This window comes from Elephas maximus, chromosome 15 (genome assembly GCF_024166365.1).
Source record: "Elephas maximus indicus isolate mEleMax1 chromosome 15, mEleMax1 primary haplotype, whole genome shotgun sequence".
NCBI classification, from domain to species: domain Eukaryota; kingdom Metazoa; phylum Chordata; class Mammalia; order Proboscidea; family Elephantidae; genus Elephas; species Elephas maximus.
The window spans coordinates 48,163,965-48,308,143 of record NC_064833.1 but is presented as its reverse complement, the minus strand read 5'-3'; the positions used below and the strand labels follow the sequence as shown (position 1 = coordinate 48,308,143).

The 144,179-nt window shown below is 38.1% G+C and overlaps 3 protein-coding genes across 13 annotated transcripts; 2 read left to right on the top strand and 1 right to left on the bottom strand.

Annotated features, from left to right (window-relative positions):
• Window positions 1–24,574: 24,574 nt before the first annotated feature.
• CIBAR1 (CBY1 interacting BAR domain containing 1) lies at window positions 24,575–54,273 on the top strand. 2 transcript variants are annotated; one of them, XM_049853744.1, is made up of 8 exons: window positions 24,575–24,726; window positions 25,352–25,586; window positions 28,163–28,231; window positions 29,633–29,773; window positions 34,201–34,305; window positions 46,294–46,407; window positions 51,858–51,977; window positions 54,038–54,272. In XM_049853744.1, exons 1-8 carry the CDS (start codon window positions 24,701–24,703, stop codon window positions 54,119–54,121), a joined length of 894 nt encoding a protein of 297 aa, XP_049709701.1. In that variant the 5' UTR covers window positions 24,575–24,700; the 3' UTR covers window positions 54,122–54,272. The 2 variants fall into 2 exon arrangements, with proteins under 2 accessions (XP_049709701.1, XP_049709702.1); XM_049853745.1 differs by lacking the exon at window positions 46,294–46,407 and having other exon boundaries at window positions 54,038–54,273.
• On the bottom strand, window positions 43,770–75,287 carry RBM12B (RNA binding motif protein 12B). Of its 6 annotated transcripts, none has more exons than XR_007513251.1 (4): window positions 66,809–68,057; window positions 63,120–63,166; window positions 48,271–48,311; window positions 43,770–46,180 (listed from the first exon to the last, which is right to left on the bottom strand). XR_007513251.1 is itself a non-coding variant. In XM_049853743.1 (4 exons), exon 4 carries the CDS (start codon window positions 62,520–62,522, stop codon window positions 59,607–59,609), a length of 2,916 nt encoding a protein of 971 aa, XP_049709700.1. In that variant the 5' UTR covers window positions 62,523–62,550; window positions 63,120–63,166; window positions 66,809–66,886; window positions 67,062–67,986; the 3' UTR covers window positions 55,163–59,606. The 6 variants fall into 6 exon arrangements, 4 of the variants coding, with proteins under 4 accessions (XP_049709700.1, XP_049709699.1, XP_049709697.1 ...); XM_049853743.1 differs by lacking the exons at window positions 43,770–46,180; window positions 48,271–48,311 and adding an exon at window positions 55,163–62,550 and having other exon boundaries at window positions 66,809–66,886; window positions 67,062–67,986; XR_007513250.1 differs by lacking the exon at window positions 43,770–46,180 and having other exon boundaries at window positions 46,403–48,311.
• Window positions 75,288–75,371: 84 nt separating this feature from the next.
• On the top strand, window positions 75,372–140,885 carry TMEM67 (transmembrane protein 67). 5 transcript variants are annotated; one of them, XM_049854009.1, is made up of 29 exons: window positions 75,372–75,630; window positions 77,347–77,435; window positions 80,064–80,157; window positions 82,583–82,682; window positions 84,709–84,778; window positions 84,873–84,947; window positions 88,439–88,501; window positions 90,016–90,170; window positions 90,292–90,400; window positions 91,099–91,185; window positions 91,496–91,561; window positions 99,953–100,109; window positions 101,786–101,909; window positions 103,293–103,401; window positions 106,208–106,264; window positions 107,351–107,449; window positions 109,333–109,431; window positions 109,909–109,995; window positions 111,472–111,571; window positions 111,661–111,800; window positions 113,286–113,426; window positions 115,977–116,057; window positions 116,538–116,654; window positions 120,943–121,059; window positions 121,144–121,248; window positions 121,938–122,040; window positions 126,876–127,018; window positions 128,160–128,302; window positions 139,447–140,885. In XM_049854009.1, the coding sequence occupies exons 1-28, from the start codon at window positions 75,405–75,407 to the stop codon at window positions 128,238–128,240; spliced, it is 2,994 nt and encodes a 997-aa protein (XP_049709966.1). In that variant the 5' UTR covers window positions 75,372–75,404; the 3' UTR covers window positions 128,241–128,302; window positions 139,447–140,885. The 5 variants fall into 5 exon arrangements, with proteins under 5 accessions (XP_049709966.1, XP_049709967.1, XP_049709968.1 ...); XM_049854010.1 differs by lacking the exon at window positions 139,447–140,885 and adding an exon at window positions 133,397–135,756 and having other exon boundaries at window positions 103,296–103,401; XM_049854011.1 differs by lacking the exon at window positions 139,447–140,885 and adding an exon at window positions 133,397–135,756 and having other exon boundaries at window positions 107,402–107,449.
• Window positions 140,886–144,179: the final 3,294 nt, after the last annotated feature.

The following is a 144,179-nucleotide window of genomic DNA, read 5'->3' as shown; positions in this document are numbered from 1 at the left end:
TGTTGACCTTCCTGCTTTCTCCCTAAACGGTAATCTCCTTGACAAGGGAAGTATCTTGTTCATCTTTGAACCCAGTACTTTGCATACGTCTGTCATACAGAAGAGGCGAAGTAAAGACTTCATAAATGACTATTAACCTCGCCAATAAGGAAGAAATCACAATACCGTGCCTCCAGATATGATATCCTGAGAAGGACACAGCACCAACTACGTAGTCTTCTGGTCCGGAATGCATAACCTCAGTCTATTATGAGAAAACATCAGACAAGCACAAAATGCTAAACATTATACTGAAAAAGTGGGGCAGAGGAACTATATTTCTCAAAAAAAAGTCAACATCACAAAAGGACCAAGAAAGGCTGTGAAAATGTCCCATGTTAAGGCTACTAAAGAAACACAATTAAATGCTATGGGTTTACCTAGACTGGATCCTGTACTGAGGGGGAAAAAGTGCTTCAAGAACATTATTAGGTCAACTGACAAAATAGGAGTATGAACAGTAGATTTAAGTATTGTATCAATGCAAATTGGTGAATTTGATAGCTTTATTGTAGCTATGTAGGAGGCTATCCCTGTTATTTTTGCATGCATGCTTTATGTGAATGCTTACAGAGCAAATAGTTTCTCATTAAACAATTAACACACATATTGTTTTGGGACATTTGTTGCCAACCCCACAACGTGTCAACACTCTCCCCTTCTAGACCTTGGTTTTACCCATTTTCATTCGTCCGGCTTTCCTGTCCCCTCCTGCCTTCTAGTCCTTGGCCCTGGGCTGATGTGCCCATTTAGACTCATATACATGGTTGAGCTACACGTATTGTTGTTTGTTTTATAGGCCTGTCTAATCTTTGGAATATCGCCACTCTTAGGAAATACACACAGAAGTATTTAAGAGTAAAGGCCCATGACATACGTAAGCCACAAATGGTTCAGAAAAAAATTATGTATGCATACTCACCCATGCATACTGTCTTAGTTATCTAGTGCTGCTATAACAGAAACACCACAAGTGGATGGCTTTAACAAAGAGAAATTTATTCTCTCACAGTAGAGAAGGCTAGAAGTCTGAATTCAGGGTGTCAGCTCCAGGGGAGAGCGTTCTCTCTCTCTTGGCAGTAGGGGAAGGTCCTTGTCATCAATCTTCCCCAGTTGAGGAGCTTCTCAGCACAGGGACTCAGCCGCAAAGGATACTCTATTCTCCTGGCTCTTGTTTCTTACTGGTATGAGGTCTCCCTGTCTCTCTGCTTGCTTCTCTCTTTTATGTCTAAAGAGAGACTGATTTAAGACACAATCTAATCTTGTAGATTGAAGTCTGCCTCATTAACATAACTGCCTCTAATCTTGCCTCATTAATATTATAGAGGAAGGATTAACAACACATAGGAGAATCATATCAGATGACAAAATGGTGGACAGTCACACATTCTGGGAATCACAGCCTAGCCAAGTTGACACATATTTTTAGGGGACACAATTCAATCCATGACAAATACTTACACAAAGAACGCAAATGATAAACAAATGGGGTAAAATGTTAACAATAGCTGAACCTGGGTAAAGGGTATACAAAGTAAGTTTGAAGGTACCTCCAAATAAAATTCTTTAGAGGACAAAAATCGTGTTCAATAATATGTCCACCTTCATCTCTATTCAGATAGCATTATTGGCAAAATTTTAAAGGCTGGATAATTTCTAGTAAAGGCAAGTGTACAGCGAAAACAATACTTATACACTGTTGAGAAGAATATAAATTGACAAGTCTTTTTTGGAGGACAGTTTGGTACTACCAATCTATACTTTAAACTTTTTAACCTAGCAATTCAACTTCTAGGAATTTGTCCTACAGAAATGCATACATTTATGCACACTGATAAGGTATAAGATGCTCACTTCAGTATTATTTGTAATAGCAAATCTGGTAAACAATCTAAATATCCAATAACAGGTCAATAGCTAAATACATAAACAAACATTCATACCATGGAATATTGTATAGCCACTAAATAGGCTGAAGAAGATGTGGTTATTCTGTTATAAAAAAAATTTCAGGATAAATTGCCAGTATTTTTTTAAACAATTTGCACAATAGCCTATATAGTACAATCCCATTTAAAAAAGACACATAAGTTGTGTCATTGTATGTTTGTGTAGTCATAGAAAATATATATACAACTAGAGGTAATTATTCTGTCTAAAACTCTAGCCAATGCAAAGGAAAGATTTCCCAAAAAAAAAAAAAATGTTGTGAGATCAAGTGAAAAAAAACGACCATGAGTACACAGTGGCTGGTAGAATAACCAAGTTGTTCAGTTTGGCAGACAGCTCTTTGAGGTGCCAAGGTACTGTACAGGAGAGGTACCTGACAGAGTAGATCAAGGATGTAGAGCTGGTAAGTCACAGGGAAAGAGTCAGCAGAATGAATGACAGTAGTGTTATGGAAACTGTGAAGTCCCGAAGATGAGAGTGGATCTTAGACAGCAGGGAATTTCGGAGAAGCTAAGCAGAGGAGGAGACCCCTTCAATATTGTGGAAGGGGAAATGTGGTAGAAGAATTCATTGCCTGCTGATCTTCAAAACGTCCATGTAGGATCTGACCTAGCTCATCATTACCATAAGGGTTTCTGTCCACTTTAAGATCTCATAGGAGTGTGGAAGTCAGAATCTACCAACGTTTAGCATAGAAATAAAAACAAACAAAACAAAACCCATTGCCATCGAGCCGATTTCAACTCATAGTGACCCTATAGGAGAGAGCATAACTGCCCCATAAGGTTTTCAAGGAGTGGCTGGTAGATTTTAACTGCTGACCTTTTGGTTAGCAGACGAGCTTTCAACCATTGCACCACCAGGGCTCCAATGAATGCTAGGGGCCCTAATATATGGCATAAATAGGATACAAACCATAACTAACAATGCACAAACACCAGAAGAGAAACTAGATAACTAGGATCTCCTAAAAATTAAACACTTATGATCATCAGAAGACTTCACCAAAAGAGTAAAAAGAGAACATACAGACTGGGAAATTTTTTTTTCTATGACGTAGCTAACAAGGATCTAATCTCTAAAATCTATAAGATACAGCAACACCCCAACAACAAAAAGACAAACAATCCAACTGAAAAACGGGCAAAAGATATAAACAGACACCAGCAAAGAAGACATTCAGCGGCTAACAGACACATGAGGAAATGCTGGAGATCATTAGCTGTTAGAGAAATACAAATCAAAACTACAGTGAGATACCATCTCACCTGGACAACAATGGCACTAATCATAAAAACAGAAAATAACAAAAGTTGGAAAGGTTGCAGGGACATTGGAATACCTATGCACTGCTGGTGGGAATGTAAAATGCTACAACCACTATGGAAAATGATATGGAGCTTCCTTAAAAAGCTAGAAATAGAAATACCATATGATCCAGCAATCCCACTCCTAGGAATATATCCTAGAGAAATAAGAGCCGTCATATGAATCAACGTATGCACACCCATGTTCATTGCAGCATTATTCACAATAACAAAAATGTGGAAACAACCTAAGTGCCCATCAACAGATGAATGGATAAACAAATTACGGTACACACACACAATGGAATACTATGCAAACATAAAGAACAATGATGAATCCACGAAACATCTCACAACATGGATGAATGTGGAAGGCATTACGTTGAGTGAAAATAAGTCAATCACAAAAGAATAAATACTTTACGAGACTACAATTATAAAAACTCAAAAAAAGATTTACACACAGAAAGAAATAACCTTTGATTGTTACGACAGAGGGGAGGGACAGGGAGGGAAAATTGCTAACTAGACAGTAAATAAGTGGTAACTTTGGTGAAAGGAAAGACAGTACACATTAGGGAAAGTCAGTACAATGTAATGAAGGCAAAGTCATAGAAGCTTCATAGACACATCCAAACACACCGAGTGGCCAAGTTGCTGGTCTGAGAGCTGGGGACCATGGTTTCAGGGGACACCTAGGTCAATTGGCATAACATAGTTCATAAAGAAAATGATCTACATCCAACTTTGGTGAGTAGCGTCTGGGGCCTTAAAAGCTTGCAAGCGACTACTACTACATCTACTGCTCTTATCCGATCCAAAGCAGAAAAAAATGAAGGAAACCAAAGACACAAGGAAATGTTAGTCCAAAGGACGAATGGACCACGAATACCACAGCATCTACCACCCTGAGCCCAGAACATCTAGATGGTTCCCAGCTACCACCACTGACCGCTCTAACAGGGATCACCATAGAGGGCCCTGGACAGAGCAGGAGAAAAATGTAAAACAAAATTCAAATTCGCTAAAAAAAAGACAAGACTCACTGGTCTGAGATAGACTGGAGAAACCCCGAGACTACGGCCCCCGGGCACCTTTGTAATTCGGAACAGAAGTTACTGCCAAAGTTCACCCTTCAGTCAAAGATAACACAGTTCTATAAAACAAACAATAACACATGTGAGGAATGTGCTTCTTAGTCTATCATATGAATGAGACCAAATGGGCAACACCTGCCCAAAAGAAAGGACCAGAACACAGGAAAATGGGACAAATGGAAACAGGGAACTCACGGTGGAGAAGGGGAGAGTGATGACAAATAGTGGGAATTGCAATCATTGTCACAAAATTTGTGTATAAAATGTTCAATGAGAAAATACTTCGCTCTGTAAACTTTTACTTAAAGCACAATGAAAAAGAAGAAGAATAGGAGTCAAGGGAGATATTGGTTTTAAGGGCCGTGTCTATCTAAGACTGCTCCAGGCGACTCAGATGATTATACTTGTGGCGAAGCCAAAAGGCTTAATACTGGGACAGTACCAACAGCTCAGTGGCCTGAACCTGTCCAGTAATATTCCCACGGCTTCTCTTGCCTGGAAGGGAGAGGAGAGACCAAAGTTGTAGGAGCCACTATAAGTGATCTGTATGAATTCTTGATGCTTTCGGAGGAAAATTCTAGGTAAATTCAAAATCCTACACAGCTGAGCAGTTCAGGAACCTGCTGTCCAAAGAATTTGCTATTTGTTTTAGGTGTAACAGAAACTACTATCATTTACCCCAGGTTCATTCTCCCCTTCTTTTTTATTAATAAAACCCCAATTTTAGTCAGATACGTAATGTTCCCTGCTAAAAGACCACATTTCCCAGCTTCCCTTGTAGCCAGGTATGGCCAAGTAGCTAATCTTTGCCCAATGACATGTAAGCAGAAGGAGGGCAGACCTTTAGGGAAAGTCCTTTTTGCCCTTCAGTCTTTCTAAAAATATTTGGAAGACACAATATAGATGTAATGGCTGGACAGTTATCTCATGACAAAGAAAGATATAAGTATGTAGTCTCGATGACTTTGTGGGACCTCCATGCAAGCTATGGACTGCCTAACTCTGCACAGCTTTTACGTGTAAGAAAAATAAACTGCTATCTTGGCTAAGCTGCTCTCGCCTCTTACCAGCTGCTAAATGTACTTCCTGTCGTAGAGACACAAGAATATTGTCTATTTAAAAAACTGAAATGGTTTTTTCAGGGCAGCCTTGGCACACAGAACTAGCCAGGTGTGCAGACTTGGCCAAAAACTCAGAGTTTCTGCTGCTCAGGGAAATTCAGAATTCTCAGAGCAAAATGTGCAAAAGTGAAGGGCAGAGATGGGGTGAAGAATACTTTTGTGATTTCTAGGCATGTGTTTCAGAGAAGCCTCCTTAAGAAAATGAAAAGGAAAAGAAACACATGGGACCCCAAATCATCATGGGAGACATAGATTACTAAATCAATGATAACTGGGGAAAATCGCTGTTTGGAGTTATCATATTACACTGTTCCAGCTGAGGGGAAGAAAAAGGTTTACATGGATTAAAAAGTTAATTATATAAAATGAAATCTAAAAAAGTGATAGGGGAGAAAAGGTGAGTATTTAATTTATCTAAAGTTGGGAAAGAACTTTCAAAATATAAAATCGAATTACGGTGGAAAATACCACTAAACTTGACTACATAGATGTAATTATCCATTTGTTTGAAAGCATTAATTTAAGAGGTAAATTACAAATTAGGAAAAAATACATGTATTTTTATTTGTTCAAATATTATTTGTTCAACTAAATTTGTGTAAGCCACCCTCCTAGTTCTTGGACCTACGGTAAGCGATGTAGCCCTGGTGTCTGCATTCAGTGTGTCAACATTCCCAAAGAATACTCATTGCCCAATCAGGTATTTACTTACAATTGTGATCAGCGCTACTGAGAAGTACTGGGTATCAAGAGAGTGATTATCAGTGAGTCTGCATTTTCTGGGTTGTCTAAAAAACTTATATATAAAACAAAAAAAACCCATTGCCATCGAGTTGATTCCGACTCATAGCAACCCTATAGGACAGAGTAGAACTGCCCCATAGAATTTCCAAGGAGAGCCTGGTGGATTCAAATCGTCGACCTTTTGGTTAGGGCCTTAGCACTTAACCGCCATGTCACCAGGGTTTCCAAAAAACTTACCTAGTAATTTTCAAAAGCAGTACACATGTGGAATTTTTTTAAAGGAAGTGTAGCTTTTCTCTACATTCTCTCTTTTATTAATGAAAATATATATTTCTTTCTCTATGATATGGTAACATCATCTAGATAAAAATTAAATGTTTCAGAAAATTATAGAACGCTTCAGTTTTTCAGTTACTTCCAGCATATAGATCTGGACACTTTCTAGTAAATGTTTACTTCATTGTATTTATCACCTAAACACCACGTTTGTTGGATTCTACTATCGGAATGATAAGTATTTCCAAAAACTGGCAATGTGAAGAAACATCACTTTCTCCCCGTTAGGGAGAAACTTTTTAACTTTTTAAACTGCATAAAAGTTTCCATGGTACAGGTAAAATGTATTATCTCAATCAGATTATTTTACAATTTTACTACTTTGGGTCAAAAGTATAAGAGCACAACCAGCCATGATTTAACCCTACATTTTAACTGTAGTATTCTGTTGTTAAAAAGATAAACTTATTGTTTCAGTGACCACTACAGGTAGGGTCAAAACAGATGTTTTCAACTCTTTACTCTGCAGGCTAGCTACTCCCAAAAAGTCTAGAGAGATTGCGTCAATAAGAAATTTAAAACTTTCAGTTCCAAATGATGCCTAGCTGTTCCTTGGAGAACTGGCTGATTTCAAGAGAGCAGAGAAGACACAGGTGAGCCTGGGACATCTTGTACAATAACGCAGGATGCATTTAAGACAAAGGGGAATGTATCAAACACAGGAGCCAGCTAGAAGAGCTCCTATTGGCCAAATCTTGGAAAATTGGAACATCGTGAGTGCAATCAATTGTAATACATTGACCAAGTAAAAATCCAACTGCTCATTAAAAATATCTGTGAAGACTCAGAAAAAGAAGGCACTCATACCAACACTAAAAACCAGTAAAGCAAAAAGAATCCATATGGACAGGATCATGAAGCTAAAACGTGAAACATGTTTGGTTGCCAACACACGCTTTCCTAGTTGAGAACAAGATGATTTTCCAGTCTAAAGAACAGATATACAAGTTATAAAAATGAATCCAAAATATAGTCATTTGAATGCTTTTAAATTTTTCAGGAAACAAAATTGATAATTTATCTCTAATTTTATTTTTTAAAATTAATACGACCACGAAATGAAAGGAATGGGCCATGGGAAGAACATGACTACTCTCTTGATATTCACAGGTTATAATACTTAATAAAGTGCAGTTATTACTAATGAACATTCACGAAGCACTTCCTATATTCCAGGTGTTAGACAAAATCTGTTAAATGCATTATTTTAATCTTCACAACAAAATATGAGGTAGATATCATTATAGTCTCCTTTTTGCAAATGAAAAAACTTAGGAACCTATAAAATGAGAAAATCCATAGCCATAGCAGTCATTGTTGTAGCAACAGCAGCAGTAGTACTTGTAGAAGCTACTTCATAGGGTTATTGTGAGGATTAAAGGAATTCCATGAGAGGAAAAAAAAAAGCTAAAGACTTCCAGATAAAAGACGATAAGATAAAACTGAATTACAGAATCCTTTCTTCCAATATCTATCAAAATAAGTAAATAAATAAATTTTGTAAAAACTAGCAAAAAAAGTACTAGCAAAAATCAAACACGGAAGACAATAACCAAAAAAAAAAAAAAAAAGGGAGCAGCTGCTGAGGCTGCTTATGTACATTCGAACACCTCATGGGATTTTGTTCCTTGGTTTGGAGGTTTAGGGTCATAGCTTCAAAGGACATCCCATTTAATTGGCCCAATAATGTGGTTAGTGCTTCTATTCTACCTTCTAGTTTGTTTCATAGTGTCTGGGTTCTTCAAAGCTTGCAAGCAGCTATCCAAGACACAGCAATTGTTCTCTATTCACCTGGAGCAACAGGGAAGAAGGAGAGTCAGGAGTAGAAGAATGAAATGGAATCTGTGATTACTTATCCACGAACAACTACTGCCTTTGTCATGAGACCAAAAGAGCTGAATGGTGTGCAGCTACCATTACTGAACGTTTAGACCCAAGATTCTACACAAAAATCCTGATCAAAAGGAGGAAAATGCAGAACAGAATTCCAAATTCTCACGGAAACCAGAATTTCTGGAGCCACAGAGGCTGGATGAACCCCTGAAACTCTTGCCCTGAGATAATATTTAAAACTTAAACCAAAAATATCCCCTGAAGTCTTCTTAAAACCAAACAATAGTTTAGCTTAACTACTTAAAAAAAGGTCTGCCTTGAGTATTTTGCTTTTTTAGTATATATCTATATGGGATCAAATTGACAGCAGCAATTCAAAAGATTAGATAGGAACCTTAGAGGTAGTGAGTTTATGTTAGTGAGGGAGGAACAACTCAGAAACAGAGGGTAAGAATGGTTGCACAACTCGAAGAACGTCATCAATGTCACTGAGTTGGACTTACGGAAAATTGAATTGGTATATTTTTTGCTGTGTATATTCTCAACAACAACAATAAATAAATAAAATAAGCTTATTGAAAACAAAAATCAAACACAGTAGGAATACACTTCCAGCAACTGAGGTGCTCTTCACTCTACAATGAAACTGGAAAAAATTCCAAAAAAAGAAAACATTTAAAGTCTCTAGAAATGATTCTAAGAGCATACAACTAATGAAAAAACATTCATTCAAGAAAATCTACTAAAACTCAGGAAGAACAGCAGGAGTCCATGGTATCTGAAACGAGATTTGCTCTCTCTCTTCCCCCTCTTATCTCAGCAAGATGAAAACTCCACTATAGACTAGTGCAGTCAAGAACACATGGCAAGGCTCTCTCTCCCCACAGCTCCCAGTTGAAAGGATATCTTCCCAGGAGGGGCAGGACATTTGCATTTCTCATCCTGCCTCCAGCTATCTGTTGCTGAAGCTATGTTCTAACTGAGTGCAGCTGAGAGATGTAGGGATCCTTCTTCTGCCTATCCCCCACTCATGGGAAGGAAGACTTACCTTGGGCGTGGTGCTGCTGAGAATACTAGGGCCACAATCACCCTTGTCCTTGCTCATAAGGCAAGTGGTTCCATGCTGGGAGAGCCAAGCCTACAAGACCTTCAGCTACTGCCCATCTCCTCCAGCAAGCGTTCAGTTCCTAAAATAGGTCTCTTCACTCAGAGAAAATTGTACCATTGTCCTCACTCTCAGCTCCAGGGTTGTGGCTCAGAGATTTTTCACCAAGAAAAAATAATCATCATTTACAAGCAAACCCCAATAAGAGTAATAGCTGATAATCTTATCAGAAATAATGGAGTTCAAAGGCAGAGGGATAACATATTCAAAGTGCTGAAAGAAAAAAAACTGTCAACCAAGAATCTTATATCCATCTGAAGAAAGGCCTGGCAATCTACTTCAGAAAAATCAGCCACTGAAAACCCAATGGAGCACAGTTCTACTCTGACACACATGGGGTCACCATGAGTTGGAACCTACTTGATGATAACCAGTTATAAAACCTCGTGCACAAAATCTTTGAAGCCCCTGGGTGGTACAAATGATATTAAAAAATCTTATGCTAGCAATGCTACAAGTCATGGATTGAATTGTGTCCCCCCCAAAATATGTGTCAACTTGGTTAGGCCATGATTCCCAGTATTGTGCAGTTGTCCTCCATATTGTGATTGTAATTTTATGTTGAGAGAATTATGGCGGGATTGTAATGCCACCCTTACTCAGGTCACCTCCCTGATCCGAGGTAAAGGCAGTTTCCCTGAGGTGTGGCCTATACCACCTTTTACCTCTCAAGAGATAAAAAGAAAGGGAAGCAAGCAGACAGTTGGGGACCTCATATCACCAAGAAAGCAGCAGCAGGAGCAGAACGCGTCCTTTGGACACGGGGTCCCTGCGCCTGAGAAATTCATCGACCAGGGAACAGTGAGGGCAAGGACCTTCCCCCAGAGCTGACAGAGAGAAGCCTTCACCTGGAGCTGACGCCCTGAGTTTGGGCTTGTAACCCACTAGACTGTGGGAGAACAAATTTCTTTGTTAAAGCCATCCACTTGGGGTTTTTCTGTTATAGCAGCACTAGATGACTAAGATGCTATATTTCTAAACATGAAGGCAAAATGGATTCTCAGATGTCTTAGTTATCTAGTGCTGCAGAATGGATGTTGTGTTAGCAGTCATGAAAACAACATTAATGTCCTTGCACATCTCCATCAAAGCTCTTGGATGACCAGGTGCATTGTCAAACAACAATAATATTTTGAAAGGAATCTTTTTTTCTGAGGAGTAGGTGCAACAGTGAGCTTAAAATATTCAGTAAACCGTGTTGTAAACAGATATGCTGTCATCCAGACTTTGTTGTTATGTTTATAGAGCACAAGCAAAGTACATTTAGCATAAATTCTTAAGGGCCTTAGGATTTTCAGAATAATAAATGAGAATTGGCTTCATCCTAAAGTCACCAGCTGCTTTAACTCCGAACAAAAGAATCAGCCTGTCCTTTGAAGCTTTGAAGCCAAGCACTGGCTTCTCATCTCTAGTTATTAAAGTCCTAAGTGGCATCTTCTTCCAATAGAAGACCATTTCATCTACACTGAAAACCTATTGTTTAGTGTAGCCACCTTCATCAATTACCTTAGCTAGATATCAAAGATCACTGGTCACAGATCACCATAGCAGATATAATAATGAAAAAGTTTGAAATGTTGCGAGAATTACCAAAATGTGACACAGAGCAAAGTGAGCACATGCTGTTGTAAAAATGGCGCCAATAGACTTCCCCAATACAGGGTTGCCACAAACCTTCAATTTGTAAAACACACAATATCTATGAGGTGCAATAAAGTGAAGGGCAATAAAATGAAGTATGCCTGTGCTTCCGATAATCACACAATTTCACAGGAACAAATGAGAACCAGAAATGATAAATAGGAAGCTTTAATAACAAAATCTATAAATATATATTTGCTCCCCTCCTCTTAGCTTCTTTAAAAGACATAACATTATAAAAAGTAATACATAACAGTGTATTTTTGGGTTTTTAACATTTATAAATACAATGTATTTAATTAATCAAAACCAAACCTCTTGCTGTCAAGTGGATTCCAACTCATAGCGACCCTGTAGGACAGAGTAGAACTGCCCCACAGTGTTTCCAAGGCCATAAATCTTTCAGAAAGCAGACTGCCACATCTTTCTTCCACAGAGCTGCTGGTGGGTTCAAACAGCCAACCTTTCGGTTAGCAGCTGAGTGCTTTAACAACTGGGCCACCAGGGCTTGATATATATAACAATAACACCAAAAAAGAGGGAAAGGGAAACAGAGCTATATAGCAGTAGCGCTTCTATATCTTCCTGGAATCAAATTACTGTAAATCTAAAGCAGAGCCTAAGAAGTTAAAATGTACACAGTAAGCCCTAGAGTAACCACCAAGGAAAAATTAATATATATATGTATTCTGAAAAAATCATTAAAGAAATTAAAATACTACATTAGAAACTATTAATACAATAAAAAAAAAAATAGAAAGCAGTAAAAGAGGAATGCTATTGTTGTTAGTGCCCTAGAAGCCTCCCCGAGGCTTTCCCCACTCTGCCACTGTTCCCCCTTCCCCCCTTGCAGCCCCCCAAGCTGCAGCTTCTAACTGCGGTTTGGTCCAACCACTCCGTGGCCCTAACTGCAGTTTGAAATTGGCGCCAGAATCCTGAGCCTGCTGAAACCAGGATTTTGGTGCATGCGCAGGACCTGAAGAGCTGTGTCCTCAGGCTGCCCTAGAACCTGAGCATCGCTGGAGAAGATATTTTCCAGCACACCATGGTGCCCAAGCCCATTTGCAAAGCAAAAGGTCCTTTCCTTTGTAACACCGTTCAGCATCCAGACCTCCAAATGTGGACATGGGAGAGCTAAGGGTGGAGAGTTTCGGGCACCAAACCCAACCCCCAGATGCTAGTGGAAATAAAAAGCTCCCTAACCCCCTCAGACAGGTAGCACGTGGTCTTTTGCCTGCTAGGTCCCACTTGCTCCATGTTTGCGCAAACAATAAATTGCCACTTTCGGTTTTCCCTGCAACTGATGGTGTGGTGTCCGTCTTATTTCCATCTGCTAATAATAGGACAGGACAAAAACCATGTTCCCTTACACCCTCAAGTCCATGGATTGACTCCCACTCCCAGCGACCCTATGAACGGAACTAAATACTGCCGGGTCCTGCGCCATTCTCCTAACGGTTGTTTTGCTTGAGTCCATTGTTGCAGCCACTGTGTCAATACATCTCCTTGAGGGTCCTCCTCTTTTTTGCTGACCATCTACTTTACCAAGCATGATATCCTTCTCCAGGGACTGGTCCCTCCTGATAATACGTCCAAATTATGTGAGACAAAGTCTCACCATCCTTCCTTCTAAGGAGCATTCTGGCTGTACTTCTTCCAAGATAGGTTTGTTCCTTCTTCTGGCAATCCCTGGTATATTCGATATTCTTCGCCAACACCATAATTCAAAGGCATCGATTCTTCTTCGGTCTTCCTTATTCGTTGTCCAGCTTTCGCATGTATATAAGGCAATTAAAAACACCAGGGCTTGGGTCAGGTGCACCTTAGTCCTTAAGAAACATCTTTTGCTTTTTTTTTTTTTAACACTTTAAAGAGGTCTTTTGCAGCAGATTTACGCAATGCAATACATCGTTTGATGTTTTGATTGCTGCTTCAGTGGGCGTTGATTATGGATCCAAGCAAAATAAAATCCTTGACAACTTCAACATTTTCTCCATTTTTTATGATGTTACTTATTGGTCCAGTTATGAGGATTTTTGTTTTCTTTATGTTGAGGTGTAATCCATACTGAAGGCTGTAGCCTTTGGTCTTCATCAGTAAGTGCTTCAAGTCCTCCTCACTTTCAGCAAATAAGGTTGTGTCATCTGCATAACGCAGGTTGTTAATGAGTCTTCCTCCAATCTTGATGCCCCATTCTTCTTCATACAGTCCAGCTTCTTGGATTATTTGTTCAGCATACGGAGTGAATAAATACAGTGAAAGGATACAACCCTGATGCACACCTTTCCCAACTTTAAACCACACAGTACCCCCTTGTTCTGTTCCAACGACTGCATCTTGGTCTATGTACAGGTTCCTCATGAGCACAATTAAGTGTTTTGGAATTCCAGTTCTTCATAATGTTATCCATAATTTGTTATGACCCACACAGTCAAATGCCTTTGCATTGTCAATAAAACACAGGTAAACCTCTTTCTGGTACTCTCTGCTTTCAGCCAGGATCCATCTGACATTGGCAATGATATCTCACATTCCACATCCTGTTCTGAACCCGGTTTGAATTTCTGGCAGTTCCCTGTCTGTGTACTGCGGCAACTGCTTTTGAATGATCTTCCACAAAAATTTACTTGCTTGTGATATTAATGATATTGCTTGATAATTTCCTCATTCTGTTGGATCACCTTTCTTTGTTCAGCATACATGCAGATCTCTTCCAGTCGGTTGGCCATCTAGCTGTCTTAGAAATTTCTGGGCATAGACGAGTGATCATTTCTAGTGCTGCATCCATTTGTGGAAACATCTCAGTTGGTATTCTGTCAGTTCCTGCAGCCTTGTTTTTCGGTCAATGTCTTCAATGCAGCTTGGACTTCTTCCTTCAGTACCATAGGTTCTAGATCAAATGCTAATTCCTAAAATGACTGAAGATCAACCAATTCTTTTTGGTACAGTGATTCTGTGTATTCCTTTCATCCTCTTTTTATAATTCCTGCATTGTTCAGTATTTTGCCCATAGAATCCTTCAATATTGCAACTCAAGGTTTGAACTTTTTCTTCAGCTCTCTCAGCTTGAGAAATGCTGAATGTGTTCTTCCATTTTGGTTTTCTAACTCCAGGTCTTTGCACATTTCATTATAATACCTCACTTTGTCTTCTCAAGCCACCCCTTGAAATCTGTTCAGCTCTCTTATTTCATCATTTCTTCCTTTCGCTTTAGCTACTCTATGCTCAAGAACAAGTTTCAGAGTCCCTTCTGACACCCATTTTGGTCTTTTCTTTCTTTCTTGTCTTTTTAGTGACAGCGGGTGTCTTTAAATTATTTTCTCTGGGGGTGAAAAGTCCAAATCAAGGTCTCAGCTGTGTCAATTCCTACTGTGGGTCTCTCTCTTCATTTCTGGTGACTGCCAGCAATCCTTGGGGTTCCTTTGCTCCTTATAGATGCATCTGTCTCTGTTATCACTTTGTGTCTCCCCCTGTGTATCTTTCTTTCTATGTCTGCATTCTGCTTTATAAAATGCCACAGGGATTCGGTATAGGAGTTACCCTACTCTTGTATGATCTCATTAACCTAGCAAAGAAAAGCCTTATTACCAAACAGGATCATATTCACAGGTGATTAGTGGAGGTTAGTACTTCAATATTTTTTTGGTAGATACAATTCAACGTGTAACACACCAAAAAGAACTTGTTTGTAGACTTGTAAGATAAATCGAGTTGGCTTTATCTTGCATATGTTTTTTTTTAATGGATGCAACCATAATTTATTTACCTAGTCTACTTTTTGAATAGATTTAATGAGATATAGTTTACACACTATACAACTGGCAAAGATGTGGAGAAATTATAACCCTCAACACTACATGCGAGAGTGTAAAATGGTGCAGCCACTTGGAAAACCATTTGGCATTTGCTCAAAAAGATTAAACATAAAATTATCCTATGACTCAGAAATTCTACTTTTAAGTATATATCCCAGAAAAATGAAAAATATGTTTTCACAAAAACTTGCACATTAATATTCACAGCAGAATTATTCATAAGAGCCAAAAGGGAGAAACAAACCAAATGTCCATTAACAAAGAATGGATAAAATGTGGTATATTCAGGAAGTGGAATAGTATTGGGCCACACTAAAGGAAATTAAGTATTGATAGTGCCATTAAAGTATACAATTCAGATGGTTTAGTTTTGGTCCAGCAATAGGCAACTAGGTCAATGGAATAGAATGCCTAGAAACACTCTATATATGGGAAATTAGCATATGACAGAGATAGTATTAAAAATCACTGTGGGTAAAATGGTTAATTTAATAAATTAAGTTGGCACAAATACTTATCCATGTAGCATAAGAAAAAATTAGATCCTTATATCACAACATACATAAAATAAATTCCAACTGAAGACCTAAAATTAAAAACTTCTGTCCTACAGAGGTTATTATGAAAACATGAAAGAACAAGTCATTTCTATATAGACGCTGTAGAGAAAAATGAGTACATATACATCACAACATTTTTAAAATAGCACAAATTGAAAGCAACCAACATTCACTGGAAGAATGCAACCACTGTGATTTATTCACACAATAGAAACTACACAGCACTAAATGGTAGTAGTAAGTGTAACAACATGGTTATCTCTAAAACATAATGTTCTTTTAAGTACACTTCAAAAGGATATATAAAATATTTTACCAATTTTTTTATAAAGTTTTAAAATACTATATCATTAATGGGTACATTCATATAAAGTGGAAGTAAAAAAAGGCATAGAAAGAATACACATCACCTTAAAGATAGTGATTATCATGGGGAAAAAAAAGGAGGGAACAAGATGAAGGGGTAGGGCTTTAACTTTTCTGGAAATTTTATCAAAACTTTCGGAAACAAACATGGTAAAATCTCTATGGCAAATAATGTATATTAATATATATTTAATATATATCACAATGTAAAAAATTAAAGAATGTCCAGAGTAAAAAGAAAGAAAAGAGCTCATACACACACACACACATATCCTTTTTTTATAAAATTGTTTATCTTCCTGTATTTTACTTATGTATAATTTACGCACAAGCACATACGTATAGAAAGAGAGAGCACGCAACCGAGAAAAATGTTCACCTAATATTGATTATGGATATTTTATCATGATGCCATTGGATTTTGTTTTGTTTTGTTTTACACACACCAATTTTTTTCTAAGAAGTCAAATATTTTTGCTTTTTTTTTTTCGATACTTTATTCAGATTTTCTGAGCTCCTGAAAAGTAACAGCCCTGACAACCTTATAGAGCAGTTCTACTCATGAGGTTGCCATGAGTTGGGGTTTTTGGAAGAAAAGACCAGAGGTAAATTTACATTTATCATACTGTAACATGATTTATCACTTTGATGTTGACCTTAATAATCTGAGGTAGTGTTGTCAAGTTTCTCCATTTTTCCACCTTTCTATACTGTACTCTGTAAGGAAGTCACTATGTACAGCCCACGCTTAAAGAGTAAGGAATTACAGTCCGTCTTTAGAAAGGTAAAGCTCTTTCAGTTGACTCCTATATCCCTTTGACATACTCCCCTCAACATAAGTTTTTTGTTTTATATCATCTTTTCAAAAACCGTATGTTAAATATAATGTTAATAATTAGGGAAATGCTAATAGATATTTTAAGAGTGCTTTGCACAATGTCAAGAACAAAGATCTGAATGATAAATAACTGATATAACTTAGCTAGAGTATTAGCTCAACAACAATATTATTAAGAAGTTCTACCTTGTTTTTTCAATTTTCCAAATTAGAAAACACTCACAGCTCTACTATGATATTAATAGCAGTTAACTTTTGTGGCGCACTTACTGTGTCAGGTACCATACTTAACATCCAGTATTCCACTTAATCTTCACATAATCCTATGAGGTAAAGTAGGCTAAACGGTAAGGAAGTCGAGGCTGAGTTTCGTCACTACAGGAGTCTGGAACAGTGGTTCTCAAAGCGTGGTCTTGAACCAACAGCATCAATATGCTGAGAATTTGTTACAAATGCATGTTCTTGGTCCTCACTCCAGACCTTCTGAATTAGACTTTCTGGGCCTGGGGCCTAGAAAGCTGTGGGGTTTTTTGTTTGTTTGTTTGTTTGTTTGTTTTTTCTCCTCCTTTTTTTTTTTTATTATGCTTTAAGCATACAATTCAAGTCAGTTTCTCGTACACAAACATATACACACATTGTTATGTGACGCTAGTTGCTCTTCCTATGATGTGACAGCACACTCCTCCTCTCCACCCTGTATTTCCTGTGACCATTCAACCAGCTCCTCTCACCCTCTGCCTTCTCATCTCACCTGTGGACAGGAACTGCCCACATAGTCTCATGTGTCTACTGGAGCTAAGAAACGTACTCCTTACCAATATCATTTTATGTCTTATAACCCAGTGCCGTCCAGTCTAATCTTTGTCTGAAGAGTTGGTAGAAAGCTGTGTTTTAACACGCTCTAAAAATTATTCTGATGCAGGTTAAAGCTTGATATAGTAATGGAGACAGGTTTTATGTCCAAGTTGTAAGATGTCAGAGTCTACTAGTTAAAGGTGATTTCTACTTAATACCCTGCCAAAAAAAACTATCTGATTTCAGGGCCAGTTTCATTCCAACCCTTGGATTCTAGCGTTGACCAAATCATTTTAACTACTAAACTAACCACTAGAGGGAGTCCCTTGTTCTTGTGTGTGGAGTCAGTTCCTACTCATAAAAAAAAAAAAAAAAAACTCATAGAGACCCTAAAAGAGAGAGTAGAACTAATCCATAGGGTTTCCTAGGCTGTAACCTTTACAGCGGAGCCCTGGTGGTACAGTGGTTAAGAGCTCAGCTGCTAAACCAAAGGTCAGTAGTTTGAATCCACCAGCCACTCCTTGGAAAGCTTATGGGGCAGTTCTATTCTGTCCTATATAGAGTCACAATTGACCCGATGGCAACCCGTTTGGTTTTATTTTTCAATCTTTACGGGAGCAGAATTCAGCTCTTTTCTCTCATTGGGCACCTAGTGGGTTTGAACCACTGACCTTTCAGGTAGCAGCCAAGCTCTTAACCATTGCACCACCAGGGCTCCTCGAGGGAGTCCCTACAGATCTTCAAATACTGAACCTTCCAAAGTGTTTTAAAAAAATAAACTAGACGAAGCACACACACCCCTACCTAAATCTTTTGCTGGAGAGATGTATTATTTCTATGTATCAGCATTAAAACAACTTGCTCAAGTTACTTAACATGGAACAACTGTATTTGAAGTTATGTTTTTTAGACATAAACCTAAATGAGTGAATAAGGGTGATATAACTCTTTGACTCCACTGGACCCCCTCTTAACCCATCCTAAATAAATTGGAATTCATTCAATATTATGCAAAATAAGACTATGCCGTTCTCACAATAAATATACAAATATGATATAGTAGTTTAAGAAAGTCTGTACATGTATTGCTTGTAACCTGGGACAATAATTTTCAGGAATTTTGTAATGTTATCCCCAAAGATTGACTGATCCTACGACACACACCCTCCTTCTTCTCAAAATACTGAATGACATTCACTTATGTGATGGTTAACATTGTATGTCAACTTGACTGGGCCATGATTCTAAGTGCTTCGGCAGTCATATGATGTTATGATCACCTCCATGATGGGATCTCCTCTGAGCAGCCAATCAGCAGAAAGGGAGTTTCCTTGGGCTTGTGCCCTGCATCGAATATAAGTGGACATTCTGGAAAGGCTTGTGGGCTTTTTGCTCTTGCTGGATCCTGCAGCTGGCTCCTGTTTGTTTGACCTCCAGTTCTTGGGACTTGAGCTAGCAGTTTACCTGAGGTCTTGCCTACCAATCTTGGGATTCATTGGTCTTAGCAGCCTGTGAGCAAGAGCTCTGCTCTCTGACCTGCCGATCTTGGGTTCGGCAGCCCCTGTGGCTACCTGACCCACAGACTTAGGACATTCCAGCCTCTATAACCGTGTGAGCCATTTCCTTGATATAAATCTCTCCCTATATATATATGAAAACCCTGATGGCATAGTGGTTAAGTGCTATGGCTGCTAACCAGAAGGTTGGCTGTACAAATCCATCAGGCGTTTCTTGGAAACTCTATGGGGCAATTCTACTCCGTCCTGTAGGGTCACTATGAGTTGGAATCGGCTCAACAGCAATGGGTTTTTATACATATATATATATATATGTATATATACCAAACCCATTGCTACATGTATATATGTAGATGCCTTACTGGTTTCGTTCCTCCAGAGAACGCAGCCTAAGACAACTTACTAATTAAAATAACTTATGTTTCAGAACTTTCAAAACATTATAATTCTTGAGAGAGAAAAAGAAGAAGGAGAAGAAGAAGAGGAGGAAGAAGAAAAAGGGAGAGAGAGAGAGAGATTCTGGTAAAGTGGAAAGACCATTGGAGATGGAAGACAAAGGATTTAACTCCAGCTCTCCTGCTATTTCATCATGTGACCTTGGCAAAGACACTTGACCTCCCTGGGCCGCCAGCTCCTCTTCTATGAGACGGTGTATCTTAGGAGGAAGTGTAACATATAAGAAAAGAAGTGCCCCTAACTATATCTCTCTACCCTCCACTCTACCCTCACTAGCTTTCTTCTTTTTCTTTACTCACACCATGCTCCCTTGGTCATGGGCTTTCACTTATTCATTCGGTTTTTCATTGATAAATTCAACTAGTTATTGAGCCCCTACCGTACGATGCTGCCACCACCCATCTGCCAGTTTGCTGTACTGTGACGGCTTGCATGTTGTTATGATGCTGGAAGCTAGCCACCAGTATTTCAAATACCAGCAGGGTCACCCGTGGTGGGCATATTTCAGTGGAGCTTCCAGGCTAAGACAGGCTAGGAAGAAAGACCTGGATATTACTTCCACAAATCAGCCAATGAAAACCCTATGGATCACAAGGATCCAATTTGTAACCAATCAAGGCAATGGTGAAGGTCCAGGTAGTGTTTCATTCTGTTGTGTATGAGGTCACCGCGAGTCAGGGACCAATTCAGTGGCAGCTAGCAACAACGTATCAAGCACAGTGGTGGTACAGGAAATATAACGGTGAAAAAGGTATTCTCATGGAGAATATATTCTAGTCATGGGAGACAGAAATAGCATAGAAAAAAATGGATTAATTTCAGAGAATGTTATGTGCTTCAAAGGAAACACAGTGTATTCTGGGTGATCGGGGAAGCCTCACTTTTAAGCAGAATCCCATATAACAAGAAGTAGCCACGTATGTGAAGATCTGAGGAAGGAGCATTTGGGGCAGAGAGAATAACAAACACACAGCTGATTCTGAAATGAGCTTGATATATGCAGAGCAGAAGATAGTGTAGCTATAGCACAGTAGGGGAGTCAGAGAAGATAGATGGGTAGGCAGAAGTGAGATACGGCCTTAACAGCCAGGATAAGGATTTTTCATTTTATTTTAAGCACACCGGGAGGCTGTGGAGGGTTGGCATGATCTGATTTACATTTTTGATTTTGCATTGCAGCCTGTAACAGTGAACATGGGGAGGCTTTTGCCGTAAGGGTACTTTTCAGTAAGGAAGTTTTTGCAGTAGGGGTAAATGATGAAGGTCGTTTGGATTCTGATAATGTAGAAGAAATTATTCAGGATAGGTTTTAGAGGTGAAACAGTTGGAAATTGTCAGTGCGGCAGTGGAAAGTATATGCTCTCTTGGTTCCACATACTTTTCTGTATTGGTTGTGGTAGAGTACATATTGTGTTCCATTGCAAAAGTGGCCATCAGTTCTCCCCCTACCTACTCACCATCCCTATTGTTGTTGTTGTTAGTGGCCATCAAGTAGAACTACTCGATAACTGTGACCTTTCAGAAGCAGATCACCAGGCATGTCTTCCAAGGTGCCTCTGAGTGGGTTCGAACCCCCAACCTTTCAGCTAGTAGTCAAGTGCTTTACCATTTGCGCCTCACTGCCCCCTAGCCATAAAAATTTGAGTGCTCTCCCATGCTGACTCTGGGTCATATGACCTGCTTTGACCAATAGGATTTTAGCAAATGCAACATGGGCAGAGACTTGAAAGACACCTGAGCAGGGACGCTTGTCCTCTCCCATTGTTTCGGAGCCCTTTCAACAGTAAGAAGCCTGGATAACTTGCAGGGAGAACAAGAAACATGTTAACCCCTGTTGTCCCCACTCCCAGACAAATGAATGAGACCATCCTAGATCATCCAGCCACTAGCAGACCTGCCAGCTGATCAGAAAGGTATGACAGCCCAGGTGAGCGGAGTCAAAGTACGAGAGACACCCAGACAACTCAGAATCTTAAACTAGTGTTAAAACAAAAATCATATTCAGCCAATAATAGGAATTGATTTAAGTTTGTTTAATACATGATTTGCCAATTGGGATAACATTTATACTAACCCAAAATCCTAGAGAGTCAAAAATGTTCTGAACATGAGAGAACTTCAAACACTCTTACATGAAATCGTATTGGCATTGCCGTGGAAAAAAGGGTCAGGACAGAACCGATAAACTAATTTATGGTCAGGAAGGATTTTCATACAGCAGTGTCTGGAGGAACAATTAAAATAATTACCAATGTACCCTAAACATAGCTCCCAATCTGATCTTTGGAGTCTGTTTCCCGAAACTGACTGATTTCTTCAAAAGAGCACAATGCCCAAGGCAAAATGGTCTTACTGGTTTATCTAGTAAGGAGTCCTGGTGGTGCAGTGGTTAAGCACTCAGCTGCTAACTTAAAGGTCGGTGGTTTGAACCCACCAGCAGCTCTGTGGGAGAAAGGTTTGACAGTCTGCCTTCATAAAGATTACAGCCTTCAAAACCCTATGGGGCAGTTCTACTCTGTCCCATAGGGTCACTATGACTCTGAATTGACTGGACAACAATGGATTTGTGTGTGTGAGTTTTATCTTGGTCTGGTTTATCCAGATCATTGTTTGACTCAAAGGCCATATCCAGGAACCAGTTCCTCCAAGGCTCAGGGTTCAAAAGGAAACCCCAGGATAAATGTCCTGGGAAGGTCACCCCAACTCCATTGTTCCAGAACTCTGGATTTCAGGAAAATGAAAAGGTTCCTCACTAGCTAAAGGATAATTTTAAGCCACTAAATATTGCAGTACTTTGTTACACAGCAAAAGTTGATACAGTAGTACATACCTCAGTTGCAATTTAAGGTGTAGCTGTTTATCAGTCTCTTCCCCACTTCCCTCCCCGCCAACCCCCCAACCCCCCCCAGGAGACTGTGAGCTCTATAAGCGCAAAGACTTTTCTGCTTTTTGCTTATCACCAATGCATGCTCAGAGCCCAACACAATGCCTATTTTAAAATAAGTAAGACTGACAATTAAGGAGATCAACTATTTGCTAAGAGAAAGAGGGAGATGTGCAAATGGGCAAACTGAGAGACACTGGTGCAGCTATGGCGAAGTGGTTTTTTTGCTTACATGCCATTTACAATCTCTTGATGAAAGAATGTACTGTTGGTCCTTTGAAGGTTGTACAGTAGTGCAAAAAACAAGTCACATGAAATACACAAAAGTCTTAGAGACACAGGTCTTGGGAAAAAGAAAATTTTAAGCTAAACATCTACCATCCGTTATGAAGTGATCAAGGTCCTTGGGAAAACAAAAAAGGGGTATTCTTGGGAGATTAATGAGGTTGATTGGCAGGGGTATATCTAATGATAACATGCCCAGAAGTCTTGGAGCATTGTCCATTCTTTTGGGGAGTTATTTAATTTTAACACCTGGGACATACCAGGCAATGGGAGCAGACAGTTACATGTTGTAACATAAGAGAATGAGGTGAGTTCCATAAGAGAGGTAACAAAGGACTGGGGAATGCATTTGTTTAAAAAAAAAAAAAAAAAACTTTTATTGAACAGCACTGAGCCCCGAGGAGTAGAAAACCAAGACCATGTTTTCTCTGCCTACAAGAGCCCAAAGTCTAGTGCACAGGAGACAGTACAAAACCTGTATATAAGAGAGAAAGGGACCCCTAAGTCTGCCTTGATGAAAGAAGGATGGGTGGAGCCTAGGAAGTCTCCCTGACAGTTAAAACTTGTATTTATTCCTAAAGGTAAATAGGTGTTTACATGGAAGAGCAGCACAAGTAAAAGCCAATAGGCCTAAAAGGACATGGTTGTTCAAAGGAGAAAGAAATGTCTCCTGTTGTTTATCTCAGGGGTGGTTCAGTGATGGAATTCTGACTTTCCATGCAGGAGACCCAGGTTCCATTCCCAGCCATTTCACCTAGGGCAAAGTCATCAACAATCTGTCAGTGGAGGTTCTTGTGTTGCTATGGTGATGTAGTGGTTAAGTGTTACAGCTGCTAACCAAGAGGTTGGCAGTTCAAATCCACCAAGTGCTCCTTGGAAACTCTATGGGGCAGTTCTACTCTGTCCTATAGGATCAACTATGAGTTGGAAACGACTTGACAGCAGTGGGTTTGGTTTTTGGTTTATGATGCTAAATAGGGTTCAGAGGAGCTTTCAGACTAAGATGGACTAGGAAGCAAGCACTGGCTAGTGGTCTACTTGCCAAAATTAGCCAATGAAACCCCTATGGATCACAACAGAATATTGTCGAATACAGTGCTGGAAGGTGAGCCCCATAGGTTGGAAGGCACTCAAAATGCACGGTGGCCATTACAATAGACTCCATCCTATCAAGGATTGTGAAGATGGCACAGGACAGGCAACATTTGGTTCTCCTGTACCCTGGGTTACCATGAGTTAGAGCCCACCCCACCGCAACTAACAAGTCCTCATTACACTGTAAGGCCCTTCAGGGTAGGGATACCTTCTTTTTACCTTTGTATTATTCCCATTGTCTACCACAATCTGTTCCAGAAAGTAGGAAGTCAACAGATACTTGTAGAATAAACGCCCCTTCCAAAGGCAACCTCCAAGAGCCCACATTTTCAGATTTAACACAGAGACGCAGACAATTTGACATATATTTATATAAAACTAAATGTCGCATAAGCACAGACTAGAACCTATTTGCTTTTAGTTTTACATTTTCCTCCGGTCTACTGGGTCGCTGTGAGTCGGAATCTACTGGACGGCAACGAGTGATTGGTTAATTGTCCCTTTTCTCCTTTCTAGTCTGGAAAGACTTGGATTGGGTGTTTGCTAAATGAGGCTCTGAAAGAGGACGAATGGCCCCGCGGGCTTTTCCTCTGCTTGCGATAAACTCCAAGGGGAAGAATGTGTGGGGGTGGCTCCAGGTGACTCCAGCTTTGACTGCAGGGCCAGAGAACGCCGCGGCCGCGGGGACTCGCGCTGCGTTTCCATAGAAACGCCCGGGTCCGCGCGGCGGCGCGCAGGGCGGGCTCTCCAGCTCCTGGCGACGTAGGCGGCGGCTCGCGCCGCAGCGCGCGTTCGGGCCCCTCGGATCCTGGTCGTTGGGTCCCCGCCCGGGGTCCTCTGCCTTGCGCGAGGCAAGATGTTGAGGCGCAGCTTGGAAAACCGGTAACAACCCCGGAGCCCCGCTGCCCGGAGGCCCTACACGCGAGGGCTCGAATAGGGGACGTGGAGCGTCTCTCCAGGAGCCTCCGCGCCGAATTCCGGCCTAGGCAGGAGGCTGGACCGACCCGTGGCTCTCTGGGGCCTACCTCCCTGGGCCGGAGGGAGCCCCGGCGGCCGAAGGGAGCCCGGGGGGTGGGCTGGCTGCCACATACCCACGCTCCCCAGGTTCTGGTCCCGGCCCTGCCGCGGGCCGTGCAGAAGCCTGAGAGGCAGTCGGCTGCCCACGCCTCTCCTGGCGCCCAGGCCGCGTAACGCGGAGACGCCCCGCAGCCCACGCCCCGCAGCCCGCACCCCGCAGTGCGAGGCCCGCCCGGGCCCGGCCTCTTCTTGGACCTACCCTGTCGGGATATTGAGGCCAGGCTGGGAATGGGGTCCTGGATGAGCGAAAGAGACAATTATCCGCAAAATTGCGGTGAGAATCCGCCCCGAGAGATCGTTGGATTGTTGATGGTTGCGTCTTCGAAGCTGCAAGACGCCCGGGAATGTTTGCATATTGAATTAACATAACGATGAAGGCATCTCGTCTCTAACAAGAATGTTTTGCTTTTTGTGTCACCTTTTTCTCTAGGGACGCTCAGACCAGACAACTGCAAGATGCTGTCACGAATGTGGAGAAGCATTTTGGAGAACTGTGCCAAATCTTTGCTGCTTACGTGCGGAAAACTGCCCGACTGAGAGACAAAGCAGACCTCCTGGTGAATGAAATCAACGTGTATGCCTCCACAGAGACCCCACATTTAAAGCAAGGCCTGAAAAACTTTGCTGATGAGTTTGCCAAACTTCAGGATTATCGCCAAGCAGAGGTATGGCGTGAGGTCACAGCGTCATTGTTACGAATGAGCAGTGAAGTGGATAAAGGAACCGGGAAGACGTGCACGTGTTATCTCCCTAACTGCAGTGGTGAACACACTCTTGATAAACGTACAGATTTCCATGTCCGTTACCCTGCGTGAGTCTGTTGAAGGGAACCTTTCTGGGATTTATTTTACCATTTTCAAGTCAAACGTTAGAGTCTTTTCTTGAAGTCTTGAATTTCCCCACTGCCAGTTTTTGGCCAAGGGGTGGCCATTTAGAGGTGATAGTAAGCTTAGTATCCATGGGAAAGAAAAGAAGCATGACTATGTCTGGTGTCCATGTAAGCATATTTTAAAGTGTGTCTGGAGATTCAAGATGTTGGGAATGGTATGTGAATAAGTAATAAATAGGCAAGATGCTTCCATGCTCTGGAGTTTGGCCAATGTTTCATTGACAAAAAAAGAAAAAAGCACTGATGCAAACCAGTAGTTAACCACTTGCCAACTAGTAGACTTATACTCACGTTGATCCATACTCACGTAGACCCCATGTGCATTGGAGTAGAACTGTTTTCCACAGGGTTTTCAGTGGCTGATTTTTTTGTAAGTAGTTGGTCAGGCCTTTCTTGTGAGGTGCCTCTGTGTGGACTGAAACCTCCAGCCTTTCTCATTAACCTTTCCTGTTAACCATTTGTACCACCCAGTAGTTATTTGTGGGTTTGTTTGTTTTTTCCTTTTTTGGGGCAGTGGAGAGTAGAAGATGGTGCTGTAAATGTTTTCTTTCTAAAAGCCTTTTATTTTCCTTTAATACTTCATAAGAATTTTGTTATGTTTATTTAGTTTTCCAAGACACAGATTAACTTGTTAGAAGTTGCCCAGTTACAGCTGCTTTGTTTTTTGTTTTTTTAATGTACTTTTTTATTGGTGCTTTTGACCTTTCTTAAAACCTAGAACACATTTGTGATCAAAGATAAGTAAAATGAGAATATTAATCTTTGAACCTACAATTGCTATCCATACAGAACTAGACTAGAAACTAGAGAAGCTCAGAGACTTAAGAAGTAATTAATTACGTTTGGGGGTACTTTCTGGGAAAATGTTGCGTTCTTATTCTATGACATGTCTTCTGTAATAAACAAGTCACTCAGTTATACATGATAGCTGGGGACTTACTGTCTCAAAAATAATTTATATTCACATGGTCCTAACATCCCATTTTGGCCAATAATTTCAATACCCTTTTCTAGAAAACCTTTATGCTATTTCTCAAATAGCAAAGTGAACTGATTTACGTTTGTTCTCCTTTTATTTCCCTTGCTTACAAAATGGTGGAGTTGCTAATGAACAATGAAATGAAATGAACAAAAGGTAGGCAACAAAAAGGAGAACAGAACAGATAATCAGTATGGGTTATTAGAAATGATATAGACTTTAAACTATCCTGAGTAGTTATGGTTTTGATTCTAGGATTCCTGATATTTAAATGCTTGGTGGGGACTGGATTTTTTTTTTTTTTTCCTAAAATGAAACATTCTTTTTATTTTTTTATTTTCCTAAAAGGAAATATTCTGTACATTTTGTTTATAGGAACTAAAGAAAAATCAATATGAAATGTATTCACTGATTATATAAATGTGTCATCAAAAAAGCCTTTTACCTGTTATAAAAATAATACATGTTCATTTTAAACAATTATGTGTCATCTCTACTGAGAGAAAAAAAAATTTAATGTCTGAGAGAGTTATTTTTCTCCCGTGATACACTTTTCTTATGCTACCTACTTGTCTTTTTTTAACCTGTTTTTCTTCAGTGCCTTCCACTAGTGGTAATGGTAAGAGAAATAGCTACTCAAAATGTGATAAAAATTAATGTTTACGAAAAACTGTTTAATGCATAACGAAAAAGGGAATCAGTGTATACTAGGGGAAGAAGAGCGATCAACCGCATAGTTCGACAGCTCAGCAACAGAGACCACTTATCTTATTTTCTAGGCTTTGCTAATTTACAAATGACTTCTCAGAAAAATTGCAGCTAATAACAGCATTTCCTAGGCCTTTTTTGCTTTTGAGCAGCTTTAAATATTTCCGATATTCTATATTTTTCAGCTTCAATTTTCTTATCTGGAAGGTGGGCTTTTATGTTTCAGAAATAGCATATATGAAGTATCCAACACTGTGCTAACACATTGAAAATGGTAGCTGTATTAAAATTGAGGTGTCTTAAAACTTGCCCCCAAAGCTGCAACTTTAAGGTCGAAAAGCCATACACAGTTGATGGTTTGGCAGGGATGAGCTCCTTGGGACATTCTCTGGTCATGTTGCATACCAGGTACATTTGTGTTTTCACTGTTACTGTACAGATTAACCATTTTTAATGTGCTTGAATTTAGAATTTTAATCTTACCCATTTCTGGTGATAATCCTTTTATTTAAATAAGTTAAACAATAGTGTTTTAACTTAAATTTAAAAAAAATACTGAACTCTGTAGTAATTGTGTTCAGGTTAAACACAGGTTTTATTTCAGAATTTAAATTTTGATATGTCTGTGTTTCTTTTCAGTTATGTTTTATAATAATTTTCATTAGGTTGAAAGACTTGAAGCCAAAGTAGTTGAACCTTTGAAAGCTTATGGAACCATTGTAAAAATGAAGCGGGTGAGTAAATCTATTTTTTTCTCCTGTTGTTAAGTATTCTGAGAAGGCGTATGAGGTTTCTAATAATTGTCCTTTTAATAAAAGGTAAAAAGCAGTGTTTAGTCATTCTCTTTAGATACCTTGAAAGATCGTTTCTTAGAACTTTGAAAATAATGAAATGTTTTTTTGTGAGTTTACTAAGGACAGGCCAGTTCCTGGGTTATGAACAAGATCTGTTCCTAACGGTGTCTTTAAGTCGAATTTGTATGTAGGTAAGTCGAAACAGGTGCATATGGTTTTTATTTAGCCTCACTTCAGTGCAGGAAGGAAACCCTGGTGGTATAGTGGTTAAGAATTCTGCTGCTAACCAAAAAGTCAGCAGTTCAAATCTACCAGGCAATCCTTGGAAACCCTACAGGGCAGTTCTACTCTGTCCTGTAGGGTCGCTGTGAGTCAGGATGGACTCAACAGCAAGGGGTTTGTTTTTTGGGGTTTTAGTGCAATAAAGAAGCCCTAGTAGTGCAGTGGTTAAAGCGCTCAGCTGCTAACCAAAAGGCCGGCAGTTTGAACCCACCGACCACTCCGCAGGAGAAAGATGTAGCAGTCTGCTTCCATAAAGATTTACAGCCGTGGAAACCTTATTGGGCAGTTCGACTTGACGGCAGTGGGTTTGCTTTGGTTTTGCTTAGTGCGAGAAAAGGCTTAAAGCCTTTTTAATGATTTAAAATCTGCACTTGCAGCAAGAGAAGGTGATTGTGATGAAGAATTTGTTGTACGTTGAATTGAGTTGTTTCAAAGTGAAGGTAAATTTATGTAACACAGAAGGGCAAATGTCTATTTGGTCAGACATTTGCAACCTGGGGACTGCCTGTATACTACTCTAGCAACATAAGATATTATTTTTTTTTGTTATGGAAACTTTTAGATATTTAATATTTGTAGTCAGAAAGAATATATCGACAGAAATTGTTTTACTATATGAATAGAAGATTATATTTTTGTTTTAAATTGGTGATAACATTTTGACTTTAGAAATGAGTGTAACGGAGTTCTGTTTTTTAAATCAGCTTTATTGGGGTGCAATTTCATGCAATAAAATTCTCACATTTTAACTGTTTACTGAGTTGATTAATGTGTATGCCCGTGCAGCCACAATCAGTATTGTATACGTTTTTATTTATTTATATATTTATGGTTATAATTTTGCATTGAAATGATCTTTCTTGTCTCTCTCATTTAAAGGACTTTAAAGAAACAGACGTATGCACCCATAAATACACATTTGTTACGCAGTACTAATAATTCCTGTAGTAATGGCACCTGGAGCAAACAAGCAGCTTTCTCTTAGTCTTAAAACAGAGTGTGTGTACTTTATTTCTTAAATCCAAAATTTATATTAACAAAGAAAATGCATATCTGTAGGATGACCTCAAAGCAACATTAACAGCAAGGAATCGAGAAGCTAAGCAGTTAACCCAGTTAGAAAGGACACGGCAGAGAAACCCATCTGATCGACACGTTATTGTATCCTTTGAATTTTGGTTTTTTAAAGTATGTTGTAAGGTATGTCATACAAAAGTCAGCAAGTATGGAAATGATGCATTTCTGTTTTCCAATGTGTGGAGAATTTGAATATAAAGGTTAAAAAGAAACACATAGGTTTAGGAATTCTCACTGTAGCACTTAGCTAATTTTGAAGTTTCAGTCCCTTTATATTATCCCCCAAAATAGACATCCCCCTCAAAGGAAAAAAAACTCATAAATGCAGATGCTTTATAATTATAAAGGGTAAATTCAGAATTCTGAGATTTTTTTCCACGTAGTGATGATGACTAAATATTAATTATAAAATTAACTTAAAAGTCTATCGTTAAGCCTGATATAACAGTGCCCTCTCTGCCCCACTTTTGAGAAAAGGAAGGAAAAAATTTCCCATAATTGCTTTCATTCTTTAAAAACAAAAAATATGAAACCACATTTATGACTTTCAGCAAAAGACCCTCAAGAGATTCCAGAGTATAATTGAGATCCTCAGCTGGACACAAAGGGATCTAGATGGGAGTGACTACTGTAAGAAAGTTTCTATGAAACATGACTATTTTCTTAAACTAGAAAAAAGAATAGCAAATAGTGCCTGGCTAGTTGCCAGCACCTGGGGTAGGTGGGACTGTCTAGAAAGCACTAACTTATCCCTGCTGCCTCTTTTTCCCGTTCCTTCTTATATGTGTCTCCTTCCTACTTCCTTAAGGTTGTCACTGCCCAGCTCACCAGGAACCATGTGAAGAGTGGCTCTTTGGGGGCACTTGAGGTTCCAGAGTACCTCCATTCCTGAGGGGAGTCCCTTGAGCAGTGATATATGGGGTGCACCAGTTGCCTGGTCCTTCTTCCTTTGGACCAAAGGTACTTAAGCCCAACCTTGTACTAAACAAAACAAAAGAGAGCAGCCAGAGGGCTGGGACTGTCCATTGGAGGCTGGGATAGGAAGGTCTAGATGGAAGTTGAGGCTTAAGATCTTCAAACTACAAATTATAGAGAGTCTGTGTTGTTTTTTTTTTTTTAAAAAAGTCAGACAAACCAGAGAGTGCTAGAAAATGCATAACTGACAAATGGATTGAGGCAGAGACCAGGAAATGTTACCAGTGTTTAAGAATTAAGCCAGTAACTTTCACTTACAGTGCAATTAAAAAAAAAAAATTTCAGTCAGAGATAAAAAAAAATTTGTCTTTTGGTGGAGAGGGAGCGTGAGGGCAGAGAAAATGGAACATCTGGAGTCCTGAAGAGTTGGCAAGATTGAATCAGGGCTATTGGTATCAGCAGTCAATGTGGAAATGGATCTAGTCTTAAGACAGAGATTTTTCTGACTTAGGTGCTTTTCTCTGAACACTGCTGTGGAGAAGGTGGCCTGAGTATAGATGAATCAAGTCCGTGGGTTCACGTGGGAGGGAAATAAATGCAACATACATAGCTCACTGGCAAAGAGCTATATATGACTCCAGTAGATTTTGACAATCTGAGACTAGAAAATAAAGCACAATTTGTATATAAATGTATTCAATATAAATATACTTAATCACTGTTATGAGTCGGAATCAACTCGATCGCAACGAGTTTGGTTTTTTTTGGAATCATTGCATCCTTGAATTTTTACCAGAATACCTATTACTATCGAGCTGATTCTGACTCAGAGCGACCCTGTGAGACAGAGTAGAACTGCCCCATAGGGTTTCCAAGAAGTAGCTCATGGATTCAAACTGCTGGCCTTTTAGAAAGGAGCTGAGTTCTTAACCACTGCATCACCAGGGGTAGACCGTTAAAAATCTTCTGACTCTTTGTTCAAATGAAGTGTATGAACGTTCAGTGTGTAAAATAAAACAGAGTCGTTCTGGTAGATGGGGGTGGGGTAAAGAAGAATCTTTGGGCCCTCCCTGCTCACCCCTCAAGGCCCCATGTAGCCTCTGAACAAGTTCCCTGCGACACAGTTGGAAAAACAGCAGTCTGGCCCACCCCTTTATAAATCATTTTGAACTCTTGACTAATTTCATTAAGTATACTGATATTCTCGGTCTTTAGTATTTTAATCAAAAGCATTTCCTGCTCACATTGTTGTATTTTAGGATTTTAAAGATATGTCAATGAAAGGAAGAAACATTAGATATCTGTATTCTCTTTATTTTGCTAAAAATAGTTGTATAACTTTAGGTGAGTTGCTGTGCCCCGGTAAGTAGATTTCAAACTTTCAGAAATGAATAGTAGTTGCTGAAGGGTGGTAGATAAAAGTACGGGTGTCTCAGACGTTGCTTCTTCCTCCCCACTCTTTTTCATAGTTTTACCAGCTCTTCCAACCCTTCCAAAATTTAAAATGAAAGTATCAGTAAATGGGGAGGGGAAAGACATGAAGCAAAGGAGTTATAAGAATTGCATCATTTACACGTAATAAACAGTATTAGCAATTATTAGACTTGAATGTTCTCATTAGCAAAAGGTTAACATGCATCAAATAACTGTTAGGAATTTTTTCATACTGACAGATGTTCTAAAAACTCTATTTTTGAATTTCCTGCGATGAGGTTGGAAATCCTGGCGGCATAGTGGTTAAGTGCTACGGCTCTTAACCAAGAGGTCAGCAGTTCAAATCTGCTAGGCGCTCCTTGGAAACTCTACGGGGCAGTTCTACTCTGTCCTATAGGAGTGTTATGAGTCAGAATCGACTGGATGGCAGTGGGGTTTTTTTGGTAATGAGGTTAATTCCAAGCCCAATAATGTAGAGCATTGTTTTTTATCACTGGTTATAATTTAAAGCTTGCATTGTTTTAAAAAAACTTCACACCCTACATAACAAATGGATACACATACTTTAACAGCTTTTTTGAGGTATAGGTGAATATATTTAAATGCTTAGTATCTTGTGTATTTGACTTAACCTACTTGCAAAAATATATAGTTAATAGAGTTATAAACCAAATATAACCTGATTGTAAGAGTGTATAGTTATAGAAGACTAAATGATTTTAACTTGTTGAAAGAACTGTTGTATTCTTTTGAAGTGTATTTTTTCCTTTATGAAAAATTTCAGTCACAGGTGGGTAATAAAGTGGAGTGCCAAGAGATGGATCCTTATAGTAAATCCCTTTTACTTGTTTCAATTTATATATTTTCTTGAAAAAGCGAGGGCTAGTTGTCAGAATTTTAGAATCTTAAATGTAACAAAACTTTGAAAACAGATGCAGTTTTTTCCCAGATTAAATATTAAATGATGATGTATGATATTTTTAAGTACATAAAAGAGTATGGAAAACAAAACTTTATTAAGAAGAATTAAAGAATTGGAATATGTTTTTTTAACATCTGTTTAACAAAGAATTTTAAATGTTTTTGGGCAACAGTCGCCGTAAAGGAAGAGACAGTTTTTAGAAGAAAGACATGATTAGATTGGAAATGCTCTGCCTTTACAACACTGTGGCTACTAGCTACAGGTGGCTGTTGACCTCTTGAAATTCAGCTAGAGTAACTGAGAAAATTTTTTAAATTTTATTTAATTTAAATAACCACATGTAGCTAGTAGGTACAATATTGTACCTAGATCTAGATAGTATGAGTACTTGTCGTTAGTGCATATGAAGCAAAGCATTGAACTTGCCATCTAATTTATTCATTACTAGTGTGTATATTTCGTAATAAGCATTAATTAAATCAAGACGGTGCTGTATTGTTAGCTTGTAAGAAAAACTTGCACTTAAAAATTCCATGCTGAGGTAATAAAAATTTGTAGTGTATATTCTCTACCTGATGAGGATGTTATAGAATTAGAAATGTTTAATGTATTTGGAAAGTTAATAAAAGTAAGCAAGGTGATAACAATAGGAGACTTCATTTACAGACTTGGTAGCCCAGAATATCTCAGTGTTATAATGGTATAAAAATCACAGACTGTCAGTTGTGGAAATTGTCATAGTTATTGGTGTACCTGTGTCCCAAGCACGCTTTCATTTATTCCATTCAACAGTCTTATGAAATAAGCATAATTATATTTTGCTGATTAGGAGACAGAGTTTGAGAGGATTAAAAATACTTGCTAATAAGTCACTAAGTCTCTTTCTTTTCTGGGGAGAATGAGTTTAAGAGAAAGTAAGAAGAAAAAGGATAGCAGATAAGTGGCACGGGCAGCGACATTGGTGAAAACATTTAGGAAATACAAAAAATCAAAGGACGTAGGGAGAAATGGTTTTGCTGAGAGACAGGGAAGTTTTTATTGTTCATTTGGTTTTGTTTTTGAGATCATCAATCATGTCACTTAATCTTTTTGAAGTTATGTATTGTGCATGTGCTTGTTACGTGGATCGTTGTATTATATGTGGTAAAATACAATATTAAACAACCACAGCTTTACAGCTGAAAGCCAATACCGCAATGGTAGCATTTCTCTAATAGACTCAGTTGAATGGCTTCTGATTTGATTTTTTTATGTCTTTGGTTGGGGAATACACTTGTAGGCAGAAACCGAATTACAGAGAGCTACCATGGATGCTACTCGAACAACACGTCATCTGGAGGAAACTATTGACAACTTTGAAAAACAGAAAATAAAGGACATAAAGGTAATGAAGTCACTGTTAAGGTTAAAAATGTGTTTTTCTCATCTTCTTTTTCATTGTATTTAAGATTATGAATATTTTTAATGACTTTGAATTTTTTAACCCATAAACAATCTTTGTGAAAAAAATACTATAGATTGAAATATATCAAGTGTTATTTCCTTATAGAAACAATGGTCTGTAAAGGGGTTACATTCCCAACCAGAGGCCAGATATTCAGCTTTTTGTTAGGAATACTATTTAATCTAGAGGAAGTGACATTTATTATGTTTTTTATGTATCAGGCGCTGTTCTAGGCTCTTTGCATAAATCATCTTAATTTTCACAGCAACCCTGTAAGAATCAAGCTGTGTTATCTATACATTATAAATTAAGACTTTAAGTCTTAGAGATATAAAGTAACTTACCCGGAGTACCATAGCCAGAAATAAGATATAAACCAATTAGGTATTTTTAAATATCTGTACTTGCTATTATAATACACTATCATTAATCTTCATAGCATAGCACTTTGTAATAACTACATCTTATCAAGTAAGTAAATGATAATAGTAACCAACCACGTATAAACTTTCATTCACCATGATTTGGTGTCTTTGTCAACAAAATCACAAGAATTGCTTTATTCCATTGTAACAAATCAGTAAATTTGAAACCTTCTTTAGGATCATGGAATTCAAACGGTCTTCAGTGACTTTTTCATAGGCATCTTGGAAAGATTTGGAGTATTGCTTATGACCATTTTATATCCTTTAAAACAACTCACCTAAGGATGTCTCCCTGGCTCACCAAAATTTTACTGGAACAGGCTTTAAAGATAAAGTTTTTCGTCATTTTACTACTGTTAACAAAGAAACCTGCTTTTGTGAGCCGTGTTCATTTAAATAAAACAAGCAATGTATTGCCACGATTATATCATACGTTTCTAAAATCCATGAAACAACATCCATTTGCACCTTTTATTTTCTTTTAATTTCCTGTCTACTTTCTGACAGTAGATTGCTCCTCACAGAAGAGCATCTCAGGAGGCTGCCCCGAGACAAACCTCTTCTGGAGCTGGGAGAGTATGAGCAGGGAATAAAGCTTATAGTTGCTGACAACATCTCTTAAATTGAGGGAGAGAGGTAGCAGGGTTATGAATAACTTTAACTTGAAAAATGAGAATGGAGTCTTGTGTAGATAGGCTTGGTTCCACTGGCTCCTAAGGGCTTCTATAGTGAGGGGAGTTTGATTCCTCACTCTGCCTCTGTTCTCATGCCTGCTTCGTTTTCTTTTTCACATGGCAGCTTGTCTCTACTTTCTGATCTTTCAGGCTCGCTTCTGTGTTCCATCTACTTGCTGCTTCTTGATAGGTATTTTTAATTCCCTGAACATCATTTGCAAAACTGAGGCTGAGGAGGATGAGTGCAGAATTCCAAACTACAATTCCTACTGCCTGGGATATCTGCAGCAATAGGAGATGGAGTAACAGGAGGTACAATGAAGGGCGCGGAGAGAAGAAAAGTTCTCCCAAGCTTCTTTCCTTGCCTACTTTTCCATGCCTCTAGAAGAGGCAAGTCTCTTGAATGCCCCACCCCCCCGCCAAAAAAGGAAGACAGGAAACACCATACACTTTTTTAAAAATTGCAGTATAATTTACATACCATCATTGTTAGGTGCCGTTGAGTTGGGTCCAACTCATAGGGACCCTGTGTACAACCGAACAAAACAGTGCCCAGTCCTGCACCATCCTCACAATCATTGCTATGTTCGAGTCTATTGTTACAGCCACTGTGTCAGTCCATCTCATTTAGGGTCTTCCTCTTTTTTTGCTGACCCTCTACTTTACCAAGCATGATGCCCTTCTCCAGGGACTGGTTCCACCATATAACATATCCAAAGTATGTGAGACATAGTCTTGCCATCCTTGCTTCTAAGGAGCCATTCTGGCTGTAGTTCATCCAAGACAGATTTGTTCCTTCTTCTGGCAGTCGACAGTATGTTCAGTATTAGTCGCCAATACCATAATTCAAAGACATCAATTCTTCTTCAGTCTTCCTTGTTCATTGTCCACCTTTCGCATGCATATGAAGCAACTGGAAGTACCATGGCTTGGGTCAGGTAGGCCTTAGTCCTCAAAGTGACATCTTTGCTTTCTAACACTTTTAAAGAGGTCTTTTGCAGCAGATTTGCCCAATGCGATACGTCATTTGATTTCTTGATTGCTATTTCCATGGGCATTGATTCTTATACCATGTAATTCACTTATTTGAAGTGTACAGTTCAATGATTTTTAGTGTATTCAGAGATATGTGCTACCGTCACAACAGTCAATTTTAGAACAGTTTTTTCACCTCAAAAAGAACCCCCCTACACTTCAGTTATTACACTCCTATTTCCCTCTTTGTCCCCAGCCCTAAGCAACCACTAATATACTTTTGGTCTCTATAGATTTGCCTCTTCTGGACATTCTATATAAATGGAATCATATAACGTGGGGAATCATATAATATGTGGTCTTTTGTGATTGGCATTCTTCATTAAGCTTAGTATCTTCAAGGTTCATCCATATTGTAGTAGATATCAGTACTTCATTTCCTTAATATTCCGTTTTCTGGATGTACCACATTTTGTTTATCTGTTCATCAGTTGATGGGCATTTGGTTGATTTACACTTTCTGGCTATTATGAATGATGCTGCTACAGATATTCATGTACAGATTTTTGTGTGGACATATGTTTTCTTTCTCTTGGGTGTATTCTTAGGACTGGAATGGCTAGGTCATATGGTAATCCTGTGGTTAATCATTTTGTGGAACTGCCATACTGTTTCCCAAGTGGCTATTCCATTTACATTCCCACGAGCAGTCCACGAGGGTTCACATTTTTCCACACCCATGCCAGCACGTTATCAGTCTTTCTGATTATATCCTAGTGAGTGTGAAGGGGTATCTCGTTGTGGTTTTGATTTACATTTCTCTAATAACTAATGAGGAGCCCTGGTGGCACAGTGGTTAAGAGCTTGACTTCTAACCAGAAGATCAGCAGTTCAAATCCACCAGCCGCTCCACAGGAACCCTATGGGGCAGCTCTACTTTGACCTATAGGGTCTCTATGAGTCGGAACTGACTCGGTGGCACCTAACAACAGAAACAACAATGATTAATGATGTCTATTCGTGTGTTTATTGGTCATTTGTATATCTTCTCTGGAGAAATACCAGTTTATATCTTTTGCCAATTTTTAAATTAGGCTCTTTTTATTATTGAATTCTAAGAGTTCTCTGCTTGTCAGGTATATGGTCTGCACGTATTTTCTCCCATTCTGTGGGTTGTCTTTTCACTTTCTTGGTAATGTCCTTTGATGCATAAAGTTTTAATTTTAATTTTAGTGAAGTGCAATTTATTATGTTTTTCTTGTGTTTCTTATGATTTTGGTGTCATATCTATGAATCCATTGCCAAATTCAAGGTCATAAACCTTTGTTTTCTTCTAACAACTTTATAGCTTTGGCACATACACTTAAATCTTTGATCCATTTTGAGTTATTGTGTGAGGTAAGGGCCAAACTTTATTCTTTTGCACATGACTATCCAATTATCACAGCACCATTTGCTGAGAAGAGTGTTTCCCCTCCCCTCGCCCCCACTGCATGACCTTATCATCCTTGTCAGAATTAGTTGACCACGGAGACATGGGTTTACTTCTGGACTCTCAGTTCTGTTCCATTGATCTGTATGTCTGTTCTTATGCCAGTCCACATTGCCTGATTACCTCTGCTTTGTAATAAGTATTGAAATCGGGTCCTGCTTTTTTTTTTTTTTTTTTTTCAAGATTGTAGCTATGCTGGATCCCTTGCAAATCCATACCAACGTGGCAATTTCTAATAGGGATTCTGATAGGCATCGCACTGACTTTTTATCAGTTTTGGGGTGGGGGGGCGGTTATTGCCATCCAAACAAAGTAAGTCTTACATTCGTGAACATGGCTTTTTTTTTTCTTTTTTAATTTTTATTGTGCTTTAAATGAAAGCTGGAAACCCTGGTGGTGTAGTGGTTAAGTGCTACACCTGCTAACTAAAGGGTTGGCAGTTTGAATCTACCAGGCGCTCCTTGGAAACTGTATGGGGCAGTTCTACTCTGTCCTATAGGATTGCCATGAGTCGGAATTGACTCAACGGCACTGGATTTGGTTTTGGTTTGGTTAAGTGAAAGTTTACAAATCAAGTCAGTCTCTCACACAAAAACCCATATATACCGTGCTACACACTCCCGATTACTCTCCCCCTAATGAGACAGCCGGCTCTCTCCCTCCACTCTCTCTTTTCATGTCCATTTCGCCAGCTTCTAACCTCCTCCACCCTCTCATCTCCCCTCCAGGGAGATGCCAACATAGTCTCAAGTGTCCACCTGATCCAAGAAGCTCACTCCTCACCAGCATCCCTCTCCAACCCATTGTCCCAGTCCAATCCATGTCTGAAGAGTTGGCTTCGGGAATGATTCCTGTCCTGGACCAACAGAAGGTGTGGGGGCCATGACCACTGGGGTCCTTCTAGTCTCAGTCAGACCATTAAGTCTGGTCTTATGAGAATTTAGGGTCTGCATCCCACTGCTCTCCTGCTGCCTCAGGAATTCTCAGTTGTGTTCCCTGTCAGGGCAGTCATTGGTGAACATGGCATATTTTTCCTTTTATTTAGATCTTTAATTTCTTTCAACAACATTTTGTAGTTTCCAGAGTGAAAGTTTTTTTGTTAAGTCTTATTTTTTCGATGTTATTCTAAGTGGAATTGCTTTCTTATTTTCATTTTTGGATGTTTATCGCAATTGTATAAAAATACAATTGATTATTGTACATTGATCTTACATCTTACTGCCTTGTTGAACTTGTTTATTCTGACAGTTTTTTAGTAGATTCCTTAGGATTTTTTATACACGAGATCATATCGTCTGTGACAACCTACACTTTTAATGCACACCCCCACAGCTCTAGCAAACTCCCATAAATATGAGCTCCCGAAGTCAGTACCACAGAATCTATCTGTTAGGGTTCTGAATTTGGTCTGCCTCTCTTTCCTCCTCACCGTCAAATTGTGTCGTCTTCAAGGTAGACCCCATTGGGGATCTTTTATGATACTGAGGGGAGGCAGAAATCGCATGAAATGAATATCTCCAAAGAGCAATCAAAAAGGGCCGCCCCACTTATTTCTAATAAAAATATTTAGATATTGCCATGAGGATTTCAGCCCTCTGTTTGTGAGACAAATCCTTCAAAAAATCAAAAATTCTAATCCCACTTATATTTTGGGAGAAACAACATTCTTGCCTGTAATCAGGCTATTGCTTTAGATAGGGGCAGAGATGATTAGCAGTGGTGAGCTTTGCTCGTAATTCCATTACCATGTTTAAGGTGAGTTTAATGGACAAGTCCATCTGAATTTTGGTAGTTGCATTAACTAGCAAAGTAGCCTGATTTTTTCAGAGAAAGATTTTGCATAGAACCTTGCAAATAATTTGTCTTTCTAAGAAAGAATTGGTATGTAATTTGGTGTACAGAATAAGGGAGAAAAATCACATTACTCCTATATGAAGAAGAACGGGGCATCAAGATTGGGGGAATACTCATTAACAACCTGTGTTAAGCAGATGCTACAGCCTTGCTTGCTGAAAGTGAAGCGGGCTTGAAGCACTTAGTGATAAAGATCAGAGACTACAGCCTTCAGTATGGATTACCTCAACATAAAAAAAAAAAAAATCCTCACAACTGGACCAATGAGCAACATCATGATAAACAGAGAAAAGATTGAAGTTGTCAAGGATATCGTTTTACTTGGAACCACAGTCAGCACCTGTGGAGGCAGCAGTCAGGAAATCAAATGAAGCATTGCTTTGGGCAAATCTGCTGCAAAAGGCCACTTTAAAGTGTTAAAAAGCAAAGCTGTCCCCTTGAAGACAAGGTGCGCCTGACCCAAGCCATGGTGTTTTCAGTCATCTCATATGCATGTGACAGTGAATAAGGAGGACCGAAGAATTGATGCCTTTAAATTATGGTGTTGGCAAAGAATATTGAATACACCATGGATTGCCAAAAGAAAAAACAAATCTGTCTTGGAACAGGTACAGCCAGAGTGCTCCTTAGAAACAAGGATGGCAAGACTACGTCTCACATGCTTTGGACACGTTATTAGGAGAGATCCATCCCTAGAGAAGAACATCATGTTTGGTAAAATAGAGGATCAGCAAAAAAGAGGAAGACCCTCAATGAGATGAATTGACACAGTGGCTAAAAAATGGGCTCAAGCATAGCAATGATTGTGAGGATGGTGCAGGACCAGGCAGCATTTTGTTCTGTTGTATATAGGGTTGCTATGAGTCGGAACTGACTTGATGGCAGCTAACAAGAACGTTTGTGTCCCATGTGATAGGGAACTTCAGACCTATAAAGAGGATCTTGATCAGGGGTTACTCCTGGAACAGATGAAAATAGGAGTTCAGTATGTCATAAAGTAGTCAACACGAGCAAGAAACATCTTCTAAACTTAATTTTTAATGGCTTTTTTTTTTTTATTACAAAAGAAGTATGAAATCATCGTAAAATTTTTTTATAAAATTATGGAGAAAAATGTAATTCTACCCCTCAAACATAATCCAGCATTTTGTTTTATATCCTTCTAGACATTTTTTTCTATGCACATAAACACAGAGATTTGGTAACATGGGTAATAATAACATTCTTTAAATATTAACCATGTGCCAGGCATTCTTCCAAGCATTTTATGTGCATGAAATCATTGACTCCTCACAGCATCTCTGTGAGGAAGGTACTGTTATTACTCCCATATTATATTTAAATAGGCCACACTGAATGTAGCATTTCTCTTTTTAAAATTTAATATGTCACGGACATACTTCTGCACTCAGAAAAGGAGAACCATATCTTTTTTCTTATCCTCATAGTATTTTGCTATATGGACGTATTAATTTATTTAACCAGTCCTCAATGATGGACGTCTAGGTTATTTTTGCAGTACTAGGTATCATTGCATCCTTACACATCCTTAATCATTGGTCTTTGGGCTTGTTCAGTTATTCTCTTGGGATAAATTACCAGAAGTGGGGTTGCTGGTTCAAAAGAGCATACACACTTTAAATTTTGATACTTATTTTTAAACTTCTCTCCACAAAGATTCCAACAGTTGACATTCCTACCAAACCCTGCATGAGTGCCCCAGTGCAACAGCAATGAGTAATAGTATTTTTGTTAACAGCCAATCTGATAGGTGAACAAACAGTATCTCATCTTAATTTGTTGTTATTGTTGGGGTGGGGCATTTTTTTGTTTTTATTTTTAATGACAAATTTTATTTCTTCTTTAGTAAATTACTTACACTTCTCCTTAGCATGTATATTTATTGGAGTTTGGCATTTTTCTTATTAATTTGTAAAAAAATTTTATATATTGAGAAAATTAATCTTTATGTTAAAGAGAAGATATGGTGCAAATACATTTTCCCATGTTCTGCTTATGGTGAGTTTTTGCCACCTTGAAGTTTTTTTTTTTTTGTTGCCATAGCTCTTGTTCTTTTTTTGTTTGTGCTTTTGATGTCATGTTTATAAAGGTTGTTTTCACTCCCAAGATTATACAGATATTTGCTTATATCTTTTGGTATTTGTATTATTTTTTAATGTTTTAAATACTTATTTTATTTGGCAGTTACTTTTGCATAGGGTAAAGGACCTAACTTAATTATTTCCAGATGGATAGAAAGTTCTCCAGACATCATTTATTAAAAAGCCTCTACTCTGAGTTAAGTTTGGAGAGCTGTCATTTCTTCTCTCTTTGCCAAAATGTTAACTGGATTTTTTTATAACTTTTTTCATTAAGGATCTTGCTTGCTTGCTAATCAAACCAGATAGAAACTTTAAAATTATTGACGAAGGAACATTTTCTAATTTGGCTGGTTTACTTCTTGAGCACCAAAAATAGCTAACATTTGTTGAAAAGTTACTCTAAGCTATATTTTTTCTTGAATTATCTCATTTAATCAAGACCTATGAGGTTGATAGTGTTGTTATCCCCATTGTACAGGTGAGGAATATGAGGCAAAGAGCAGATAAGCTGCCTAACGTTACATAGCTAGTATGTCAGTTCATGGTTTGAACCCAGGTCTTAATCCAAGCCCGTATTCTTAGCTATGATGCATCCCTGCCTTATGTATGGTTATATACAGAATTTCAGATTCTGCGAGTCAGAGTCAACTCAACAGCAACGAACAAAAACCAAAGCCAAACCCGTTGCCGTCGAGTCAATTCCAACTCAAAGCAACCACATAGGGCAAAGTAGAACTGCTCCATAGGGTTTCCAAGGAGCACCTGGTGGATTTGAACTGCCGACCTTTGGGTTAGCGGTCGTAGGGCTTAACCGTTTTGCCACCAGGGTTTCCAACTAACAACAACATATTGAAAAAGAAAAATAACTCATTAATGCCTCTGCACCTGACTGTATTGACCTGTTCACATAAGGAGATTACATGAGATCGTTGAAGGTTAGCTACATTTGAGGAAAATTATTTCTAAATATAATTGGGTCCTAGAAAGTTCTACCCCTTTCTGGCAACTCACTGCAATTATTTTATTTCAAAAACTTTTCAGTGACTGAGCTTTATTCTGGTTTTATGGAAAATTTGATCATAGGAACAGCTTTTTGGGAAGATAACTATGATTGCTCCAATGTTGGTATGGGCCAGAGCTGGAATGATGCTTTTATGTTTTTTCCTTATACCAGTTATCATCAAACTTGTCTGCTCTTTGCTGTTATTTGCCTCCCTCCTACCTGTTTTCAGCAGACTTTATGAAATTGTAGCTAGAAGGAAAAGAATCTAACTGGCAGCTTTCCCTCCCCTACTGTTGTCTGGGTCTTCGCTCTTCCAAATAATCTTCCCAAGTCTGGGATACTAGCTTAGCAGTACCACCAATTCCCTGTTCTTAACAGAAAAATAAACAATATAAAAATTAACAAGGCCATTCCTGTATTAAATAAGTATATGATTTAGGATTTGTAAAGAAATAAAAATTCAGATCATAAAGGACGAAGCCAAAAAAAGTATCACAAAGTTTGAGTGATTCCGCCCTCATATCTTTTTAGTACTAGTGTAAAAATATCTGTTTACAAAGGTATTTTATAAAAAATGGAATTTTAAGAGTGGAAAATGCTAACATAGTCAAAGTTGATCATTGTCTTTTTAAAAATGAGCACATAGTAGAATCTCCTTTCAGATGATATAAATAAACAAAAATAATGTACCTTTCTTCATTGGCAAATATATTTGCATACTTTTCACGGCTTACCTAAAAGCTAAGGGGATGACTAAAACTCCTGTAAAATGCTAGTATTAAAAAAGTTATGTTAGTTTAGAAATGACAGATTGTAAGCATCAGGAATAACTATATTCAAATATCTGAAAAATATTGAGTATTTTGAAATTTTGGCATGTTCCAGAGTTACCAGAGTTGAATAGATTTGAATTAATTCTAGACCTACAGATTTAGGTTTAATGAGGTTACAAATGTTTGAACTTCACTGGTTATTAAACAGCGTGACAGTCTACTAAATAGAATGTCAATGAATGAAACAGAAATACTTAAGACTAGGAATAATACCCACCTTCCTTGAGTGATTTAGACTTAACCCTTTGAAGCTTTTTTTTCAGTTTCTTTTGAAGCTATTGTACTTACTGCTCAGGTACTTTTGTACCTTCCCCTTCTCTCTCCACGTAGGCTAAATAAACGATCTCTAAATATCCACCGAAGACAGAGAAACTGAAACAGGGAGTTTACTGACAATCTAAAATGTGTGTTTTCCATCTCCCTCTGACCTCACCTTAAACGAAACAAGTCTGGGGGCTTATTCTGTAGGCTGTAGCGCAACTATTTGTTGTAGAAGCTGTCAGTAATTCTACTCTTAAGCCTAAGTAATTGAGAAACAAAATGTTCCATTCTAGCCTTGGATAAAAAGAAAGTCAAAATAATTCTGTATTGTTTTTTATATAATTGATTATTCACTAAGTATGGAGAACATCTGGATTTAATATTCAGAAGGAAAGATGTAAGCCTGTTCTTGATTTTTCCTGTTAACCTGAAATGGGCTTCAAAGAACCACACAGAGGTCCTCAGTGTTTCCGTTTGTCTTTGAGAGCCTCGGCACTTCTAAAAGGCATTTGACTCCTTTCTGGTTAGCAACTGCCTTAGGGAGGCTGACAACTAAGAGAATAAGTTCCAGCCCTGGTCAATAGCCATTCCAACATATTCCTGGATATCTGGAGATTGATTACAAAATCCAAAATAGTGTTTTGGCATAATGTTTATTATAATAATTGGCTGTCAGCCCATTACACTAGAGTCCTCTGTGACCTATCTGAAGTGAAAGTAAGGGTCATTGTTGGTCATACTCAAAGTGCCTAGCAGCCAAGAAAAGATACTTTCAACTACATACCTGTTTCCATTGAGTAACAATCAGAAGCTTGTTATTTTCCTAATTGTTTAGGAAAGAATTGTTATTAGTTGCTGTCAATCAGCTTTGACTGATGGTGACTTTGTGTATAACAGGGTGAAACATTGCCCAGTCCTGTGCCGTCTTCATCATCATTGGCATGTTTGAGTCCGCCGTTGTGGATATTGTGTCACTGAGAGTTTTCCTCCTTTCTTCGGCCCTCTACCAAACACAGTGTTCTTTTCTAATGTTTGGTTTTTCCTGATGAATAAACCAAACCAAACCCAGTGCCGTCGAGTCAATTCCGACTCATAGCGACCCTATAGGACAGAGTAGAACTGCCCATTAGAGTTTCCAAGGAGCGCCTGGCGGATTTGAACTGCTGACCCTTTGGTTAGCAGCCATAGCACTTAACCACTACACCACCCTGATGAATAAATAGAGATGGAGAAATCACAGAACCCGGATAGATATCTATATAGCTTTATTTCAAAGTACAGGACCACTCCTGTTTAGGTGGTTGTCTCAGGAGAGCAGGGATGAAGAGAAATGGGTATTTGACTGTTGCCTTCTAACTTAGCCCTTCTCTTCCATCTTGTCTCTTTAAGGACAGTACTTGGGTATTTTCTCCCTGTTCCCATTCTCATTCTGCCCAGTTTGCTCTATGTTAATGCTTTGCCTTTGATTTTCATATAGAACAAGGAAATTAACAAAAGGATAAGATCCTATTTTACTGAAAATGTCTCTGGTTTGTATCCTTTCCCTACCTGACTATCTTACCCCTGCCTATATCAACTTGCATATCTTCATTCATTCTCTTTGCTCATGATCTTCTTTGTCACAAGTCTTTATCACTCTTAAGAAGTGTACCTGCACAGTTTGTGAAGAAAATGATTCTAGCAAGAACAGCACAGTGCAGTGGGCAAGAGCTAGAACCTTAGAAGAATCAGGTCTAGGTTTTATATTCTGTGAGCAACATTAGGCAAGTCATAAATTTGTAAACTGGAAAAGCTCTATGTAAATGTATGGTATTGTTATTAGTGGTAGGAATATCATTATTACCAAATAATCCTTGGTGGTTAGAGAATACAAGTAGCATATACTCACAAATATGATGGAATGTGGTTCCTGCCTAATCAGTTTTCTGTTGTTTAAACATCACCTGGAGTTGCTAAAATATCAGCTTCAGAACTGTTCTAATACTTAAGCTGCGTGGTATCAGAGTACATAATGGCATACATTTTAGTCAGATCTTTTTTTGATCACAAAGTCAATTACTAGATGTAAATAGGAGAAATAAAAATAAGAGGGAAGTGAATGGTGATATAGGAAAAACTTTGTATAATATGAAGGTTTTGCTGCAGAAAGCCTTTGCAACTGTTTTTATTCCAGTTATCTTTTGGATTTCATTTGTCCTGTAGAAAAACAGAAAAATCTGTATTTCATAAAATGCTAAGAATATAGTGAAGAAAAATTTACTAAATTCACAAAGCAATATAACTGATGGTTTAAAATCTTTGTTTTTTAGAATATATTTTCAGAATTTATCACTATTGAAATGTTATTTCACGGCAAAGCTTTAGAGGTCTACACTGCTGCTTACCAAAATATACAAAAGATTGATGAGGAAGAAGATTTAGAGGTAGGATTGTCTATCTAAGCTTAGTTCTTTTAATATGGAAATGTTTAAGAGAGCGCTAGTTTCTGTGCGTGAAAACTTTAACTTAGAACACTGCAGCTGTTTGTTATTGTGTGCTCCTGAATAGCTAAACTTTTATGATTTTCTATTTATGTTTTAACTTTTCACATTAACCATGGTAAAGTTCCAACACTTAATTTATTAATAGCTAATAAAATAGAATCTACATAAAACCATTACATGAAATAAACAAGTTTATCATTTTGACTAGTGATATAAGCTTACAAAGGTGTGCTCAAGATAAGCTCACATTGTGCCATGCTCAGTGCCCAAAGCTTTACATGTGTTTTCTCATTTAGTCTTCACACAATCCTGTGAGTTAGGTGCTGTGATTTCCATTTTACAGCCACAAAAACAGACTTAGAGGCTTTAAATAACTTAGCTTGCCCATGGTCACTTGGCTATTTATTAAATAGCAGAATTGGGATTCTAACAGGTTTTGTATGACTTAATCAGTAAGCTGTGAAGGAAGTGTAGGCTTATAAAGTTAAATGCAAATAGTCCTGATTGGCCAGCTAACATGAGAGCAATTAAATATCAGAATCAACTTGGCAGCACTGCGTTTGGTTTTTTTTTGGTTGTTGTTGTTTTTGTTTAAGCCTCAGTAAACACATCTGAAGAATAAGAATCCTGCCTGCCCTCTTACCTTCCAAGAGAAAAATGGGCACAAAAGTAGTTTTGCTGAAATAGATATGCAAGACATCTTTTGTCCATATTATCTCTGTAGTAGAAGTGAAAATGGCCGTTTGCTTTCCAGATATAACCAGAATTCTGTATTAACAAATGAGATAATTGTCTACCATTTGACAATTTTGAAATTTCACTTCCAGTTTTTATTAACTTAATAAAAATATCCATAAAGAGGTTCCCTGGGCCTTTTCTTTCCACTTCTCTGCTGGCTCCAGGAAACTTTATTCAGTAAAACCAGAAAATAGTTTGACTAAAATGGAGGTTCTTGGTATGTGTATATATGCTTCCAAAGCCAAGTCAGTTTTATGTCAGTTCTGCATGCATGATCATATTTATCTTTACTGTGCTTGTCAATAGACGACTTCCTAAGAGTATCTCCTTCAAGTACTAATGCTAAGACTTCTTAATTGTTACTTTTCATGTCCTGTTTTTAAATAATCAAGCTTTTATTTGTCATTTGTAAAATAATAAAATAGAAAGTGCTTACATATTTCTTACTTTGGACCAGCTACTGATCTAACCTTTTTAACTATAGTAAAACATTTAATCCTCCCATCAACTTTGATAAAAATCCTCATTTCTATGGATGAGAAAACTGAAGCACAATGAGGCTAAGAAACTTCGCCAAGGAAGCTAGTAAGTAGCTTAGCTGGGAGCCAAACCTGGAAGTCTGACTACCGATGACGTTTTTTACCTTTCTCTACACAATACTGCTAGAAGCATGGCTCTGATAGGTGAGATGAACCTTTTCCTACAAGACTGGAGTTCCCTTTAAAAATATTCCTATTTTCCTTTTTCTGTTACCCTTGACACATCATTTGTTATCTGATATTAAAGTTCCTTCAAGCCCTCTGGTCCCCAAGTTTTTCCTTCTCATTCCAGAGGTCCTAGATACTCTTTGTCATACCACTTCCTTTAACTTCTGTTACCATTACTCTTAATTGGCTTGGTAGGTAGCTTGTTGGAGAGATCCATGAAAAACTTGAGGTTTCAGGGCTGTAATAGATGTGCTTTTGAATATCAGCTTCCTATTTTTTTTAATGGGGTACTATTGAACAGGTTTTCTTCACACTTCAGCTTTCTCATCTCTAAAATGTAGATACATACAGTACTTACCTCATAAAATGCCCATTTTACAACTGCCATGTGACCAGTGCCTTAAAGGAAAAAATATAATATGCTGTGAGTGTGTGTGATGGAGCATTCCAAATATTATAGAGAATCAAGGAATGATTTCTTGACTAAAAGTTTGAGGGATCTGTAGGAGAAAGCCCAGCAAAATCTTGTATGGATATCCAGAAGTCCAGATCCAGAACTGTTGTGAATAAAGAGCAATGTACATAAAGCAATTAACATATTGCAGGACACAAAGCAACTGTTCAGTGAACTTTAGGCATGAACCATTACTGTTATGCCATGCAACAATCAATAAATACCCAGAAGGAGAGCAGAGAAGTCTGGGGAGAGTTAGGGGACCTAGGGAAGTAAAGTTATATCAAACAGGTACCAAGGGGTACCAGGTAAATATAAAGTTTATTGGAAATAAGTAAATATACAGAGAGGAACAGAGAAATAGCCTGGCTATTCTTATAGCTATTCCATGCTTTATGAAAACAGCTGAGACCTATTCAGGAAGCAGCTGACTTTTTTCAGTTAGGCACTCTAGTAATATCACAAAGCATCTTACTTTGTTTTTCAAATAAAAAGTACTGTCGGGCCAGTTTTCTCCTTCAAAAGATCCCCTCTGCGGTCACTGCAAAGTATGTTGAAATCTGAGACTCACTCCTAGAAGAGATCTTGGACCATGTTGGAAATTACACTATAGCTAATAAATTAATATTCTTGGAAATCTATTACATTTTGCAACAGGATGTTAATTTTAATATTTAGCTGGTTAGACTTTTATCCCAAGAGTTGTATATTGTCTTCCATTTTCCACTTGGAACTTAATCTTTGCTAGAAGAGTTTAAAAAGGATAGTTCTAACCAAAATATATCCTCCCCAAATATCAGTTAATTAGATCAATGAGTCATCAGTTTTTCTATCGTACTAGGATGCTGAATTGCTCTAAATGAAAGTACCACCTCTTGAGTTGCCCTGTTTCATCCTTGATTCCTTTGGTGTTCGGCAGCTCCCTAAAGTTTAAACAAATACATAGAGAGATGTCCTAGTTTGGGTCTCCCACACATGGGATAATAAACACCATTTATTTTAATTCATTTAATCAGCACCTTCTATTTGCCAGATTACTGTCTTAAACTAGGAGTTGTAAAGATAAAACAGGGCTCCTTGCTAGAGGAACTTAAAACTAGATGTGGAGACAGGGATGTAATCAATTATAAAACATTAAATAGTGTACTGAGGGTATGAATAGTAGGAGCAACTGGCTAGAGAATAGGGAAAAATAGAAGATGACACTTGACTTGGCTCTTGAAGAATGAGTAAGTTTGCTGGAATTCCAGGCTGAGGAGCCAGCACTGCAAAGGCCTAGTATAACATTAGTTCTACATATAGGTCTGGAGGCTGTAAGTGAAGAGTAGTTGGTAGTTCAGGGTGGTCTTAAGCCTTGTATGTCACCTACGGCACTGGACTCTGGGTATTCAGGAGCCACAAGTTTTTGAATAAGGAAATAACATCAGATTTTGGTCTTAAATAAGATCATTCTTAGTAAGTTATAAAGAAAGGTATGTGGAGTCAATAAATCAAAACACAAGCACCCCAGGTAAGAAATTTAGGTAGAATGCTTAGGCTTCTAGCTTGGTGTTCTAGGTGTATGGTAATTTGGGTAATTGCAAAAGTAAATCACTACTAGGCTTCTATGGCTGTTTCAATTAAAGTAAAATTTCAGTTCTTCCGTCACATGAGCCACATTTCAGGTGCTTAGTAGCCACATGTAGCCAGTGGCTACCTTTTTGAACAGTGCAGAACAGCAGGTATTTCCATCACCTCAAAGTTCTATTGGACATCACGGGAACAGGTGGTTCAAAACATGAATATGGCTATCAGAAGAGGATTGGTTGAAGGGTAACCACTAAGCACTGTGTGTAGGTGTGATCTTTCAGAGGAACATGTTTTTTTAAAAAAAAGTGGTGTAAAAGAAACCCTTTAAAAACACTCAGGGTGTAAGAGATGTGGAGAATAGGGCAGCTAGCACAATGAGGGAGGACTGGTGCTATAGTGGTTAAGAGCTCGGCTGCTAACTAAAAAGTCGGCAGTTCTAATCCACCAGCCACTCCTTGGAAACCCTGTGGGGCAGTACTACTCTGTCTTACAGGGTTGTTATGAGTCCAAATCAACTCGATGGCAACAGGTCTGGTTTTTGGTTTTAGCAGATTGAGAGTCTATGATGGCATGAAAAACAAGTTTCAAGGACCGGGTCAGTCAAAATGAAGGGAAAAAAAGACTGGTGATGAAAGCAAGAGCAATTTCAGTGTAGTGTGTTGAGCAGTGAACGGAGACAACATAGAATATTAGAGACTTTTTAAAGGACTAATGTTATACTAAGGAACCCTAGTGAGGCAGAGGTTAAAGCACTCGGCTGCCATCTGAAAGGTTGGCAGTTCAAACCCACCAGCCATTCCACGGGAGAAAGACGTGGCAGTATGCTTCTGTAAAGATTTACAGCCTTGGAAACCCTATGGGGCAGTTCTACTGTGTCCTGTAGGGTTGCAATGAGTTAGAACTGACACCACGGCAGTGGGTTTGGTTTTGGTTTGAACGTTATACTTCAATGTAATTTTAAAAATTTTATCTTGAGCTTGTTTGTAGGTTATAGGAGGAAACCTATGGAAAAAGGAAGCTTTTGTTTATTGGTTTGAAGTTTTGAATAAAGGAAAAATGCATCTTGGAAAGGATCAGAATGATGTTTCCTAAAAAAAAAAAAAAAAAAGGAAAGGATGAGGTGAAGGAGTGAGGGAAAAAGGAGGGAAGTTAAAGGAATTCACACTTGATAACCTTACCTATTACTTCATTTCTATAGAGAGAAATGGGGCAAGAGATAGGAGTGTTTAAGATTTGGAACTACTGCTTTAAGGAAAGAGAACTGACAAGTAACAACATTCCAGATCCTAGATGAGGTTACTACCACTACTACTACCCGTTGCCGTCGAGTCGATTCCAACTCTTAGCGACTTTACAGGACAGAGTAGAACTGCTCCATAGGGTTTCCAAGGAGTGGCTGGTAGATTAACCACTATGCCACCAGGGTTTCCTAGATGAGGTTGGAATCCATAAATTACAGTGGCACCAATTTACTGTTATTGGATTTTCTATAGCAGTGCTGCAGTGAAGTTAAATTGATAGAATTGAGGACTGGCAGAACAGAACGAATCAGAAGCATGAGTTGTAAACATCCCTGCTAGCTAGCAGACTCAGGGTAGGAACTCATGTTTGCCTTTGCGTTTTCCCTGGTAAAAGCACTCAAGTGATTGTTTCATGACTTAGTTACTGCATCATCATCGTATATGGTTCAAATAGAATTTTTTTAGCCTTCATCTTTCCAGGTAACATTATTTTTCTATTTTCTTTTGTTTTCCCTTTAAATTTACAATAAATAATTGGATTTTGGTCCCTGGGCGGCTGGGGGGCGGTCCTGGAGGTTTGCTTTAAAAAAAATCTTAACTAAGAGGAACCTAATTTGGCTTTATAGAGATTTCCATTGTTTAGTACCTGCTTTGTAAGATGCTGTTTTATCATTGCAATAGGTTTTCCGAAACTCTCTGTATCCACCTGATTATTCCTCTCGTTTGGATATCGTAAGAGCAAATTCAAAGTCACCTCTTCAGAGATCGCTGTCAGCTAAGTGTGTATCTGGAACAGGACAGGTGAGCTAGAAACAATAATTTAAAGCAACATGGGCGCCTATACCTTTGGGATTTTCAGTACTAAAAGTGTTTCCCTTCAGCCATATCACCTCATATAACTTATCCTCTCTGGGCCTACTTCCTCCTCTGTAAAATGAAGGTGATGCAAGGTGCCAACTCTTATATCAAGTATCATTTATACTATAATCACATATTACTCTCCAAAGCAGAACACTTGAGAACAGAGGTGGAAAAGGCAGGAGAATGCTAGATTTTTCTCTGGTATAATCTGAAAAGCAGATTCTCAAGTCAGACCCTTAGGCTTAAATCTCTAACGACTTACTGCTGTACCCAGAAATTATACCTAAAAGAAGCTTTTGCTGACCATTATAGACCCAAAAGCACAAAACTTTAGAGAAAAAACCAATTTTCTCTTTTTTTTCTACATCTAGAAAGCCTGACTTCTAGAGGAGGGGTCGACAACCTTTGTCTATAGGGGACTAGAGAGTAAATATTTTAGGCTTTGTAGCCCATATGGTCTTAATCACCTTTAAGAGCAGACATAGACAGTACATAATCACTATGGTTGTGCCCCAAATAAAACTTTATTTACAAAAACAGAAGGCAGGCTGGATTGGCCCAAGGGACATAGCTTGCTGACCCTTGATCTAGGAAGGTATGCCCCTTCATATCTGTTGTTGTCATCAAATCGATGTTCAACTCACAAGAACCCCATGTGACAGAGTAGAACTGCCCCCATAAGAATTTTCTAGGCTGTAATTTTTTTTTTTAATCTTTATAGGAACAGATCACCAGGTCTTTCTCACATGAACCTGATGGGTGGGTTTGAACTGCCAACCTTTTGGTTTAGCATCATTATCTTACCTTTCAAAATTTTAAAAACTGAGCAAAATATTTTCAAAATACAGCTTTTAGGGTAAATTTGACCCAATACCATCTTGAGTCTTTTCTAAGCATTTATTTATTTATTTTATGTATATGCATCTGTCCCCCTAACCAAATTGTATTTTCATTATTCCAGCATTAAGTTTTGACTCTTTAGAACTAGGAATGTTAACCTAAACGGAGGCATGGTGGTACAGTGGTTAAGTGCTCAGCTACTAACCAAAAGGTGAGCAGTTTGAATCCACCAGCAGTTCCATGGGAGAAAAGACCTGAAAATCTGCTCCCATGAAGATTACAGCCGAGGGAACCCTATGGCGCAGTTCTTCTCTGTACTCTAGGGTCACCGTGAGTTGGAATGGACTCACCAGACACAACATTACCTGAGTTAACATTTATAGAGCACTTCAGAATATATCATCCCGAGGTTTTTCATTTATAGAGCACTTCAGAATTTATCATCCCTGGCACTATTGAGATTTGGGGCCTGTTGAATTGTTGGGGAGGGAAGCTATCCTATGCATTATAAAGATGTTAAGCAGCATCCCTTACCTCTACCCAGAAGATGCCAGTAGCACACACACCACCCCTAGCTATGACAACCAGCAGTGTTCCCAGACATTGCTGTATGTCCCTTGGGAGTTAAAATCACTCAGAAATTTTAAGATGACCCAAGTGGCAACAGTCAGGCCTAAAAGCTAAGTAGTGGATTCAGATCAACTTACTCCATTTAAATCACACTACTTTTAAATCAGTATTTGTCTCACTGCCTAGTTGAAATATGCTTATCTTTCCATCCCTTTGATGAGTCTCATTCAAATACTTTTTATTACCCAAGAATTGTTTAAAATATTTTTGACATTTATAATATACTGAGCCTATACTTTTTGCTGAAACAAAGTATGTTATTGAAGCACTGACGACTGTCTGACTGGAATCAAACGGTTAAGTTCATAGTTTTATTCAGAAAATAATATATGATAAATGAAAAAGCTTTGCGGCTGTTTCCAACCTTAAAATTAATAATTCATAGGGAATTTTCATTACTAAAAATTACTTCATGTGAACATTTTTATGAAATATTTTGTTCTGTGTGTACTTTCCTATAAGGGCATATAAAAAGATACACCAAGTATATAAAAATACTTTAGATTTTTAAAACTGTTAACTTTTAACAGGTATCCACCTGTCGACTAAGAAAGGATCAACAAGCAGATGATGATGATGATGAAGAGTTAGACATTACAGAAGAAGAAAATTAATTTTCTTAAGTACACTTCACATTTCTACTTTTATCTTAAAATGACTCAGAATCCAGGATTACTGAACTGTAAAACTTTCTACTAGCTTGATACATTAAACCTCAAAATGAAATACCACTGGAAGTGTAAAAATAAAGGAAATTTATGCTGCCAAAAATGGTTTTAAAAAATACTACACATCAGTGATTTCACTGTCCTGCCTAGTATTATGTGATCTTTTTGTGTAAGTTCCTTTTTTTTTTTTTAAGATTATATACTTAAGTGTATTTCATATTATAATGGTATTATACCTGGTAGAGGTTGCTGTAAGTGGGCGACAAAAACCAAAAAAATCTAACAATTCTACCTGGCTTCTTTTCGGTTAAGACTCCATGCTTTCATCATTACAAAACCACCTCTCCTGGTTAAATACAAAGTATATGCTAAAGCCTCATGTAAAAGTTTCTCTTTTTAACCTTTACTAAAACCTGAAGTGTCATCATTTGATCTATAAATTTACCTTTCAACAATAGTGGAATCAAACAGAATTTTAAAAAATGGGACACCAAGATATGAATGCTTTGCAAAAATACATAAAGCATGTATTTTAGCTTTAAAAAAAAGTCACATTCAACTTGATTCTAGTTTTAAAACAAAGCTGCTGTCAAGCTAAAGCCTTATATGTGGTACAGCTTTTCGAAAGGTAGTTGTGTGGTGAGATGTTGCCTAAGGAAAACAATAAATAAGCATACTTGGAAGATCACTAATCATTAAAAATTCTCCAAAAATTTTACTAGGCAGCCATCTAGTTAATGAAAGGGTGTATATAGTCACTTATTCCTGAAAATATAAAACAATTTAATCAGTATTTTGGTACGTCTGATGCTTTTGTTTCTTAGGATGGGAGATAATTTTGGTATTTCATAGATTCCAGTCAGGCATATAAAAATCCTGAGGTTTATGAACTTGTTTGGGATAACCTGAAAAATAACAGAAAAATAAACTTTCTAGAAAGCTTTTTGACTCGTGAATGATTCTGTTCTTAACAAGGCACTGCTTCCTGAGAATAATCCTTAAGTGGTAAAATGACTACAATACTTGAATATTCAGAACATTTTAAAACAAACCCTAAATGTTAAGGAACTTAGGATTTCACTGCTTTATTATTTTCTCAGCCAGCATTTAAGTTTGGTGTTGCAGTTGGGGAAATACTGAGGTGTTTTAGTATCTCTCTTAAAACCCACTGCTGTCAAGTTGATTCTCACTCATAGCGACCCTATAGGGCAGAGTAGAACTGCGCCCCCCCGCCCCCATTTCTGAGGAGCGCCTGGCGGATTCAAACTGCTGACCTCTTGGTTGGCAGCCATAGTACTCAACCACTACGCCTGCTTACTAACTCACTACTCTTGAGCATCAGTTGCCTTACCTGTACAGCTGAAACAGTGCCTGGCACACTAAGCAATCACCAAATAATTCTGAAATAAAATTTATGTTCTGCCTATCTCTAAGGAATGTTAAGGACAAAAGGAAGTGGGCAGCTGTCCTGACAAATTACCCTATAGCCCTCAATTTATCTCCAAAATGGGAGTAACAACTTTATTAGGATTATCCGTATTATATAGTTAATTCACACATAATTATGGATCATTATGGTGAAATGAGATGTGGCCTTTTGCCTTGGTTCTTTGAAAAAAACGCTTTAGATTTTACCCCTAAACCCTGAGTTTTTGCCCTAGTTTTGTAACCCAGGAGAGGGTTTGTTACATTTCCTGGGTAAACTATAAACTACTTGGTTTGATACTCTTTGCCCAGCTCTGGGCTGAAGGCTGCCAGTGATTAGTATGCACTTTGTAGGGATTGGTCAAGATACTCATGCAAATAGACTACCCATATGTACCCACAGCCATTCCAACTCATCCTTCCCTACAGGACAGGGTGGAACCCCAAGGGGTTTTCAAGGCTGTGAGTTTTTATGGAAGCAGCCTGCCGTATCTTTCTCCCATGGAGCAGCTGGTGGGTTCAAACTGCCAACCTTTTGGTTAGCAGTCAAGCACTGAACTACTGCAGCACCAGGGCTCCTGAAGTGACTAGGCCAATGAGATCACAGGCCTACTATGCAAATGAAGTGTCTGTGATATACTGAGGGGACTGATCAAGTTTGCTGCCGCCCCCCCACCCCGAGGCCATGCCTTAAAATCGTTAGGTGTATATATTCAGCTAACCCCAAGAGGTCTTCCAGACAAAGAGCAGCAGGAAGCAGAAAACAGGAGGCAAGGAACCTCCTGAAAGCCATAACATGAATCAAGGGCTATAACACTGAAGAGGCCTGTAAGGGGCCCAGAGGCAGAGCCACGGCAACCAGGGCCAAACAGCAGTCAATGGTGATAGCAGGAATGCCAAAAGCAGAGACACCTGTCCTTAGGGGGCACTGCACACTGACAAGGAGGCAGACATGGTGGCAACAGCTGCAGAGTGACCCCACCCTCAAGGAGGGTCTCCAAGCAGCCTCCAGGAAGCTGGGCCTCGCTGCTCTGCATCTTCTGCTCCCTCCTGCTGGTATGGGCACCACACCCAGCGTCTGGCCTCCTCCAAAACCAGTCTATGCACAGATGCGCAGAAAGCACCTAGCCAGCAGGTGCCTGTTCTGGGTCCTCCGCTCCTGTGCTGAATGAGGCCCTGCAGCTCAAAACTCTCTGGGGTGGGAGAAAGGAAAGCAGCATCGCAGAGGGTGTTTGGAAGAAACGTGTGCAGCATACGAGTTTAATGACATCTCAAAGTCAGCTCAACTGGACGTGAAGCCTACCCCCTCGGGACAGGTGCAGCCAGGCTCCCAGCTCCTTCAAGGGCAGAGTGTGCTCCAGGATGCAGGGCTTACAGGGATGGGAGGGATGCTCTGATCCAGCACCAGATGAAAGTGAAGTGGTTTAAGCCATGGGCCCTCTAGTCACACAGCCTGGCTTTATCCAGCTTGGTCTCCTCCAAACCTCCTCTCCAGAGGAATACTCTGTAACTGGACTCACCGCAATGAGCCCATCGGGAAACCTTACCTGTTATTTCTATGATTATATATATATATATAAAAAAAAAAAGGACAAATGGTCTGAAAACAAAAACCCTCCACTTTCACTTAATGCCGACTTTCGCATAACCACCTGGTTTTTGGAACCTAACCAAGTGAGAAATAGGTGTATTCTCTTTTGTGTTTGAAACTGGTGGTGTGCTGGTAAAAACAGCTCTCTGGGTAAAAAAGCCCTGATTTGCTCCATTTGGTAATTTCCATGGTTTAAGTGCTCCTGTCACAGCCAATTTATCAATGAAGGCAGAACTGGAAAGAGATGTATCAATTAATTTTAAAATCAAAATACTATTTATTAGGTTGTTCTTAGGTGCCATCAAGTCAGTATCAACTCATTGTGACCCTGTGTGACAAGAGAACTACCCCACAGGGTTTTCTAGGCTGTAATCTTTCTCCTGTGGGGCCACTGTGTAGGTCTGAACTGCCAACTTTTCATTTAGTAGCTAAGCACACTTAACCACTGCACCACCAGGGGGTCCTAGCTGTTTACTATAGTTGGTGTCTTACCACCACCCAACTCCATTCCAGTTTGAGTAGTTGTTCCACAGAAAGTGATGTTAAGCTTCAGCTTAGGTTTATTGATATGCAGTAGAGAAGTGTTAAGTCTTCCATACATTCCTCAGGAAGGCTGATCAAATGATCGACATAATCTTTGAACATTTAAAAATATCACCTCCTCTATTTTGTTCATTGTGTTTCATTTGGATATTTCAAATTCCCCTATTTATAAGCTTACTTTAAAAAGCCTTATTAAAGAGCTTTATAGAGCCAAGCTTAACAGTTTATTCATTCTATTAGCACGCAGAATAATCAGAATATTCACTATAATTAAACTCAAGTTTTATTCCTGTTTGCTCAGTGTGAAATATCTCTGGATCAAAGAATGGAGGGCAGTAACTTTATGTAAACTGTAAAAGGTCAACCAGAATCAAATGCTTGATAAAATGAGTAATTTTGTACCATGTGAATCAGAAGCCAATATATTTGAGTATCCAAGCGACCCTGAGTATTCAAGAACTTTTAAGGTTACTTTGTCTTTTGTTATCAATTTTTGAGCACTATCGTTTTCCAATGCTATTGCTAAAGCAACAATGGAGGTAAAAGAACATACATATATGTTCCCCTTAAAAATAACTTAATATTTCACTAAAATTTAAAATACTGTTTAATAAAGTGAGGCAGCAAAAAGGTTAAGGGCGTGAACTGGAGTCAGTGGTCTGTGTGGGCTGAAATTGGCTCCATGGTTTACCTACGGTGACTTAACCCCTCTAAATGTCACGATCCTCATCTGTGAAGTGAGGTAAATAATAAGCCCTATGCTTCTTAGGAAATATTGAGACTATGCCTGTAAAGCACTTATAGTACCCAGCACGTAGTAAGTGCCCAATAAATATTATGAGTAGAAAAATAAAATCTAGCATTTGCAAAATGTCTACACTAGATACTGAATAGCAAAGATAACAAAATGCAATCTCAGGAAAATCTTATGAAACTTTTTTAGATGGATAAAGTTTTGAAACTACAAAATGAAAACTCAGTAACATACAAATTATATAAACTATCAGTAAATCCTTACAAGAAACAAAAACTATCCATTTGTCTGATCCTTCCCAGCATAAGCCTGAAAGTCCCTTTGCGCCTATAATTACATTCTTATTGTTTTAAAAAAGTCTTTTGAGTTAATCTTGTCAATTTGGTTGATGAGATGTTGAAGCCACAGAACTATACATAGCACTATACACTATTACAGAACGTTTGCTTTGTTTAATGTAGCTGCTGAAAATGTCAAATACAAGTAGTAAAGCTAATTAGTTTATCTATTCAGTTGCAATTTTTTATTTTTATAAAACTTTGCAATTATGAACATGGCAACTTTAAGAATCCTACTATGCTTTTTACATAAGAAATTTCAGGTTCACAGTCTGTTTATTTTGAACTATCATATATTTAACAGAAGGCTTAACACAGTAATATCCCAGATGGGCAAGAGGGCATTAGGTCTGCAGACAGGTAGCAAAGAAAATGCCAAACCTGAACAATCAGTTACTGACCATTTCCTTACAGTTTGAGTAAAAGACATAGACTACAGAATGAAAAACAAAAGTGAATATAAAATCTTCCCCAAATACAACTCTACTTTATACAAATCTTGAGATTTACCCAACACATCGACAAGAATGAACTCAAGAAATTAGCTCTCCCACTGTCCAAAAAAAAAAAAAAAAATGTAATTTTAAATTAGAAAAAGTGAATGACAATTTGCAAGCAAAAGAAAACCAGGTTAACATTCTACTATTTACATTTGTTCTATTCAAAGGTCAAATTAAAATGTTTTTTCCATTAGATAATTAAAAATAAACTTAAAAAAACAAAACAAATGCATTTTACTGCGTCAATACTGTGGGATGGTACTGAATTTACAAATGCTCTCTAGAGCAAAATTAACTTCACTTTGCGTGGCCCAACTGGCCTATCATTTAGATCTTTAATAGCAGCCACAGCTTCATTATAGTTTATCATTGTAACAATGGCTTCCCCTATAGGTAATCCTTTCTCATTATACTGTATTGAAACGGAATCCGGTATGACTTTATAACCATGAAAAAAGTCTAAAATTTCATTTACATTAGCTTTAAATGGAAGATTCATTATCTTAATAGGAGTTACTCTATCTGAACCACAATTTAGTTTTGGATCAGGCATAAATCTCCCCTCAGGAAAATCCCCCATATTACGCTTTCCAAAATCAAACTTGCCACCTTCTGGGCGACCAAAACTCACAAAAGGGCGATGATGACCTCTAAAATCATCAGGTGGACTCCTAAACTGCTCACCAGCAGGTCTAAAATTATCAGAAAGTCTGGGGTCCTCTTCCAGAGCTCCCCTGAAGTCCTCCTCAGGGAGCTGCCTGAAGTCCTCATCAGAAGGGCATCTAAAGTCTTCCTCTCGGGGGCTCCTGAAGTCCTCATCAGGAAGGTGCCTAAAGTCTTCATCCGGAGGGCCCCTGAAGTCTTCATCTGGTGGGTGCCTGAAATCTTCCTCTCGGGGCCGCTTGAAGTGCTCCTGGGGTGGCCGCCGGAAATGCTCCTGGGGTGGCCGCCGGAAGTGCTCCTGGTGTGGGCGCCGGTAGTGCTCCTGGGGCGGCCGCCTGAAATGCTCCTGGGATGGCCGCCGGAAGTGTTCCTGGGGCAGCCGTCTGAAATGCTCCTGGGGCGGCCGCCGGAAGTGTTCCTGAGGTGGCCGCCTGAAATGCTCCTGGGGTGACCGTCTAAAGTCTTCCTCAGGAGAATGCCTGAAGTCCTCCTCGGGGGGCCGCCTCCAGTCCTCCTCATCAGGGGGCCGCCTGAAGTCCTCCTCAGGAGGCCGTCTGAAGTCTCCTTCAGGTGGTCGCCTCCAGTCCCCCTGGGGAGGCCGCCTGAAGTCCTCTTCAGGTGGTCGCCTCCAATCCTCATCAGGTGGTCGCCTAAAGTCTCCCTCAGGAGGCTGCCTCCAGTCCTCCTTGGGAGGCCGCCTGAAATCCTCCTTGAGTGGTCGCCTCCAATCCTCTTCAGGAGGCCGTCTCCATTCTTCCTCCCTAGGGTGCCTGAAGTCCTCCTCAGGAGGCCGCCTGAAATGCTCCTCCTGAGGGTGCCTGAAGTCTTCCGGAGAGTGCCTGAAGTCCTCTGGAGGGCGCCTGAAGTCCTCTGGAGAGTGCCTGAAGTCTTCTGGAGGGCGCCTATCAGACTGTCTGAAATCTCCCTGGGGATGCTTAAAATTGTCCAACTTCTTCACATCCTCTAGCTGATGCCTGAAGTTTTCAGAAGTGCCAACTGAGTATACTTGTGGCTCTTTTGAGTCAAATGAATGGGAATGGTCATCTCTATCATGTGGCTGTGAATGGTCTTGCATTTTCTCACTGGACATCAAGGAAAAATTTACACCAAACTCCTGCATTTGTGCCTCAGATATAAGTCTTAACAATACCTCTGTCCCCAAGAATCTTCGCCGGTTTAAACGTTCAGCTTTCACGGCTTGTTCTTCTGATCTAAATTTTACCAGTGCTTCTCCCAAACCAACTCCCTTGCCATCATAAAGCAAGTAAATGTCATCCTCCTCAAGAGAAAAGTCTGCAAAGAACTTTTGTACTTCAACTTTTGTGACATCGAATGGAAAATTTCTTATATATATGCATACCTTCTGGCCAGAGTAGCCTTCTTCAGAATATTTTTGTGAAACATGTCCAGGCCTCTCTTTCTCTACCGACCCTGGTCTTTTCGTTTCATAATATTCCATTAACCTCAGCACTCTTTTTCTAGAAATTGGATCAATATGAATTGGACGATACTGTATGATAGTCTTATGTAAAGCCAGAGCAGTATAAAAGTCTTTCAAAGTCTTGAACATCACCAAGGCGTATCTTGTTCTCTTTTCATTTTTATATAAAAATGTAATCTGTTCATTACTCAGATCAGTATCTCTGAAGAAACTTTTTAAATCTCTTTTGCTAATACCTAGAGACAGATTTTTTAAATGAACATAATGTCCAACAGGGGAACGAGAACGTGTTCTTCTAGGAGATTTTGAATGAGACCGTTTTCGAGAATGTCTATCATTGATTCCTCTTGCTGGAGAATGTTCTTCAGTTCTCATTGGAACGTCATCCTGCTTACCACCACAATGAATCCACTGTTGTTCTGAGCTTTGCATTACTTCTATAAATCTTGAACCCATAAAACTTCTATGACATTTAAGACCTCCTGAAGCATCAATACACGAAGCAAATTTTACTATGGCATCACCATTATTTCGGCCATCGTGAAGTTTTAAGAAAATTACTCCATCCACACACAAACCAGCAAAAAAAACACGAACATCATCTTCATTTACTAAGTAAGGCAAACCCCGTAGAAATAAGTAAGGATTTTTGGCTCTCGCTGGCCTTGTGCTTCTTGGCTTTAAATCACCACGTCCTGTACCATTGGTGTGAAACTCGGCATCTTGATATTCAGAATTACTTGCTTCTTCCTTAACAGCCCCAGCAAAATTAGATAGGCTGCCAGCCCCTGATCCCCCAGATTCTGGTCGCTCTCTTCCTGTGCGATCAGTTCTTTTCATTTCTATCGTCTTCTGCATTTCCGCCTTGCTACTAAGAAAGAGCTCTACATATGAATCCTTGATAAGCCCTCCTGAACGACTTATGGCACGTCTTGCATCTTCATCTGTGGCAAAAATAATAAAAGCCTCCCCAACTTCCCCTCCAATTATATGCACTCCTCCATCAGGAATAGTCAATCCCTTGAAGAAGTGACGAATATCCACAGGCCCCGCAATAAAAGGAAGCCCCAGTAAACGGATGACTACAGCCATGCTGAGCTCAAACAACAGCAATAATGACCTGCAGACAAAAAGGTACACATAATAGCAAATCTTATTTTTGAAGTACCTTAGCCCAAACTAAGCTTAATAATTGTTTCCTACCTCCTTCAGCATTTATAAATGACAAGATACAAATTCACAGAGACAATGACCCTATCTAATTCTTAAGAAAGCAAAGAATAAACTTACTCCCATCTAAACATACAAATAAACCAACTACTTTGAAAAAACATATCACCTATCCTAAATAGTATAAACATCAAAAATATCAAATCTTCCCTTCTAAATCTGCCAAATGTTGCTTCACAACAAGACCAAACTATTTTCAGATTCACTTAACAACGTATCTTCTACTGAACCATGAGAGATTTGTTTTAGTTTACCAACCATGATGAATTTTAAATATTTAGAAAGGCCATCAATGGTCAGTATATAATTACTGTTCATGATAGTAAACTGTCTACCACTAGCACATCACTGGCCAGACATAAAGAACAGAATCCGTGTATGCCTGCATGTACTATTCTACTTTACTTTTTTTTTTTTTTTAAAAGCCTCTGTGAAAAGCCTTAAGCTCTGGTATCTTACCTTTTTTAATTTCTTGGAGACCTGTTAATTCTGTAAAATCAACTTAACTGTGGAAAGAAAATGAAATATAATTAATCCTTGGACCCTGTAATTGATCTTAAACAACACCAAATTAGGATATCCATTTCAAAATTCCTATCGAAAGTGAAGCAATATAAACCAAAAAAAAAAAAAACCAAACCCGTTGCTGTCAAGCCGATTCCAACTTATGGCGATCCCATGTGTTACAGAGTAGAAAAGCTTCATAGGGTTTTCTTGATTGCACTCTTTATGGAAGCAAACTGCCAGACTTTTCTTCCACGGCTCTGCTGAGTGGGTTCCAGCCACCAACCTTTAGGTTAGTAGATAAGCACAAACCATTTGCACCACCCAGGGACCAACCAAAGCAATATAAGGAACCATAATTACGGACATTACAAAATGGCTTACTTTGTTTCAAGAGAAAATTAATTATCCTTTAGCAAAACGGTATGGGAAAAATGCAAAATCCAAGCAGACATCTGCAAATTATTTAAAAACAAGAAACTTCCTGAACACTAAAAAAAAGACTGTTCACTGACTGGAAGTGGTAAGACGGGTGATGGAAATGTTCTATATTTTACTGGAATGTTGGTTACATGGCTGCATAAATTTATCAAAACTCATTGAATTCCATCCTTCATAAGGTGTGTGCATTTCACTGTATACAGACTTTACGTCCATTAAAAACAAACTGCTTTACAAGTAAAATCTCAATTTAAGAATACCAAAAATTCCAAAAAAAACCTTCCATTACTTCCACTTATGAAAAGACCAAACGTCTAGCTCGCCCTGATGTCCAACTCCTCTGCCATTCTCTTCCTTTTCAAAACATTAAGACTAATCAAATATAAGGCAACCATTTAAAATTATATAATAAAACACCAACACTTGAAATTCAAAAATCATTTTTAAAACAAATTCAGATCAATGGCTATTATTTGGATACAACGTTGTTAAGTTCTGCTTAAATACAGCTCACACTTCCAAACATAAAACTCCATTTCCTGACTCTTCATTGTAGAGATGTTCTGGGGTTACAAACTTTATATAAATTTCCCCTCAATTTGACTAGGCTGAACCAACCCCTATTTGCAGGAACTGGTTACCCAATAAGCAAGGTAGACACATGGGCTTACTTACTAATCTGTAGTGCACAATTTCACCTATTTACACAAGCAAGCCTAGGCTACCTTGCTAATGTAAGCCTTCGCAGTGCTTTGCTTAGTGGTTAATTCACCCCTGCCAACTCAAAACAAATTCACCACAATCACCTTTCACTAGGGCATGTGCTGCTTTGAAATCACTGAAAAGGCTTTGAGCCTTTTCTTCCACTAAAAAAACCCAAAACTCACTGCTATTGAGTTGATTTCAACTCACAGCTATCCTAATAGGGCAGAGAAGAACTGCCCCATATGGTTTCTAAGGCAGTAAACCTTTACAGAAGTGGACTGCCACATCTTCCTTCCAGAGTAGGTGGTGGATTCAAACCACCAACCTTTCATTAGCAGCTAAGTGCTTTAACCAAAATCAAATATCTCAACATCACTCCTTGTCTTAAATTCCTAAAACAATTAATATTAGAATTCATCTCCAGCCAAACAGAAAATTGTGCAGTAAATACAGAATCTTATTATGCCAAGAGGTTTATTTCATTTCAAACAACTAGCCTGCACTCTACTGAGGAAACCTAAATGACACTGTAGAAAAGCAAAAACGCATTAATTTGGCATATTCGGAGGTTACCAACTTTAACAACTTAAAAATCTAAAACCCTGCTTTTTAAGAAAACTATATCTAATACTTTCAAGGATACCCAAACTAACAATACTTAAGCTTTTAAACCTGCTAAATTAGTAATGGTACATTCTTATGTTTTTAATGTGCAAATGTTGTTGCTTAATTCAGTACTTCCAGTTAAATAGTACTGTTCCACAAAGCGTAGTCTGAAAGGTTTATTTTCCTTTAAAATGGGTCCATAGCCTAAGCTTTTTAAACTACAAGCTAAACTAATGTATCAAGAAATTACGTGGGAAATCCTACATCCCAATTATCATCAATGCCAAATTACTGGGGTTTAATTTTACTATAAAAATATCACGGTATCAAAAAAAAAAGTGTCTTTGACAATCCAAAATCCACACCAATATTTCAAAAACTGTAAATGGCTTCTGAACAGTTGTCCACACTAAAGTTTCAAAACTCCTTCCTATACACGTTGCCTTAGCAACTTTACAACTTATAAAATATTTTAAAAAGCAGCGTTTAGGATAATTTTGTCCCTCCTAAATCCTTCTTAAAAAATTGAAAAGGCGTTTATTCTAAGAACATAAATGCATCTACAAATAAGAGAAACTGGGGACAAATGTTTCAAGTAGTAATTACACAACGAATTCAAAAAATCTCTAAAAATTTATCCTAACTTAAAAACTATTTTTTAATTAAGTAGTCCCATGAGTACAAATCTCATGAATTCCAATTCAAGCAAACTATATAAAGTTTGTTCTAATTTACCAGTCAAATCAAATGCTTAAACGTTTTTTGACCTAGAGATGGTAGGGGACCATCTATAAGAGACCAGCTCTCCATATGAGCATTTTTCCTATGATTCTCCCATTAGCTATTTCCTTAAGCAAATTTCTCAGAAGTTCTATTCATAGAACATTAAATTACACATAAAGCCAAATACACAAAATATCTAAAGTCCTGCACTTAAAAATTTTCTACTTTTAAATGCAACGTAAGTACTCTGTGTTGATTTAGACACAGTGAGCTGCTGGAGTTATAACTTACGGGGAAAAAAAAGAGGGTCCCTCAAATCTCATTTAAGGGTAAGTTACTGAAATTAATAAGCTCACTTTAAATATTTTTCCTGATTTTATCCATGGGTTCATCTCAATTACCGTTATTACTAAACAATATGTGTATCTTCTAAGCAAGATTAAACAGAAACGAGGGAGTGGGCCTTAATTTAAATATTATCTCAGATCCATTTGCTCTTAACTCGCAAATAAGTTATTTTCCAGACCTAGTGAAGGAAAAATCTCCTACTCTTTGCCTGCGACTCTTTGCCGTAAAACCCAAAGTTATGATGAAGCACAAATTATAAACGTGTTTCCCTTGCAAAGAATAATCTACCCAGCCCACAATTATTCTTTTTGATGATGTGCCTTTTATAACGTAGGCATGACGACACAGAACCACAGCCCCCAATTAAAAGAAAAAAAAAACCGTTGCCGTTGAGTCGATTCCGACTCATAGTCCCCAAGAGGAACTGTAAACGAAGCCGATTCCACACGGTACAGATTTCCCATAATATTCATCATCCTCAAGCGTGGATCATCCGAAGGCATCGATTCTATAGCCCAAAGCCTTTGTCCACACTCCCAGGGGTTAGAGCTTCATTCTTTCATGCCAGGCCAAAGTTGCTACGTGGGATCCGCCGCTGTCGCCAGGCCTTCAGCCAAAATCATCCTTCAAATCAACCCGGACCGCCCAACCTCCGTGCCTTTGTTACACCGTCCACACGGCATATTTACCACCCTAAAACGCCGAAGGGTGAACTGCCCCCAAACCGAACTGAAACATTTTGGTCCCTCTGAAGCCTAACGAACCGGTCCTTCAGCACTTTTCTGCCACCACAGACGATGACATAGCAAATAAAAAAATACCTATAAAATCCTTCGAAATCTTCAATCTCAAGATCGCTGGGAAGCGCGCGCACGAACACAAACACCACCACATGCAAGCTGACGGGAGAGTCGACGTTAGGCAAAAACAGTAAGTGCCCTCACAACAGAAGCTACTCTAGGTCTGGCGCGGCCCCCGGCCCCGCCTTTCCCTGTTCTTCCGTCTAGTCGCCAATCCTTCCCCCACCCTCGACGCCCAAAGGGTACTGCTTCGCACTTGACAATAAACACACACCACTGCTGTCGAGTTGGACACACAAGGCTGTGTATGAGGAGGACACTCCCCGTCGCAGCAGCCTCCACAAAACGCGTAGGGACCTCAGTGAGCGTTGAAGAAAATGGCGCCGCTCACCCCTCCGGTCCGGACAAACGGACGTAGTTTGCCCATGCGCTCTCCAGGAATAACCAACTACCCTAGCGGCTCAGCGGCGTTTGCGCACGCGCACTGTCGCCAACCCGCTTCCGCTCGTTAAGGGGCGGGAGGCTGGGCCTGGCGAACGCGCCAAGCGGTCCCGCGTTCCTGAGTTTATGCGCATGCTCATATTACTCCCAATCCTTGAGCCTTGACCCGGAAAAGGCAGAATTCAGAAACAAGGGGTCAAGCGACTGGAGTACTGGAAACTTCAACAAATAACTGCCAAACTACAGGAGATAAACGTTCGAGGTGTCCGGGAGTTAAGGAAAAAAAATAAAATAAAAATAAGGAAAGCGATGCAAATAAACAGAAAAGTTGCCGCTATCTTTGCCATTTCAGTGCTGTTGTTACCGTGCAACATAAGCATCTTCTGAAGCCGCTTTTTGTAAACTGTAAAAGGCCACAGGAATGTTAGTCTTACTACCTTACATGTTCGCCTGGTACAATGCCAACATCCAGGGGCTTAATAAGTGCATGTTTAGTCAATTTTATAGACATTAATAACTTCATGAAGAAGTGCCTTTATAAATGTGTTGTTCCCACCCTCAGGTTTTTTGAAAGGAGACCAGATGGCCTAATCCTGAACATTGGGAAGCAAAAAGTACAGTTGTCACCTGATCTTTGACAAGGGCCCAAAGTCTATCAAATGGAGAAAAGACAGTCTTTTTAAGAAATGGTGCTGGCAAAACTGGATGTCCATCTGTAAAAAAATAAAACAGGACCCATACCTCACACCATACACAAAAATAATTCAAAATGGACCAAAGGCCTAAACAGAAAACCAAAAACTATAAAGACCATAGAAGAAAATACAGGATCAACGCTAGAGACCCTAATATATGGCATTAACAGGATACAAACCATAGCTAAAAAAAAAATTAAGCTAGATAACTGGGATCTTCTAAAAATTAAGTACTTAATGGTCATCAAAAGACTTCACCAAAAGAGTAAAAAGAACCTACAGACTGGGAAAAAGTTGGGGGCTATTACAAATCCAACAAAGGTCTAATCTGTAAAACCTACAGGAAAATCCAACACCTGTACAACAAAAAGACAATCCAATTAAAAAAAACAGGCAAAAGAAATGAACAGACACTTCACCAGAGAAGACATTCAAGTAGCTAACAGACACATGAGGAAATGCTCTGCATCACTAGCCATTAAAACCCAAAAAAACCAAACCCACTGCTGTCGAGTTGATTCTGGCTCATAGCAACCCTATAGGACAGAGTAGAACTGCCCCGTAGAGCTTCCAAGAAGTGCCTGGTGGATTCAAACTGCCGACCTTTTGGCTAACAGCCATAGTGCTTAACTACTACACCATCAGGGTTTCCATTAGAGAAATGCAAATCAAAACCACACTTAGATACCATTTCATCCCCACATTACTAGCACAAATCAAAACAACAGAAAATAACATTTTGGAGAGGCTGCAGGGAGACTGAAACTCTTATACACTGCTAGCGGGAATGCAAAATGGTACAACCACTATGGAAAATGATATGCACTTCCTTAGAAAGCTAAAAATACCATATGATTCAGCAATCCCACTCCTAGGAATATATCCTAGAGAAATAAGAGCTGTCACACGAATAGACATATGCACACCCCTGTTCATTGCAACATTGTTCACAATAGCAAAAAGATGGAAACAACCTAGGTGCCCATCAACAGATGAATGGATAAACCAACTACGGTACATTCACACAATGGAGTACTATGAAACAATAAAGAATAATGATAAATCTGCAAAACCTTTTACAACATGGATCAATCTGGAGGGCATCATGCTGCGTGAATTAAGTCAATCACAAAAGGACAAATATTGTATGAGACCGCTACTATAAAAACTCATGAAAAGGTTTACACACAAAAAGAAACAATCTTTGATGGTTACAAGGGAAGGGAGGGGTGGGGATGGAAAAACACAATAGATAAGTGCTAACTTTGGTGAAGGGTAAGACAGTACACAACTGTCTAAGGCAAGGTCACGGAAGCTCCATAGACACATCCAAACTCCCTGAGAGACTGAATTACTGGGCTGAGGGCTGTGGAGACCATGGTCTTGGGGAACATCTAGCTCAACTGACATAACATAGTTTATAAAGAAAATGTTCTACATTCTACTTTGGTGAGTAGCATCTAGGGTCTTCAAAGCTTGTGATCAGTCATCTAAGATACTCCACTAGTCTCACCCTGTTGGGGGCAAGGGAGAATGAAGAAAACCAAAGATATAAGATTAGTCCAAAGGACTAGTAGACCACAACTACCAAAGATTCCACCAGACTGAGTCTAGCACAACCAGATGGTACCTGGCTACCACCATTGACTGCTCTGACAGGGATCACAATAGAGGGTCCCGGACAGAGCTGGAAAAAATTGTAGAACAAAATTCTAACTCACAATAAAGACCAGACTTACTGGCCTGACAGACTGGAGAAACCCCAAGAGTATGGCCCCTGGACATCCTTTTAGCTCAGTAATGAAGTCACTCCTGAGGTTCACCCTTCGGCCAAAGATTAGACAGGCCCATAAAACAAAACAAGACTAAAGGGCACACCAGCCCAGGGGCAAGGATTAGAAGGCAGGAGGGGACAGGAAAGCTGGTGATTGAGAATCCAAGAGCAAGAAGAGAGAGTGTTGACATGTTGTGGGCTTGGTAACCAATGTCACAAAACAGTATGTGTACTAATTGTTTAATGAGAAACTAGTTTGTTCTGTAAAACTTCATCTCAAGTACAATTAAAAAAAAAAAAAAGATTACAGCTTTGGAAACCCTATGGGGCAGTTCAACTCTGTCCTATAGCATCGCTATTAACTGGAAGTGACTTGAGGGCAACAGATGTGGTTTTTTGGTTTTACATAAAAAGGTAAAAATTATTAGTGTTTCACAACAAAACCCAGTTTTTAAATTTCTTCCTGCCTTCTGTCTCACATCTATCAAATACATTGTTTTCTCTCTGAGACACAGAACTTTCGAAAAGTCAAATGGGTTAAATTTCCCTTGAAGCAATTCAGTTGCCTAGCAATAAACAATATCATTATAATACATGCCATTTTCTCATAGTGGCATTCTCATTTTTATTGGTCTTGGAGTGAAAAACCAAATATTTGAACATATTAGTTTTAATTTCAATACAATTATAAAGATGAATTAAGTATTCCATATTTTGAAGGCGATATTTTTTTACTTTTTTTTTTTTTTTAAGAAATAAGATTTTTATGTTACCTTAACTTGGTGAGATTACAAGTTTCTTGAACTTTCCTTTGTACCCACCATAATGCCTAAGAGATGCTCTGACTGAATTGTTACATAATAACCTTTGGAAGGGAGGGAAGCAGGGGAAAGGAGAGGGAGAGGAGGGAAGTGAGGCAGGTAGGAATAGAGGAATGGAGGGGCAGAAGGCAACCAAGTCAGCAAATTTTGTAGTTTTGACTTTGACAGATGAAGGCATACATTTTCTTTATAACTGTGTGTCTCCTATGTCACTACTGAAAGGCTTCAAACTCAGGGATTTTTTTTTTTTTTTAAGAGAAAGTTATTCCCACGGTTGACTTGGTCCTTGGTCTTGAGAATTTATAAACATTTCATGTATATTTATGTGTGTTATTTTTGATAGCTAATTTAGATAAACTCATAAATTTATAAATACGCATTACATACTATTAGGTTTCTTTCCAAGATCCCTTTTCAAATGATTCCCTGGTGGTGTAGTGGTTAAGAGCTAGGCTGCTAACCTAAAGGTCCACAGTTCAAACCCACCAGTCACTCCTTGGAAACCCTTTGGGGCAGTTCTACTATGCCCGATAGGGTCACAATGAGTTGGAACAGACTTTGGACCTAGCAACAGAGTTTTTAAAAAATCACTTTTTGGATCCATGCTACTATAAATTTTGTTCTAGATTATCTGTTTTTGAGAGGTACACTTCAACAGAAAATTATTTCCCTAAGTTCACAAAGAATCAGTAAGTTGCTAGCAATGTTTTCCAGTGGTAGTCTCAAAATAGAACCTTCAAAAGCTTTGAAGTTTTAACAGTTACCTGACTTTGTTAAAAATGAAGTCATTAACAAGGAAAGCCTTTATGATATTGATAGGAGGTGGATTTCAATCTAGGCAATTAAACAATAAATACATATTTATAGGCTAAGTAAAATATCACAGAATGATTTGATTAATGTACATATAATTTGTGGAATAAGTGTTTCCCTTTGTGTCATTGGTTACTCAAAGACTGGATGTCAGAAAAAAGTTCAAAAAAAAATTTTTTTGCATATATCAGAATGAAAATCAGATGTTGATATCAAATAGTGACAATAAAAAACAAAAAACAAATTCATTGCCATCAAATCAATTCAAATTCTGCTACACCACCAGGGTTTCCAATGGTGTCAATACACACACACACGCACACACACACACACACACCTGTTGCCATCGAGTCCATTCCACCTCATCCAAGAAAAAACCAAACCCATTGCGGTTGAGTCTATTCCAACTCATAGCGACCCTATAACACAGAGTAGGACTGCCCCATAGAGTTTCTAAGGAGTGCCTGGTGGATTTGAACTGCTGACCTTTTGGTTAGCAGCCATAGCACTTAACCACCATGCCACCGGGGTTTCCTCTGACTCATAGCAACCCTAAATAAAAAAAAAAATATCTTTATCATCATTGAATGCTGCTGTTACTCTTTATTATAATAATCAGTTCAAGTGTGTTTCAAGTATGGCTCTGCATTGTTAAATAATATATCAACTCTCCGTATTTCTAGCTCAAAATGGTATTTTTTTCAACTGCTAAATTACATGCTGGTTGTTTCTAACTACGGATATTTAACATAAGTATTTTGATCACTTCAAAATCAATTTCTTACCTAAAAAAAATTTTTTTTGTTTTTCTTTTCTGCATGCAGGTGAATTTCAGATTCAGCTCGTAGGCCTTAGAAGTAATACTCTTAAAAGTTGGTCAAATTTAAACTTTTTATTGGAAAACAAATATGTCTAAATATTATTTAAATGCACATTAATGAGTGCCCTTTAGGAAGGTTGTGCTGGAGTTGAGCCATGTTACTCTAGGGCAAGAACAGTTTCTGGTATTTTCTCCAGCATCATCAGCTATATGATTCTAGGCATGCCCTGCTCATCAGTTTTTTGTAGGCATCTATCCTTCCCCAAGAAACCCTGGTGACACAGTGGTTAACAGCTATGGCTGCTAACCAAAAGGTCAGCAGTTCAAATCTATCAGGCACTTCCTGGAAACTCTATGGGGCAGTTCTACTCTGTGCTTTAGGGTCGCCATGAATAGGAACCAACTCAATGACAACAGATTTTTTTTTTTTTTAATTTAATCCTTCCCCATCAAAAACCTAAAAGGACAAGCTCACTCTTCCCTCCAACTCCAAATTACCAATTTTTAAAAATTCCACCATGTTTTATTTTATAAAAGTCACTGTGTTTCTTACTGCATGTCGAAAATTATATTACCATAACAGTGATAAGAACAATTTTTTGGTTAAATACTTCCTATAAAGTGAAATTTATCTATGAATGGTACTTCTATAATATTCAAAATACACAGTAAAAAAAAAAAAAAAAGAAAAAAATCCCTAACAATACAGCCCCAACTTATGCTTAAACAATTTTAGCTAACATTCTTTTCTGCCAGTTTACAGAGCCACTTTACAGAGATGAACTCATAGTATCTGCAGTTATCGCAAACTTAACTGTGTTTGTCTATTTCAAGTGCTTCTGTTACAGATAAACTCTCCATGTAGTTATTAGGGCAGTTTGTTAGGTACAGTGTTCAAAGCTCTTACACAATCATAGTGCCGCTGTCTGTGGTATATAATGGCAGTACCACCTTGTTAGCTAAAGATTAATGGTTTATTCCACATGTGGAATATGCCAAAATTTTTTACATTTATTCCACAAAGAAGACACTTAATACTGTGAAAACATAGTGGGTTTTGCAGTTGGCCAAATGGAGATAAATCCTAGTTTCACTAATTCCTAACACAGTGGAACTACTAACATTTTTTGATCCTGTCTATTTTTTTTTTTTTTTTTTAATAAACAGGGGTAGTTCTCCCTCAAAGGGTTGTTATGAACAGTTAAGATTAATGGTGCCAAGCGACTAGCACAGTGCACAGTGTGGAAGACAAAGAAGGTCAGTAATAAATGGGAACTTTTTATTATTATTAAATTATATAGTAGACAATGAGCAAATATTGCTTTAATCCCTGCCACAGAGCATATGAGCAATATGCACTTCATCAGGGAAGCCTAGATTTAAAACTCACCCATAGGAAGCTTTTGCAGATTAATCCCAACTATTCTAACTATTCTAACCATGCCTTTTCTGAGTCTCTGTGGTCACATGGGTTTGTTGCATGGTCACATGTTTTTTTTAATTCTAACCTCAAACACATTTTTGGAGTTCCTCTTAGAAACAGTTTTCAAAACATACACTTGCTGTGCCAGAGATTAGAACTGGGTGAATGCTGGTCTTTTGGGGAAGGCCACATGTGGTAATGGTAATGGAGCTCTGGCGGCACAATGGTTAAGTGCTGGCCTGCTACCTTTAAGGTCAGCGGTTCAAACCCACCAGCGGCTCTGTGGAGAAAAGACCCGGAAATCTGCTCCCATAAAGATTTCAGCCTAGGAAAACGCATGGAGCAGTTCTACCTATCCCATCCTGTCACTATGTGTCAGAATCAACACAACAGCATGCAACAACAATGGTGGTTAGTAAAGTTATTTAACTTTCTTAAATGCATTATCCATATCTTAATAGTGACAAACCATTTTTATTACAAAATTTGTTTTTTTTGAAAAAGTCAAAAATCATTTGAAGTTACCACTGATGAAAAGGTGGCTAAAAATAGGCTAGGATGATTTTATTGAAGAGACAAAATACAGCAGTCGCAAAAACAGAAATGCAGTTTAAATATAAAGAAATGAGGGACCTCATACCACCAAGAAACAAGAGTCAGAAGAATAACGAGTCCTTTGGACTCAGGGTTTCTGTACTGACAAGCTCCTGGACCAAGGGAAGATTAACGACAAGGACCTTCCTCCAGAGCCAACAAAGAGAAAGCCTTCTCCTGGGTCTGACACCCTGAATTCGGACTTGTAGCCTACTAAACTGTGAGAAAATAAATTTCTCTTTGTTAAAGCCAAAAAAATAAAATAAAATAAAGAAATGAGTTTTTCTTTTGTGTCCCGTACACTGGCTCTGAAGGTAATTCCAATATGTTGCAGGTAACTGCCTCAAGGGTGACTACTTTGAAAGAACATTCATATATGTGCAAATCTGATAAAAATTTAGATTCCTACTTTATTCACAGCGGTATAAAGAGGGTCTCATTCCATATACACAATTTCCAATGCTCAAAGCAAGGGAAGTAAAAAAACAAACTTCTGGCAGGTTTTTTTTTTTTTTCCCTTGTTTTGTTTTTTTCGTGCTTCAGGCATAGCAATTTTCCAGCATTGCATATTTTAAATGTTATTGATACTTTTTTGATCTTATCCATAGTAATAAATGCATAGTTGGAATGTCTTCTTCGACATGAAAATTACTCAGTCTGGATAAGTTCTGGAAAACCCCGGTGGCGTAGTGGTTAAGAGCTAAGGCTGCTAACCAAAATGTCAACAATTCAAATCCACCAGACACTCCTTGGAAACCCTGTGGGACAGTTCTACCCTGCCCTATAGGTTCGCTATGAGTCGGAATCGACTAGACGGCCACGGGTTGGTTTGGGTTGGTTAAATTCGGGTGTAAATTAATATTTAACTTAACGGTTTTATGAAACAATGTTTGCCATCCAGTGTGCTCCTACTCATGACGACCTTATGTATAAGACACAATAAGATAATTTCTTTCCTGTGCTATTCTATTTCTTGATCTCATAAACTGATTTCACGTTTCACTATTAAATCAGTTTGAACCACACTGTTTGAAATAGCCCCTGCTTTTTTTTCTAACCTACCGTGCCCCAGACACGCCAGCTTCCCGCGGGTTTGGTAACCAGGCAGCAGAGGCCTACTCTTCCGGGACCGGGGCCTGGGTGGGATGTGCTGGGGAAGCTGTCCAATAAGCTGGGCGGAGTCGCCGCGGAGGCTGATGGGGCCCCAGGGCCGGAGCGGCCGCTGGCGTCGGCACCATGGCGACGGGTGGCGGTGGTGCTGGGGTGGCAATGGCGGCTTGGCCCACTTTGTCCGCTGCGGCTTTGACGGCGCTCCTCCTGTTGGCCCTCCCTCGAGTCTTACAAGCCCAGACCTTCTCTTTACCTTTCCGGCAGCCAGAATCGTGCAGCCATAACCAGTACTTCGATATCTCCGCCCTCTCCTGCGTTCCGTGTGGAGCCAACCAGAGGCAGGACGCCGGAGGTGAGACGGTCTGGGTTGTGCCCTGGCAAAAGTAACGCTCCAGCCTTGGTGACACCCCCAGACCCCGGCAGCGCTGAAACGCCTTTTCAGCTGCTATAGGGATGTTTCAGAAAAAGTAACTGCCGACGCCTGAGGGAACAGTTTCTTCGGAGGATTGCGTTTAGCACACTAATGAGGTTGGAGAACCCCGAGTCCGCTATCTCCTGAGCGGTTCCCAGTAATTCATTTCTCGGCTCCAGTCTCCCACTCCTCACCCGGGGGTCGTTAGGGCAACACCTGGATAGCGGCTCGCAGAGAAGGAAAGGCATTGTAGAGAAATAATCTGAGATGCGGAGGTTTGGGAAGGGGATGCAGATTAGCATTTGTAAACTTTTAAAGCGCTTTATCTTGCTTTTCAAATCCCAGTAATTTAGAAATGGAAGGGACTGTAATCATGATCAGATCCATTCTTCTCATTTTACAGATAAAGAAATTGAAACCCAGAGGAGGTTATAACGTCTTTTGTGTTACCTAAATTGGGAAATGGAAGAACTCTTGTCTCTTTGCTCTTAGTGTGGAACTGTGTATGTCCACTATACAGTGTGACCCTAATATTGTAAATTTCCTTAGTACTTAGCCTTTTCTGTTGTTGAATATTTCTTATTGCTCTTAAAGTCGTTTTAAGTTAAACTAAAAGAAATAAATTCCCCTGAAATGTCCATCATTTGGTCCGAGTTCTTACAGAAACTGCTCTGAATAAGTCTTACATCTTCTAAATTCATGATCAAATCTTCAAGTTGAATACATCCTGGTTTTGCTCATCACACAAGATGGGTCAGGCCACTCAGGCAAGGAAAAATGAATGAAAAAGCATTTCAGAGACTAGTGTTAAGGGTTTTTTGCTGGGTATAGTCTTAAGGTATTAGGTTTGTAATCATAAATCCAGATATTGTATGCATTGTAGTACATAGATTAATTACTATGGGTGCTGTTTCCAGTTACCATCTACTTAGAGAATGCTGCACTTAACCTAACCAGAAAGTTGAATATTGACTATCTTAAAATGTTTACTATGTGCCCAAGCAGAGTGAAACAGTGTCTGAGTTGAATCAAGGCAACTTTCGTAATAATGAGGTTTGTTTTGACAAAGTACATTTGATTTCATTGAATATATGTGTATGCTTGAGTGACGGAAATGTAAATTTTCCCAGATCAGTTAATCAGTAGTTTGATTATTAGTTTAATAGTTCAATAGCATAATAGTTTAGTTATGCTTGCACAGTGGTTAAGAGCTCGGCTGCGAACCGAAAGGTCAGCAGATCAAATCCACCAGCCGCTTCTGGGAAACCTCGTGGGACAGTTCTTCTCTGTCCTGTAGGGTGTCTATGAGTCGAAACTGACTCTACGGGAATGGATTTTTGCACTTAAGATGGTAGCCAACACAATACCTCCTGTGTGCCAGACACACTCATGTTAACTCTATGAGGTAGGTACTGTTATTATCCCCATTTTACTGAAGAAGCTGAGGCACTGAGAAGTTGAGTAACTTGCTAAGTAGCAGAAGCAAAATTGGAACCTAAGGAGTGTGTTTCTGGATTTGCACCCTGGCTGTATTATTTCAGAGTCTTGCTCTTAACCACTATACTGCTTCTCAAGATTTTAAGAATTATTAAAAGTTCTCTGATCTTGGAGTTTTATTTTTATTTACCAAAGGCAAAATTGGCTCTTTTTCTTTAGGAACTTCATGTGTGTGTTTACCAGGATTTCAGATGATCTCTAATAATGGAGGATCTGTCGTTATTTGTAAAAAGTGCCCAGAAAACATGGTATGGAGTATTTATTTTTAAATCATTCTACTGTAAAAAAAAAAAAAAAAAAGTACATAAAATGTCTTTATTTTTTAAACTAAAATTAATATTTAATATTTTCCCACAAACTTTGAAAGTATTATGGTTACTTTGTTTTAACTAGAGTAAATTTTGGTACATCAGTGAAATTTTATGCAAATTTGGGAAAAAACTGGAATGTATTTACTTTTTTACTGTGCTTCAGGTCAAAGTTTACAGCTCAAGTTAATTTCTAATACAAAAATTTATATTGTTATGTGACACTAGTTGCAATCCCTACAATGTGACAGCACGGTCTCCATTTCCACCCTGGGTTTCTTGTGTCCTTTCAACCAGTTCCTGGCCCTTCCTGCCTTCTCATCCTGCATCTGGACAGGAACCACCCATTTGGTCTCGTGTATATGCTTGAACTAAAAAGCACATTCTTCACAAATATTATTTTATATTTCATAGTTCAATCTAATTTGTCTAAAGAGTAGGCTTAAGGAATGGTTTTAGTTCTGGGTTAGCAGAACATCCAGCAGCCATGGCTTTGGGGGTTCCTCCAGTCTTAGACCATTAAGTCTGGTCTTTTTGTGTCAATTTGAGTTGTGCTCCACACTTTTCTACCTGTCAGGGCAGTCATTAATGGTAGCTTGCCACCGTCTAGTTCTTCTGGTCTCAGGCTAACGGAGTCTCTGGTTTCTGTGGCCTTTTTGTCTCTTGGGCTAATATTTTCCTTGTGTCTTTGGTATTCTTCATTCTCCTTTGTTCCAGGTGGGTTGGGTCCAATTGATGCAGCTTAGATGGCTGCTCACTAGCTTTTAAGACCCCAGGCGCTACTCACCAAAGTGGGATGCAGAACATTTTCTTAATAAACGTTGTTAGGCCATCTAGATGTCCCCCAAAACCATGATTCCCAGACCCCAGCCTCTGCTACTCTGTCCTTTGAAGTGTTTGATTGTGTTCAGGTAACTTCTTAGCTTTTGGTTTAATCCAGTTGTGCTGACTTCCCCTGTATTGTGTGCTGTCATTCTCTTCACTTAAGAGGACTCTTGTCTACTATCTAGTTAGTGGATTCCCCTCTCCCTCCCTCCCCACCCTTGTAACCATCAAAGAATGTTTTCTTCTGTGTTTAAACCTTTTGAGTTTTTATAATGGTGGTCTCATACAATATTTGTCCTTTTGCAGCTGACTAATTTCACTTAGTATAATGCCCTCCAGATTCATCCATGTTGTGAGACGATTTGCAGATTCATCATTGTTTGTTATCGTTGCATTAATATTCCATCAAAAGACGAGTGGATAAATTATGGTACATATACACAATATATTTACTTTTTAATCTGAAATCCAAACAGCCACAAAGCTGTGAAGATTTCTTTTTGTTTATTTTCCCTTACATAGTAACTCAGGTATAAAGAGAACTAGATGAATGATACATATACATAGAAGCTAACATAAAGGATGTCATTTTGTAAGCACTTTGGTGGGGGACTATGTCTTTTGGTTGGTACAGGATGAGTTCAGTGTCTTAGACCGAGTGTTTCATCAATTTTTTATAATAATTGATGTTCACAATGATACTGAAGGTATGATAAGTTCATGAAATGCCAATCACATCAATAGTTTAAATGCATAATGTCTATTACTCTTAGTAATCTTATTCTAATTCTTAGAAAATCAGTAAATCAATGGTTGCTACATGTAATAATTCTCAATTAACAAAAATACATTTTCTCATCATTTTAGATAAATAGCAATCTGTGTGTTCATGAAATGCAATCACATCAATAGTTTAAATACATAATGTCTAGTAATTTTATTCTAGTTCTTAGAAAACAGGTACTAATGTAGATTTTTCATAAAAATGGTCTAAAACAAACTTTTGAAAAGTGGAAGATACTTGCACATTATTACTATGTACTGACTACTATTAAAAGATTAATTCTGAGTAATAGTTCTTTCTTCTTCATGATCTTTCACTCAAATGAATCCTTTTATAATTTTATCATTCAATTTTTCTGTTTACAAAGATAAAACAAAATTTAATAGGGTTTAATCAATGAATAGACAATAGTTTAGTCAAATCTATTATGGATTCTCATTTTATAAAAAAAAAGAAGAAATAATGTTCAGCGTTTGTTTGGCAGTGAGCCGTTAAAAGAGGCAGAGCACACCATGAGCGGAGAGAGTGGTATCCCTGAGCTCATTCCCTGGGAACTACACTCAGCATTCCTGCTTTTACTACACGTTAATGTTTATTTTAGGTTTTATGTGTTATTTGGTATGATTTGGTGGGTTATTTTCTTGTGTCTGGTAATGCTCAAAAAATTTTCCCGTATAAATTAATGATAATTGCTTCTTTGCTTTTCGTCATTTCAGCTTACGAGAGGTTTCATAGGAATGCTGTACTTTTAGGTAGTGGGGGAAACCTGTGTAGCTTAATTTAAAATATAAGCACAAATGAGCTATCTGGGGAATTTTTATATAGCTCACACTTGTATGAAATATTTGAATATCCACTCTAAATTGTACACTTTTGTGGCTTTTTTAAGTTAAACATGATTCATTAAGGAGAAAGTTAATTAAGAAGGAGAATTTTTTTTTTTTTTTTAATTAATTTAGAAAGGTGTTACCGAAGATGGCTGGAATTGCATTTCTTGCCCTGGTGGTTTAACTGCAGAAGGAAAATGCAGCTGTCCCACTGGCCATATTTTAGGTAAGAAGTAGGTTATGAAATATTACTGATGAATCTTCATTTGTGTTTGTTTTTGATAAGGACATTGAAAATAAAAAGGCCTGCCTGATGTAAAAAAAAAATTCTTAATAATATAGGATTAGGTGAATACTTCCTTAACATGTTAACCTGATAAAATATGTATGCCTAAACTCAAAAACCAACGTGATATTTCATAGGGAAAATGATAAGCATTTCTATGAATGTCAGGATTCTATTGTTAGAGACAGAAATAAATGCTATAACTATTGGAAAGGAGAAGGTAAAAATCATTATTTGCAGATGACTTGATTTTTATTTAGGAAACCCAAAGCAATCACCAAAAATTATTGCAAGTAGTAATGGTTCTTATAGATACAAAATTAGTCTTAAAAAATAGTAGCCTTCCTATATACAAATAAAAACAATTTAGAAAATGTGATGAAAAAAAAGAACTCATCCACAGTAGCAACAAAAAAGAAAAAATACGTGGGCATAAGCTTTAGAAGAAATGTGTAAGATAAATTAATCCTACTGAGGGACACAAAGGTAGGCTTTAGTAAATGAAAATACATACATCATTCTTGGATGGGAAGATTAAATATCATAAAAAGGCCCACTCTACCAACATTGTTAGCTGCCATTGAGTCCACTCTGACTCCTGGCGACCCCGTGCTCAAAGAAACAAAACACTGCCTTGTCCTGTCTCATTTCATGATAGTGACCCAGGGGATTTTCTTTGGCAAATTTTCGCAAGTAGACCACTAAGTCTTTTTCCTAGTCTGGAAGTGCCTCTGAAAGCTGTTCAATATCATAATAACACGCAAGACTCTGCTGACAGATGCGCAGTGGCTGTACATGAGACGCATTGGTCAGGAATCAAACCTGGCTCTCCTGGATGGAAGGCGAGACTTCTGCCATTGATCTGCCAATGTCCTCTGCTCTCCCCATCAACCCACTGCTGTCGGGTCAATTCCGACTCGTAGCGACCCTATAGGACAGAGTAGAACTGCCCCATAGAGTTTCCAAGGAACACCTGACGGATTTGAACTGCTGACCTCTTGGTTAGCAGCCGTAGCACTTAACCAGTGCACCACCTGGTCTATAAATTAGTTGTTGTTGTGTGCCATCAAATCAGTTCCTTTCAGTTAGCAGCCAAGTACTTTTAGCCACTGCGCCACCAGGGCTCCTCTTTTTTAATCTACTCCGTTGTATTTTCATACCGTAGATATACCACCATTCTATTTAAAAGATTTAAAATATTAAAGTTGTTTTCTAAGAAATGATACTTCAATGCATATCCGTGTGTCTGCCTCCTTGTACAAATGTGCAAGTTTTTCTGTACCTACAAATGAAATTTTATATCGTAGGATGTGTGAAATTTAAATATTAATAGATACTACTGAAAGTCCCCCAAGTTGAACAACAAAACTCATCATCGGTCTTTGAAAATATTTGCTTCCCTGCATAATCAAACTTTTTAATTTTTCCAATTTGACACACAAAGAAATGGTATCTTGGTTTTATCTTGCATTTCTTTTGAGCAAGGCAATTATTTTTTCTTCTATTTAGTGGAAATTTCTGATTGTTAGAAGTGAAATTAAAGGATTAAAGGATATGAACTTTTTAAAGTTTGGGGGCTTGTTTACAAGTTGGGTCTCCCAAAAGGTTGTACTCCTCTTAGCAATGTGAGATTACCTGTTTCCTTGAACCTGTGCCAACAGAAATTATCTTTAAAAAAAAAAAAAAAAAGCCTCGTTAATTTGAAATACAAGAATGTCAATCTTATTTTAATATATATTTCTTTGGTTACTAGTGAGGTTGACCATTATTTCATAAATTATTTCTTATGTTTATTTTGGCCAGTGTATTTCTTCTTTTATGAATTTTCAGTTTATAGTCTTAGCTTATTTTTGTTGTGATGCTCATAACCTACATTGTTATAGATTCAAAGGAAACCACTCTTTTAATAGAATGATGAACTTCAATGATTTCGTCAACTCAGTAGTATGAAGTTCTCATTCAGTCCTCTGAAAACATAGACGTGTTTGTGCAGTTACAGCCAAACCAAACCCGCTGCCATTGAGTCGATTCCGAGTTGATTCAGAATGGGTTTTTATGCCGTTATGGAAATTATAGTAGTTTATCATTAAGTGTGGCAGGAACATAGGTAAAGAAATTTTTAAGGAAAAATATTATGGTGACTTAGAAAATTAGTTTCTGTATTTTTTTATGTGGCGATGGGAAAGGCTCCACTTTTCTACAATTTATTTTGAAGGTGCTTGACATACCTTTTATGCAAATAAAATGTTTTGGGCATCGTTTAGAATAGTAATTACAAGTAGATTTTATTAAACACTTTCTAAGTATATATGAGCTTATATGATAACTATGGGTTACATTTTAATTTTGTTTCTAAATTGTTTAGTGGAAAGAGATGTTAATGGAACGTTGTTGTCTCAAGCAACTTGTAAGCTCTGTGATGGGAATGAAAATTCTTTTACAATAGCAAATGCTTTAGGAAACAGGTAAGCAATATAGAATCTGTTTATGTAGAATCTTTACCTTTTTAAAATACTGCCTATCCGTTACATCCCTTGCTCCCCACAGTAACACACAAGTAGACATTAACAAATAGGGAAATTGAAACCCAGAGCAAAACAGAACAGAGTTCAAATTTGATTCAGTCTCTTATTAGTTGTTTGACCTTGGATAGCTCAATAAGTTAGTCTCCTTGTCTTTATAATGGAAATACAACACCCATCTCATAGGCTATGATTGACTCAGAAATACATATGTATAGTTGTTAGCATAGTGCTCCATCGTAAGTACTCAGTTAATGGTGGCAATTTTTGGTTGTTACTATGTAATTTGTATATAATCTGTAAAATATTATATAGTATATAATAGTAACTTCGAGACAGCATATTTACTATGTGCAGATACGGTGCTAAAACCTTTATATGTCTTATAATGTTATATAACCAGTAAAAAAACAGTTACTGTCAAAGTCAACTTATGGCAACCCCTTGTTTCAGAGTAAAATCTTGCTCCATAGGGTTTTCAGTTGCTGATTTTTTTTTTCCCCCAGATGTAGATTGCTTGGCCTTTGTTCTGAGGCATCTCTGGGTAGACCTGAGCCTCCAACCTTTTGGTTAACAGCCAAGCATGTTAACCATTTGCACCACCTAGGGACTCAGTAGAAGAATAAAAAAAAAAGTAGAAGAATAGCTAGCATTTATTGAACACTTACTGTGTGTTAGACACAATGTTTAGTACTTTTTATACATTGACTCATGTAATCCTCATAACAACTCTAAGACACAGTGTCCTTTTTGTATATTTTCATAAATATAGTGATAAATAACCCAGGTACTCTGATTTATAGCCTTATTCTCTTGTCATTTCCTTTGTTGGGAAACCCTGGTGGCGTAGTGGTTAAGTGCTACAGTTGCTCACCAAAAAGTCAGCAGTTCAGATCCGCCAGGTGCTCCTCAAAAACTCTATGGGGCAGTTCTACTCTGCCCTATAGGGTCGCTATGAGTCGGAATTGACTCGATGGTGGAGGGTTTGTTTTTTTTGGTTTGGTTTTACTGTGTTGGGTCATCTTTTCTTTCAGGCTGAACCTGGGTTGCGGTGTCCAAATACCAAAGACTGGGCTGATTCTCAAGTTTGCCCCTCTAAAACCGCCCCAAGCTTAGTTTGTGAGTTCTGTGCCTGCCTGGGCCCCTCGTCCTACCTGCTTTATCTTGCAAGTAATGAATACCCATATGAACCCATCAGCGTTCCCCCTACTTGAGTGCCCTCGCTGCCTATATCTCATTTGTTAATGAAAACTATGAAGTATTTTCCTGAAATAAAAAAGGATCAATGATAGACTTTATCAATGGAAGATGTAGGTTTGGTAAGAAGGTAGAGATACATATCTTTTCTGTTGATGCTGTCTTTTGGCTATGTGGCAGATAAGGAAGATATATCTGATACAAACTAGTCATAAAAACTGATTTCATATCATTTATATGAGCTTCTCAGGCTTTTATGCTAATTGAGTGACGCAGCTACAGTTTACTGTTCAGTATTCATCGTATACATTCCATGTGGTTACAAAAGAGTACAAGAACCCATTGCCGGTGAGTGGATTCTGATTCATAGCGACCTTACAGGACAGGGTAGAACTGCCCCATAGGGTTTCCAAGGCTGTCATCTTTATAGAAGCAGAGTGCCACATCTTTCTCCTGCAGATCTGCTTGTGAGTTCAAAGCACCAACCTTTTGGTTAGCAGCTGAGCACTTAAGCACTGCACCCCAGGGCTCTTTTACAAAAGAATATTCTCCTCTTGGTTAAATGTATTTATTTATATTTTGCCTTGTAATATAACGAGCGATAATAAAGCTATTCAGAGCAGTGTTAATATTTTAAATTTGTTTAATTTATTTCGTTATTTAGCTGAATTAATTTAGTCTGATCCAGCATTTAGGAAAATAAAGTCTTGATTGGACTAGACTTAGTATAATTCATTAATGTTTTAAACATTACTTTTGTTTTATTTAACAGGTGTGTTCGATGTGAGCCAACATTTGTCAATACCAGCAGGTCCTGTGCATGTTCGGAACCTAACATTTTAGTAAGACTAGTTAAATTGATAAAGTATGTATTTTTAAATTAGATTGCTTATACCTTTCCATAAAGTTGATTCTTTTTCTTATTTGTTTATGAAGACAGGGGGATTATGTTTCAGCAGCACAGGAAATTTTCCTCCACGTGTGATTTCAGCCGCACGTTATGGAGAGCTTGTGAGTATGCTTTAATTTTTTTGTTCCAATAAAGACCTTTCTTCATCTGGTAATTACATCGGGACTAAAATAAGACACAATTGTGTGTAAATCACTTTAAAACAGAAATTAATCAATCTAAGAAACATTAGACTAACAACTCAGCATTATAATTTTTTTTTTAATTAATTTTTATTGTGCTTTAAGTGAAAGTTTACAAATCAGGTCAGTCTCATACAAAAATTTACATACATCTTGCTGTACACTCCTAATTGCTCTCGCTCTAATGAGATAACACAGTTCTTCCCTCCACTCTATTTCCTTGTGTCCATTCAGGTAGCTTCTGGCCCCCTCTGCCCTCTCATCTCCCCTCCATACAGGAGATGCCAACATAGTCTTATGTGTCTACTTGATCCAAGAAGCTTGTTCTTTACCAGTATCATTTCCCATCCCATACTCCAGACCAATCCCTTTCTGAAGAGTTGGTTTTGAGAATGGTTCCTGTCTTGGGGTAACAGAAGGTCTGGGGACCATGAACCCTGGGGTCCTTCTAGTCCCAGTCTGACCATTAAGTCTGATCTTTTTACGAGAATTTGGGGTCTGCATCCCACTGCTCCCTTGCTCCCTCAGTGGTTCTCTGTTGTGGTCCCTGGCAGGGCAGTCATCAGTTGTGGCTGGGCACCATCTAGTTCTTCTGGTCTCAGGCTGATGTAGTCTCTGGTTTATGTGGTCCTTTTTGTCTCTCAGGCTCATAATTACCTTGTGTCTTTGGTGTTCTTCATTCTCCTTCACTCCAGGTAGGTTGAGACCAACTGATGCATCTTAGATGGCCACTTGCTAGTGTTTAAAGACCCCAAACTCAGCATTATAATTTTTAAGTACAGTAATGTTTTCTATACCTTGTTCCTTTTTCAGTGACTCACAGAATGTTTCAGCTGGAAAGGTCTTATATAGGTCCTATAAAGAATGCGATATAGTATAGTTAAGAGCACCAAATACTCTAGATTTAAAATCCAGTGTTTGCTAGTTATTAGTTCTGTGTCTTTAGATTTTGGAAAAGTTACATAACATTTCTAAACTTCAGTTTTATTGTTTATAAATTGGATGTAATAATAATTATGTCTACTTCACAGTGCCTGTTCATGGTAAGAACTGGAGAAATGAGGGTTATTAATATATTGCCAGGTTCCTTACTTTGTATATGGAGCATTTGAGGCCTTATGGAGTTAGAGCTTTTATAACAAATACAGGTAATGACAAGATCTGAGATGTAGAACTGAAAATAGTGGATGAATTGGAACTTGTATTAGTTTCTTGTAGATGCTGTAAAAAAATTACCACAAACTTGGTAACTTAAAACAACAAATTTAATTTGTCAGTGCTGGTGGCTAGAAATCAGCAATCAAGGTGTCAGTAGGACCATGCTGCTTCCAAAGGCCCTAGGGAAGAATCCTTCCTTGCTCCTTCCAGCTTCTGGTGACTCCAGGCGTTCCTTGTCTAGTGGCTGCGTGACTTCAATCTCTGCTTCCAGCTTCATGTGGCCTTCCTCTCTGTGTCTCTGTGTCTTCTCTTCTTCTCTCTTGTCATTCGATATAGGGTGCACCCTGTTAATCCAGGTTATCTCTTCTTGAGATCCTTAACCAAGTTACATCTACAAAGACCCTTTTTTCAAATAAGGTCCCATTCTCAGGTACGAGGGGTTAGGACTTGATGAAGATATCTTTTTGGGGTCAAAAATCAGAGAGAATAGGGATTAGGTGAATTTTTTACATGAACATTGAAGAAATTTCCATGTGAGCATTAGGATAGACAGGCCGTGATCTGGTTGCTGATGTCATCATTGAATAAGTAGGTGTGATTAGGAGGGCTGTGAGGATGGCAATGATGAAAGTGGAATCTGAGATACTGATGAACGTGACAAAAATACATCTCCTTTTGTATAGTCTTGTGGGGGTGACAGACAAGTACCAGGTAATTGCAACAGCAAGATAAATGTTGAAATAGATGTATATATAAGGAGCTCATAGACCATCAAATTTGGCTCAGTAACTTAACTGTAATAAGATGTATGATTTCTGGAGGATTCTTGTCTATCTTAGTCATCTAGTGCTGCTACAGCAGAAATACCACAAGTGGATGGCTTTAACAAAGAGAAATTTATTCTCTCACAGTCTAGGAGGCTAGAAGTCCAAATTCAGGGTGCCAGCCCTAGGGGAAAGTTTTCTCTCTCTGTCAGTTCTGGGGGAGGGTCCTTGTCATCAATCTTCCCCAGTGTAGGAGTGTCTAAATGGAGGGACCCCAGGTCCAAGGGATGTGCTGTTCTCCTGGCTCTTGTTTGTTGGTGGTGTGAGGTCCCCATGTCTCTCTGCATGCTTCTCTTACTTATATCTCAAAAGAGATTGATTTAAGACACAACCTAATCTTGTAACATAACTACCGCTAATCCCACCTCATTAACATTATAGAGGTAGAATTTACAACACATAGGAAAATCACATCAGATGACAAAATGGTGGGCATTCACACAACACTGGGAATCATGGGCTAGCCAAATTGACAGATATTTTGGGAACACAAGTCTATCCATGACATTCCTCAATGTCGGATTACAGTGAACTTCTATATATGATTATTAAATTTACAGGCCTTTAATTTGCATTTTTTTTAATAATTTAATTTGAAATTATTTTGCCAAAAGCCCCAACATATCTCTTTTCCCTATCTGGTCCAGGATCCCCAGTTATTTAAAGGTCATGTCCCTTCAGTCCCCTCCAACCTGGAACAGTTCTTCATCCTTTCCTTGTTTTCCATGACCTTGGCAGTTTTGAAGAGTACAGGCCTTATAGTCTATAGGAGGACCCTCAACCTGACAATTTTATACAGTATTTACATAATCATAAGCAGTACAATCAGTCGGTATTAGCGACTTAACACTAAGTCAGGGTGTATTTCTTGTGTGTGTGTGTCTTGTTTGTGTATTAGTGAAATGGGCAAACATTTTTTAGATTTTTGACCCACTTTTTCTCCTTGTTTTTATTGCTTAGGTGACATTTGTTTGTAATGCATTCCTATTTGTAGTAATTGACATTGTTAAGAATTCTTTCTATAAGAATTTTTTTTTCTACTAACATTGAGAAAATTATGTTAGTCTTTTTTTTAACTAATATCTTACTGTGTTTCAGGTGAGAGTTACACAGCAAATTAGATTCCCGTTTAACAATTTCTGCAAAAATATTCAGGAATATTGGTTACATTTTTCACAATGTGTCTTTAATCTCATTCATTCTGTTTTGGCTATACCATTTCCAGTACTCTAATTTCCCTGCCCGCCTTACCTTCTTAACTTCACTTTAGAGCATTTTTGACATTTGGTCTCCTATAGGTGATTTTTCTTAAAGAATAATCTTGCTCTTTTCCAATTCAACAGTATACATATTAACATCTCCCAAGCAGTATGGGGTTAAGGAATCTTCATTTGAATTTAAAGCTAAAATTAAGCTTTTTATTTATAGGGCATGTCTTTAACTTCAGAATGGTTTTCAAAGTATTTGCAATCATCAGCAGCTGCTTGTTGGGTATGTTTGAATTTTTTTTAATATTTTATTTCATTTTGAAGAACCATGATACCACTTTTCCCTAGATAAGGAAAGTTTTCTAACCAAGTAGGTATATCTCCTTCATCATGTTTTTTAAGAAGAGTAAATCCTTTTTAGAGGATTGGAAGAGAATACACAAAATGTTATTCCCTGTAGGTACAGTGGATGTCTCCAGTCTTATTCCACTGAAATTGCTAGGGGAAACAGTTTCATATATTTATTTAGTAAATGTTTTCTTGATTATCTACCGCATGCCAAGCCTTGTTCTCAAATCAGGTTATATATTTCAGAAAAAGACAGACAACATCCCTTATGGAATTATATTCTAAGTAAATGTCAAAGAAAAAAAATTTTTTTTTTTTTTAAATGTCAGGTAGTGCTAAATGCTATGAAGAAAAGTAGTATCAGGAGAAAAAGCATAGAGAATGGGAGGAGGTGCTATTTTTTTATAGGGTGATCAGGAGCAGCATCTCTGAAAGGGTTATATTTGAATAAAGAAGGAAGTGAGAGAGAGCCATGTAAATATCTAGAGGAAGAATATTCTAACAGAGGCCACACAGTAAGACCAAAGGTCCCAAGTTAGGAGCTTGCTGACTTGTTCATGATTAAGGAACAGCAAGGAGACTGGAATGGCTAGAGCAGAGTTAGCAGGGAAAGAAGAGATGAGGTCAGGGAAAGAGGAGATGAGAAGATGTAGCAGGGACCTGAAGTTTAAGAGAGGTGGAAGGATTCTGTACAAAGGAGGATGTGGTCTAAATTATGATTTTGAAAGGGTCACTAGCATGGAGAATAGATTTTGCTGGGTCAAGGATAGAAGCAGGTAGACTAGTTACGAGAATATTACAATAGTTCAACTGAGAGGTCATAACAGCTTAAACAGGGTGGTAGCCATGGAAATGAGGAGACGTGTTTAGCTTCTGGATATGCTTTGAAAATTGAGCTGACCAGATTTGCTGATGAGTTAGATATGGAAAGGAAGAGAAAGACAATCACACCAATGCTTTTGACGTGAGTAACTGAAAAATGACAGTTGCCTTTTCCTAAGATAGAGAAACCTGAAAAAGGAAAAGTTTGAGGGGCACAAGCAACAAATGATCTTATTTTGTTGTTCACCTAACAAATTACTTGAACAAAATGGAGTAGATTTATATGTATAGAATCTAATGTGCAAATAAATTATTTCTTTCAAATATAAATATTCTATTTTATAACTTTTTTTTAAATGTCATGCTAAGTTTTTATTTAGTTCTTTTTTCATTAGGTTGGCTTTACATTTGACCATGAAATTTACAATTAAAATATACACATTATTCCCCTGCCTTATGAAAAGGCTTTTTTTCTACTTAAGCTAGAAGAAAAGTATTAGACAAAAGAATTTACAAAAAAGAATTTGTGTAATAGGTAAAATTAAAACCAGGCATAATTTTTCATATCAACTTTTGTTTAGGCTAGTAAGATCTGTGTTACATTTATTTGCCGTTGTCCTCTTGTAGGTATATGCCAATCTAACATCTTGCCAAGCTCTGGGGAATATGTGTGTGATGAACATGAATTCATATGACCTTGCAACTTTTGATGCATGTCGACTGTTTCAGTTTATCTTTGAAAACACTGCTGGATTAAGGACTGTTCATTCTGTTTCGTTTTGGTAAGGACAGTTTGATTGGCGAACCATCATTTTGACTGAGTTCAATCAAAATGTTACTTTCACGAATATAAGAAATATTGCTTCCTCGTTATATTATTAAAACAATTATAATTGTTTATAGGAGACAGAATCTTCCATGGCTGTTCTATGGAGACCAGCTAGGATTAGCACCTCAAGTACTCAGTACTACACCACTTCCTACAAATTTCAGTTTTAAAGGGCAAAACCAGGTACAAGTCACTATGTCATTAAAGAATAACTACAGTTTGATTTATAACTTAAACAGGTAGTAAGAAAGTTTCCAGTTATAATTCTTACTTCTTTAGGTTGTTTAGAATGTTGGTTTCTAAACTAAATATAAATGTTAGCTGCTTATAGGATCTGAACAATATAGAGTTTACATCTTTTGTTGAGTACGTGAATACCTGTGAATTATGTGATTATGATAGAAATTAGTGCTCGAGGGATCAGGAAAGGTAGTTTTCATTACCAAATGTAAAACGATCTCTGTCCTTCTGTATCTCCACATGTTTAAGAAGTGCCTTCCAGTGATTGATTGGGGCTCTTGACATTTCCCAGTAATTCACAGGTCCAACTTGTCACGTCCAATTTTTTGACCTTCTAGAATAAAGGATAAAGGAATAGGATTATTCCTCCTAACCTCCTCCTCCACCATTTAACAGGTTCAAAGGGAGGTTCTCTGTCACTAGCAGTGCCCCTGACCTCTGAATTAATAGTTTTTATGCGAAAACTAGACCAGTTCTCTTAGGTGTGACTGATCATAGAGATAGATTAATTTAGCTTCAAAATATAGTTGAATTTAGTATTTTATCACTGAAAAAGAAAGGATCAGTCAACAATGAAAATCTCTTTATAGAATATTATTTTGCTTTTGGAGTATGTAATATTGTTGTTTTTCTTTAATCAGAATACAAAACTGAAATTTGTTGCTGCTTCTTATGATATAAGAGGACATTTTCTCAAGTGGCAAACTTTAGAAGGAGGTATTTTACAGGTGAGCATGATTCTAGCTAAAGAAATAGTAATGTGTCTTATTTTTGACTGAGGCAAAGATAAAACGACTAGGTTATTGCTTGAATAGAGCATGCTACAGTTGATTTTTTCTTGTGCTTTAAGCCAGAATTTCTTAAAACTGCTTTAAATTATGACTAATTTTTTAACAAAGATGCCCCCTTAACTTTCATAAATAAGAAGTACACAAAACATATATCCATGTTGGGACTCGAGAGTTCTTGGCTGTAAGTAAAGAAAACATTTTTATATCCTTGTGAAAGATATTTATGAGTGTTACTCTTCTGCTGTAGCTTTGTCCAGACACAGAGACAAGACTAAATGCTGCATATTCTTTTGGAACAACCTATCAACAAAACGTAAGTGTGAACTATATTAGACAGTCTTATTTCAGCTTCATTCTTTAAAATATCAGCAATAATAGAAATAATATATGAATTTTTGAAATTTGAAATGTTTTTAATAGAAATGAATGATTTCATTGATTGATACAATTTTTTCTTATTTGGGTGCAGAACATATTTGGGCACAGAACGTCTTACCTTAATCACCTTGAAGAGCATACCTTGTTATCTAGAGTTTTAAACATAATGATGTTGTTGGTAGTTGCCATCGAGTCAGTTCCGCTCCTTAGGGTTTTCAAGGCTGTGGCCTTTCAAAAGAAGATCTCCAGGCCTAACTTCCAGGGTGGGTTTGAACTGCCAGCCTTTCAGCTAGTAGTTGAGTGCTTAACCATTGTGCCACCCAAGTACTAAACATAAACATAGTGTTAGATTTTCACAAGCAGTTGTTTATTTGCTTTTAGAATTATAGGCCTTAAAAATAATGCCTGGTTTTGAGCATTTTGGAATAAAATAAAAATATTACTTTCTTAAAGATATTACTTTATTCCCAGTGAATAATAAAAATGCTACTCCTTTCTTCCACCCACCTACCAGTAGCAAATAAAAATGCTTCCTTTTCTCTCCCTCCATACTTTCTCTCTCCGTCTCTACCCAGCCTTCCTTCCACTGGTAACCCATTTTGAAATCATAGTTCAGGAGAATCAACACATTAAATACCTGCTGCTTTATGCTCAACATTTTATCAGTGTTACTGCTTTTGATCCTTAAGATAGCTATGTGAAGTACATATTATCTTTACTTCACAGATGAAGATATGGTGCTCAGTAAGATTAGGTAATTTACCCAAGATCTTACAGTAAGTAAATTATGGAGCCATTGTTCTGTTAGGTTCAAAAATAATTTTTCCATTGAACCTGGCTGCCTCTCACAAAGTTCACAGCCTAGTAGAGAAAACTGCTATATAAACAAATAATTGCAAAGTACTTAATAAGCACTGTTCTTTAAGTACGTAGAAGGTACTGTATTGGTACGGAGGAGGGGGTGATCAGCAGTTCCTGAGGAAATACAGAAAGGCTTCACAGAATGAGTGATACTTGGGCTTAGAGACTCAATGTGAGTTTGCCAGGAGAACATAGTGGAGGAGGAGAAGGTCAGGCAGAGGAAACAATATTTGCACCATCAGAGAAACATAGAATAGCATAGCACATTTAAGGAACTGTAAGTAGATTAGTGTGAATGGACCATAGACTGAACTGGTAGAGGGCAGTGGAAGATAAGCCTGGCTCTGTTAACGGGAGCCAAATCATAGATGGTACTGTACCTCAGGAGAAGGAATTTGGATCTCATCATGTAGGACAGTTTTTAAACCTTTTCACTAATATACAATTAATATTGAGAATGAAGGCATACCTTCTCCAGCTCAGTTGTAGGACAAGAACCAGACAGTTCTTCTTTTTTTTTTTTTTTTAATTTTTATTGTGCTTTAAGTGAAAGTTTACAAATCAAGTCAGTCTTTCATACAAAAACTTTTGTATACCTTGCTATATACTCCTAGTTGGGCTCCCTCTAATGAGACAGCACACTCCTTCCCTCCACTCTCTATTTTCATGTCCATTTGGCCAGCTTCTGACCCCCTCTGCCCTCTCATCTCTTGTCCAGAAAGGAGCTGCCCACATAATCTCATGTGTCTACTTGATCCAAGGAGCTCAATCTTTACCAGTATCATTTTCTATCCCATAGTCCAGTCCAATCCCTGTCTGAAGAGATGACTTTTGGGCCAATAGAAGATCTGGGGACCACGGCCTTTGGAGTCCTTCTAGCCTCAGTCGGACCATTAAGTCTGTTCTTTTTACAAGAATTTGAGGTTTGCATCCCACTGTTCTCCTGCTCCCTCAGGGATTCTCTGTTGTGTTCCCTGTCAGGTCAGTCATCTGTTATAGCCAGGCACCATCTAGTTCTTCTGGTCCCAGGCTGATGTAGTCTCCAGTTTACGTGGCCCTTTCTGTCCCTTGGGCTCATAATTACCTTGTGTCTTTGGTGTTCTTCATTCTTCTTCGCTCCAGGTGGGTTGAGACCCATTGATGCATCTTAGATGGCCACTTGCTAACATTTAACACCTGAGAAGCCACTCTCCAAAGTGGGATGCAGAATGTTTTCTTAATAGATTTTATTATGGCAGCTGACTTAGAAGTCCCCTGAAACCATGGTCCCCAAACCCCCGCCCCTGCTACTCTGGCCTTCGAAACATTCAGTTTATTCAGGAAACTTCTTTGCTTTTAGTTTAGTCCGATTGTGCTCACCTACCCTGTATTGTGTTGTCTTTCCCTTCACCTAAAATAATTCTTATCTACTAATTAGTGAAAACCCCTCTCCCTCCCTCCCTCCACGCTCTCATAACCATCAAAGAATATTTTCTTCTCTGTTTAAACTATTTTTTGAGTTCTTATAAAAGTGGTCTCATCCAATATTTGTCCCTTTGCAACTGACTAATTTCACTGAGCATAATGCCTTCCAGATTCCTCCATGTTATGAAATGTTTCACGAATTCATTGTTGTTCTTTATCGATGCATTCCATTGTGTGAATATACCATAATTTATTTATCCATTCATCAGTTGATGGGCACCTTTGGTTGCTTCTATCTTTTTGCTGTTGTAAACAGTGCTGCAATGAACATGGTGTGCATAGATCTGTTCATGTAAAGACTCTTATGTCTCTAGGATATATTCCAAGGAGTAGGACTGCTAGATCGTATGGTAGTTCTTTTTCTAGCTTTTTAAGGAAGTGCCAAATCGATTTCCAAAGTGGTTGTACCATTTTACATTCCCACCAGCAGTGTATAAGTGTTCCAGTCTCTCCACAACCTCTCCAACATTTATTATTTTATGTTTTTTGGATTAATGCCAGCCTTGTTGGAGTGAAATGGAATCTCATTGTAGTCTTGATTTGCATTTTTCTGATGGCTAATGATTGTGAGCATTTCTTTGTGTATCTGTTAGCTACCTAAATGTCTTCTTTAGTGAAGTGTCTGTTCATATCCTTTCCCATTTTTTAATTGGTTTTTTTGTCTTTTTGTACTTGAGTTTTTGCAGTATCATGTAGATTTTAGATATCAGATGCTGCTGGAAAATGTCATAGCTAAAAGCTTTCTCCCAGTCTGTAGGTAATCTTTTTACTCTCTTGGTTAAGTCTTTGGATGAGCCATAGGTGTTTGATTTTTAGGAGCTCCCAGTTATCTAGTTTTTCTTCTGCATTGTTAATAATGTTTCGTATACTGTTTATGCCATTATTAGGACTCCTAGCGTTGTCCCTATTTTTTCTTCCATGATCTTTATCATTTTAGAGTTTATATTTAGGTCTTTGATCCATTTTGAGTTCGTTTTTGTGCATGGTGTGAGGTATGGGTCTTGCTTCATTTTTTTGCAAATGCATATCCAGTTACACCAGCACCATTTGTTAAAGAGACCCTTTTCCCTATTTACCTGACTTTGGGCCTTTGTCAATATCTGCTGCTCATATGTGGATGGATTTATATCTGGATTCTCAATTCTGTTCCATTGGTCTATGCCTCTGTAGTTGTACCGGTACCAGGATGTTTTGACTACTGTGGCGGTGTAATAGGTTCTAAAATCAGGTAGAGCGAGGCCTCCCACTTTGTTCTTCTTTTTCAGTAGTCCTTTACTTATTCAGGGCCTGTTTCCGTTCTATGTGAAGTTGGTGATTTGTTTCTCCATCTCATTAAAAAATGTCGTTGGAATTTGGTTGTATCTGTAGATGGCTTTTGGTAGAATAGACATTTTTACAGTGTTAAGTTTTCCTGTCCATGAGCAAGGTATGTTTTTCCACTTATGTGGGTCTCTTTTGGTTTCTTGCAGTAGTGTCTTGTAGTTTTCTTTGTATAAGTCTTTTACATCTCTGGTAAGATTTATTCCCAAGTATTTTACCTTCTTGGGGGCAACTGTAAACGGTATCGATTTGGTGATTTCGTCTTCAATGTTCTTTCTGTTGGTATAGAGGAATCCAACTGATTTTTGCATGTTTATCTTGTATCTTGACCTTAAACCAATCAGTATCCCCTTGTTCTGTCCAAACAACCACCTCTTGATCTACGTAAAGGTTCCTCATGAGCACAGTTAAGTGTTCTGGAAATCCCATTCTTCGCAGTGTTATCCGTAGTTTGTTATGAGTCAGGAAAAGTGTGTGTCAGGGTTGTATTCTTTCACCATACCTATTCAATCTGTATGCTGAGCAAATAATACGAGAAGCTGGACTATATGATGAGCAACAGGCATCAGGATTGGAGGAAGATTCATTAACAACCTGCATTATGCAGATGACACAACCTTGCTTGCTGAAAGTGAAGAGGACTTGAAGCACTTACTAATGAAAATCAAAGACCACAGCCTTCAGTTTGGATTGCACCTCAACATAAGGAAAACAAAAATCCTCACAACTGGACCAATGAGCAACATCATGATAAACAGAGAAAAGATTGAAGTTGTCAAGGATTTCATTTTACTTGGATCCACAATCAACAGCCATGGAAGCAGCAGTCAAGAAATCAAAAGACACATTGCGTTGGGTAAAGGACCTCTTCAAAGTGCTGAAGAGCAAAGATGTCACCTTGAAGACTAAGTACGCCTGACCCAAGCCATGGTATTTTCAATCACATCATATGCATGTGAAAGCTGGACAATGAATAAGGAAGACCGAAGAAGAGTTGACGCCTTTGAATTGTGGTGTTGGTGAAGAATATTGAATATACCGTGGACTGCCAAAAGAACGAACAAATCTGTTATAGAAGAAGTACAGCCAAAATGCTCCTTAGAGGCAAGGGTGGCGATACTGCGTCTTAAATACTTTGGACATGTTGTCAGGAGGGATCAGTCCCTGGAGAAGGACATCATGCTTGGCAGAGTACAGGGTCAGTGGAAAAGAGGAAGTCCCTCAATGAGGTGAATTGACACAGTGGCTGCAACAATGAGCTCAAGCATAACAACGATTGTAAGGATGGCTCAGGACCAGGCAGCATTTCGTTCTGTTGTGCATAGGGTCTCTATGAGTCGGAAACCAACTCGACAGCACCTAATAACAACAACAACAACATCCTGTATCCTGATACTCTGCTAAACTATTAGTTTCAGTAGTTTTCTTGAGAATTCTTTAGGGTATTCTGTGTGTAAGATCATGTCATCTGCGAGTAGAGATACTTTTGCTTCTTCCTTACCAATCTGGAAGCCCTTTATTTCTTTATCTAGCCTGATTGGTCTGGCTAGGACCTCTAGCACAATTTTGCATAAGAGTGGTGATAAAGGGCATCCTTGTCTGGTTCACGATCTCAAGGGGAATGCTTTTAGACTCTATGTTCATTTAGGGTGATGTTGGCTGTTGGCTTTATATAATGTGTTGAGGAATTTTCCTTCTATTCCTATTTTGCTGAGAGTTTTTATCATGAATGGGTGTCAGACTTTGCCAAATGCCTTTTCTGCATCAATTGATAAGATCATGTGGTTCCAGTCTTTTGTTTTGTTTATATGATGGATTACATTAATTGTTTTTCTAATGTTGAACCATCCCTGCATACCTGGTATGAATCCCACTTGGTCATGGTGAATTTTTTTTTTTTTGATATGTTGTTGAATTCTATTGGCTAGAATTTTGTTGAGGATTTTTGCATGTAAGTTCATGAAGGATATAGGTCTGTAATTTTCTTTTTTTGGTGATGTCTTTACCTGGTTTTGGTATCAGGGATATGCTGGCTTCATAGAATGAGTTGGGGAGTATTCTGCCCTTTTCTATGCTCTGAAATACCTTTAGTAGTAGTGGTGTTAACTCTTCTCTGGAAGTTTGGTAGAACTCTGCAGTGAAGCTGTCTGACCCAGGGCGTTTTTTTGTTGGAAGTTTTTTGATTACCTTTTCAATCTCTTCTTTTGTTCTGGGTCTATTTAGTTGTTCTACCTCTGTTTGTGTTAGTTTGGGTAGGTGTTTGTAGAAATTCATCCATTTCTTCTAGGTTTTCAAATTTGTTAGACTACAGCTTTTTGTAGTAATCTGATATGATTCTTTTACTTTGGGTCTGTTGTAATATTGCCCATCTCATTTCTTATTCGGGTTATTTGCTTCCTCTCCTGTTTTTCTTTTGTCAGTTTGGCCAATGGTTTATCAATTTTCTTAATTTTTTCAGAGAACCTGCTTTTGGTTTTGTTAATTCTTTCAATTGTTTTTCTGTTTTCTATTTCATTAATTTTGCTCTAGTTTTGATTATTTGCTTTCTCCTGGTGCCTGAAGGTTTCTTTTGTTGCTCTCTTTCTGTTTGTTCCAGTTGGTAGGGATAATTCTTGATTTTGGCCCTTTCTTCTTTTTGTATTTGTGCACTTATTGATACAAATTGACCTCTGAGCACTGTTTTCACTTTGTCCCAAAGGTTCTGATAGGAAGTGTTCTGATTCTCATTGGATTCTATGAATTTCTTTATTATATCCTTGATGTCTTCTATAACCCAGTCGTTTGTGAGCAGGGTATTGCTCAGTTTCCAAGTGTTTGATTTCTTTTCCCTGCTTTTTCTGTTATTGATTTCTACTTTTATGGCCTTATGGTCAGAGAAGATGCTTTATAATATTTCGATGTTTTGGATTCTGCTAAGTCCTAACATGTGGTATATTCTAGAGAATGTTCCATGTGTGTTGAAAAAGAAAGTATACTTGGCTGCTGTTGGGTGAAGTGTTCTGTATATGTCTATGAGGTCAAGTTGGTTGATTGTGGCATTTAGATCTTCCGTGTCTTTATTGAGTTTCTTTCTGGATGTTCTGTCCTTCACCAAAAGTGGTGTGTTGAAGTCTCCTACTATAATTGTGGAGCTGTCTATCTCACTTTTCAATGCTGTTTGAGTTTTATGTATCTTGCAGCCCTGTCATTGGGTGCATAAATGTTTAATATGGTTGTTTCCTTCTGGTGTCTTGTTCCTTTAATCTTCCTTATCCTTTGTGGTGGATTTAACTTTAAAGTCTATTTTGTCAGAAATTAATATTGCCACTCCTGCTCTTTGATTGTTGTTTGCTTGGTATATTTTTTTTCCATCATTTGAGTTTTAGTTTATTTGTGTCTCTAAGTCTAAGGTGTGTCTCTTGATAGCATATAGACGGATTGTGTTTTTTAATCCATCTGCCACTCTATGTCTCTTTATCGGTACATTTAGTCCATTTACATTCAGCAGAATTATGGATAGGTATGAGTTTTTTTGTTTTTTTTTTTAGTGCTTTCATTTTGATGTCTTTTTTAGTGTGTTTTTGACAGTTTCTTCTTCCCGCTTAGTTTTTTGTGCTGAGTAGCTTATCTTTATATATTGTCTTTTGTTTGTTATAGTTGATTTTGTTTCTGCCGAGTCTCTGTTTTTTTCTTGTATTTTATTTTGAAGAGTAGGCTCGTTAGTCTCGTTTGTGGTTAGCTTATTATTCACCCCTGTTTTTCTAAGTTTAAACATAACTTTTATTTCTTCATATTGCCTTGTCTTCCCCTCCGTATGAAAGATCTATGACATTTCTTAGTCCCTCTTTATTGTTTTAATGTTGTCTTCTTTTACATAATGACATTGTTTCCCAGTTTTGAACATTTTTTTTTAATCGATTTATTTTTGTGATTTCCATATGTAGGTTGACATCTGATTGCTCTGTCCAGTGTTCTAGTCTTGGGTTGATATCTGATATTATTGATTTTCTAACCAGAGAACTCTCTTTAGTATTTCTTGTAGTTTTGGTTTGGTTTTTACGAATTCCCTAAACTTCTCTTTATCTGGAAATGTCCTAATTTCACCTTCATGTTTGAGAGACAGTTTTGCTGGATATATGATTCTTGCTGGGTATATGATTTTTCCTGCAGTGCTTTATATAAGTCTTCCCACTGCCTTCTTGCCTGTGTGGTTTCTGCTGAGTAGTCCAAGCGTATTCTTATTGACTGTCCTTTGTAGGTGACTTTTCATTTATCCCTAGCTGTTCTTAAAGTCTCTCTTTATCTTTGGTTTTGGCAAGACCAGGCATTTCTTTACTGTTAATTTTTTTTGGCTCTTATAAAAGAATATTTGCAGTATTCATGTTTTGGAAAAACCCATTGCCATGGAGTTGATTCTGACTCATAGCAGTCCTATAGGACAGAGTAGAATTGCCTCATAGGGTTTCCAAGTAGTGGTGAATTTTAACTATCAACCTTTTGGTTAGCAGCCAGTCTCTTAACTGCCGCACCACCAGGGCTCCCATGTTTTGGAAGACACATGGAAATGCATATATAAATGAGATAGTTTAAAGATACTTTATTTTACAAAACTAAAATTAAAAAAAAAAAATTTTTTAAAGATAATAAATATGAATTCTAATTTCTACTTGTGGTGCTTTTATTTTTAATTTTATTTTTCCAGTGTGAAATTCCTGTCTCTAAGATCTTAACTGACTTTCCCACTCCTGTATTTTATGATGTGTTCCTTGAGTATACTGATGAAAATCAACACCAATATATTTGGGCTGTGCCGGTATTAAACCTAAATCTTCAACACAATAAATTATTTGTGAACCAAGGTAAGACATCCATACTCCTTTTTCTGAGCTGAAACCAATAGGTAAATCAGCCAGTACGATAACTTAGACTAACTATGGATTATGATGAAGGTCATGGATTCTCTTTTACTGTATGGTTTTATACAGTGTGCTCAAAAGCAAAACAATAAAATTGCTGGTGTATTTAGGTATTTTTACTAAATATGTCTGAAATATTGCTAAGAAATTAAGCTATTTTTAAAGTTCATATTCTGAGAAAAATTAATAGAACTGTAAATTGGGGTACTGCTTCTAGCTGTCCTTGAGTTGCTTTTTGGACAAATTCATTTCTTTTACTGTTTTCTATATTATAAAATCCTGCTTTCAGGTAACTGTGAAGAATTTTTTTCTATATATACTTTAGATGAAAGTTTAGACAACAAACTAATTTCTCATTAAACAGTTAGTACACATATCGTTTTATGACATTGGTTAACACCCCCACAACATATCAACACTCTCCTTTCTCAACCTTGGCTTTCTATTACTAGCTTTCCTGGCCCCTCCTGTCTTCTAGTCCTTGCCCCTGGGCTTGTATGCCCATTTAGTCTCATTTTGTTTTATGGGCCTGTCCAGTCTTTGGCTGAAGGGTAAACCTCAGGAGTGACTTCATTACTGAGCTGAAAGTGTGTCCAGGGGCCGTACTTTCAGGGTTTCTCCAGTCTGTATCAGGCCAGAAAGTCTGGTCTTTCTTCTTGAGTTAGAATTTTGTTATACATTTTTCTCCAGCCCTGTCCAGAGCCCTCCATTGTGATCCCTGTCAGAGCAGTCAGTGGTGGTAGCCGGGCACCATCTCAGTCTGGTGGAGGCCGTGGTAGATGTGGTCCATTAGTCCTCTGGACTAATCTTTTCTCGGGGAGAATTCTTCCAAATGATGAAAAGTCTAAACAATCCAAAAACATTTATGGAGGTGGAGAAAACCATTAACAGGAATTCCTGACAGCAGTAGCTCATTTTTGCAGCCATCTTATCTAGAACAAAACGTATTAACTTTGTATTTTAAATTTGTTCAATAAACTCCTCGTGAGCCATCTTGAATAATTTAGGGATTTTTTTTTTTTTTTAGATTTTTAAAACAGCTTTTTTGTGGTATAATATACATACCATAAAACATAACCAATTTTAAAGTGACAATTCAACCATTTTTGGTAATTTGCAAAATTGTGAAACTCTCACCACAATCCAATTTTCAAACATTTCTATCACCCCCAAAATATCCCTCATAACTGTTTCTAGTCAATTTTCATTCCCACCCCCAGCTCCAGGCAACCACTAGTCTGCTTCTGTCTCTATGGATTTGCTTTTTCTATATATTTCATATGAATGGAAGCATACAATATGTAATCTTTTGCATCTACCTTCTTTCACTTAGCTTAATGTGTTTGAAGTTTATCCATATTATAGCACGTATCAGTAGCGATCCTTTTTATTGCTGAAAAGTATTTCATTGTATGGATACATTGCATTTTGTTATCCATTCATCAGTTGGTGGACATCTGGATTGTTTCCAGTGTTGGCTATATTGAATAATGCTGCTGTGAACATCCATGCGTATCAGTCCTAGTGGGGACATATGTTTTTATTTCTTTTGGGTACTTAGCAAGGGTATTTTTTTTTTCCCTTAATGCCAATCTTTTTTTTCTTTTTTATAATAAAAGATAGTAGTTCTGCCAAGTGGCTCCTGACTCGGCGCATTTTCCTAGTGGATGCAGTAAGTGGACGAGAAAATGACTTACGAGGTCAGCCAAGAGTAATTCGAATTGCTACCCAGATATCACTGAGGTAAACAAATGTCCAATGCACTAAAATAGGCTTGGAATATATGGGAAGATATTGTAATGAAAATGTTTACCATCAATTATTAGATGAAAACATAAGAACAACTGAGTTGGAACAATTTTTAAAGATTCTGTGTAAACTGACATACACCAGGAGAGGTGAGAAGCCAAGGGGAGAATTATATGAAAACATCCTGAGTAGTTTTGTTAAAATTCATAGTCTAGGCCCCGTTCTAGACCTGCGGGATGAGAATGGGGCTGAAAGGTGGAGGGAAGATGAATACCAGTGGGTTGAAATAGTACTTTAGAAGGAGTGCTCCAGGTGATTATAACAGGCAGACCTTCCCCCTCCTCACCTCCCTGCTCCAGGTGATTATAACAGGCAGACCTTCCCCCTCCTCACCTCCTTTAAGAGCCTCTGTTCTAGATTGACCTAGATTCTTTATAGATACTTCTCTTTTTCTAGGATAATACCTTAACTATGACCCTACTCCAGGTAGTGCCATATAGTCCTTTATCTTTTCTAGTGTGAGATTCCTATCTCTTAAGGTGTCGACTGACTTGCCTACACCTGTATTTTATGATGTGTTCCTTGAATTTACCGATGAAAATCAACACCACCATCTTGCATTAGTTTGGAACTTTGAAGCACTTCAGTATACATGATTTTTTCCCACTGTTCATTATTTCATTTTGATTCTCATAACAATCTTACAAGGCACATAGTACGGAAGTGTTATAATATATCCTGTTGAAATCTAAATGTACTGTGTTTTCAGAATTCCCTCAATCTGCCAATGTCGTATCCCTAGCAAAAAAAAGGAAAAACCTAATCAGGCCTGATTTGATCTTTGTGAAACCAGGTTGGCCCCTAGTGATTGACCCTTTCCTTTCAGAGTTCACAAGTTATGCAGTACTAATGGATTAAGCTGAGCAAAATGTAACCTACAATGTGCCAGAAACAGTACTAGATCTTACACATATTATTTTGTTAAGAATTCATCTTTCTTTTTTGAAAATCAGGATATTATCTGCCTTTCCCTAGGCTTCCTATAGCACATCTCTTTCAAAAATTCCTCAGAGGTGATTCACAGTGCTCAGCGATTTCATTTGTAAGCTTCGTAGCATCTGGATCGAGAAATGCTTCTAATTTGTTTCAGAGGGTGTAAGATTTTAACATTCAAGTTTTGACTACTTAAGATAGCCTATGTTGTTATCATTAATAATGTTGTTATCATTAGCTTATGTTTAATCTTCCCCAGTCCTTATTAACTGGTTGGTTCTGAGATCATCAAGACAATCCATATTAAATTCAGAAGGAATGAGATATAAAATTATGTTTGAGTACCTAGATGTCTTTATAACTAGAAATGTGTTTTCATTTAAGTAGCATCCACCTGGTACCCAACACAAAAAATGGAAACATCTACCCTCCCTTAATTACCATTGCCTACAGCGACATTGATATCAACGATCCCAACCTTCAGTCCATGAAAGTGAGTTCTTCCCTTATTTCAGTGCCCTTATATGTCAAAACACAATTTTTTTCAAGTTTCAAGTTTCAAATAAATCCTTCCCTAGATGTAATCATCTTAGGTTTTTTTTTTTTTACAAGTAATGGTATGAATTCTAAGTATACAAATGCAAGAATTAAATTTTTTAGTAGATGATATCACCAGCAGTCAGGTTTCCCTGTTAGTGACCCGGGGTATGCTGAGATATGGAGCATCTACTCTTGTCCTTTTTGGTTACCTTGCTTCTGTTAAGGTTTTAACTCCTTGCCTAATTAAACCAGGAACCTAAACTTTACACTGAGTATGTATGTCCTTTTTGCACCAATCCACGATCCACTTGATAGGCAGGAAATTAAAATGATCAGCTTCATAACTAGTAGTGCTAGAGTCAAGTAGAGAATGTAGTTTGTACCTGAAGCTAGGTAGACTTCCTACTGCTTCCCCACCTGAACTAAACTTGCCCACAGAACTAAAGGCCTCCTGCTTTGGAGGGCCTGTACACACACAGGAGACCTTGTACACCATGAAGATGGTCTGTCCCCAAGAGAAGAAGCCTGGACAAAATTGAGCCACACAGGTTCAGTTTTCCTTCTCTGAACCTTACTAGTCAGAGTGAGGAGGGATAATCAGGGAAGGATACAGATAAAAACCGGAGGTTGTCCTTCTGTGGGTTTTATTCCTAAACATTGAGTGGATATTCCCACCACTCTAGAAACATGAGAAGTGGGAGATAAGCATTCCTTACTCCAAGGCTGGAAACCCTGGTGGCATAGTGGTTAAGAGCTACAGCTGCTAACCAAAAGGCTGGCAGTTCCCATCCACCAGACGTTCCTTGGAAACCTTATGGGGCAGTTCTCCCCTGTCCTTTAGGGTCACTGTGAGTCGGAATCAACTCAACAGCGAGAGTTTGGTTTTGATTTGGTTACTCCAAGGCTCACTAATAGCTTTTAATTTCTACTAGTTTACTTTCTTGGATTTTAATGTTGTAGTTCCATCAGCTAGTGCTTTTTGTATCTCTGTCATACTTGCACTTATTTGCATTCGATTCAGCGTTTAATTAAGGAAAAAATAATATAACTTTTAATAAAGTTTTTCCTTCCTCATTTGTGTTACTTAATCTGATTTTAAAATTAGCTTCCACTACCTGAGCTTGTATGCCCTGTAATGAGAAGGGAAGAAAATCCAGAAACATGCTTAGTAACAACAAAAGACTGCCTGGTTTAAAGCTGTCTGGAGCGGTCATGGGTAGCCAAGAGTGTATGTGTGTGTATATGTATAGTTTTTTTGTGTGTCTGTGTCTGTGTGGTAAGTATATATGTAACAAACAGTGGCCATTTCAACAATCTTCACATGTACAGTTTAGTGACATTAATTTTGTTCATCATGTTGTTTAACCATCATCTTTATCTGTTCCCCAAATTTTCCATGAAGAGTATTTCTTTTTTTTAATGTAGAACACTTCAGGGTCTTTCTTTGAATATTATCCTCATCTAAACTATTCCAAATTAACCCTTAACAAACTGGAAAATAAGAAATAAAGAGTTGAGAGAATCATGAAACTGTGCTGACGAGACCCACCTCTAATTTATTCTAACTGTAAAACATACAGCTGTTTAATCATTTCTTGTTAATGTCTCATGACAGCTGTTGCAAAAAGCTATATTAGCATCCAGCTACATCTCTGCTGTCTGGCCAAGAGCAAATAAATTTGCTTCCTAGTTTGCTGAGCAGATCAAGCCCGTACAATGTGAATTCCCTCAGATTTCCTCTTTAAACTTCAAAATCTCCATTTTCATTATCCTTCCCTTCTCCTGTTCCTATTTCTAAAAAACAAGATTCCTTTCTCCTTTCTTAAGTTAAGCTCCTACCTGTTTACGTTATTTTCTCCAATATCCTTTTCACCCCTAACTCTTTATTTAGCCAGCCTCTCTATGGTCCCTCTCCTTTGTTTATACAAGCTCTCAGGTTGCCCCGTCTTAAAAACAAACTAAATCAACCAAACAAACAAAATCTTCCCTCAGTTCCGACAGCTTTTCAACCTGCTATTCTATTCATTTTCCAACCACTTACTCTTTCATCATTTGAAGTCTGGTACTTGCCATTTTATTTTTTTGAAAAACCTCTTTTATAAATCAGCTATGACTTATACATACAGTGGCGTTTATTTCTTTAACTTGACATTTTTACAATATTATGAGTACACTGTACTCATAACCTCCGCCTTCATGAAACTCCCTATTCCATGACCTTGATAAGACTTAGGCATCTTGCCTCTCTTACCTCCTACAGTCCTACTTCTCTTACCCTTTACTGGTTCTTTCTCTTTCTGTCCCTTAATGTAGAAATATCCATAAGACTCTTATTCAGCCCTTTGATTAATTAATCTTGGATTAATCTTATTGATGCCCTTTGATTAATCTGCCTTCTAAGGGTATGATTGTTTATCCAGTTGCTAAGCGTTTGAGACACAAGATCAGTCACAGTCCTCAGTTACAGAAACAGAAAATGATGTATGGTTGGTTTGGCCTGAATTGCTGTTAATGAACCTAACCTAGCTTCTCATGAACCCCTCTCTTTAATGTGTGTTCAAAAGAGCTATTTAAAGCAGCATGCGTAATTCCCAAAAGCATATCCATTTATGCATAAGTAAAAGTCTGCTCTAGTAATATTGATAGTTAAAAAATGAGGCATTTATTGTAAGATCCAGCTCCAAATGTATTTTTATAATGAGAGTAGGTTTGTGCTACATAATTTAAGTATGGCTAATTTGCGTTCTTTTAAATACCAGGTTTCTTTCTCAGTCAACTATGAAATGAATCAAGGAGAAGCACATGTCCAGACAGATGTGAGTTTATCTTAACCTGTTAAAATATTTACAGTATGTTTTTAAATAAAAACAAAAACTTTAAGTCTACTGGAAAGTTGGAAAATAGTATAGCAATTTCCCATATACCCTTCATCCAGATTCCCTTAATGTTAACATCTTACATAACCATAGTACGGTTCTCACATCAGGAAATTAATATTGATACAGTCCTCTTAACTAATCTACACACTATTTAAATTTCACCATCACCATTTTTCTGTTTCAGGACCCAAAGCAGGATTCCACATTTCTTTTAGCTGTCATGTCTCTTTAGTCTCTTCTTATCTGACAGTTCCTCAGGTTTTCTTTGTCTCTCATGACGTTGACACTTTTGAAGAGTACTGGTTCATTACTTTGTAGAATGGACCTGAATTTGGGTTTGCCTGATATTTTCCCATGATTAGATTGAGTTCATGTAGTTTTGGCAAAGATAGCACAGAGATGATGTTGTGCCCTTCTCAGTGCGTCATATCAGGAGGTACGTTGATGTTAGTATGGCTGATTTATGGGTCGTGTTAATTTTTAGCACACGGCTAAGGTGGTGTCTGTAGATTGCTCCACGGTTAATCCTCCCCTTGTAATTAATAAGTATCTTGTAGGGAGATACTTAGAAACTGCAAATATCTGTTTCTCATCATCCTTTTGTCCTCTAATTTTAGCAGTCATGCTGAAATGATGATTCTTGCCTATAGAAAGTATTGCCGTGATGTTTGCTTGATGGTGATTTTCTATTCCCATCATTCCTTCTATATTTATTCATTAGAGTTCTGTTGTAAGAAAGAGCTATCCCCTCTCCCCCATTTATTTATTTATTAATTCAAGTATTTAAATCAGTAGGAACTCACAGATATTTATTTTATTGTAGCAGTTATAATCCACTATCTTTTTTCTTCCTCAAGTTGTCCCACGTTTAGCTATTGGGAATTCCTTCACCTTGGCTCCTGTGTCCTTTCCATATACCACTCCCCCCACTATCATTTTTTGAGCATTTTCTTACATTCTATTTACTGTAACTTTGAACAGTTATGAGACAAATTATATAAATTCTAAAATTTTTTTTTTTAGATTGCTTTGGGTGTGCTGGGTGGGCTAGCTGTTTTATTGTCTCTTTTGAAGACAGCAGGATGGAAGAGGCGCATTGGAAGTCCCATGATTGATTTACAGGTATGATCTCAGGAGTTCTTAAGCTAATTTTTATCTTCTAACTCTTCTGGATCCCTCTTATAAGACACAGCTAGAGGACTTAAGTCTCTCTGGGGTATAGGACTGCCACTAACCCACTGCCGTCGAGTCGATTCCGACTCATAGCGACCCTATAGGACAGAGTAGAACTGCCCCATAGAGTTTCCAAGGAGCACCTGGCAAATTTGAACTGCCGACCTCTTGGTTAGCAGCTGTAGCACTTAACCACTACACCACCAGGGTTTCCAATGGGGTATAGGACTAGGGGAGGTATTTCTGGGTCATAGGATATATGCCTACATCATTTCCCTCCGACATTGTTGTATACCAGTCTACACTTCCACCAACAGTGCTGTTTTCATTTCTGTACATCCTTGCCAACCCTTAATATTTTTCTAGCCTTACAATTTTTGTCAATCTGATGATATAAAGTAGAATTTCATTATTAATTTATTTTCATTTCTCTGGTTACTTCTCATATACTGGTTAATCATTTGGGTTTCCCCTTCTGTGAGTTATTTATAATCCCTTGCTTATTTTTCTATTAGGTTTCCAGTTTTTCTTGTTTAGTTGAAGGGGTTTCCTGTATATTCTAAATATCAGTCCCTTTTGGTTTTTAATGAAGAAATATTGTCTCCAAATATATGACCATCTTTTTTTTAATCTAAGTGGTCCTTTATTTAAGCAGAATTTTGATGTGTTTTTAGCATCTTGTTTATGAAGACCTTTTTTGTCTCAAGATTACAAAGATTTTCTCCTGCATTTTATTCTATTAACTATAGTTTCCTTCTCCTTTAATCTTTCTGTATATATATATATATGTATATTTTTAATCTAACATTTATTGCCAGACACTTTTTAAAGCTTTAAATTTATAGTTCATTTAACCTTCACAATAGCCCCATGAAGGTTTTATTGTTATTATTCACAAGGTGAAATTGAGGCAGAAGTAAATTTTCTACTCATTTAATTGTTATAGCAAGTTGGTAGCAGGTATTAATTTTGTTGATATAGGAACATAAGGAAGGCTGCATAGTAATTTGTTTTTGTTGGGATAGCTTCCTGACCCCAAAGCCCATGTGCTAAGGAATCAAGTATGTGTGTGTGTGTGTGTGTGTGTGTAGGGAGGGGAGGAGCTCGATTTACTGTTTGGAATAAACAAGAAAGGCTTCCCAGAGAAGTGAACTTTAAGCTGGGTTATCTCTTTATCCCACAACTAGTCACTGAGGACCTACTGTGTAAGTGCTAGGCACTATATTAAGCACAGGTGGGGGTGAGTAAAGATAGACATGATTTCTGCTCTTAGAGCTGACAAGAATTTGCCAGAGAGAAGGAAAGAATATTTGATAGAACAATTCTCGTTTCTTAAAGTATTGGAGATGAAAGTACAGAGTGGTTAAGCTTTGGATAAGTGATTGGAATTGGCAGAAGAGGCTAGAAAGTTAATTTTGATCCATGTTGTGAAGGACCTGTTGGGTCAGAATTTATATTTTGTGGTTAGTAAGAAGGGGAGTAACTTAACCAAATTTACATTTTAGAAAGCTGACGCTGATGGTAGTATGGAGGATAGATTAGGGTGGGAGGATTCCAAACTAGGAGAAAATTAGGAAGCCGTCCGAACAGCCTTAGATGGTGAAAGATGAGACAGGCTTTAATAAGACATAGGCTATTGGAAATGGACCAAAAGGTAAGGATCAGAAAGGTATCTAGGGGGTGAACTCAGTTGATGTTATAACTGGATGATACATGGATACGTTAAACAAGGTTTCAAGCTTGAAAAATTGAGTGAATGATACATTATTTAAAATGGTAGTATAAATGAGTTTAATAAGTTTAACAGCTGTAACTCTTTTTCTTAATTGCAGACAGTTATGAAATTCTTAGTGTACTATGCTGGCGATCTGGCCAATGTTTTCTTTATCATCACAGCAGGAATGGGTCTTTATTGGCTTATTTTCTTCAAAGTAAGTAGATTTCTGAATGTAATCTAAATGCCAACATCTGAATAACTGTGTTAAGCTCTCTTTAAAACTGAACTATTTTTATTTCGGGGGCATTTCCAATCTAGAGGGATCCCTAGTGGCGCAGCCATTAAAGCACTCAGCTGCTAACTGGAAGGTCGGAGGTTCAAACCCAACAGCTACTTAATGGAAGAAAGATGTGGCAGTCTGCTTCCATAAAGATTACAGCCTTTGAAACTCTATGGGGCAGTTCTACTCTGTCCTATAGGGTCGTGTGAGTCAGAATCGACTTGATGGCGGTGGGTTTGGTTTTGGTTGGTTCCAATAGTGTATTGAGGCAAGTGCTAAATTTACTGGTCCAAGTGTCTTATGTTTATTAAGTGTATCATCATCTCCCTTTCTTACAGTTTCTTTGATTTATAAATTGTGCTCAGTACAGCCGTCGTATGATTATATTTAACCAAGTAATTTTTACTGTAGGCGCAGAAGTCTGTCTCTGTTTTGCTACCAACGCCAGCTCAGGAAGAACGTTTTATTACTTACGTGGGATGTGCTTTTGCTCTGAAGGTAAGTTTTCAGAGGACAGGTTACCAAATTTAAAAGAGACCTGCTAATAAACTAATAAGTCTTCAAAGTGCTTTCAGAATCTTTGGTGTAAAATCACTTTGGTTTTAAAAGAAAGCATGAATTATTTTATTTTACATGGAAAGTCTACTTTTATTTGTAGTAGCTGTCTCATTCTGAAAATCTGCCTTAAATAATTTTTCCAAAGAAGCCATAAGTATGTTTGGATTATCATGAGTTATAACCAATTTGATAAAATAGTATTTTATTGTATGACTTTGTTCTTTAAAGCCTGATGATGTAGTCACAATGGGGATAAAATGCCTTCAGGCATGAGTTTTATGTGTGTTATTTGAGGGCAAATACCTGGGTAAAGTAGTGAAATCTTAGTTGTTTTCTCTCTTTCCATATTCCTTTCCTCTTCTTCCCAAGGCAACCCCTCCCCATGCTTCAGCGACCCCCCATCAATGTATGTGAAGCCTTTACACACCTCTGTGGTAGCACTCATTGCATTGTGTTGTTATTATTAGGTGTCTGCTTTCCGTCTGAACTGAGCTCCTTGAGAAGAGGAATCATCTCGTACTTAGGTCTTTGTCCTTGTTGCTCAGTTGTGCATCTACTGGGTAGCATGCCTCAGTTTATACACACTTCTTGTCTCAGTTATCTAGTGCTGCTATAACAGAAATACCACACGTGGGTGGCTTTAACAAACAAATTTATTTTCTCACAGTTTAGGAGGCTGGGAGAAGGCTTTTTCCTTCTGTCGCCTCTGCTCCTGCTTGATCTTCATGTGGCTTGGCGTATCTCTTCCCCCATCTCTGCTTGCTAAAAAAAAAAATTTTTTTTTTCCCATGTGTTTAATCTCTTTTATATCTCAAAAGAGATTGACTCAAGATACATTCTACACTAATCCTAGCTGTTAACATAATAAAAGACAGCCCGTTGCCAAATGAGATTATAACCGCAGGCAGAGAGGTTAGAGTTTACAGTACGTATTTGGGGGGACACAATTCTATCCATAGCACTACTTCTGTGAATGAAAAAGATGTGTATTTAAAAAAAAAAAATCTGAAGTCTTAATACCATAAAAAAAAAAAAAAATACCATAGATAGAAAAAAAGACTGTGAGAGCACCCTAGAACCTTATTTAGGACAAGCAAGTTACAGTGAAAACATCTTTCCATAGAAAGAATGCCAGTTGATCTAGAAAACAAAGCATGCTTCTGGAAACCTTGGGAAGGAGAGCAGTTATGCCAGTCCTTCTGTGTCAGGAGGAGGTAGTGTATCTCTTCTTTCATATCTGTATTTTAAGAAAAGGAGAAAGGGGTAGCGAATTAATATGTGTGTGAAAATTCTGTGAATTTGGGGAAAATTATATATTCTTGTGGTTACACTATGTTTGTTTCCAAACGAATCAATACTATTTTCATAAGCAGACATAATGCTGATACTTTTCAGCTGTTTTATTGTCCTTTGCAGGCTCTACAATTTCTGCAGAAGCTCATATCCCAGGTTACCATAGACATATTCTTTATTGACTGGGAGCGACCTAAAGGAAAGGTTCTTAAAGCTGTTGAAGGTAACTGAAATAACCGTTTTTAGCAAAATTCTTTAATTACATTTGCAAAGCAAAGAAGGTGGAATCCTTTCATTTTTCTCTCTCACCAGGTGAGGGTGGTGTAAGGAGTGCTACTGTTCCCGTAAGCATATGGAGAACGTATTTTGTAGCGAATGAATGGAATGAAATTCAGACTGTGAGAAAAATTAATCCACTCTTTCAAGTACTTACTGTCATCTTCTTTTTGGAGGTATAAATGGTTCGATGTAATTATATGCAATATATGGGTACCTCGTAAATATTGACTTAATAGAATTCCAGCTCAGTTTCCATGACAGCAGATGAGTTTTCTAAAGGTTAAAATACTATTATCATACTGTTAAAATAAAAAAAAAAAAGTGTCTTTTAAACCACTGGTTTGAATCAGAATCTCTGGGAGAGCTTCTGCAAAATGCCCTTGCCTGGATTCACCCCTAGAGATTGGGCTTAATTGAGTAGTTCTGATACGAGCCCAGGTGTTTCTGTTTTGAAAAAGCTCTCTCCATATTTCATATTCTCACCCCTGCATTAGAACTACTATTATTTACAAAAAAAAAAAAAAAAAGAACTATTATAAGCTTGAAATATTTTAGCAAATTACTATTGAACATCTACTATGGAGTGTGTTCTGTGCTAATAGCAGGGACCTCAGCCGAACAAGATGAAATAAATGGATATATGCTTATGATACATTTACAGTTAGGAACCTGGTTGGAATTACTGAAGGAAGTATTCAGTACTGAGTGTAGACTAAAACATGGAAATCGTTTATATGGGTGACAGGTTTTGTCAAGAATTGGCTGCTTAAATAAGGTTAAATATGAATTATTAACTCTTAAATGTTTATGTGTCTTCCTTACTTCTTCTGTCTCTGTTTCCTTCCTTTCACGCTCTTCCCCGGCACCATTTTTTTTTTTCAACCAGGAGAAAAATTTGTCCCTGGGGATTTTAAATATTCTGAGCAATACTTTAAGCATTCATTCAAAGTAATAGTCCCTAAGGGTATTTTGTGGAACTTGCAAAGTTGTTACATGAAAAAAGAAATTTTGCAATCACGTAAATTTGGAAAACATTGTATTAAATAAAGTCAGCAAGTTTCCCTTACTGTGAAGGCTTCTCAGAGCCGTTGCCCCGTGAGGGGAGGGAGGCATGTAGAATAATGTACAAACCAAATTTATTTAACCGTGGCTCCCTTTTATCAAAGAAGGTACCTCCCTTAGAAGAAATTTTGGAAAACACTGTTTTAAAAGTATAAAAGCATATTTACCATGATATCTGGCACGTGTTAAATATTCATGAAATACTGGTTGTTGGTTAGATTCACTGCTAGTTTACTGAAGGAGAAAGCTTTGTTCTTTTGACAGAACTTTTTGAGCTCTCTTGCTTTGTCCACATGTATGATAAAAAAAAAAAACCATTGCCGTCGAATATTTGGTCCTTAGTTACATTGATGAGAATACCAAATTAATTAACTACTTAGATTGTTGAGGTTCTGTAACTAAAAAAAAAAAAAACTAAATACTTTGGAATTAAAATACTGGATAATAATGATTTTTATCTAGATGTTCTGTATGTACTCATTGAATACTTCATAGTTTTTCAAGGTGAGGAGTAGGGGAGAGTAACCCATTTTCAGTCTAGAGGAGTTCTCTTTATCCATGTCTGTTTAAGTCATAATTTTTCCTTTTTACTCCAGGTTGTGGGATTCAAGAACTTAGCGTTAATGGACCCATCCTCTAGTCTTTCCAGAAGCCCGTCCAGCTACATAGCTCCTTATAGCCGCATTTTGAGATATGCAGTGTCCTCTGCTCTTTGGCTAGTCATTGGCATTATACAGGTAGGAAGAGATTATTTATAACCCTGTTTACATAGTAATTAACCTCAAATATTGACCAAATTCTAATTTCTGTAGCAGAAAGAAGGCTGTAACAAGGATGACAGTAATAGCTAATTCTTATATAATATTATAAGCCAGTAACTTGCTAATTAATTGCTTTACACATAATCTTTATAACAACCCTTAGAGATAGGTTCTACAAGCACCCTCATTTTACAGATGAAACTGAGGCACAGAAATGTTAAATTACTCAAAGTTATGCAGCTTTGGTAGAACTGGAATTTGAATATAGACAGTCTTATTTCAGAGTTCATGTCCTTATCGATAGTGAGGCTATGAAGAGTCTTTCAGAGTCTTAGCTTTTTGGTCATAGGAAAGACTCCTTGTTTATATTTAACTACAGGGATGACTGAACTACCTTTCATATTTTCTTTTTGAAACATAACTTTCTGTTTGCATTTACTTATGTATCATAAAATCTCGTTCAAATTGTCAGTACCCCTTGGGAACATTTATTTGAAATGTTTACTGAAATGACTGAAACTAAAATAAATCTTTTTAGCCTGAGGTCTCATGGCTGTAGGAGAGTATCTTTCCTATGCTTACTTTTCTTATCTTTTTAAAAGCTAAAAATAAAAGGAAAAGAAAGAAGCATGAAAGGAAAAAAAACCTGTTTGATCACAAATTTCTTAAACTTTTGAAACTGGCAGTGAAGGGACTTCTAGAGAGACCAGGTTAACTTTCCCATAGCCTGACTAATAAATATCTGCCTAAAACAGCCTATTTATTTCGGTTTTTATTGTGATAAAAATATATATAACAAAGCATTTGCCAGTTCAGCAATTTTTACACGGACAATTCAGTGGCAATGACTATGTCTTTCATGTTGTGCAACCATCACCACTGTCCTTTTCCAAATTATTCCACCACCATTAGCAGAAACTCATTGCCTCCTAGACCATGACTCCACTGTCCCTACTCCCTCCCACTTCTAACCACCCATAACCTTTGGTAACTGCATGTTTGTCTGTTCCTTATAAGTGCGATCATACAATACTTGTCTTTTTGTGACTGACTGATTTCACTCAGCATAGTGTTTTCAAGGTTCATGTTGTGCGTGTATCAGGACTTCGTTTCTCTTCATCAATGAGTAATACTCCACTTATGTATATATCACGTTTATCCATTTATCTGTTGATGGACATTTAGGTTACTTCCACCTTTTGGCTGTTGTGAATAGTGCTGCAGTGAACACTGGTGTGCAAGTTTCTGTTTGCCTTCCTTCTTTTAAATTCTTTTGGGTGTATACCTAGAATTGGGATTGCTAGGTCATATGGAAGTTCAGTGTTTAACTTTCGGAGGAACCGCTGAACTGTTTGCTGCAGCAACTGTACCATTTTGCACTCCCATCAGCAATGGATGAAGGTTCTAATTTCTTATCATTTCGAACACCTGTTATTTTCCGTATTTTTTTTTCTTTTTAGTTTTTATTTTTATTTACTTATTTTTAATGTCAGCCATCCTAGTGGCGGATAGATAGAAAAATGTAGACACAGTGTTTCAGAAAATTTTTCAGTGATTGGCTGCCATAAAACTCATAGCAACACTATGGGACAGAGTTGAACTGCCCCATAGGGTTTCCAAAGAGTGCCTGGTGGGTTAGATCCACCAGCCTTTTGGTTAGCAGCCGTAGCTCTTAACCACTATGCCACCAGGGTTTCTGGCTGCTGTAGGTTCATTATTTATTCATTCACGTATTTGAGTCCATTTTATATACCAGGCACTGCTGAGCTCATGCTCACACATATACTGTAACAAAAACAAGTTAAAGGCTATGACAGTGCTTTGAAGGGAATCAGCAGAGATGAGATAGAAAGTAAATGGAGGTAAGGGGAGTGGAGGTTAGGAATAGGGGCAACAGCAGGGACAGCTTTAAATAGCGTGGTTACAGAACATCTTTTTCAGAAGCATAGTTGAGAGGGAAGGTCTATGATGCAAACTTTTTTTTTTTCTTTTTTTAATAAAATTCCATTTTTGTATTACTAAGAAAACTTTTGAAACCATTCCATTTGAACATTTAACACATCTGTAGTTGAAATAGAATACTTAATATATGCTTGTCATGTGCTATTCTGTCACAGGAGATTAATTTGAAAAGCAGAAACTTTTCTAATACCTCCTGGAATTTAGAAGATGGATAAAATTGCAAAATCAGATATAAATTGGACTGTTAATATGTTAGTTTATTCTACATTTTTTAAAGCCCTTTCCTTTCTTCCTCTATGTTTATCCTATTTTGTTTTAATGATACAGAAAAGTTTTTAAAATTAAAAATAGGTTCTCTAAATGAATCTTAACACAGTTCCAAAATTCTCCTTCCTTTGGCTGAGGGTTCAGAAATGATGTGTAGGATTTTATCCCACAGGAGTCATTAGAGGGGCCCTGTATTCTTGGTTGGAACTTTTTTCTTTTTAAGAGACTGCAGTGTGGCTATAAAAGAAAATTAAAATCCTAAAAGCTAATAAGCATGAACTTGGCTTAATGTTTCAGATCATGTTCTTTGCTGTTTTTTATGAGAGATTTATAGAAGATAAAATTCGACAGTTCGTTGATTTATGCTGTATGAGCAATGTAAGTACTTTCTGGCTTTGTCTTGCAACCGTTATTTTTCCCTTTTTAAAGGTTATGAGTATGTTAAAAGAGGCTTTAAAAGTGATTTGGGATGATTGGATTTTAGTCTCATTTTCCACTGGCTGTTAATTCCAGAGATAGTTATAATCAGCTCCAAGTTAATACTTGCCACCTTAGCTTTTCCTTTTTAATTCGTAGTTTCTTAATTATGAATTCCTTATGCCCCCAAAGAGTTCAGCTCAGGGTCCCTGAAAATTTTTCATGTATCAACCCAATTTCTTCTTTTCTTAGAAAATATCTTCTATTCCCTTTCTATCAACTTTTTAAAAATTTCACTATTGCCTTATTACCCTCTTCATTTATTTTCCAAGAATCCAGTCCTTATTATTTAAGGAAAAAGAAAACAATTTCAAGAAAAACTTAATTTTTTTGTTTGTTTTACAGGTAGGTTACTAATTGCTCCTTTTTTTCTTTTCATAGATATCAGTGTTTCTTCTGTCCCACAGATGTTTTGGGTATTATGTCCATGGTAGATCAGTACATGGGCATGCAGACACTAACATGGAAGAGATGAATATGAATCTGAAAAGAGAAGCGGTATGAATGGAGTTTACGTTTTTGTCTTTAATTTGAGAGATGGGGTCTCTTTTCTTAATCTAAAAATTTTAATACTACTTTAAAAATAATTTTTATTGATCACTTTTGAAAGTTGCTAGGCTACCAACTCATTACCCTGAACATTGAGAAAGGGAAAAAATAAAATTTTATCCTCCAGCTCCTGTATGGACTATATTTTAGAGTAACCAAATAACTCATGAGGGTAAGTTCTTCTTTATAGAAGAAAGTAGAAGGAATTATAAGTTATAAAATCACCATTTTGCAATGCCTAATGGATTAATGGATCCCTGGTAGTGCAGTGATTAAGCGTTTGGCTCCTAACCAAAAGGTTGGCAGTTTGAATCTACCAGCTACCCCTTGGAAACCGTATGGGGCAGTTCTACTCTGTCTGTAGGGTCGCTATGTGTTGGAATTGACTCAACAGCAGTAGGCTTGGTTTGGTTTTTGTTTAATGGATTCATGAATATAAGCCACAATCATCAGTGGATGCTAAAACAATTAAGTGAATGTTGGCAGGGAACTTTATAATGAGGGCTTCGTTTGACATAACCTGAACACACTGAATCAATCTTACTATAAGTGAAAATGGGAAAATTTGGCATTATGTGATTCCTGCTATAATGTAGTAGGAAATATATAGCATCGACCACGAAGTATCCTTGCCTAAGAAAATTGAACCTAAATATAATCAAATGTTTAGTTTTTACCACCAGTTTACAGGAAATACAGGGGGATAGGAGGGCAAATTAACACCATGAGGAAGCGATCAGCCAGAGCCAGAATGTAGGATGTTTTACAAATGCACAAAGATCCGGTGTCTCCAACAAATCAATGACATGAAAAGAAAAGGAGGGATGGTGGTGGTAGAAGAGAGAACTGTTAGTGACAGATGTAAAAAACAACAATCGAATGCAATATGTAAACTTTGTTTGGATCCTCATTGAAACAAACAACTATCTTTTAAAAAATCTTTGAAAACGTCTGCAAAATTTAATGGACTAAATATTAGATTGTATTGAGGAATTATTAATTTTGTTAGGTATGGTAGGGCATAGTGGTTATTTATTTATTTCTTAAGTCCCTATTAGTGGCTTAGTGGTTAAGAGTTTGGCTGCTAACCAAAAGGTCGGCAGTTTGAATCCACCAGGCGCTCCTTGGAAACCCTGTGGGGGCAGTTCTACTCTGTCCTATAGTGTCGCTATGAGTCGGAACTGACTCAACAGCAATGACTTTTTGGGTTTTTTTTTTTTTTTATTAGTTAGAGATACATAGGCAGTCCCCGAGTTACAAACAAGATCTGTTTCTAACTGGGCCTTTAGGATTTGTAGGTAAGTTTGAACAGGTGTGTATGGCTCTTATTTAGCCTTACTTTAAGAGGAGCCCTGGTAGCATAGTAGTTAGGAGCTACAGCTGCTGACCAAGAGGTCGGCAGTTCAAATACACCAGCTGCTCCTTGGAAACTCTATGGGGCAATTCTACCCTGTCCTATGGAGTCGCTATGAGTCAGAATCAGCTCAACTACATGAGTTTTTTTCTTTTTTAGTGTAAGAAGGAGGCCTGGTGGCATAGTGGTTAAAGCACTCAGCTGCCAACCAAACCCAGCAGCTGCTCTGTGGGAGAAAGATGTGGCAGTCTGCTTTCATAAAGATTTACAGCCTTGGAAACCCTATAGGGCAGTTCTACTCTGTCCTATAGAGTTGCTATGAATAGGAATCTACTCAACTGCAACGGGTTTTTTTGTTTTTTTGGTTTTAGTACAAGAAAAGGCTCCAAAGCCTTTTAATCAGCGTATTGGCTCTAAAAACCAACACTCAGCAAGTGAAGGTGATTCTGATAAAAGATTTGTTGCAAGTAGAGGTTGGTTCACTTACTTCAAAGTGAGGTCAAATTTGTGTGACGTTAAAGGACAAGTTTGAGTTGTCTATAACTTGGACATTTGTAACCTGGGGACTTACTGTATACTAAAGTATTTACAGATGAAATAACAATGGCTAAGCTAAAAGGTAAGCTTTAAATTGCTACGAGAAAAAAAAAGTTGGGAGGATAGATGAAATAAAATTGGTAAAATGTTGGTAATTGTTAAAGCTGAGTGATGGGTGGTTTAACATTCTCTCTATTGTATATGTTTGAAAATTTCCATAATAAAATTTTAAAAAGAAAAAGATACACTTAAGAGGAAAACCAAGAGGATTTAGTGATAAGGGGCTATACCTATGATTTGTTATGAATTTAATATGTAATAATGGCATGTCAGAAAAGTACTATTTATTTAATACGTTAAACTGGATCAGTTGATTCACTATTAGAAATTACCCCTGGATTGGAAAGTTAAATGTAAAAAATGAAACCATAAAAATCTAGAAAAGAATATTTCAGATTGTGGGATGATATTCTAAGCATAAGGAATAGAAAGCATCAAAAATAATACATTATTTTATTAATGAACATTCACATATCCAACAATCGTATAAATAAGACAAAGCAAATTTGGGTAAAATGCTTGTAACAAAAGTGGCAAAGATATTGATAACAATTTTAAAGCTCATACAAGTCAATAAGACATTAAATTTAAAACATTAGGAGCAATGTTTTGTGTAAAAATTTTTTTTAATGGAGAAATAACCAAAATATTTTTTAAATGCATAAACAATGAAACAGAAGAGACTTAATAAACTCCTGAAAGATGTTTAACTCACAAATAAAGAAATACGTTTTTTCTCTTCAAATTAACAAACTTATTCAAAAAGCCAATACTTTGTAACAATAAGGACACAGTGAAATGAGTACCCACAAAACTACTGGTGTCAGGGTAAGTTTTTATAAACTTTTAAGTGTAAAAGGAAAACAATAGATAGGAAGAGCTTTTTTTAAGAGTTCATACTTTGATTCATTAATGCTTTGAATCTAAGTCGAGAAAATAATTAGCAATGTAAACAGCTAATTAAGGTTCAGGTTCTTCACAGGGCTGTTTATAATGGCAAAAAAGTACATAAAAATGAGAGAATGTGAAATAAACTGATTTTCTTTTACAGTGAAATCTTAGGTAAATGTTAAAAATCAAGTTTTATAGAATATTTAATGACATGGGGGAATTGCTCAGAATATAACTTTAAGTGAAAATTTTAGAAATCAGTTTGATTACAATTTTATTCTACCTATATGTATAAAAATCCGAAAACCAAACCCAGTGCCGTCGAGTTGATTCTGACTCATAGCGACCCTATAGGACAGAGCAGAACTGCCCCACAGTTTCCAAGAAGGGCCTGGTGGATTTGAACTGCCGACCCTTTGGTTAGCAGCTGTTGCACTTAACCACTATGCCACCAGGGTTTCCTACCTATATGTATATATCTAGGAAGATGACTGCAAATGAAATACCTTAAAGTATCTGTATCTCTGGGTGTTGAGGTTTTTTCTTTTTCCTTCTTTTTTGTACCTCTCCATAGTTTATAAATTCTTTACAACGGCATGTACTTTTGTAATAGAGAATTTTTTTTAATAGAGTAATTCAGTACCTGTAGACTTTCTTTGAGTCTGTAGAAAGCGAACTGCTGTATTGTGTTTGCAGATTAGATTTAGACAAAGAAGGAGAATTAAGCTCTAGAGTATTAAGCTCTAGAGTGAGTGAATAGGCTCAGTGGAGGTGTAAGAGAACTTGAGCTGAGCCTTGAAGCATCCATGCAAATTGGATAGGTCATAGGGGAGGGCAAAAGTTTATGTGTTTGTGGTTGTCTGAATTCAATTCTTGGCAAGCATATCTGGTCTAAAACTTCAACTGTTGAGTCACATATCACTACATTTTTATTGGCATTAATTAAGGAAGCTTTTAAAACATGTTTAAAAAAACAAAAAAGACCATTTATAATTATAATAAAGTAGTTAATTCTTAGACTTTTTGGCATGCATTAAAGAACAAATAAGGTTAATTATAAAGAAGGCTCAGAATATGGGTGTAAAATGAACTATGAGATTTTTTTTTTTAATAGAGCAGAGTAAAGGGGATGACATAAAAACCTGCAGAGAAGTGTGAATTAAGACAAAGTAGAAATTAGTCAAACCTAGTTTTTTTTTTAGATGATGGGGGGATCTTGGATAATGATAAAATCTCTTGCTCTCAAATATATTTCAGTTAAAATTGCAGTTAGCTTTTCAGAATCTTGTAATGTGTAATACCAACCAAAAAAAATGCTGAGTTTTTTGTTTTCGTTTTTAAGGTAGGCAAAAATTTTATAATCTTGCTTTTAATTTAAATTCTTTAACTTTTCAGGAAAATTTGTGTAGCCAGAGAGGCTTGGTACCCAACACAGATGGTCAGACTTTTCAGATTGCAGTTTCTAGCCAGATGAGACAACACTATGACAGAATTCACGAGACACTAACAAGGGTTTGTATTTTGCCAGTATTTCATGCTGTTAAAATACCGAGAGCATAAGCCGTTCCATTTATTCTTGTTTCTTTTTCCCATTAGAAAAATGGCCCTGCTAGACTGTTGAGTTCATCAGCAAGTACTTTTGAACAGAGTATAAAAGCATATCATACTATGAATAAATTTCTTGGCTCCTTCATCGATCATGTATGTATCTCAACATTTGAAGCTAGGATAAAAATGTTATTTTTAAAAAGTTAAGTGAGAACATCAATTATTTCTTTAAGTCAGTTAAGTCAGTGGCCTTAAAACCCTTTTTCAGCTATCAAATATAATACTTTAGAATGAGATTTTTGAGAAAGATATTTCTAAACAATATAAATAAGCCTATATTTATATTCTTTAGAAATAATATAATCATAAATAACATTATAAATAATAAGAAAATATTATTTAAAAAGTGGACTCATTTACCTAATATGGCTCAGACATAGTTAGGTTATATAAGAATAAGATGAAATGCTGTATGTCTGTTAACACAATTATGATTCCCTTAAAGTGTATCTGTATTGGAATTTTCTTAGCTAATTACCAAATAATTAGCGTACTACTCATTATTCAAATCCTTCGTGTTATGCTATGGTTGAATTCCTGAAAAACTTGTTGTAAAATGATTTTCAGTATATCTAGCCCCAAGTACTTACTCATGGGCATTTAAAATTTAAAACTTTACTGAAGAGAACTTTGTTATAACGTTCAGTGTTATAAATTCAGCCTTTTTTGAAGAAAAGATTTTCCCTGTGTACTACTCGTTTTTTATTTACTCTTCTGATTTTTTAGTAATGAGAACGTATTTATTTCACTGTTGTTTTTAAAGGACTCTGTTTTTCTATTAGGTTCATAAGGAAATGGACTACTTTATAAAAGACAAGTTGCTTCTTGAAAGAATCCTTGGAATGGAATTCATGGAACCGATGGACAAGAGCATCTTCTACAATGGTATCCTTCAGATTCTTTTGATGAACTTGATTACCATTCAAAGTCTGGGGGGGAAAATACTTGTAGTTACTACTTTTCTTTTAATTTTATGTAGAAACAAAGGAAGTAATGAAATTTAACTTCATGGAATTATGGTAGTTTTCTGTATGTTGCATTTTAGTATGCCATATAGTAGGAAACAAATACATAAAAGATAATGTAAGAAGGGTGTGGTAGCTCCAGAGTGCCTGTGACTTCAAGGTAGGGGAGGGATCATTATCGGCATCATCCCAAAGCTGATTCCTGTGAGGTGGAGGTCAGACATACCTCCTCTCACCAACCATTTACCAGTCCTTACACCAGCAGTCCCTCCCACAACACTCTGTACTGCTCCACTGGGTTCAATAATTCACTGTTGTGACCACACAGAACTCACAGACCATACTCATAGTTATGGGTTTATTAGGAAAGTAACAGGCTACAATTAGTTCAAGATCAGAATCAAGTTGGAAGTAACAGGAATAACTCAGGATACAGTTCTTAGATCAGGACAGCTTCTTCTTGGCCATGACCACAAGCAGGCTTCTCCCTTGGCCCTTGGCCTGGCCTCTGCCCTGGCACACAGCTCCTCAGCTCCTCTGATAAGTGCCCAGAAGCACCCCATTCTGCCAGAAAGCCTCTTGCGTGAAGGTGCTTATCTCTCTAATTCCATGGATCAGCATGCCTGCTGTAGCCACCGGGCTCTGTGGGCTGGGAAACCGACTGCATCGTTCCATGCCAATCTCCTGGTTCCTGCCGTCTCATGCCACTGCCACTGACAGTGTTACTGGTCACTCTGTCTCTTGGGTCTAGAAGGTTCTCAGTGTAGGGACTGTAGGTCCAAAGGATGTGCTCCACTCCTGGCTATTCTTCTTGTTGGTAGTGAGGTCCCCCCTCCTAGCCTCTGCAATTGGCTCATTTTAAACCTAGTGGGATGGCAAAGGAAACCCTGGTAGTGTAGTGGTTAAGTGCTACAGCTGCTAACCATAGGGCTGGCAGTTTGAATCTGCCAGGCGCTCCTTGGAAACTCTGTGAGGCAGTTCTACTCTGTCCTATTGGGTCTCTGTAAGTTGGAATTGACTTGACGGCACTGGGTTTGGTTTTTTTGGGTTTGGCATGGCAAAACTCACCAATTCCCTCATTGGGGTTCCATACATCCTATGTGTATGGTCCCATTCTCGTAAGGTTTCCATGCACCTTATTTGCATTATTAGTAGGCTGTCCAATCCCCTTTGTGGGCCACAAACACATTATTTGCATAGTTCACTAAATTATTTTGTGGAAGTCACAAGACCGTAGCTGGATAGCTGTTCTATTGGGGATCAAAAAAGTTGAATTTCAGAATCAACAATACACATAGAAGAGATAGTAAACAAAAACATAAAATTCAGATTTTATTGGCATGTTCATCCAATGGCACATTTGTGAAATGCATAGAGAAATGTAATATTTGTGGTTAATCATTAATATCTAATTTTCATTTTATGCAAATTCTTTAAAATCACTGATATTTGTGACAGGAATAGTGACTAAACCTAGTTTCTTACCACTAAAAAGGAAGTATACATGTCACTTGTAATATAACAGCCAATCTGTTGTATAAGTAGGTAAGAATGGAAATGATATAAAGGCATAGGTTACAATAAGGACAGAAAGGAGAGTAGAAAATCTAACTGGGTGTGTAGGGTGAAGCCAGAAGAGGCAACATGGAGAAGCTTGAACTGGGTCTTAAAAAATAAATAGATGTTTGTCAAACAAGGGGAGTCAATGGAAGTAAAAGAGGCAAAGACTTTTGTGCAGAAAGGGACAAAAGCCTTCAAAAAAAGTGTGAAAAGTGCCTTGTTTGAGCTCCATCATTGAAGACTGGTATGAAGTAGGACACTGAGAAAGAGTATATTTGAAAGACAGAGAGGGCAGAGACTAAGTCCCTAAGACCTTATCTGATACCCTAAGGAGTTTCACTTTATCCTGTATACCATTTGTTTTATATATATATATATATATATATATTTTTCCCCCCACAAGAGGTGTGCAAGTTGATCCATTGAGGTGTGAGAAGATAATGTTAAAATGTCTATTTGTATATTTCCAATTCCATCATTCTTAATGCATATTTCAAAAAATTTATAATATATGCAACAGTAATTATTTGGGGAGTGCATCTCACCATTTTATTTTGATAGGGATGCATGATCAAAACAGTTTGGAAACCACTGCTAACTGAAGAATGCTAAGCAGATTTGATTTGTAAATTGGAAGGATTACTCTGTTAGTAGTGTTTTTGGTTGAATTAAGAGGATCCAAGACTGTAACAGTATAACTTAGTCATTAAGAATACAGCTTTCACAAGTCATTTGATTTTGGATTCAAAGTCTGACTCTACTGTTTACTAGTTTTGTGAACTTGAGAAAGTTACTTAGCCTTTCTGAAGTTTAATGTCCTCTATGTAAAATTAAATATAACCCTCTAAAGGTTGCTGTGAGGTTATCATGTATAAAGAGCCTAGTACAGTACCTGACACGTAGTAGGTACTCAGCAAAGGGAAGTTGTTACTATTTCTTTTATAATAATCTAACGATCATCATTCAGGTAGGAGATGATGGGAATATGGACTAAGGAAGTAGCAGTGAGGATGAAGAAGTAGAAAGGACTCCAGAGATGTTAAGGAAAAAGGGGATAGAAGAGAGAGTATTCAGAAATATCCAGATTTCTGGCATGTATGACGAGGTGTTTAGTGGTACCTTTCACTGAGAGAATGCAGGTGGAGAGCCAGGTTTTGAGGGAAAGAGGATGAATTTAGTTTTTAGTATGCTTTATCTTCAGATACCTTTGGGATATCTAGGACAAAATATCCAGTAAGTATTAAATATAAAGGACTTGAAAGTAAAGGCACACAATAAGCTTGGGAGTCGTCATCATGTGAGATTGTTGTTAGAGCAATTGTAGTGAACAATCACCCAGGTAAGTGTATAAAGCAGGCTTGTATGTGTGTATGTGTGTATGTGTGTGTGTGTGTGTTTTTATTAATGTGTATTTTATTTTACTTTATTTAGCAAAATCAATTAGGTAATAAGCTAATTTCTTACCCATTACTAAACCAACTCCAGGCTTATTTGGGAACGGGGTACAAAAAAGCATATTGGAAGGACTGGAAGCTATGGTGAAAAGACGAAAATGAAGACTTCTCTTATTTTTGAATTAGCTCCTTGTGTGAAACAGGGATACTCAATTAGTTGAGTATCCATGAACAGCTTCAGTGGTTCTCTGGACCTCCCTGAAGTTCTGTTCAAGATTTGTATACATGAACTCTTTTTTTTTTTTTTCCTGGTAAAAAGGGTCCATAGCTTGCATCAGAATCGTAAAAAGGTGTTCATATCCCAAAAAGGATGATTCTTTTGGAGTGAGACAATGTTTTAAAACAGAACCTTACAGGACTATTAGAGTGGGCTGAGGGTGCTTACAAAAGCATTTCAGAAAGAACAGTGAAAGAGATAGGTGGTTACTGAAACATCTTAAGGGAAAAGAATTATCCATATCAAACACCACAAAGAAATCAACAAAGATGAGAGCTAAACAGAAGGTTATCATTATGGAGTAGTAGGGCCAAATAATGGAGTACTAGGGCCAGAATTCTGATTGAAAACTGAGTGAGACATAAGGAAGTAAAGAGTGAATGTAAACTTTTCTTTAAGGGAGTTTGGCTGTGAAGGAAAGGAAAGAGAGATTTGTAACCAGAGAAGATTATCAAGAAAAATAGGCTTTTTTACATTTTGTTTTTGGCTTTTGCTTTTGTTTTTTAATTCTTTTTAAAGGTGAAAGAAGCTTAAGCATATTTCTAGTAAAATGAAAAGAGCCAATCTAGAGAAAAGTTGAAAAACAGGGAAAGGAATAATATTTGATGGAACAAAGACCCAGAGGGAACTAGTGCAGAGGGGAGGTTCGTGTGCTCTGCTGTTGGATGCTGTTGAATCCAAGTGACCTGAATGGCTGGGGCACTTCTTGGTGTGAGGGAAGGAGGTGCTGAACTATATATGGCAGGTGCTCAGTGCTCTCTGTCGTGTTTGAAGAAGGTCATTGGCTGGGAGTGGGAGGACTTGAGATGAGGGATGAAAGTTTTATTTTGTGACATTTGATCTAGAGCCTACATTAGTCTTTTATGTTTTATTTTTAATCTTATTTGTTTTTGCATAGGTAATACATTCACATGATTCAAAATTCAAATAGATTGTATGATGGAAAGTTTCACTTTCTTGTCCCTGGCTGTCCAGTCTCTTTCCCCCTCGGTGTTATCAGTCAGTGACATCAGTCAATGTTAGCAGTCTTCTTTTTATTTCCAGAGAAATTTCATCCATAAAGAAGCAAATGATTGTGTATTTATGTACATACACACGGATACACACTTAAATATGTATAGTGTGTGTGTGAGACACAAATTATAGCACACTTTGTGCTATTTCTGTACTTTGCCTTTTTGTTTTTACTTTATCTTTCAGAGATTAATTTAGCCTTTAGTTATATAAAGAAATAGAGAAAGGATATTCACTACCTGATCTTTCAAAGAGATTGACAATATACTTAAACTATTACTAGCAGTTACCAACCCTTGATGCTAATGTTTAAACTTTTCTATGAGCAGAGTTCGTTCACTAATCTTTAGATTAGCAAGTTTATACCCTTTTTTTTTTTTTTTAACTGTGGAGTGCTATACGTACCGGTTTAAGTATCCAAATTTTACTACCAGAAATTCATCACAAATTTGTTCTATTTTAAAATTTCTAATTTCTATCTTATAAATTCCCATTTTCCTTTTTTGATAGATGAAGGTTATTCTTTCAGCAGTGTTCTGTATTATGGAAACGAAGCCACCCTGCTTATCTTTGATCTACTCTTTTTCTGTGTTGTGGATTTGGCTTGCCAAAATTTTATTTTAGCAGCCTTCCTCACATACTTACAACAAGAGGTAAATTTTTCAATTTTTTTCTAGGTATCTTTTGCATGAAATATATTGGAAATTGATACTTATTCTTATAGCTGAAAGCAACAATGTCTACTTTTCACCAGAAATTTGTAGACACTTAGAATACCAAAAGAAAGAATAACATTTCAACTAACCTTTTTCTATACTGTGTCCATTAGGGTCAGTGAAACCCTGGGGTCTAGTGGAAGACGTAAGTTGCTTGAGTATGAAGGGAATCCAGTAGGAAGACACTTAAAATGCCAATCTCTTAGAAGCCAGAGTCAGCAGTAATAAGAGCCCCACTTACCGTCTGTACCAGATGTTAACATAACAAAAAAACAAGCACTGGAATTCCGGCTCAGGGCTCAGACACTGAAAAGCCCCCTTACCTTCTGACTCTCACACATTCTCCACCAATGTGGATGAAGAAAATGCATGGATGGTAGTGGAGTCTGAAGTGGTGATTTCAAGAAATGGAAAATTTATTGAAATATTGTTTTTAATATCTTCTGAATATTTCCCACAATGTCTAGGAAGTATGAGTCAGATAGAATTTATTAGTCCTTGATGGAGATGGAAACCCTGGTGGCGTAGTGGTTAAGTGCTACGGCTGCTCGCCAAGAGGTCGGCAGTTAAAATCCGCCAGGCGCTCCTTGGAAACTCTATGGGACAGTTCTCCTCTGTCCTATAGAGTCGCTAGGAGTTGAACTCGACAGCAGTGGGTATGGTTTGGTTTTGATTAAAAAAACCCAGTGCCATCGAGGTAGAGATACCTAAAATTATGAAGAGATTCTGTTTTTAACAAGTAGCTTCTGCTGATGTTTTCATAGCTTTTAGAGGAAAATAACCTTGACAGATATGTGAAAGTGGATTCCTCTGTGAGAGAATTGGTATTATTAACTCATAAAAATATATTCTGAATAGGAACATACACTTCTTTGATATTAAGAAAGATGATGATGATCTAAAGAGTATTTAAAATATTGTGTATTACCATGGAATTCATGTGTCTGATATATGAGAGTAGTTAAGCGAATTAGCCAATTTAATTTAGATATTTAAGCAATTTAGATATTTTAATTGATGCACATATATAATTTTCTTTATATTTCTTTTCATCCTGAATTGTTTTAATTTTTTCCAGATTTTTAGATTTATTCGTAATACAGTAGGACAGAGGAATTTGGCATCCAAAACATTAGTGGATCAAAGATTTCTGATTTAATTTATGGAATGGATAACTTCAAGACAATATAATCATGGCAAACAACAAAATGTGATTATCAGGTTAGTTTGCCGTATTTTTTAAAACTTGTAATATACATTATCCTTAGGTTTTTTTTTATCCACAGAAAGATTTATTTTTACTACTTGTGAATACATAAGTTGCTTTGTTAGTATATAATGTGATATAACTGAAAATACTGTTTTCCCATTATGTATGTACATTTATCTTGTTATGTTGACAAAATGATTTACTGAAAGCAAACTTAGACTTCATAAGTCGATAGGCTTGCATTTTTTTCTGAATAAGGAAAAAACATTAGGGTCCAAAATATAATTAATGTAAGTTCTGAGCCACATGGCTAATTACTTTCCATGATATGTTTTTCTTCAACATACTCTTTAATAATCATTTTTATTTTATACCATGTACTTGGAAGACGCTTTATATTTCAAGTGTAATGGTCATTAACCCCAGAACCAATATTTTTACTGCCTTCTCTCCTAATGTTGTATAAATACTTCAATGTGATGCTATGTAAATATAGTTTATATTTCTGAACTGAAAATGTATAATAAACTTTTGGTGTTTCTGTTTTTTGTTTGACTGATGTAGATCTCATGAAATGGCATTTAGTAATACAGCACTCAGTATTTTGTGTCCTCCTTAGAAGTACATGTTGTTGTATGCTGTTGATTCTGACTCATACAACCCTATGTGACAAAGTAGAACTGCCCCATGGGATTTTCTCGGCTGTAATTTTTACAGGAGCAGATTGTCAGGTCTTTTATCCCATAGAGACACTGGGTGGGTTCGAACCGCCGACCTTTTGGTTAGCAGCTGAGCACTTAACCACTCCACCAGCAGGGCTCCTAGAAGTATATAACCCGTTGCCATCAAGTAGATTCTGACTTACAGACTCCATAGGCCCTGAAATAATTCTGTAGACCAGTGTCTGTGTTCATGAATGCTTACTTCTCTGCCACTGCTTCACAACAAGTTGCCTTTTGAGAATGCTCTGTTGGTTGCCTAGATTAAGTGACCGTTAACACAATGCTTGCAAGCTTCTTGTATTAGAAGGAAATGTGTATCCTTTCTGGTGTCAGAAAATACTGACAAATATAAGCTGAGAGGAAATAAATATAAGTCAAGGAGCAGGGTGGTTTAATGGAAAATGCTCCAGATTTAGTAATAGAAGCTCTGGATTCGTATTAAAATTTTGGTCCTGTCGCTTACTAGCTTTGGGACCTTGAACCAAGTCACTTGGCATCTTTGAGCTGTGTGATTTGAGGCGAGTCACTTAATTTCCTCATCAATAAATGGGATTAATAGTACCTACCTTATATATAAGTATTACCTGTATATTATCACTATTACCAGTAGTAGAGGTAGTTAGTCCCATTAATGTCTTTTATTATTATTATTATTGTGGTAAAATATATATAACAAGAAGTTTGCCATTTTAACCATTTTTAAGTGTACAATTCAGTGACATTAATTGCATTTACCGTGTTGTGCTACCATCACCACTGTCCATTTCCAAAAGTTTTCATCACCCTAAACAGAAACTCAGTGCCGCTTTGGCAATAACTCTCATTTCTTACTTCCCCCAAACCTTGCCCATTAATATTTAATTCTGAAAGAGGGACCAGGATTAGTCCCACTGAAGCCTTTGTTAAGACAATGTCACATTGCTATGAGTGCTAAAAGTAACAGTAGGCAAAGTGCCTGACACTGACACAGAGCACTTTGTGTGGCCTTATGAGAACAAGCAAGGGCAACACTGTCAGGCTTAGCTTTCAACAGTGGATTATCTAATATAATTTAACAAAACCACAAATAGCAAAAGAGAAAATAAATAAATGGGACCTTGTAAAAATTAAAAACTTCGCTTCATCAAAAGACTTTACCAAAAAAAGTGAAAAGACAAGCTACTGACTGGAAGAAAATCTTCAGAAACCATATATCTAACAAGAATTTAATAATCAGAATATATATAAAACTATGACAACTGAACAACAGAAAGACAACCCAATAATAAAATGGGCAAAGAATTTGAATAGACATTTCACTGAAGAGCACATTCAAATGGCCGCCAAACACATGAGGAGTTGCTCAGCATCATTAGCCATCAGAGACGCAAATCAGAACCACAGTGAGATCCATTTCACTCCCATCAAAAAAAAATTTTTTTTTTTTTTTTTAGGATGGCTAAAATAAAAAATAAAATAATAAAATGTTGGCAAGGATGTGGGGAAATTAGAATCCTTATCCATTGATAGTGGGAATGCAAAATGGTACAGCCATTGTGGAAAACAGTGTGGCAGTGCCTCAAAAAACTGAAAATAGAGCTTCCATATGGCCCAGCAATTCCACTTCTGGATACACACCCAAAAGGAAGCAGAGACTCAAAAAGAGACTTGTACACCAGGGTTCATTGCAACACTATTCACAATAGCCAAAAGGTGCAAACAACTTAAATCCCCATCCACAGATGAATGAATAAGCAAAATGTGGTACATACATACATAAAGTGAAATACTGCTCATCCGTAGGAGAAATGAAGTCTTGATATGTGCTACAGTATGGACGGAGCTTGAAGACATTCCAAAACCCATTGCTGGCGAGTTGATTTCAACTCATAGCCACCCTATAGGACAGAGTAGAAGTGCCCCATAAGGTTTCCAAGGAGCAGCTGGTGGATTCAAACTGCCGGCAGGTGAGCGTTTAACTACTGCACCACCAGGGCTCCTTGAAGACATTATGCCAAGCAAATAAAGCCAATCACAAAAGAACAAATATTGTATGACCTCACTTATATAAAAAAACAAGAAAAGGCAAGTGTATAGAGACAAAAGTTTATTAGTGGTTACCAGAGGTGGGAGGGAGGGGGAAAAGTGGGGTTAATGGTGATGGAAAAGTTACATTGATTAAGTTTAGGGTTGCACAGCTGATTATTGCTGGCAATAAGTTGTACACCTGTAAAAAGCTGAAGTGGCAAAAGTTGTGTGATAGATATATTTACAACAGTGCCAAAAAAAAAAAAAAGGTAGCTGCTGAGGCTGCGTATGTACAACCAGATACCTCATGGGATCTGATTCCTTGGTTTGGCAGTTTAGGGTCATAGTTTCATGGGCTATCCCAGTTAATTGGCCTAATAACGTGTTTAGTGCTTCTGTTCTACCTCCTAGTTTGTTTTGTAGTGCCTGGGGTCTTAAAAGACTGCAAGCGACCATCCAAGGCACAACAATTGCTCTATTCGCCTGGAGCAACAGAGGAAGAAGAGTCAAGAATAGGAGGATATGGAATATGTGGCTAATTGCCTCGTGAATAACTGCCTCCTTTACCACAAAACCAGAAGAACTGGATTGTGCCTGGCTACGATTACTGAATATTTTGATCAAAGATTCTATAGATGAATCCTGATCAAAAGGGGGAAAATGTAGAACAAAATTTCAAATATTCATGGACTCTAGAGTTTCTGGAGCTGCCGAAGAACCCCCGAAACTATTGCTGTGAGATAATCTTTTAACTTTAAACCAAAAATATCCCCTGAAGTCATCTTAACACCAAACTGTAGTTTAGCTTAACTAGTAAAAAAGGTCTGCCTTGAGCATTATGCTCTTTTAAGAACTATCTATATGGGATCAAATTGATAACAGCGGCTTGAAGGGTTAGATGGGAACCTTAGGGAGTGGTGAGTTAATGTTATGAGGGAGGAACAACTCAGAAAAGGAGGGTAAGAATGGTTGTACAACTCAGAATGTAATCAGTGTCACTAAATTGTACACGTAGAAACTGTTGGATTGCTATATGTTTTGCTGTGTATATTCTCAACAACAAAATAAATTTAGGAAAAAAAATAATTTTGTTTCCATTATAACTGTAGTACAAAAGAAACATATGACTGTGACTGTTGGGTAAACAACCAATGGAATGGAATAGAGTCCAGAAACAGACTGGGGTCTCTCTCAGTTCCATAGGCAGTTCACAATAGGGTTGGTTGCTTTTTTCTTCAAGACCAGCAGGGAAGCATCTCTGATGAATGACCTTCTTTTAAAAGCACTGCCTGATTAGGTCAGGCCCACCCAGAATAATCTCTCTTTTGATTAGCTCAAAGTCAACTAGCTAGTAACCTAATCACAGGAGTGATAAAAACCTATACCTGTTGCTGTCGAGTCGATTCTGACTCATGGCAACCCTATAGGACAGGGTAGAACTGCCCCATAGGGTTTCCAAGGAGCAGCTGGTAGATTCAAACTGCCAGGTGTTTGGTTAGTAGCCAAGCTCTTCATCACTGTGCCACCAGGGCTCCATGGGAGTGATAGCCGATCTTATTCACTGGTCCCACCCACACTCAGGGGAAGGGGATTATAGAAGGATACAGGTCTATTGGATGTTCTCTTAGAATTCTGCCTACCACATCTGGACCCTTGTTACACGGATGTGTTCACTTTGTGCAAACTGCTGGAAGTTTACATCTATGATTTGTACATTTCTGTATATATGCTGGAGCCGTGGGGTACAGTGGTTAAGAGCTCAGCTGCTAACCGAAAGTTCGGCAGTTCGAATCCACCAGCCATTCCTTGGAAACCCTATGAGGCAGTTCTACTCGGTCCTATAGGGTCACTATGAGTCAGAATCGACTCTACGGCAACAAGTACGAGCTTTTGGCATATATGTTATGCCTCAATTAAAGTATCGTTTAAAAAGTAATACATGTTCTTTGTAAAAAAAAAAAAAAAAAATCCACACATTAGACAAATACACATCAGTGTGCTCCTTCTTCTGTTGAAAAACAATATGATTTGTTACTGTCCCCAAGCAGGGGACATTCTTGCAGTCCAAGGAAGCTGCAGGAACTGGCACCTTATCCATATCCCCCTGCCAATCAAGTCCCTGACTCCTGAGTGCACATACCCTGCCCCTGAGAGTACACACAGGATGAATGTGTTTAAGGGAAAGGAAGAAGAGGAGAAAAGATTTAAAGGAAGGTGGAGAGATCTGAGAAAAACTGTTCCAAGAATAGAAATGGGCAGAAAAGGACTTGAAATCCAAGTTTAATGGGTTGTTGGACTCATAGGGGAGGCAGAGAAAGTTCCACAGTGCTGGGGCCCGTCAAAAGCACTGAGCTAATGAGGTCTCTTCCTTGATAGGTCTTCTCTGCATTTTCACAAAAGGACCTGTCTGCTGTCAAAACGCATTAGACACAATCACCTGAAAAGCTCACCAGACTCCACGTGGTGAAGAAAGCTTAAGAACAGGGCCCTGGAGTCAAAGCGGCTGTATTATATCTGGCTCCCCAAGCCTGGTAACCTTGGGCAACTTACTGTACTGCCCTGTGTCTCTCTGGTTTCCTCACCTGTTGACTGGGGCTGATAATAAGATAGTTGTGAGGTTTAAATGACTTAATATATGTAGAATACTTAGAAGAGGTACCTTTGATACAAAGTGAGAAAGTACATGTAGTCTCCAACTTACGATGTATTCGAGTTACAATGAACTTAAAACCATCAGGTTTTTTTTGGTATGTCTTATATAGTTTTTTTTTCTTATATATAGTTAGTAATCTTGATAAGGTGGTTGTTGTTAGGTGCCATCGAGTCGATTCCGACCCACAGCAACCTTATAGGACAGAGTAGAACTGCCTCATGGTGTTTCCAAGGAGCGGCTGGTAGGTTTGCCCTTTCGACCTTTTAGTTATCAGCTGAGCTCCTAACCACTATGCCACCAGGGCTCCTGGTAAAGTAGAGGGTCAGTGAAAAAGAGGAAGATCCTCAAGGAGATGGACTGACACGGTGGCTGCAATAATGGGCTCAAGCATAACAACGACTGGGAGGACCAGGCAGTGTTTTATTCTGTTGTACATAGGGTTTTTATGTGTCAGAACCGACTTGACGGCACCTAACAACAACAGTAATATGTACTACATACAGTGTTGCAACGGGTAACTTGCAGATGTTATTCTCAGATGTCACTCGCAGATGTTCAACGTTATTATTATTTACTGTTCAAAACACTGCTGTATAACAGGCTGGCGTCAGAAGTCATAAAGGATAGGTAGTTGGGCAATGTTCAACTCTAAAACCCACTGCTGTAGTCGATTCCGACTCATAGCGACTCTATAGGACAGGGTAGAACTGCCCCATAGAGTTTCCAAGGAACGCCTGGTGGATTCGAACTGCCAACCTTTTGGTAGCAGCTGTAGTACTTAACCACTACGTCACCAGGGTTTCCATAATGTTCATCTCTAAGGACATGCAGTTAAACTGTCCCAGTGCCCGACAGCTGTTACTTAATAATACCCCAGGACATTCTCCTGACGTACGTGATCTAAATCGAGATGTGAAGTGGTGTACCTGCCTCCCAATGCCAGAGCTGGGATTCAGCCTGTGGTCAAGGTACAATTGCCACCTTCAGTGCATGCTACCTTCGGACTACGTTTGCCCAGGCAACGTACAGATGGAGATGTACGGTAACCTTACACAGTTCTGGAAGAATTATGATATTCTCAGTGTATCTAGAACATTGCTTCTTCCTGGGAGAAAATTACAGGAAGAGGCATGCAGGGGATATGGAAGAAATTGCTGAGTTATGTGAACACGCTCCAAGCTTTTGATCAGGATAGTATGATGGAAGAGATGGGTGGAAAAGTTCATATGGTAAGAACGCTGAATTTAGAACTTACTATCACCAGCCAATGGGAAACAGCTCATAGATCACGAAGACGGGAAATTGACAGATCAGGATTTAATGGATTTGAAGAGGAAAGAATTGCTGAAGAAGAAAGAAATAATGAGAGAGGATTAGCTGATAATTTTTCTAAACTGAATCAGGGGCTTCGGTTGCTTAAAATCGTGGACTAAAACACTGATTGCTTTGCTGAAGTTGATAGGCAGATTTGGGAAGCGGTGAGATGTTACCTCGAAATATATGAAGAAAAAAAAAAGGTTGATACAGACCAAAAACCAAGCCAAACCTACTGCCATCAAACTGATTCCAACTCATAGCCGCCCTATAGGACGGAGTAGAACTGCCCTGTAGAGTTTCCAAGGAGCGCCTGGCAGATTCGAACTGCCGACCTTTTGGTTAGCAGCCGTAACACTTAACCACTCCTCCACAAGGGTTTCCAAACCTGTTGCCATTGAGTCGATTCTGAGTCATAGCAACCCTATAAGACAAAGTAGAACTGTTCCATAGGGCTTTCAAGGAGTGGCTGGTGGATTCGAACTGACGTCCTCTTGGTTAACAGCCAAGCTCTTAACCACTGCGCCACCAGGGCTCCACTGTGATCATACAGACAGCTCTCACTAATTTTCTGACTAGAAGCACCATCCCCATTCCCAGGGATAATCCAGATAATCCAGAACCTTCCACAAGTGGAGTTATTACCCCAACTGACAAAATGCCAACATCATCCAACTCCTCTTCATCGCCAGGGTAAATTTTTTATGATTTGTGTATTTTTTTATGTATATATTAAAATATATTTGTAAGTTTATATGTAGTATTTCCAACCCCCAAGACAAATAAAGATCTGATCTGTCAAGATACTGATAATAAAAGGCAATAATATGAAAACTTAAAAAAAAAAAATGAGGTATTCGAGTTAACGCCAAAATTGACTTGTGACAGAGTCATCAGAACAGAGCCCTGTTGTAAATCAGAAACTATCTGGTAAAAAAAAAAAAAAAAAAATTTTTTTTTTTTTTCTGGTACAGGGCATAAAAATGGAATATGCTTCTTAATCTCACTCTTCTGTCCCTCAGAAGTATCTACTCTTAATGGTCTGGGATATGTTTTATCAGATATTTTTCTGTGCGTGGGTCATAGCATGTGCAAGAATGACCTTTCTGAACAAAGGAATTTTATACAAAGCTAAGAATGCCAAGAAACAGAACCACAGAGACAGATTTTAAAAGGAGCATCATGGCCATAGATTAAAGGAATCTCTTCAAATAAATATACATTTCATGGAGCAGTCGTTTACTGAGTTCTTGCTGCATACAAGGACTACTAAGACCCTCAAGGCAGGGGTGACAGAATATAGTATGAAAGTACTTGGAATCTGCCCACACGAAATTTAATGTATAATGAAAAAATGAATGCTGACCATGCAGCCTTAACCTTAAAAGAGTGGGCAGTCCAAGTAGCTCATTAAAGCCCCCTGAGCCAGGGGAGTGCACCAGGGGCAGAGTGAGGGTAACGAGCGCCAGGGCAATCTTTAAATTGCACCTTCCCCACCAATTTCAAGATGAATAGACGTTGATAGCTGCGAGTCAGCAGAAGCACCTTCCCCTCTCTTGTCCGGCTGCCTCAGTCAGGCGCCTTTCATATTTGTGGTGCCTCAGAATGTCATTTTGCACCTTGTCTGGCACCCTCTTAGACTTATGCCCGGGGGCAAGTGTCCCTCTCGGTTCCCTCCCCTCCCCCCACTGTGCCTCTGGAGTGCCCTGGACAAAAACTCTTGCCTTAGAGAGCTGTGATCAGTACTCTGTTAGCTTTCTTTTCATTTTTTTTAGTAAGTCCTTGGGAGTGAAACTGTTCTTCTCTCAGCTAAAGGACATCGGGAGTAATTTATTTTACTTTACTTTTTACAGTTCAGACTATTCTCGAAGCCAGCAAAAACAAAAAACCAAACTTACTGCCATCAAGTCTATTCTGACTCATGTCAACCAGTGTGTTACTGAGTGGAGCTGGGCTTCATAGGGTTTTCTTGGCCGTCATCTGTGCAGAAGCAGATCGCCAGGCCTTTCTTCAGCAGAGCTTCTGGGTGAATTTGAACCAGAAACCTTTAGGTTAGTAGTCTGAGCACTCAACTGTTTGCTCCACCTTAAAAATGAAAAAGCATGTATTAATGTTACACTAATTCTCAAGTACTTGAGGGCATATTTATTTAATTGTAGACATGTTGGATACTTTGAAGAATAGTAAAGCCAAGTGGTTTTTTAATGAAATGAAGTTAGTATCCTTAAACTACACTATTTTAATACTTAAAATACAAAAGAACATCCATTATGACACACAAAGAAGACATTTCCATAACTCCAAATTAAATTGTTTCTCCCAGTCTTGATAGTGAGAGGGGGAAAGTGCATAGAAAACTAAGGCATGATAACTAGGTTCTAGAGGTTTACACAGTAATATATCAAGTGCCATGTTGCCATCGAGTCAGTTCTGACTCACAGTGACCCTATAGGACAGTGTAGAACTGCCCCATAGGGTTTCTAAGGAGCAGCTGGTGGATTAGAACTGCCAACCTTTTGGTTAGCAGCCAAGCTCTTAACCACTACACCACCAGGGCGCCCATCAAATGCCAAAAGGAATACTAAAGGCAGAAGTTCTTAGGAGTTCAGCAAAGAAGACAGAAGAGAATGAAGCTGCTGGGGAGGAAAGTAGCCTTGGTGCAGAATGAATCTGAGTTAAAACAGCGTGAGGTTTGGGAAATACTTAGATACTTGGATGAACAGAATGAAGACATCTCCAGGGTAAAGGGTGTAAAAAAAATAATTAAAGCTCACCAGAATTTGAACATAAGGTTTATTCTCAGCAGTTACTCTATATGCATATAGGGAGACCATTTTGATTCCAGAAAAAGCAAATGGCTCTTTTGGTACAATGAACTTATAAAGAGGAGGGGAAAATATAGAAGATCAACAATTGGCTAATTGATGAATATTGAATATGAATGATTGATTGAACCCTGCCTTCCCCTTTTACTCAAATCAAGTGGTATCAGTTTACTTCTGGCCTGGCTGCTAATAATTTGGCCCTCCACCCACCTGCACAAGAGCCCCGGTGGTGCAGTGGTTAAAGCCTTTGGCTGTAAGCCAACAGATTGGTGGTTTGAATCCACCAGCTGCACCTTGGGAGAAAGATAGAGCAATTGGCTTCTGTAAAGATTACAGCCTGAGAAACCCTATGGGGCAGTTTTACTCTGCTACAGGGTCCCTATGAGTTGGAACTGACTCGATGGCAACGAGTTTGGTTTTTTTTTTTTGTTGTTGTTGTTTTGGTTGGCTGCCCTGTCTAGCAGGATAGAACAAATTTACATTGTTATAGAGCAGTTTCTGGCAGGCTCTTGCAGTTTGGGTCAGACTTTTTATGGTTAATATTTGGTTTCGCAGTAAGAAGAACCTTAAAATCAGACTAAGATGTCTGTTACCAATTTTCTTCTTGAGCAAGGGCATGGAGGTCCGTGCTGAAAGTATGGCACATTCACCGGAACTGAGGAGTCAGCCAGGCTGAAGAGATTTACCTCAAGGAACAGCAGGGCTTGTCTGAATGGGCCAGGTTGTCTCATAAACTGGTCTGAGGGTCTTCAGCATAGTGACCATCTTCCACTGGAGTCAGAGATCTTGGGGTGATTATCTGGCCCTGCTTCTTGACAGCCAGCCCTTATCCTCACTGAACCTCAGTTTCCTGAGGCTGCAGGAAGTGGAAGAAACAATATATAGCTAAAGGATTTTATGAACTGTAAGGTTTATCACAAATCTTTATTAAAATGCTACAGTTCTATTTGAGAATTATCACTATTCCAGGCACAGTCATTCTATCTCTCTTATTTCCTCAATGTTCAAGGAAGTAGCAAAGTGAGTGGTGAAAAAAGCACTGGTCTGAGAAGCAGTGGACTAAGGTTTAATTCACTAATGAGCCATCTAAGCAAGTTATCTGGTCTTTCCGGGAGTGTTACTTCATCTGTAAAATGGAGATAATACCAAAAAAAAAGAAAGAGTAGAACTACACTACAGGGTTTCTGTTTCTTAAGGAAAGCAGACTGCCACATCTTCCTCCCACAGAGCGGCTGGTGGGTTCTAACTGCCAACCTTTGGATTGGCAGCCGAGTGTGTAACCACTGTGCTACCAGATAATAGGGATAATAAAACCTATCTCACAGAGTTGTGAAGATTAGATGAGTTACTAAATGCAGTCACCTAGAACAGTATCTTCTATTATGTTAAATGAGGGAATTTGCCTTTAACTATAACTTTTTTTTTATAACTTTAAACTGCAGTATTTTGGAGCCCTGGTGGCGTAGTAAAGAGCTCAGCTGCTAACCAAAAGGTCGGCAGTTTAAATTTACCAACTGCTCCTTGGAAACCCTATGGCAGTTCTACTGTGTCCTGTAGGGTCACTACGAGTCCGAATCCACTCAATGGCAGTGAATTTTTTTTTTTTTTTTTCTTTTTTTTTCTGTATCTTAAAGACATGAAGACCCGTGGGTGACAGCAGATGGCAGTAGAGTGCTCAGTAAGCTTTCAGGACAGGCGGCAGCTCTTCTGATGGCATCATCCCTACAGGAGGCTGTGCTCACAGGACTGCAGAGCAAGAGAAACACCGTCCTCTTCCCCCCATTTTGCTACCTCATCACCACCCCTAATTTCTACTATCCCTTCCCTTTTCTGCACCAGAGTGGTCAGCAGCTCAAATGACTAAAATGTACCCTATACCTAGTACTGAGTTTTTCTAACTTAGTTTGGGAACGTGAATGGAAAAATGTAAAGATAATTCCTTTCATCTATTTTCTGGAGAGACAGAAAAACAACATGTGCATAGGCCCTGAGGAGGGAGCAGGCGTTGCCTACAGACGCTCTGAATCGGCAGTTTGACAGAACTGACCAGCAACAGAGAAAAAAAGGATTTGCTTTAAAGTCAAGCAAATAGTTTCATAGCAAGAAAAACCTAAGTGTCTTATTCCATCTAATTCATGTTTTCGGCCTTCCCCACTGCAGCTCCCAGAGCAAGTTTTTATTAGCTGGCTGCGCGTGGTTCAATCCACTGAACACTTCTCATTTTATGGAGCCTCTCTCCAAGCCATCATTACACGCAGTTTCAAAGGATCCTTATGTAGAAGGGAAGAGACCAAGCTCAGAACACAAAGCCAGAGCCAGTTTATCTAATCTTGTTTGGTCAAGGTCTGCTTCTTGCTGTGGGCTGGCTATTATTCTGATTATGTTTTCACATTGGCGGTTTTCACTCACAGCCACTCTCTCCGTGAGGAGCTGAGCAGCAGAACTGACGCAGCAGGAAAAAACAGGTGTTAGCAGACCAGGGCATTTAAAAAATGGCTTTAAAATGAATCACCTAGCTTTTTTTCCACCTTTTGTCACTATTGAGCCTTAAAACTCAAGCCAACTCTGATTAGAAATAATAGTAGCCAATGTTTGCATGGCACAATGCTTCCCAATATTTTAATAAATACTTACGCACCATTCCATCTATCCTTTTTAGCTTCCTCGTATTATGCCAGACACCAATGCCAGCTGCCATGAAGGTTCGTTAAAGTAGTATTTTAGATGGTATCTCCTTAAGTGACTAGTCCAAGTTAGCTGTAACCCCCAGGGGGTAAAGAGTTATAAGATGTTATGCGTGAGACCATCTGCCCTAGGCATTAAACAAACTAGAACTCCAAAGCCATTCCCCTTATTCTACCTGTCCTCTCTGGTTATTATAAAGCTGGACTTAATCACCTTCCCTCCCACCCCCTGTATGCTTAGGATAAGGAGGCAGAGTAGAACTGTGGCTAAGAGCAAAAGCTTTGAATTCTGATAACTTCTCTACTTAGTGTTAGAGCAAACTCTAACCACAATGGGATTGTTTTACCATCTGTAAAACTGAACAATATCTGTCTTAAGAGGATTGAAGGCGATAATAAAGTTCTTATCACAGTGCCTGGGATAGGTCACGATACAATGAATATAGTATATTATTGTGCCTGAGTTATTATTTTTACAACCACAAAATAACATGACATTTATTTCTTAAAATATTTCTATGGTATTTTTTATACCTAAGTGTAATTCTGGCAATCCTGGCCCAGCAGCAAGTCTCCAGAAAAACAATAATCCTTTCAAGTGACTCACTAGCTCGGTGTGGAGCGACACTCACTGGAATGTAACTTCAGGCCACATTAATAGAGTGTTATATAGATTGTCCCCTAAAAACGTGTCAACATGGCTAGGCCATGATTTCCAGTATTGTATGGTTATCATCCATTTTGTGATCTGATGTGATTTTCCTATGTGCTGTGAATCCTAACCTCTATGATATTAAGAAGGCAGGATTAGAGGCAGTTACGTTACTGAGGCAGGACCCAATCTACAGGATTAGGTTGTATTTTGAGTCAATCTCTTTTGAGATACAAAAGAGGGAATCAAGCAGAGAAGAGAAGGACCTCATGCCACCAAGAATGAAGAACCAGGAGGGAAGCATGTCCTTTGGACCCCGGGTCCCTGCATGGAGAACCTCTTAGACCAGGGGAAGATTGATGACAAGGACTTGCCCCGAGAACTGACAGAGAGAGCATTTCCCATGAGCTGGCACCCTGAATTCAGATTCCTAGCCTCCTAGACTATGAGAGAATAAATTTCTGTTGTTAAAACCATCAACTTGTATTTTTGTTAAAGCAGCACTAGATAATTAAGATATAGCTCAAACCCTATCCACACTGTCGTGTCTTGTTCTGAATGTTTCTGGCTCTCTGGGGCCTTGATGTATCAGATGTTATTCAAAGGGTGGTGATCTGAATGAAGAGAGATCTAGAGACTGTGCCCCATGGAGAATAATAGAAGGAACTGGATAAGAGATTAACCAGCAACATGAGGGAGTTAGCTTATCCATATCGATCCTGAGTGTAGAACTAGGATCAGTCAATGGAAGTTATGAGATGGTGGATTTTCACCCAGGAGAGAAAAGAATTTTCAGATAATACACCAATTGCCTTGGAGTCGACTCTGACGCATGGTGACCCCATTTGTGTCAGAGTAGAATTGTACCCCATAGGGCCTTCAGTGGCTGACTTTTGGAACTAGATCAAGAGGCCTTTCTTCTGAGGTGCCTCTAGGTCAGAGTTGACTCGAACCACCAACTTTTTAGTAGCCAAGTACTTAACTGCACCACCCAGAAACTCCTAGGTATACCACAAAACAAAACAAAAAACCTGTTGCCATCCAGTCAATTCCGACTCATAGCAACCGTATAGGACAGAGTAGAACTGCCCCATAGGGTTTCCAAGGAGCCACTCGGTGGATTCGAACTGGTGACCCTTTTGATTGGCAGCCTGAGCTCTTAACCACTGTACCACCAGGACCCTGTAGATACACCATAGTAGGAATTAATTGCACCTCATACCCTTCAGAATGTCCTACCTCTTAAATGTGCATGTAACGGTCAGTCAGCCAACATTTAATGACGCGTTGGAGAATCCTCCTCTTGTACCTTCCTTCTTTCTTCTTCTACATATGCTGTTCAGTGTCTTCAGAGAGGAGCACCTTCCTTACCATCATCACCACCCTCAACAACAAAAAAGATAACAAGCGAGTCCTGAGCATCTACTATGTACCTTAAGGAACTCTTGATTAACTGCCTAAGCAGCATGGATTAATACAGGAACGTTTATCAAGAGAAAAGAAACTATTCAAAAAAGCAAACTTTCTTAAGTAGCCCTCCTAAGTATTATACTTATCATTCTGTAAAACTTTAAATGCTAAGAAGGCAAACAATTATTAGTAGTTGTTTAATTAACATGTAACTGGAAACCCTGGTGGCATAGTGGTTAAGTACTGTGGCTGCTAACCAAGAGGTAGGTAGTTCGAATCCACCAGGCGCTCCTTGGAAACTCTGTTGGTCAGTTCTACTCTATCCTATAGGGTCGCGATGAGTTGGAATTGACAGCGGTAGTTTTTTTTTTATAACTAATGTATTTCGTGTTAAATTTATTATATACTTTGTAGTGTTTGGGGGCCTCTTATCTAATTGTCTGTATATTACATGTATGCCTGTTTTATAGAACTTGAATAATTGTATGTTTATAAGTGATTATAGAAATTTATACTTACAATTTTGCTTTTATGACATAGCATTGGTTATATTTATGATTTATTTGATGCTGAGCTCTTGGTCAGAATGCTACTGCTCTGTTTTCCTACTGCTCTATTTTATAGCAGCACATTTATGATGCAGTTTTCAGGAATCCCTTCACTACATTTAAAAGCAGACAATAGGCACATATTTCTTCTTCCTATAAATGTGCCTGCTGGACAGGACAAGTTTCTTTCTTGCAGCTCTTGCACTTGAGCCTTCCCTCAAAATTGTGAGATTTTCCTTATCTGCTCTTTATAAGTTTCTGTATCTTTTCAATAACCAACCCATTCCACGTCCCTAGAACGCATGCTTGCTACAGTTCCTCAACTTTTGTTCGCTAGGCTGTCCTTCTGTGGGGCTTCTTGTTCCTGTAATTGCATAGGTTATAGCTCTTCGGCTCCTCAGTTCTTCTATGGGTTTCCATAAGAAATTCAGTCACACCAAGCATTCTATGATATATATGTATTTTTCTTTTGGGCACAGATCTAACATCTCCACCATCTTACTTTCTCTCTGTCTTAGTCCCCTAGTGCTGCTATAACAGAAATACCACAAGTGGGTGGCTTTAAACAGCAGAAATTTATTTTCTTACCATCCTGAAGGTTAAAAGCCTAAATCAGCGTCTTGGCCATGTCAGTTCATTTCTTATTGGTAGCCCCATGCATTCCTTGGTTCCTTGGCAGTTTTCACATGGCATTTGTCTTTCCCCGTGTGTGTGTGTGCGTGTCTATGTCTGATTTGCTCTTTTTGTAACTCAAAAGTGATTAGTTTTAGGACTCACCTTACATTGGGATGACCTCAACTGATTGATTGATTAATTCTATGACATTAGATTGCATTATGGATGATCATTATATCACATCACATCATATCACAGAAGGAATCCACTCTACCCAAGGCCAGCTAATTTAACACTTTTTTTTTTTTAAATGATAACACCATATGGCCAGGATTTCAATGTATAGTTTTGGGGGCACAATTCAACCCATGATACCTTTTCTCTTTCTTCCTCCTCCTTCCCAGATTCCCCCAGGAGCTCCTCTTGGTACAACAAGCCAGTCACAGCCTCTGTAAACA

Excerpts from the sequence above, each read along its gene's own strand:
- CIBAR1 (XM_049853744.1), top strand. The coding sequence starts at position 24,701 with ATGTTGAGGCGCAGCTTGGAAAACCG. Across the intron at positions 24,727-25,351 it reads AGGCGCAGCTTGGAAAACCG|GGACGCTCAGACCAGACAAC; the intron begins GTAACAACCCCG and ends CTTTTTCTCTAG. Across the intron at positions 51,978-54,037 it reads GTGTATCTGGAACAGGACAG|GTATCCACCTGTCGACTAAG; the intron begins GTGAGCTAGAAA and ends AACTTTTAACAG.
- RBM12B (XM_049853742.1), bottom strand. The coding sequence starts at position 62,522 with ATGGCTGTAGTCATCCGTTTACTGGGGCTTCCTTTTATTGCGGGGCCT.
- TMEM67 (XM_049854009.1), top strand. The coding sequence starts at position 75,405 with ATGGCGACGGGTGGCGGTGGTGCTGGGGTGGCAATGGCGGCTTGGCCC. Across the intron at positions 103,402-106,207 it reads CCAACCTTCAGTCCATGAAA|GTTTCTTTCTCAGTCAACTA; the intron begins GTGAGTTCTTCC and ends TTTAAATACCAG. Across the intron at positions 113,427-115,976 it reads TAGTCATTGGCATTATACAG|ATCATGTTCTTTGCTGTTTT; the intron begins GTAGGAAGAGAT and ends TTAATGTTTCAG.